Consider the following 143,793-nt stretch of genomic DNA (forward strand, 5'->3'; position numbering starts at 1 on the left):
CACCTCTGCATAGAGGAAATGGAGAGCTGAGCCCAGATGGATGACAGCTGGGGTAAAATAAAAAATCATTCACAGAACATATGACCTCAGCAGACAGCCATGTCAAGTTCATATGGAAGGATACACTGACCCTCTTGGGCTGTTCAGTGCACATCAAGAGGCCAGGAGCTTTGACGTGAACGTTTCCTAAAAGTCCACACGCACCAGTTAATACTTACTCTTTGACTCCCTCAACCCACTGGAACGCAAGCTGGGGGTTTTTCAGGGAATGTCCAGAAGAAAAGGAGCACTAACACCTCAAGAAATACCTAAAAGCTTAAGGACACCCAAACTAGGCCCTTGTCAAAAAAATGTAACAAGAGCACAACAATAGACAGAGGCAAAAGGAAGATCAGGTGTGACAACATATTCTACAGAGTGTCCTAGAAACTCAAGCATATCTCCTGTAAACATGCCTTGGGTGTGTGTTACAGAATGACACACATGAGTTAGCAAATGTGTGTATAGCTTCAACAGACAGCAGTAGCAGCTTGTATTCACTGGTGATGTAATCAGTGGTAGAAAGTAACTAAGTGCATTTACTCACTAACCATAGAGTTCTGAAGAATTTTATTTTGCATTTCATAGTTTATGCTTCTACCAATTTCATTCCATTCAAAAGTTGCATATTAGATATATACAGCATATTGGACATTTACAACATTTAACCGGGGCAGCCGTGGCCTAGAGGTTGGAGAAGCGGCTTGTGATCGGAGGGTCACCGGTTTGATTCCCCCACCGGACAGGCAGGAAAAATTTGGGTGTGGTGGAGTGATTAATGCGAAAAATGCTCCTCCTCTCCATTAGCCGGCTGATGTGCCCTTGAGCAAGGCAATTAACACCCCAATATGCTCCCCGGGCGCTTGATGCTGCTGGTGTGTATTTCACTGTATGATGTGTGTGTTCAACTAATGTGTGTGTTTCACTGCATGATGTGTGTGTTCAACTAAGGATGGGTCAAATGCAGAAGACGAATTCAGTGTGTATGTAAATATATATATACTGTCAATAAAGCTGATTCTTCTTCTTATTCTGATTCTTCTTATGAAGATTGACATATAAAACACATGATGAGCTAAATTATGAAGCTGGTGGCTTTAAAACACAGGTTACATGTTAATGCATCAGCAGTTAATAGTTACTGAACAGTAACATTCTGCAAAATTAGTGACTTTAGTACTCAATGTATTTTAAAGTGACATTGAGTACTGTGTAGGTGAATAGAGTATTGATTCAAAATAATGACACATTGATAGTTTAACTGATAGATTTTAACATTTATCCCAAATATGATTAAATGATTAAAATCCACATTTTTGTGATATGAGAAATTACTATCATAGTGGACTGGTGTTAAAGAGGAAAGCTACTGTACTATGACAATCTCTATGGGTCCAAAATTCCATGTATTGGGTGTAATACCTCCTCCTGTTGAAATTCAAAAACTATCCTTAACTTTGAAAACTACTTTGAACAACAATTTGCAAAATTATCTAACATCATCAGAATCAGAATTGTCTTTATTGCCATGTAAGTGAAGAGGTTTCACATCACTAGGAATTTGCCTTAGCGATTGGTGCATACATAAAACATAAAAACGAGTAACATATAATGATAGAATAAAATAAAATAAGATAAAATAGAATGAAGTAAAACAAAATAAAATAAAGTAAAATAAATATGGTTCTGTGAGGTAGTACAAGAGTGAGGTGGGTGGATCATGACAGTGATCCACCCACTCATGACAGTGATCCACCCAGCATAGAACAGTGACTGTACTAAAGTAACTTAAGTACAGAGCAATATGTTAATCAGTTGATGTTCAGCAGTCCAACAGCAAAAGGGAAGAAGCTGTTCTTACGATGTGAGGTTCTGATCCGAATGGACCGTAACCTCCTGTCTGAAGGGAGTGGTTCATAGAGTCCATGTCCAGGGTGAGAAGGGTCAGCTATGAGCCAACCTGCATGTCTCAGAGTCCTGGAGATGTACAGGTCTTGGAGAGATGGGAGGCTGCAGCCGATCACCTTCTACCTTCATGGTCCATATTGTAGCCTTCATGACCTTCATGGTCCATATTGTAGCTGTTCCGGACCTTTAAATGATATCATATCATTATCTCGTGGAGTCATGGAATTGTAGGAGTTCACATTTCTTTTCCACTAATCTCTTTAAACATCACGTTTAAACAGCTTTGGTGAGGGGGTGTTTTGATATAGGCTACTTGGATCCTGTTCCCTGGAACAAACGACCTGATGAAGTGAGATCTGTCACATCTGTGTCCACTTTCAAGCAAGCGGCAAAGGTAGGCAAGCTGACACCTATTTCGATTTTCTGATGAGCTACTTTATGTGTCTTTGTTTGTCCATATGTCCTCTGTAGATTATTTTTGAGAGTGGGTTTGTCTTTCAGTGACTCTGCATTCTGCATTCACATTTTAATGTAAGGCTAGCTCAATGAATTTAATTGCAATGAAATGTGCCATACTGTAGAAAGGAGAATGTCTGACTTTTCAAGCATATAATAATGTAAAGCAAAAACCTTATTGCGTTCTACTGTACAGTAGGTGGCGGTATGCACCTTAAAAGAACCACTATTTAAAGAGGAAGAAGAAGAAGATGCTAATTATGATGATTATGACCCTCCCTACTCTGCCTCTGATTGGCTATTAGACTCCAAGCTGCCTTCGTTGATTCGTTGGTTAGGCAAAAATAGTTCAGTCTGTATGTCCGTAAAATATCCGGTAGGAGATTTGGTTCTGTCGTCCTGGAAACCCGCCACGTATGGGCGCTTTGTCTAAAACACTTTTCCGAGGAAAACCGCCTGTATCTTTAGTTAACTAGATGTCGGGCCTCTGGTGCAATTAGCTTAGCGAAACAGATGAGAAGAGAAGTAGAACTGGCGAAAGTTTGGGAAACAAGTAGCTAGCTCAAGCGGTGTCTTACCACGGGTGTATTATACTGTTAGTCAGGTGGACGCTAGCTGAAAGCCAGCATGACCCAGCAAGCTGCTGCTCTGCAGACTTATAACAATGAACTTGTCAAATGTAAGTGACTTGTTTTTCTTGTCTGCTATCGATGAGTGGGTAGTCGTAAATACTGTGATGCTGCTTTTTACCTGCAGGTGACAGTTATGGCGGTCTTCCGCCTCCCTCCAGACCACAAAGATACTTCAGTGTCTTGCGTTAAACTCATTTTGTAGTATATTTTGGAGTATATTCTCCGCTCTGATTTTATTGTTGTAATTCTTGACCTTGCAGCTACTTTAACCAGCAAACAGGATGCTACTGTACAATCTGATTAACCTACCGTATACAGCTTATGATCTCACCTGGAAATCAGCCTTTAACCCTCAGCAGAGCCAGCAAGTGCCGCAGCTACGTTGGCACTAACCGACCTTTGTAGCAAATTAAGGACATTAATTCCCTGAGATAGACAAATGCTTTTTCTCTGTGTGCTTCAGCTGTTATTTTTCTTAACCATTAAATGTGTTGATTGTTTATTAGATTAATTGTCAACTCCTAGAGCTCAAGGTCTTCAAATAGTTTGTTTTGTCTGACTAACACTTCAAACTCAAACAAATTCTTCTTTACATCGATGTCACTTAAAACAATTAACTCAATATCCAAATTATTGTCAAATAACTATCAGCTATAGTAAGAGCCCCATCATCACACAGACACAGGAGCATCTGCCACTGGCCTAAGCTGATCCTGTGTAATGAACCTTTTTGTCTCCATCAGGTATTGAGGATCTGCGCTCCAGGCGGGAGGAGTTGAACCGTCAGATCAAGCTGGAGGAAGAGGAGAAGGACCGGCTGCAGCACGACATTCGAGTCCTCTCAGAGAAGCTGAGCAGGGTCGATAAGAGCCTGCAACAAAGACTCGCCACCCGCGCCACTTATGACCGCACCATCGCAGAGACTGAGGCTGCATACACCAAGGTGTGTGTCTTTACTGTCTAAAATATTGTTATTGTTCAGAAACTACACTTTATTTTTTGTCCAGTCCAAAAGGACTGAGTACAAGACAATCCGGTAGGTTATAAAAGCGTCTTGGAATCATCTTTCTTTTAAGGAAAGATATTTAATATTTATTTAAAACTGGTTGTTTTTAGCTTGCATGTTGTTGTCTGCTGATGTAATGAGTGTATACCACACAAAAGAAGATCTCTGAAGACCATTAACTGGGCTGAGCTTTTTCCACCATTTTCAGACATTATTAAGAAAATAATCAGCAGGTGAATCCGTAATTAAAGTGAACTTTCCTTCGTGTTTTTTGTTTGTGGATCAGAAAACAAGTTTAGAGGTGTATGCCACCACCTGTTGTATCAGAGTATGTAGACGCTGCACTTGTTAAGTCAATGAAAGCAATGTAACTTTTTAGTACTGACTCTGTTTACAGCTGGCTGTTCTGGCTATAGTTGAATTATTGGCAGATAAATAACCAATAATAGTGTGGTGTTCATCTCTAGTTAAAACACCATTTAATATGGCTGGGTTTCCATAGGAACATCAACCCAACTTTTAGCCATTTCACCATTTATATCCTTATGTGGGCAGCAAATTGACTCTGCTACCTTTTGGTACATCGTTATTTTTTCCTCTGTGGTTTCTACCTTGTAGTTACTGACATTCCACCATGTTGTCCTTGTGCAGTAGTTTCATATCACATACCTGGCACATCCCACTTACCTACCCAGGCTGAACTCCCAGAGCGCTTGCACTAATCACTGCAAACAAACACCCCAGAGTTGCTCTTATTAAAAAACAACAAGAGAGTCAGCTGCACCTCACCCCCCTTTTTAAATTGCTTCTGCTACATTATCAGCTGTACGTCATCTAAGTAATGTTACTTCCTCTAATTTGAAGTCTCTGCAGTATATTTAATTTGACTTTTTTTTTTTTTGGTCCACCTTTAGATCTTGGAGAGTTCCCAGTCTCTTCTGAGTGTCCTGAAGCAGGAGGCAGGAAACCTCAGTAAAGCCACAGAGCCCCTGTGGAAGGAGTACTAATGGCAATGAAAGGTCACTGAATTCTCATTTTGACCACAAGACACTTGACTCTTCACTTAACACAGCTTGTACTTGACTCTGGACTATTTGTAATATATTTGATTTATGGAAAGTTCCTTATTCTAATAAATGTATTTCTTACATCACCCCTGTGACTCTTCCTTTTTCGACAAAACAGACATCAGAGCAAATTGTTAATAGCTGAATCAGGTTGTCACATGACTGACTTTAACATCCTGGTTTTGCAGTGTAAAGTATGTAATGTTTTTTTCAACCACAATTCTGTTTTCCTTAGAGCGGAAATGACACATATACAGTATTAACACTTGTTCAGGTCTCCTATTTATTGAGCTTTAATTTGTACAAGTATGACATCACTTTGTTTGTTTGTTTTTTTTTAACTTGCCCAAATCATTGACAATAGCTTTACAGTAAGCACTTCTGCAGCGATGTAGATTTACAGACAAGGGAAAAAGTAAAGGGGGAACAGGATGGAGCTTCTACCACAGAGTTGATACACTGCGACCAACACAAACTGCTCACTTTGCAACAGGAGTTGACAGATGGGAAAACATTGCGGCAAGAGACCGCATGTACACTTCAGAAGTCAAATCGTGTGTTTCTGTCCCAGCAACGGGCATCAGAAAAGTTCTCGCTGGTGAAGATTCACGCAATTTATTCTGCCTTGTTTGGTCCTTCAGTTTCACAGAAAGCCACAGAGCTGAAGATTCCCACAAAGAGTAGACGTCCTCTTTGGGGTTTTGGTCGCTGAAGGCAGCAGCTTCTGCAGATGGATCCACAGGCGTGGCATGTGACCGTTATGCTACGATTCCACAGCAGGTCCAAGAGAGGCTGTCTCTGGGCAAAATGAAACTTCAAGAACCACACCAGTGTATTTGGGGAGCTTTAGCCCCTTAATTACAATTCTTGTGTACTTCACATTTTGGCTGACTTTTTTCAGGCTATGAGGTTTTGTGTTTTTCCTCCCATTTCCATTAATTTCCACCAGGTATGAAAACAAATACTAGACTGTCAAGAACCTTGCTTGAGATGTGTAATCCCCCACAGTGAACATCAAGTCTGCATTAATTTGTCTGTCCCATTATAGTTAACCCTAAATAATTGTAATGCATGGTGATGTAGTTTAAGTGCAGATTCATTCAAAAAGTCAAAACATTTTGGAGGTGGATACCGATTTTTGGAACCGACTGAAATGTGTCTGTGGTGCTGAGGTCTGAACACTCACTCAGATTCATAATTTGAGACTGCAAAAATTCTTGTTCTGCTGCTTGCGTTTAACATCTAACTTGAGCAATTTAGTCTCTTGTTAAGTGAAGGAGTGTTCTGTACAAAAAAATTAAATAAAATAAAAAAGAAGGTAGGATTTTTTCCAGATCCATGATGGGACCTGATGTTCACTGTGAGCTCTTCATGCTGTAGGAAATTGAGCAGACAGCTGAAATGCATAAAAACATACATTCAAATGTTTAAACCACAGTAGCACGGTTTGTACAAAGGCTTGTAAAAATGCAAAGTGTATATGACCTGTACTAAATGGGCTAAAACATGTTAAAATCACTGGTATGGTCCTTTAAAGTTCTGTACATTAGATTGAGACACCTCAGGTCTTAGAACAAAAAAATAAACAGATCTGAGGGGTGATCTGGGGGTAAGATGATGCCATGGACCTGTGTGAGAAACTACATTTTTGCTACAGTTTGTGGTCACAGCATCAAGGCCGACAATCTTAAGACTCTTGATGCAAGGCTGTGGCAAACTGAAAAAAAAATAAAAAATAGAAAAAAGCGGACATGGCATTCATCGGCAGTGCGTTCATCATGTACAGCTGAAGAGTTCTATTTCAAAATGCCACTCATTCATTTTGATAATCCAAAAAAAACCTCATAGCTGCAGTCTAACAAATTGTTACTCTGCCAAACAAAGGGCTCAGAATTCTTACCCATCTCCTGTATGTGACATACAATCAATGGATGTATAAAAGCAGGTGCTAATAGGGACTATTGTTCTGAAACCAAACTCTCCAACTAGACGTTGTTTGTTTTTGTTTTTTTTAAGAGCACATTTCCTCTGTCGCCTACTCCGGTCCTTCTCATGAGGTGCAAAACAAAGCTAAAAGCATAACAGTGCAAACACTATGAATATCCAAGACTCCAGACAAAACAGACAATTCCTATATTCATTGGAAAAAGACAAAATTAAAGAGAAATTATAAAAAAAAAAAAAAAGACAGGAGTAAGAAATACATCTTATGAAAATATGGTGGAAACTGTACAACAATACTGGCCAAAGGGTCGATGCTGCGTGCGTAAAAGAATGATTGTGAGGCTGTTACAGCAACACTTTAATTGGTTGGCATTATGAGTTTAAAAAAAAAAATCATCTGGAAATTTCATGCATTCTCGTATATAAAACAATCTTTAAAAAAAATTACGTATTCTTTCAAACACACACACAATCTTGCATTCTCTCCCACAGACATGCCACAGTATGAATGATCACAACCACTGCCTTCATTACTTCAATAGACCGGCTTCTTTCTCTGTGGAATGTTTAAGTACATGAGGTCCGACTGGGAAAAACAAAAAACAAAGAGAGATCCGGTGGAGCCGTTTGCGCCAGCCCGGTTCCGTCCTGGCCAGCAAATTTGTCTTTACAAAAATGTCTTTTGTACATGAGCAGACATGCAAACTTCAACTTTAAGCAGGAATAAATACACGAGAAGCCAGAAGAAAAGCCGTCAGGAGCTCTGACAGCTTTCGATACACAGGACACAGAAACATTCTACAGTATGATGATTTTTTGTTTGTCATTGCCAGCAACACGGACATACAGACATTATTGGCCAAGGTCACTTTTTCAAGCGCTTCAATCAGAAATCAGAGTTGCTGCTGATTGACAGAAGTCTTCCCTGGGGTGCATATTTTGCCTCCCTTATTGTGAAAAAAGGGAGTGTGTGTTGAAGTTTGCTTGCCATTAAAAGACTTTCCTATTGAACGTCCAGCAGCTTCGATACAGCAGAGTTTGCCAGAAAAGAAAACTAAAAGGCATACAGAAGCTTTACAGTAAAGGAGAACCAACAAAGCTGTTGGCTGAAATCAAAACATGCAGGTACAAAAAAAAAAGACACAAAAAAAACTACAGTTGTGGCACCCTTTTACCATTTTTTATGTCTTTGAGCCTGCCAACAATCTACACAACTAATGACATGTTTCCATGCTAACACTGAACTCTGTTACGCGGCCTTACCTACAAATGGGCACTGGCAGCTTCCTGTTCTTTTAGTTCGATCACTCACTTTCAGCTCTTTCGCTTCTCAACATCTAACCCCCAAAAACCTGCAGCAATGCTGAAGAGACAGAGAACTGCAGGAGGGAACTTCTTCCAGAGTCTGGAGAGGAAGACTGACATCTCTCTAGATTTTGAGGGCGGATTCGATTCTGTCAGAGGGGAGGATGACAGGTCAACTGTCCAGATTCGAAGGGGGAAGACAGTCCAGCTGCTTTTGGATTTGTTGCATCAGGCCCGGAAGAAGGTGGGAACGGAATAGTGGCAGCCTGGCAGAAAGCAGTTCTGCTCTGATATGCAGTTGGTAACGTGGCGTGCAGTGGTACCGTGGCAGTAAATCAGACCCCCCCTCCCTCCAAAACAAAAAAAATGAACCCCATAACAAAACGTGTTTCCTGACTGATCAGGAAGATGTGCTTAGAGACAGCTGGAGTGTATGGAGCTGGAGGCAGTTTAGGCCCAGGTGTGACAGATCTCGCTGCAGTCTGGTCCCACAGGTGTGATGCTACCGTACAGGTACGACTGGTGCGACTGATCAAAAGTAAAGAGCAGGTTCGCTGCTGTAGTCAGACAGGGAGGAGCTGTCTGCCGGGGTGAGCTGAGGAGAAAAGACAAAGCTTAAATGTTTAAAATGGATGGAAATGCCAAATTTTGCGTTTCAGTCCTTTTCGGTAACAAGCTGAACCCAATTTCCCACAGACTCGGTGTTGATAGGATTCATCATTCATTCATTACATTTAAAACTTTTGAAGACCCCTTTCCCACTATTCAGGCTTGAAATGAAGCTCAACTTATGGCTGAATAATATTATAAACCGAAGCTGTAGTAGTCTGCATAACTTGGTTTATTTTTCACCCTGTACTGCACCACAAAAACAACAAAATTATGACCTTTAATCTGAATCGTACTTTATATTTTTATAGTCACTTACTGCTCCCGGGACCTGAGTCCTAATTTCGTACCATAAGCATGTGAATGTGAGCTGGTATGACAATAAAGTTCCTTGAATCCTTGAATTTATAAAAGTGCACACTTAAAGGCACAATCCATAATATACCAAATCACAAGATCGGAACCTCCTGTCTCTCTCAAGTTATTTGCTCTTCCTTGAATAAAATGTTGTTTGATGTAAAATGCTGAATACAATCAGTTGCTTTTCTCAGTCTGTTTTGGGACTACTGGTCAGATGATGTTCATTTTTCATTATTTCATAAGTATAAAAGACTAAAATTCAAAAACTTCTTCAGTATGTTTGAGTAAAATGTAGAACAATAGGAGACAACGCAAACTCCACAGAATCACTGCTGCAAATGCAAGCTAGGACCCAGTCGAGAGCAGACGGCACCTGGTACTCCACTCTAAATCAGAAACCGTAAAAAGCTTTAGGTTTGATGCACGGAATGGAAATGTTGTCTCTCACCATGACTTCCTCTGTCATCTGTGTCTGCTGGGAAGTGGTGTCCTCCTGGTAAACACTGTCATCATGTTTGTGCTCCTGCCAGGCACTGAAGTCCACAGAGTGCTTGGGGACGTAATTGGAAAGGTCTGCCGACAATATGAGGACACAGTGTCACTAAAATGTTCAGAAATTTTCTCCACATGTTGTTGATAATGTTAAACTTCAATTATTTCCCCTTTTTGCAAAGCTGATGAAACTTAATCTTGTCATTTTTAATAGCACACACACCTACCGTACATTTATTCAACCATGTTTTATTAGATGTAGTTTGCAATATGTCCAGTAGAGGTCTCTGTCGTCAAAGCTAATGTCTGCGCCATCAAATGCACATGAGGGTACCAGCTTCAAGGGCGGAAAACAGGGATTTTATGTGCGTTTTCTACGACCGTCCCACATAAAGTGTAAAAGAAAAACTCTGAGGCTAAATAAAAAGGGTTGGTGGACACAGAAAGACATTTTAAACGTCACAAAACTAAACTCAGCTTCCATGACTCCGTTAACAGCTTTTCAAGGCAGGTATTAAGGGATGGGCTGCTATATGTAAACTGATTAGGAATAATAGAATCAGACAGTCCTCTCCCACCTCCACTAATGTCTTCATTTGGTTGACAAGGGCCAAACACTGAGCCTCCCACATTAGATCCTTGTGCCTCTTGCCCAAATAAAAGAACACTATATGACACCGTTTTGCTGCAAATCTGTCATCTTTTGTGACATTAAGTAATTGCTGTTGATCCTGTTCTCTTTTCACATTTTATTTATTTACTCTCACCACTGCGTTAAACTGTTCTCCGTTTCATGTTTTCTTTTCTCTTGCCCCTGCTTCTGATTTAATTTCCTCAATATTTTTATATTTTTTTCTTGGTGCATCCCAGAGGAGCCTTCTGCTAATTCTTGCTTTTACAAAAGTGCTGCATGAACAGACTTGATTGCATGATTTGTATGGAAAACGTTTATCCCTTGAGGAGCATGAAAGTGCACAGTAAATTTCATGACAATCCTGCCACAGTTTAGATTTGGCATGTTAGTATCTGGTACTACAAGCAGACATTTTGGCATAATGGTTGCTTCAGGGCCAAAGATAAAAGAGTCAGCAGATATAGCATCAACAGTGAAAGTAAAGAGACATCAGGCCAATCATTTTCAAGATACCTTGGTTACGTCAGACCACCACCAAAATGATCATAAACCGTCATCCTTTAAGGGCAGTGAGTATCTGCAGGAAATGTTACAGCATTGTGGCCAACAGTCATTCAGACCAAAGTGCCAGACATTTTAAACTTGCCACTGGACATCTGACCCACACTTTCCCCACAGAAACATAAAATGAGCTGCGTTTCCTCCCTCCGTCACATTCCACGTTGTCTCACCGTTGCTGTTGGTCGTGTGCGTGGGCGAGCCGGTGAAACTGGGTCGAGGGATGTGGATGCGCCCCACCATGCTCGGCTGTTCGTCCGATACCTTCTCGTCTCGTTTGTCCTCCTCGTCCTCATCCCCGCTGTCCCACACGCTGCTCTCCGATGGATACTCATACGTACTATGGAGACTCGACTCATTGAATGAGATCTTGAGCTGCAAAAGACGCAGACATAGACAACAACAACGTTAGAACAAGCAATTATCTATTGTCGTTGATATTAATGGAAGATTGTACTGCTTTGATTTGGCCAATAATCTTTTTCTTTTTTGCTTTCTACATAAAGTGTTTTCCTAATTAATGAATAAAAAAACAACCCTGAGAGAGACAGCCAACAGAACAAATAGCTCCAATGGGTAGGCCGCTGATTTCCCCTGCCTCCACATTTTAATTTCACTTCCCTGGCACTATATAAAGACAACAACACCAGCCACCAGCCAAACATCAGTAACTACTGGTTGTGGTTGGTAAAAAAAAAAAAAACAAAACCTAGTTGCAAGGAAAATTAAGGAGACAACAGGGTACGGCAGATTCCTGATAAGACGTACAGATCACAAAATTCATTTGTTCTCCAAAAGGCCACTGTTGACATCTCAAACACTCATTACCCTCTTTGGTCACTTTACACAGGGCTGGTGGTTCAAGCATTTTGGGAGCCCTATGGAAGATTTAACCCCACACCACACTGTGCACAGTTAACTGAATATCATGCCTTCAAATCCACAAGCTTAGTATAAGCTTCAGAAAATGCTAAATAAGATTTTTTTTAAACCTAATGATCCACACACATTAGCCTCTCTCCATGTTTTGGTATTTGATAACACTGTAATAAGAACACAGAATCCATCTTAAAATTGCTGCTGCAGGCCCCTTCAGTTTCAAGGGCCCCCAGCAGCAATTTGTACGACTTCTGCACACGAGCCAGATGTGTTTACCAAGAAAACAAACCACCCGCTGCTCACTGTTTGCTTGCTGAATTGTCTGGCTGAGGGGCCAAACTTTACGAACATCAGCCAAGATTTAAAGGCATCGGATATCTTCTCATTTCAAAGCACAGATTCTAACACAACACTGACGTCACCCTCCTTCCGTCTCTTTCAAGATGGTGACGATTTTATGAGCACAGTAAACATTAACACATTATTACTTCCTTATTGCTCTGTAACAAAACCATCCATACTGTACATTTTCACATGTCTCAGCCCTTTGCCAACTGTGCAGTCATGCCAGTTTAGCTCAACACCAACCGAGTATCTCATAATTTATTCAACAGTGCTTTTAATTAGAGTTCTTGGAGAGCCAGCTGAGGTTTGTTTAGGCCCGTCTGCTGCGTCATGTAATGTACTTTGAATGTCGTGTAAGTGGAACAGGTGGTGACCACGCAGGAGCTTGGGGCCTGTGATTGATTGTCTCAGAGAGTTCCCTGTAAGACATGTCTGCCTGGCAATGCTTCACTGGTCTGCAAACATGGATTCATGGGGTGAAACAGGCCCTTGCACTCCGTGACCAGAGACGTTGGTGGTTTTAGCTGTCAGCAAGCACACCGACTGGCATTTATTCTCAGAGACGACATCTCACTCCTACAGAAGAGGGATGCGACAGACTCTCTGAGAAGTTGCTGCTCCAATGCAATTTTCAGGAGATCATTTAAGTTGCTTTTGGAAGGGAATTTTTCTTTTGCTAAGTTTCAATTTCTGCTAACTTTTTGTAGGCACCTGATTTATTTTCTAGTGCAGTCTTCGTTTCTCTTTTGGGACCAAACCCGATAGGCACAGTTTTAGAATGACAAAAAGACCACAGCTGGTTTCTAGTAAGTTGCTGTTCATGTATTTTAGACACATGTAGGCGTTTCATACTCAGAAAGGTTTTATTTTTTTTCTTCTGAGTTGCCATGGAGATGACAGCCAATATACACACACACACATATTTAACAGTAGGTTTGTCCGTCAGCTGACTGCTCTTAACATACAGTACCTGGCTCCATTTACTCTGCAGGCCGTGATCTAAATCTGTCCTAATCTCCATCACAAGGCCACAAGCCAGCAACACTGCTTCCTACTCAAAACTAGTCAGGTTTCACACATGTAACCTCATATTCAAAATGTCATGCATGTTCAGCATCCCTTTCAGTTTTTCTTCTGTCCTATCACTAATCATGGTGAGATCTGTGATGGTGGGGAGAAAGCTTTTACACTAGTCAGTGAGTCTGCCTGTCAAAGAGTATGCACGGAACCACAACTTTTTTTCCGCAGTGCTTCTTACTCAATAACCTTGAAATGAAACAAATTTCCTCACTTTTACAGACACCACAGAATCTGCTATAAAAGACAAAGTCTCTTTACAAGTCTTTAAAAATATTGGATTTGCATACTGGGCGGCACCGTGCAGTGCAGTGGTTAGCACTGTCGCTTCATAGCAAGAGGGTCCCAGGTTCGAATCCCGGTCTGGGCCCTTCTATGTGGAGTTTGCATGTTCTCCCTGTGCCTGTGTGGGTTTTTTTCTCTGGGTACTCCGGCTTCCTCCCACAATACCAAAACCAGTCCGGGGTGTACCCCGCCTCTCGCCCGTAGTCAGCTGGGATAGGCTCCAGATCCCCCGCGACCCTGACGGATAAGCGGTATAGAAAATGGATGGATGTATGGATTTGCATACTATTCTCTTTTTCACTAGATTCGCTGCATTCAAATGAGAATTTATAGACTGAAGATGAGATTTTCAGAATTGCGGCTATGAAGACTGAAAGTAAGTGCCTATAGATTCTGGAGTAAAACAAGAGTGTAGAAGAGTCTAGAGCCTAGAGAGGATCTATAGGTTAAGGATGAAGAAATACAGGTTACAAACAAGGGTCTATAGATAAGTGAGAGCCTAAAAGGTCTACTTGGAAATCTATTGATCAAAGATGAAGGTCTATAAATGCAAGAGAAGAGAGATAAAGTCTATAGACTAAAACAAGGTTGACAGATTCAGGACAAGGAGATGAGTGTCCACGGATTCAAAATGAGAGTCTATACACTCAGGATGATTATCCATGAATAAAGGACCAGGGCCTACAAATTTAGCATGAGATGGTCCACAGATCAAGGACAAGGTTCTAAAGCTTCTAGACAAGGGTCTAAATTAAAGATAAAAACCTGTAAACTCACAGTGATGGTCTTAAGGTTTAGGACTGTAGCTCAGGGACAAGTGTCTATAGATTAAGAATGAGGGTCTATACATTAAAGACAAAGGGAAATAGATTCACAACAAGTAAGCATGTCTAAAAATGATGTCACATGGAGGCTGACAAACAAAAGCCAATAGCGGAAAAATTATGGACAAGTGTATATAGACGGGCACACAGGTCTTCAGGTCAGTTTAACGATTTGGGGAGGGAGTCTGGAGGTTCCACCAACTGTCTACAGAAATGAAACAAAAGTCTTTATAAGGTGGAAAGTCACCAGATTCATGATGAAGTAGATTCCAGATTGAGTTTCTATGGATTCTGGAGGAAAGTCCATAGATTCAGAACAACTGGACAACGGTCTGTATATTGAGAATGAGGGCCTATAATTAAATAAAGGATGGCAATTTCATTCAAGACTGCACACTAAGAACAAGGGTTGATAATTACCTCAGTTGAGATAATATCAAAAAAGATGGCTGTATTGTTTTGCATTCACATTGGTATTCAGGTCAGGTGGCAGTGTGGAAGAGGACGACGGTTCACAGGTCAAACTGCCAACCCAGTGAGCTACAAACCTGATTCCAAAAAAGCTGGAACGTGAATAAATCAGAACATGATAATTCACTAATCCCTTTTCTCTCATTAGGGAAAAATATTCAATGTTTTACCTCATCAGCTTCATAATCTGAACTTGATGCCAGCAACGACTTTCAAACAATTGGGAACAGGAACATGAACAGACTGAGAAAGACTGCGTACTGCTCAGAAAACACCTCAAGTTAAAACAAGTTCACCGGTCAAAGCGGATGGTATCATGACTGGGTAGGAAACCCTCGAAAGGTTCAGTCCCTCACAAGCAAGGATGAGGTCACATGATTGGATGAAGGATATTACTACACGGGCTTGACAACACTTAATACCTAATGTGAAGTAATTTAATGTTTAGGGTACATTTCTTTGGATTTTACCCACAGCACATCAACTGTTTCATATTTCTATTCTGTTACTTAGTTTTACAGTTTATTGCAGTTGAAAAGGTTACGTATATTTAAAAAAACACAACAATATAGATATAACCATACTGTGAACCTCACCTGTCTGCTATAATAAGTGCACATAGATGTGACATGAGAGAAACCGTCCCTCTGTTTTTTCAGCATCGCACCTTTATTTTCATTGGAAATAATTCAAGGCAAGTGACACTCCTGACTTTCAGTACTGACCAAAACAGTAGTACTACTGTAACATTAACAGAGCTTGTTTAAGTAACAGTTTTGTTTTTTGTTTGTTTGACAGTCAAATTAGGTTTACATATTAGTACTGAGCAACCGTAACAGTACAATCCACAAACAAATCAAATCCTGTGCAAAGATACTTGCATCGTCTATTTTTAAGCCCTAAACCCGTTTTTTTTAGTTCCTGTGTTAAATCTTACACCACAAAAAGTGTTTCCTTGCTAAGATGGCATCCTGTCTTACAGGAAGTCTCGGGATGCCAAAAGCAAGCCCATCAATAAATCAGACTAGCAGCTGGGTTCACTTCCTCTTTCACGGTCTTTCACTTTTCTTTTTGTCTGGTCTGTCACTCCTCTTATCACATGAGACTCTTGTTAAATGAGACTCCCCTGCAATGCCTTAGTCCATGTCCTCTGTCTGGCTTTACATTTTAGCTGCAGCAGTATAAAGACTTTGAGGAAAAGGAAAAGGAACAAAAAATTGGGGGTAACAGAACTGTGATCTGTACATATAAAAATGTCTCCCAGGCTGCTGCGGCTCACTTCTGAGCCTCAGTTGCATGTCTTTTTCATCCCTATGATAGAAGCCTGCATGATGGAGGCAGAAGTGATTTGTCTTCCATCCTCAGGCTGTGGGACGGGCCAACAGGGGCCCGGACTCAGCCCTGCCGTCTTTCTCATTCATCACAGGGCACTCAGACAGGAAGCTGCAGCACAAACAGGCCACCAACAACTGACTTTTTGTCTTACATTTATCAGAGACTGACTGTGTATTGCAGGATGTGCATGCGTACATGTGTGAGAAGCTCTCTGAGATGTAATTTGATGTTATACAGACTGTAATTTTTAGGTTATTATTAGGTTGGCATCAGTATTAAAACAGGTCATTTAATATATTAAGTCTTACAATATGACTGGTTTCCAAGTTCATTGACCTGTGTATATTACAAGCAAGGCTATTTACTGAAAAAAAAAAGAGAAAAAAAACACTGGCGTCTGGGTTAAAAACACGAGACAATGTGGACTGGAAAAAATAGCCCTCATTGTGCTTCATAAAAAATAAGAAAAGAGAAAGAAAGAAATTCTTGCAGCTCTATCAAAATGTTCAGGAAGCTAGAAGAATCATTTTAGCTCTGTGGCAGTTTTTCTGCTTGTTCTGAAAAAAACCAAACATGGGTTATGAAGCTGAATACAGAATGAAAACGACTTGTTAGGAGTTTGTCTGCAGAGTCGGGAGCTGCTGCAGCAGCTTTGACATAACCAGACACTGAGCTGAGTAAATACTATTTCCTGCAAAAGAAGAAGTGAGGGAAGGAGAGAGTCAGCAGATGAGATTATGTCTTCATGAAAGTGCATTGGCCAACAGGCGAGATGGGAGCTGTGCCAGGAATTTTTTTCCAGGCCACCCAGCATGGCCTGTCCTCGTTTGGTGAAAAAGTGGTTCCTGCGACACAATAGCTCAGCTCTTCTAACAAGGAGGGCGCAGCAGCATGTGAGCGTTTGTATCTACGTGATGTGTGCCTCACTGGGTGTGCTAGTCCTTAAAACAGGTTTCCATACTTATCTCAGCGGGGACAGGTGACACGGGGCGTGTACTTTGTTGGTAAAGCCTGCGCACCAGCTCATTTACAGTGTGTGTAAAAAAAAAAGCATGTGATCCCTTTATATTGCATAAATCAAACCAAATTTCTACCAGAACACCATACCTAACGTGGCACTTTAAAGTCCTGTGATGGGACTTAAGGTGTGTTCTTGCCTGGAGGAGACTGACCAGGTGCCTGATTAGAGCTAATCTCTTGCCAGGTGGATAATATTAGAACAGCACCACAATGAACCGGCTGAGGAGTTTAGCTGCAGCTGCGTTAGCTCTTAAAAAGAGGGACAGTGAAGCCTACATGGACTCCAACAAAGCATGTAGTGAACCAGCGGACTTCATTTAGGGAGACAAAGTGCTGTGCGCATCAGTAATGATCAGACATAGAAGATATTCACATCACATTTCAAAAGTCTGCTCTTTGTTTTTTTTTTTTTTTTATCACGTCCTACATTTAAGACGTGAACACGAACCCACCCAGCAACCTTTCTACAGCCGCACCACTTGATGGAAGAATATTCTGACATCTGGAGTTGTATGTGATGTTTTCAACCTAACTGAGCATAAACACTTCAAGCAGGAGGGGGAATTACAGACAGACCTCCTCCAACACCAAATAATGAATGAGATATTCAGGTTTAATAGGTGGTTTGTTGGTGGGTGTTGTGATGCATGAGGCTGACGTTGGCTGAAGTGTTTCAGGATGAGAGATATAAAACACCACCACTGTGTGACATTATGAGAAGGACATTCAACAGCACCGCATTGTAACGAGGTGATCACAGTTATCACATGTTGTAGCTGATCTGTGCGTACCATAAAATCACTATCAGTCATCCAATAGAAATATGACACTTTTTTTTAAGTTTAGTAGCAAAGTCTCTGTGGCAACAAGAAACCTGACACTTCATGATTAATAATGTTCTGTTCTGTGCATCTTTACTACACAGAGTACACAGATTATGTGTTTCAATATTAACTTGGAATTAAAAATAGGGATGAAACTATTTTTTTAAATATGAAAAACAAAGCAAGCAAAACCCTTTCATCTACCCTGTATGTAGCCTGACACACAAACCCCACGGATAGAAAAAGAAAAAAGAATTTTAACATCACCCACCCCAATGGAAATGATGAACAAAATTCCACTCATCACCAACTGTATTTGTACTTGGGTGGAGGCAGAAATCTCACAGACAGAAGTCTTCAAATCTGTACTACCTGTATGGATAGGCAACACAAGAGGCAAGGGAGAAAATCTGTTTTTACGGCTATGGCATATTGAAAGAAAAGATTAGGTCACTCCCTGAGAAGCACCACAAAGACCTAAAACACAAATCACCTTAAATATGCCGTCATATTTCTGAGCTCAATTTAAGCTTTAGGGAACTTTGAAGACAGTGAGACAACAGCCACAATAATTTCTTGTGCCGTAAAATGTGCTTTGTGTTATTTACAGCAGTGACTGACTCTGCTGTGTGCACAATAATGCCACAACTAAAAGCACACACTACTTTAAACAAATAAAAAACTGCTAGAAGAGGAACAAAGTTCTGCTTGACTGAAACTGAGCCCAGATTATATTCAAAACATGAATTTATTTATGGTGTAGCGCAGTGATCATACCTGTAAATACATTCTTTACTGTAATTATGAGTCATTTGCTGTACACTAACAACACCCAGATGCCAATAACACATCTTAATAGCAAATTACCTTCAGTGAGCTTAAAACAGGTAGGGCAAGCAAATCAAATTTAGATGCAGGGGTTCAGTCCTGAGATGTCCAGCTCTGACCCAAGATATCACACCTTCCAAAATATTTCAGTAAATATTTCAGGTAATCTCTGTAGTAGATTCAGATCGTGATGAACATGCACTTAGGTAGGTGTTGTCAGGTTTCCTCATCTCACACGAGGTTAAACAAATTCATCATTCATGTGGAAAAGCTTCAAGTGCTGCATCCATGCACAACACTGATGTGGAACTGTGGAAACTCAGCGACACTTGTGGGTGGTTGCTGCTCGCAGCTCTGAATGGAGGCACGGGCAAACAAGCAGGACAAAATGTGAAAATCTGCGTTTACACTGCCATGTCTCAAGACTGTGTGAGTCAGCGCTGCAGTAGTATGCCCTTTGTAGCCATGCGTAAATACGAGAGCGTGAGTGTTTATCTGACCGATAAGAAATGGATATGGAAGAGGAGACATAAAGATCTGCCTCGGACCAATGGAACTGCACTTTGTCCCAGCTAAGAACGTTTTTGCCGATAAATTAAGCTGGCACAGACCAATAGAAATGCACACATTTTATATGTAAGGTGATACCTGCAGGGTGGAGATTGAAACCTATCAGGAAGTGACACACGCTGTCATTTTGGGAGCATTCAGGGCACTCAGTACATACAAGCTCACCTCTGTATTGAATGTAGATGTCAGGCGTGTCTATAAAGCCACAGTCTGGACAAAGGAAAGGACAGGATCCTGCTCACTAGATCAGGAGTGAGGATATAACTCAGAGAAACGTTTTATCTTCTATTTCTTAACCTCTTGGAAGTGATATCATGGTAAGATAGGAACAGTGTAAGTCTTATTTCTGCGCAGAGTGGATTCCAGGGTGTTCAACCTGGCTTAGCACCGTGACAGGTAGCAAAAGGAAGCTGCTATCATCTCAAATCAGCATCTCAAATATTCAATGGGTCACATAACCAGGAAATTGGTATATGGCTCTTTTTGGCGTCTTACTGAACTCACCATCTTTTCTTCCTGGTATTTAGTTCTTTTTATAGAACCAGGGTTTGGAAAAAGGTGAGGCAAGATGAAGAGGACCAAACCATGCAAAACACTGTCCAGAATGGGAGCATTACACTGTATAAGAGGACAAAGCTCAATGTCAATATTGTGAGATTGCCTTAAAATACAGCTCCAACAGATTATTGATTATCTGTTAGGAAAATCTGCATTCCTAATTAGCACTGAGCATAGGCACCACGGCCTCAGAGAACCACTGGCATGGCTGTTGACTCTTACTGTTATGTGTTTATGTACACCCCCAGAAAGATTTCACATACAGTATATCAATCAATTTCGTAAAGTTTCAAATATCAATTATGTAGACGTAATAAGTTTGAATAAAATCATCCAAGGCAATAAGACAGCAGAAGAGATTAAAGCAGTTGTGTAAACGGAAATAGAAACTGTACTATAATAACTGACTTTGGCTTCAAACTGGGCTTTATGAGAACACCCCAGTCCTCTGTTAAACATCGGAGGGCTCAACTGTTTGGGTCTCCACCCACAGAAACACTGATTTTAGGTTTGATGATTACAGAATGTGCTCACAAGGGAACCTTTTCAAACGTGTGTATTAGAAGATATTTCAGTTTCATGAGGGACATTGCATGGTTGACAAACACATATCCGCCAATTACAAAACCTACAGCGTCTATCCTGATGTAACAACGAGTCTGTGTGTGTGTGTGAGACACAGAGAGCATGTGTGTCCTTATCCTGAAATCCTAATGACAGGATAGCATAGCCATGGCCCTTGTTGCCCCGGTGACAAGCGCCATGGATATGTGATAGAGAGAAACGGGAGAGCGACTGAGACAGGCAGCCAGAGAGAGACAGACAAATATGGCAGGAAGACATACAGCTTTAGACAATGTAAACAGGAAAACAAATTATTAAGGGCATCAATGATTCACACATTGAAGTAGAATCCACACAGCATCCATGGAGTATTTGAATAAAATTTACATTAGGCACAAAAAGCACCACATGAAGTGTTTTGTGTTTGTAATCCAGAACTGGATGCATTCTTCTGTCATCAAGACAAGCTGGGTGGGTTTTACTAAAGATTTTAGGTTCCAATTATCAATACAAATCAACAAATTGATCCAGGAAAGACGTATGTCAAAGCAGATGGTAGAAAACACACTACGCGTATTGAAAGTCAATGGCTTTTACGTGCCTCTTTCACTCGCCCACTCTATTTCTTTTTATAAACTTTCAAAAAGCCCCGTCTGTTAATGTCCTCTGTTTTTAGTCTCTTCATCTTCTTACCCATGCACTCTACAAACACACACACACACACACACACACTGAATTAAACATGACTATGATAGTAGGGCTTTGCTGGCTGAATTCTAATTACACTGACTTTGCAGGGTTGCACATGTGCCTGAGGGCTGTGTGGGAAACCTGCAAGTGTGTGTTTGTATGTGGGTGTTTATTAAGCAAAAACAAGTCACTGTCCTTGTGTACGTGTGTGCATACGTGTGTGTGTGTGTGTGTGTGTGTGTGCGCATGTCCACATTCACATCCTGCAAGCCGCAGAAGCCCTAGAAGAAATGACACGCTTTTTAAGAGGAAACCATATTTGCACTGCTCGTCACGTCAGTAATAAAAACAGAACTAACACCTCTCTCCTGTGACAGTCTGTGAGAGGCTAAGTCCTGTTTGCACTGTGAGTCAAAGGCCACTCACACTTGGCATGAAAGAGTCTTGGGTGATCTGCAGACAGCACTTGCAGATGTGAACGTACCCAACATGGGCACAATGAGATCTAATCTCTCAAACCTTATTTGGAGGTAATGTGACAACCTTTGTGTTACAAGAAGAAGCAAGAAAAATGAATTCTCATATGTGAAACTCTCTGATGTCTGATTTTCATTTAGTACACTGTAATGCAAATTCCCTGTTTGGGCCCTCTTACCTGCCTACCTGTTTTGGTTGAGTCTCACCGCTCTTATCACCTTGTTTTTGTTTTCATCGAAAAAAAACCCTCAATGTAAACTACATGCCCAGCACCAGTTGTCTGACAAACAAAGTTAGCAGGTAGCTAATGAACATAGTGAGGCTTTAAGCAGCTTGAGAGCTAGATGTTTTTTATCTGGAGTTGGTGGAGACCAAAGCAAAGTCAAAAGGAGTATGAATATTTGACTTAAAATCATCAAGAAGCCAAAAAAAACTACTACACATTCATTCTAATGCTGGACATGTAAATAAAAAACTGTTTGTGCAACTTAACCCAGAATACTGGTCTCCTTAGAAGTTTCATTTCCATCAGAACAGCTGATTTCTGTTTTTGTATGTCTTGATTGGCGGGTGTTGCCCAGATAAGAATTAACTTCAGGGATGCACAAGGCAACATCAGAGATCTTAAAAAACATTTTTGTTTTTGTCTACAGGACAGCATTACTTGACTCTCTGGAAAAAGACCTACTGTGGCAAAGAATATTATAGACTGGGACCGGACTCAATGGATATTGTTGTAGTGGAATAAAGTGACTGCTACATATAATTTACTAACTTTATAAATGCACTGTCCAAGGGCTATTCCTCTTAGAGAGAACTCAGCTTTAACACACGCCCAATCTGAAACATTGTCCTGTTGCCTCACCTCAGCCTTTACAAAGAAAAAAAAGCACTCAGGATAGCCAGCGAGCTTTAAAAACACACTTTTTTTAAACACAAGGGGGTGGGGCAGTAGGTTTTCAGGAAGTGTAAGGGAGGAGAGATGGGGAATGTCTGCTGGGTGGTAAATAATTAAACACAATGGACTTTCACACCTGTAGCCCAGGCGCACAATGTAAATGTAGGAGTGTGCCCTTTCATTGGCCTTCCTGTGTTACAGAGGGCTTTTAACCATTTAGGTTTGGGTATTTTTAACCTGCTGTATGCATGACATTTAGCAACAAGGAATCAAAAGCAGTGTTTTCTAAACATGGTTGTAGATCATGTACAAAGGTACAGGGACATACTCAATGCTGCAAAAACCTGATCACTTTTTTAAAAAAGAAGCCATCATTGCAGCTCTATTTTTTTCAAACACTAAAGTTTTATTCCTAGGAGAGCAGCTAACCTGTAGCTATCTTGCTGCACCAATGTATGGCATCGATACATACACAGTGAATATGTATTTAATACTACACTGAGTACTACAGTTGCACATCAGTGCACAGTTTATTTTAAATTTAGGATGCTTTCATGCCAAAGGTTATTTTAATTTAGTCTACAAGGAAAACAAACAAACCACCCTGCATTGTTAGTGCTACATGGACTGACAGTTGTTGACTTTCAGTGACTGGCTTTACTGTGCTCTCTGTGAGTATTTGTCTAATCTAGTGACATAAAGATGAGCATTCTGACTGATCATGAGCATTTTCAGAGACTGGAACTGGAGTCACTTTGTCACTGAGGGGTATAAGCATTACCAAGGTTACCAAATGGTCTTACAACATAAATACAGACCATTTTGGACAGTGGTTGCCAACAACCTTATCAGGTGTCTTCAGATATCTATGGATGGGAATGTATTTTCACCACTGGCTGTGGTGGATCTGTTCATGTGAATCCACATAACACATACTGACACTGGAATTTTTTATATTTCAGGTTAGGAGTTTAGGAGTTTCCAGAGTGGCAGAACATGGTCAATTCAGCCATTGTAAATTACTTTCAGTTTTGTATTTTGATTTCTGCTGCTAGGCGCCAATTAGTTTATATGGAGATAAGCTGTCGCAACTGACTGAAGTTGGGGGGAAACCCTGAAGTTTGTCTCGTGGAGTGGGCTAATTGTAGTTATAAAGTTTGGTGTTGGTGCCAGTAAACACACTCAGTTTCACGTCCTCGTCGTTTAACATTATCAGTAGATGGATGTATGGATGGCTGTTTAGTTTTTGAATTAATGCTCAGACTCGTATATCTACCCTCATAAATTCCTGTGGCTGTTCTGCTTTACTTTCACAGTACATGCAAACCACACCAGATTGGAACTGCACCGAGACCCTCTTCTACCAGCGGCCTCGGCTCAGCTCTTCACCAGAGTTTCACTAACAGCTTTCACAGCAGCCTAAGTGAAGAGCTGCTCCAATCTGTACCAAACAGAATAGGCATGGAAGCACCATTACACAGGTTAGTTCAATCATAGCCTTATGCTGATTTAGGATAAATATAACAGATCTTAAAAAGTCCTAGGTTCCATCAGACTGAGAGTCATACATCTCTAAAAGTACCGCTTTCAGCAAGCGTGACCAAACCTAATCATTAGCTTGACAGAATGGTCATAATTACAGTAAATATGCTGCAGCAGTTTAAAAATTAGTCATACAAGAGGTTCCTCTGTGTGAATTTAACGTTAGAAAAAGGTGGGTAAGGGCATATAATCTCTTCCTCTCTCTCACTCTCTGGATGTTGTACTGACAAACACATGGGTCCGCCTGCCTTTTCCCTTAATAACCAGTCATAGGGAGCAGACACTTCAAAAACAAACCACTCTGCCCCCATCAGTGTCTCCCTCTCCTCGACAAAGGGGAAATAAAACAATCTGTCATTTCTGCCTAGTTTAAGTCAAGAGAGCCCAGTCCAATCACACTACCGATAAAAACTGAGTCGGTCCTGGCTCGTTTATTTTACTAGAAAACCCAAGTCAATTTTATGCAAATGCGGGACTGATGCGGTACAAGAAGCTGCACTTGACCTACATAGCTCTTCCACAATTCCTTCCCCAACAGAAAGGAGGAGATCACAGGAAGCTGGAAGCAAGGGGACAGGCCTTATTAACTACCACCACATAGGAATAAAGCAGTGCACTGTGGGTAGAGAATAAAAAAAAAACAGCGGTGCTTGTGGAGCAACAAAGAGGAGAGGAAAGACTGTACGGGATGTGATCCTGCATTCAGCACTCATGCAAGTCTTAAGTCTCAGTTCAAAAATCATGACATGTGGCAAGAGAGTGCGGATACAGTGAAATATTTTTGGAAAATTTAGAGGAAGAGTTGATGATCTGATTTGGTTTTCAAGCCCTGACGTGCATATGGAACATTCTTTTTCAGCCAAGTTCCTCGTAAAAAAAAAAAAAAGGTTTGGTTTTGTTGGAAAAAGAGCGCTCAAAAAACCCGGTCCCAGACCAAAAGCTGAGCTGAGGCCATTCTCGGAGGCTGCTCTCACACAGAAGCGGCACTGAACTAAAATTCCACACAAATTATACAGGCAGGCCGAGCCTCGATGCTTTTGTAATTGCCTGCGCAGCCCTGCCCAGAAAAGAAAAGAAAAAAAAAACTGGGCCTTGACAAAGATGATGATGATGAAGAAGAGTAGACAGAAAACAAAAGGAGAAAGCAACAAGGACAGAGGACACAATGTGTTCATGTCTCATGGCCACGGTCACTGGCAGTCCACATGACTCATGATGTGCACACAATAAAAAATGCATACACCACAACCAGGTTGCATGGGTTAGACATACTCACACAAGTCAGCAATCTAAATCTGTCATTATAAAGTCATGATCTGCCGCAAGCAATGCTCACACCTACAGAACTTTGTTTTAAATTCTAGATAAAATCCCCCAAAATGTGATGCTGAATTACAATGAAATGTGAAGAATTTTTAGCATTCTGGTTTTGAGTTTTTAACTGAGCGCTGAGGCCCGATTGAAATGTTTTGATACTGCTATCAGTATGTTGATAAGATTTCAGTCCAGATGCCAAAACAATACTTTTCTGATAAATTACCTTGAGATATATAAACAGGATTTTCTACAAAACTGATCTGAATCATTTTCATATCAATACAAGACCTCTGCCTAAATAAAATGACCAAAAAATAATCAAACTAGCTCAATTCCCAGCCCTGCACAGTACAGATGTCATGTATAATTTCAATAAAATGCATCTGTTAGTCACCGTTTCCACATGATAAAATTGTGAGTAGTCTGAGCTTCCTGGTCTGGTTGTAAGAGGTAGCTGGATTTACCTACAAGATTACAGCAGACCAGTTCAAGGAAACGGGACTGCTGGCCAACATCTGAGAGGCTGCCAAAAGGCTCAAAATATTCAGCATTAGAGGCAACATGGTGCTTTGTAGATCACAAAGGGTAGAGTTGTGATGTAACTGAATGCATCTTCAAACTGTGGAAATGCTTGTTCTACTTGGCAGGCAGAGTACAGCAGACTAAGAGGAAGGATGAGGAATGACGTGAGCCTAGGCTGGACTCAAACCCAGGATGCTGTGGTTACATGCTCCACACCCCGACCATGTAAACCACCATGATGCACGAAATAATGTGTTATATAAGGTAAAAATGCAAGCCACATAGAGACAGAGAGCAACATAAACACTGATCCGACGCTCACACTGATCCACAGCAGAATGTGAAAGCAGCCTGCAGCATCTCGCAAAATTAATTAGAAACACCCTCTGATATTTAATTAATCCCTAATACAGAAGAAACAGTAGCAATTTGCTGCGAGACCTCAGCCAAGCAAGCACCAAATATTTGATTATAATTATAACACAAAGTAATGCCCAAAACGCACACATTGTTATCATTTAATTATGATCTAGGACCTGAACACAGATGAATTCAACCCTGAAAGAACCAATAAATGTTTTCCTCAGACTCTGGAACATGTCAGAGCTGGCCCGAGTCCCTGAGCCAAATCCTGAGAACTCAATACAGCCTTGATGAGATTGTTCAGTCAATAGGCTTGGAGGGCCACCTAACCCAATAATGCGCACTGTGACAAATAACATGCCTTTGTGGGACGGCAATCCACAGGAAAAAAGCCCTGTGTGTCGTTCCAAGTGGCTGTGTAAACACACGCTTTTAATCCATCAGCACTGAGAGCAGGTCAAGTGATGGGATGTGGAGATTTAGGATAGCAGACACCCTCACTCACACCACAACTCATGAAAATAACTGAATAACCATAAGGTAGAAGTGCTGCTTGAATCCTTAAAAAGCACAGGTGAGCGGCGTGCAGTGACTTGGTTAGAGAACAGTAAAGTGACAGATGCACAGTGGTAAAAAGAAAACAAAAAAGTCTTTCCTGTGTGATGCATGGCTACTAAATTTAGATCAGAGGAAACTTTAATGATCCCTCTGGGAAGATTTGGCACATGTTATGCATTAAGACTGGGAGCACACAATAACATTCATACTCTGTGCTGCAGAGTCGATGTGTTTATTTCCACTGAAGAACTATGATCTAACAATTAGGACTGCGCATAACAGTTATTTTCACACATTAATCCGCCTTGTGTGGTTTTGATTAAATTTATCAGTTAGTCAGAACATTTTAATGTGATGTGTTCAAGTGGCTTTTGGATGGATATTTGTTAACAGTGATATAAAACAGAGAAAGCCAGCAAATCCTCACATCTGAGAATCTAAACCCAGCTATTTTGTGGGAATTTTTTAATAAATTACTAAGTTGAAAACAAATTGTTTCACTTATCAACTGACCAACTACTGTGTGTGTGCCCTCTACGTGCTCAGAGTACAACTGTAAAACCTGTCAACAAAGCCACAATGTTTGATTCAGTATTTGCTCTCACCTTCTTGCCGGTGGAGCCAGTCTTGGAGAGGCAGGACTTTGCAAGAGAAAGATAACCACCGATGACCTCAATCTCCTCCACAGCGGGGTAACGTTTCTTTAGGAGGGATCCCAGATGAGCATACGGGGCCTGTGGGGGTGTGGATCCTGGTGGAGCCTTGTTTGAGGCTTCCTGTTGGAGCTCAGGTGAGCTTGGCTGTGCCGTGGGTTCCACTCTACGTTTAGGCACCACAGTGAAGGTGTTCCCCTTCTTCCTTTGCACCATAGGGCTAGGAGCAGGCACACGCTGCGGGAGCTCTACGTCAATGTCATCTATGTTTGTTACTGGCAAATGATCCACAGAAGGTTGTTCTGGAGCTGGGGAGGGGGTTGAAGGGACAGGAGAGTCTGAGGGAACCGGAGAGAATGAAGGTGAAGATGGGACAGCTGGAGAAGAGGGGGGTGAGGACAGGGCAGGTGGAGAGGATGGAGTTGGGGTTTGAGCAGGAGATGGAGACAAAGGTTCTGAGGCTGGAGGAGGCGCAGGACTTGTAGAAGCAGAAGGAGAAGGATCAGGCTTCAGTGGCCTTGCAGGGGTTTTGACCTCCCTCTCCTCATTCCTCTTTGGAGGGGTCAAAGTAGGCATAGGGCTGTGGGAGGTTGGCACTCCTGGTGTGGGCACCTCTGCCACTCTGTGAGAGGGGGAAGACTTGATCGGGCTGGACGGTGTTGGGCTGCCTGTTGCAGATGAGGCAGCAGGATGGCGCTTGGGGATCACTGTGAAGGAGTTTCGTGACTGCAGGCGCAGGTTTGCAAGGGCCCGTGCCTGGGTGTCCCCATCAGGAATTTGGGCAAGGTCTGGCTTTGGGGAGGGACGAATCTCAAACTCGGGTGAAGACTGCGACACCTTGGATGACAAGGGGCTTGAGGGGCACTCGGCACGGGCACGAAGGGTCTCCGGAGAGCATGGCACCTTGGGTTTGGGTGGCACCTCTGCGCCCTCCCAGTCTCTCTCTATGGTGGGCTTGGTTTGCCCCCTGTCTGGCTCATCTCTGGGTGTGACAGCAGTACCACGGCTTCCACTTTCCTCAAACCTCTGACGGAAGGAAGACACAGACTGAGGGGGCCCGGCAGAGCGCTGGGGACTTCCCAGCTCAGAGACAGCGGACTGTGGCTTTGGTTTGGAAGAGCAAGGACTCTGGAAGACAGGCGAAGATGGCTGGCTGCTGACCGAAGGACCTGGCCAGGGCTTTGGCACCAGATCTGGCTGTGGTGTGGGCCGGAGTCTTGGCCTGCTGCTGGCACTACAATCCAGGTCCAGCAGGTTCTCTGTGCTGTGGGACTTCTTCTGCAGCTTCCCGTAGTTGCTGTCAAACTTCTGCAGCATCCGGCTAACCCTGCCTTGACCCTCACCTGTCTCATATGAGACCTCATGATCAGGGCGACCCAGGGTGCTCAGGTTCTCCTCACTCTTGCTTAACGTGGTGTCATAAATAACCACTTCCTTAGCTCTTATCTCAGTAACAGCACTCCCTCTCCGGTCCAGGAGATCGTTCAGAGAGCTATAACTACTGACACCGTTTTGCTGCCATTTGGACCCGCTTTTTAGCCCTCCAGTTTCCTGAAAGTAATCCGGATCCGACTCAATTATGATTATATTCTCTGCGCGGATAGTCCGTATCCCAGGTACGCTGCCGTACAGCTCAAGGATGTGCTGGACCGGACGAGCGGCGTTTTCTCGGTCTTGTCGTCTCCTCCGCTCCTTCTCCAGCTTGATGAACGGATTCTCCTCCAGTGGGCCCAGGCTTTCTTGTAGCACTAGGCTCTCCTGTCTGTCGTCCTCTCTTGAACTCGTCCTCCCTGTGGCCATCGGCCGTGGCTCTTTGTTGTTCGTGAAGTGTTGACTGGCTGTGGTGATGGTGTAGTTCCGCCCGGACCCGCCGCTCGCACCGCTGTCACTAGGGGATCCGCTGCTGCCGTTCACATTTCCGATCAGCTCGCCGTTTGCCCGCTGCGGGCCCGCACCACCGGGACTTGTCTCCACGGAGCCGGGTCCTCCAGACCCGCCGCCCTTTGCTTTCCTCCTCTCCAGGATCTCTCGCTTCCAGGCCGGCATCCTCGGGCTCTCTTGCCCGGCCTCTTGGCGGAGGACGCGTACCTCTCCTCCGCCAGACATTGCGGAGGGTTTTTGGAAGGGATGAGGAGGAGAGACGCAGGCTCCGAGACGGTTTTGCCGCGGTCTGGTGCGGCTGTAAAACCCGTATCCGGCTCTGACTGTACCTGCAGGAACGATCACCGCACACTCACACACATCCCCACCGTCTCTTTTTTCCTCTCTCCTCTCCCTCTGCTTTCTTACTCACTGGCTTTCCACACAGCTCATGAAAGCGGCCCCGCCCCTCCGCACCAGCACAAGCTGCTCCGGCAGTCCCATCCGCTCCTTGATTGGTCGTTATGACTTACGGACACGCCCTCTCCCCGTCGCACATTGACGCAAACCACTCCCGTTTCTATTGTTGACTGGGTAAGGCAGGGCTGTCAATCAAATTGTTGCGTTCAAGTTCCAACCGCCCTCTCTTTATGTTTTTAGTATATTTAAGGTGGATCGTGGCTGTATAATTTATTTAGTGATTAAATTTAGGTTTCTTTGTCAGTACTGTATTTACTCATACTGGTACATTTAAGGTTTATGACCACGACGTGACTGTTACACTGACAAATTGAAAGAAACGTCATTACTGTCCCGTTACGAACTCTGTATTGTATATACGTATCCAACAAGTGACTTCTTTGTGTTTCATTTCCTTCTTAATTTTCATCGGCAGTAATTGCTCCATCGTATGTGTAGCATTATTACGTTATGGTTGCAATGGTTTGAGGCATTTGTATAGCTTACTTTTCCGTACCATTTATAGTGTGTATAGTGTTTCAGTGTATAGATGCTGTAGCCCACGGGTGTTTTTGTTGGGGTGAGATAAGTAGGTAACATCCAGTGGTGGGTGGAGGCTGACGACTGTTCATTCAGCATTTACCGGTGATGCCACCTGTCGATAATCCGTTTGCGGTAAACACATGAGCTGAGAAGTACACACCGCACATGAATGAACACTAAGAGGTCTATTCTTGGGCACTACAAGATTACTGTACCTCATCAAACATTTATCACTGAACCACAATCAAGAACAGCGAAGAGCACAGAAGGACAAGAAATAGATGAACATTTACATTTATCTGCTCTTCAAAATTGGCAGTTGAAAGAATTAAAAGCAGTTGGTATATAACCTCCACGCAGAAATCGCGTCCTCGGTAATTTGAGTGGTCGCATCATTTTCTCCCCTGCTTTTTAAATCTATTTGCAGCAGATATTTTAAAATGGGACTGTTTCGGTCTGTAGAATTACATGGATTAAACATTTATTACAAAAAAGAAATAGGGGACAGAAATAAGTAATTTGGAAACGTGCAAAAACAAATACATGTCCCTACGGTCCTTTATGTTTATATACCACACCCATTTCAAAGGCCAGTAGCGCCTCCCTGTGGCCAGAGACACCGAGATCCAATACAGGTCCGGATACCTTTACCTCTCTTGACGACTCTGGTAAGATCTTTATGGTTTATTTACATGTATATACAGATGACAACAAGAGTGCCATAACAAGTACATAGGAACATAAATAAGATTTGGTGAATTTCTTTTCAAAAATCAACATATACACATTACACAGAATTTCACATCAGAAATTACCTTAAAATGAGGCCTTAAATACATGCAGTACATACGCATGGTATGATCAAACACAGACTTAATACATTACATATTATACAAATAAACAACAATATTCAGGGTGGATGTGCACACATAACTGACTGCTTGTAGAAATCACATTCAGCTCCTCTACAGTGGAGTGACAGTGAGTTGACGACTTTTAAAACAAGCTTCTTGCTCCTCAGAACTTTATGATGGAAATGACAACCGAGGGGCAACAGGCAGCAAACAGCAAAGCAACAAAGTGTGACACGAGATAATAAACTTAACCAAATTGTGCTGGAAAGCAATGACTTCCTCTGGGAAAAGAACAAAAAAGCTGCAGCAACTCCTTGAGCTCTGTCACCCATGACAGCTGTCCTTGGACATTACAGCATTTTGGTTTCACCGGTTTATTAAATTTACCTGTGTTGCGTGCACGTGTGCATTAAAACATAACCGTGGTATAGATTTTCCTCGTGGATCACTTTCTACCATTGATTGCACAATATAAAAGGCACGTGTCCCAAACATACATTTACTGCTCTGACTTACTAATGTATCAAAAACTAACAGCCGTAACCCATCCTGGCGAAAAGAGAGCTCAGGAAAATCGGAACAATTAATCAATTTGTATTCACTGTCTAATTACAATCCACTTTTATTCTGTCTTCTTTATGTATGTTTACACTACAGGACCAAAAGTATGAGGTCACCCTGTTATTCAGAATTCCTTTATTCCTTTATTAATCCCTGGAGGGAAATTCTTGGAATTTTGATTGCTATCAAAGCCATGGGGGATGAACTAAGAGCCTTCTCTCTTCTGATTTCAGCCTTTCCACCAGATTGTTGGACCTTGTTGCAGGAATTTGCTTCCATTCAGCCACAAGAGCACCAGTGAGATCCACCAGTGATGTTGGCTGATAATGTCTGGCTCACGGTTGGTGTTCCGGCTCATCCCAAAGGTGTTGATGGGGTTGAGGTCAGTACTCTCTTCAGGTCAGTCAAGTTCTTCAACACTAAACTGGGAAAACAATTTCTTTATAGAGCTGTTTTGGTGCATGGAGTCATTTTAAATCAGGAAAAGGTATTCTCCAAAATATTGTCATAAAGTCAGATGCACACTCCTGTTAAAAATATCACTGTATGCTGCAGCAGTAAGACTTCCATTCATGGGAACCAAGGAGTAAAATAGCCCCAGACAACAGAGACAGAATGTATACAAATGTACATGGACAGCAAGGGCCTCAAAATGCTTTTGGCCATGTGGTGTCTTTAAGAATGTAGCAACACACAGAGTAGATTGTCCACTTCTTTTCTTGAAATACTGCATTATAACTAAAGTAAACAGTGAAAATTTGTGTTAATTTTGAAGCAAAACTGAAGAAAACTGGATTATGATGATACCTGGAACATGGCCTTGAAAAGCTCACATTTGCTGGCTGTGCCAAAGCTGGCACTGAGCCAAAAGAAAAAGTACACCACCGTTATGCTTTAAATCTCTAATGGCAGACGAAGATTGCTCTCTGTTTCCGTGTTGTCTGTGATGTAAATGCAAAAACAACAACTAACTTCCTCTCCTCAGTTGACACGGCATGCTCGTATCATCAGCAGCTGCAGCAGGATGAACAGCGGAGAGACGATGAGGCCAAACCAAAGGTCTTTGGCTTGCTCCTGTTCTGCAAGCTTCTGGCACAGTAGCACCTCGCACACCAGCTTCAGGCTGAGCACCGTCAGCACCCAGAGGAGCCGCAGCACAGCAAGACGCTTCTCATTCTCCTGGTAAAGCCGAATGGACACAATGGCCGTGAAGTAGGTACTAAGGCCGTCTGCAGCAAACAGCGGGACAAACACCAGCCACCAGCTCAGCATTTGGGTGAACTTGTCGGCTCGCAGAGCAACCAGCATGCTGAAGATCAGCAAAGCTAGCAGGTGGAGGAAGAGTTCAAAAGTGGCAAAGCCCAGCCACTGGACCAGTTCCCTCAGGGAGAACAGCATAGCTGAGGACAGCAGGGTCTTCAACCAGGGACGGACTGACTGACAAAGGCCAAGTCACGCACTGGGCAGCCCTGGTTAGGTGTCACAGTGCTCCAGAGCGAGGGTGATGATGATATTTCAATGACTGTGCCTGGGAAGGGATGATGAGGTACTGCAGAGATGACCCAGTCCACTCCTGGCTACATCTTTAAATCCACCTTGACCGACTGTGACTGCAGGAAGTGCTCCCAGTTTCAGCCTCTCTGGAAAGTCTTCTTTGTGTGTAATAAGAAAAAAAATCCACAACATTACAAAGATGATACATATATTACATCTGACAGAACCGATGAATTAAACAGTTTCGGATACACCCACACACTGTCTGTAAACAGGGCCAAAATCACATATCGCTAGGAAATAGCTACTGAGAGTAGATAGCTGCATTCCAGCTATCTTTCAACATAATTTCTTCACACTGTCAGTCCAGTATTTATCATGATTGACCTCAGTTAGATACCAACTGAAAATGTTATACTGACACACTGTATAGTATTAAGTTTGCAGGTCAAGTCGAGCTACAATTAACGATGATACAGACTATAGCCGACATACTTTTACTACAATGCAAGCTAACCACTGACAGTGAGCGACGATACAGCCAGTTTAACTAGCACGACGCACGTTTAGACATATACAAAAGGTATTGTACTCCGACCACATATTACTCTACCTTGTTAACAGTTAGGTGTTTTCGACCCCATCTATCTGGTTCAGAAACAGTCAGCCCACAAGGCTAACAACCGTTAGCATTGCAGCTTCGGCTTCTTTTTTCTCGCTTTCTGAGAAGTATCACGAGAACGGTAAACCTGGCTTGTACGGTGGCCGAAAGGGTTAGTTTTCTGTAAATGACTTTGCAAAGCTTTTTTATTTTATTTTACTTTTATATTATAGGCATATTTCCGCCTCAAATAATGACCAATTGTATGCCTTCTATAACACCTACGCGTAATAACAATAATTTTAATTTGTGTGGTTTTGTTATATAGTTCCTACTGACATTAACAAAACTCCAGCCAGTAGGTGGCAGTAGGTGTCAAACCGTCGGTCAGGCTCAAAGAAGAAACAACATTTTGACTGAGACGGAACGTGTGGAGAAGTAGGTCTGAACTGTCATTGTCACAGGTAAGTACACTAACTTTGTTTAGTGTGTATGCAATTTTTGTTCATGCATTTGGATTGAAAACTTCCATAACTATTACATCAGTTTCTGCATGTTGTGGTTAGAACTATTCAAACTCATTATATAGTAAGAACGAGTGTTTTTTTTCCCAGCCAAGGTGACAAAATGAAATGTTAACATCTTAGCCTGTTGTGCTTGAATAGTACGTTAGCAAACTCTGGCCATGCGCAAAAAGCACACATTCCTGTTAAAAGGCAATGACAGCGCTTATCAGTAATGTCTTTTTAAGCTATTAGCTATGCCGAATTAACTCTTACACCTCCACCTAACAGAAATGACTTGTCATCTTAAAGTTGTAGTTTGCCAGGTATTGCTCTCAATTTTCTTGACATCCAAGGTAATACGCTTATGAACATTACGTTATTGCAATGAGGGTAAGATCAGAGATTATTAACAGTTCATAGCATATGCTGACATGGTATTAGTGATATGATGTGCGTCCTATGATTTGTCCTGTATTGGCTTTTAATGTTAATAAGAATTTGTATCCGTATCTTTTAAATGTAACCCGCCAAGTGCCAACAGTGTGTTCCACTAAGAGTGCTAAAAAAACAGAGTTTGAAAATGAAAATGAGTGAATGCAGTGAGACAAGCTGCTGTTTAGAGAAGCAGCATCACGCATGCTTGGTCAGTTTGAACGGTGACTGAGCTTAGAAGAAGCACAGCAGTGTGAGACTGCCATTTTGACATGTTTGATTCTTAATAGCGTTGCTTTCTCAGGGTAAAGATGCAGACACCAGCAGAGTCGATCCTCCACAGCGGCTATTTCCACCCAACACTCCGATACTGGCAGACCTGCGTCGCTGATTTAAGACCTGACAATCTCATCTACCCGATTTTCATCACGTAAATGATATTACAATCACTCAAAAGGGCAAAAAAAGAGCAGAATATAGTACAATATTTTTGACATTAAGCTTGAATGGGCTTCCTCTCATAGTTGGTTCTTGGTCACTCTCCCACAGAGACAGTGCAGATGCGGTGGAGCCCATCGGCAGTCTGCCAGGACAGGCCAGGTAAAGTGTGTATTTAACAAAAATCACATGACATACACACACACACACACACACACAGTGTCACCCTGCGGCTGTGAGCCCAGTGAGGGTGTTGTCTTCAGATAAAAGCAATCAGGCAGGGTGGACCCAGAGCCAAACACTGGACCCAGGCTGAGATAAGAGGAGAATCCGTTAAGACCTTTATTCCTCACACAACAAAAGCAAAATGGAAACTTTTTCTGAATTTTTTCTGAATTACAAGACACAGGGACTGAACTGCATTCAGTTCCTCAAGCTGGAAATGTGACCTTTTGTGTCAGTATTCATATTAATGTAGTTTTTTTAGAGTTTGTAGTTGTATTCCTCTAATAAAATCTAATCAATAAGATCAATTTCCTTCCGTAGATATGGAGTGAATAAGCTGGAGGGAATGTTGCGGCCACTTGTGGAGAACGGCTTGAAATGTGTGCTGATTTTTGGTGTCCCTGCAAAAATTGAGAAGGTATGTAAAAACTAAAAGCTGGCGAAACAACATTTTCGCCACTCCTAAACAGTAATGGGACTGTATGTTTGCAGTTTTGTGTTGTCCTGTATTAGTGCTTATGCGCTATATAGAAGTATTGGGGCACGTGATGATGACACCAACAGGGACTTTAAAGACATCACATTCTATATACAGTTGCAACAGCTTCTGCTCTTCCGGGAAGGCTTTCCACAAGATTTTGGAGTGTTTCTGTGGGAGTTTTTGTCCATTCATGCAGTAGAGCATTTGTGAGGTCAAGCACTGTTATTGGACCTTAAGATCTGGCTCACAATCTCTGTTCCTGTTCATCAGAATCAGAATCGGAAGCCTTTATTGTCTTTGTACAAGGAATACAACAAAATTGTAACAGCCTTGGAGTGGTGTTATTCCAAATCTACATTTAAGTATTTACAAGACAAGACAAGACAACTTATTTGTATAGCCCATTTTTACAAGCAGTTTGTCTCAAAGGGCTTAACGTAACATCATAGCAACATCCTCTGCCCTTAGACCCTCACATCGACTAAGGAAAAACTCCCAGAAGAATCCCAAAGGTGTTTGATGTGGTTAAGGTCAGTGCTCTGTGTGGGTCAGTCAAGTTCTTCCACACCAAACTCATCCAACATGTCTTTATGGACTTTGCTTTGTGCACTGGTGCACAGTCATGTTGGAATAGAAAAGGGCCTTCACCAAACTGTTGCCACAAAGTTGGAAGCATAACATTGTCCAAAATGTCTTGGTATGTTGAAGTACGAAGATTTCCCTTCAATGGAAGTAAGAGGCCGAGCCCAGCCCCTGATAAACAGGCCCCTACAGAGATGTGTCTGGATACTTTTGTCTACATAGTGTATCTAAACCTCTAATAAATTCCCATAAGTCAGCTTCTCTGGCAGATGGATGCAGCTTGAAACTGTTTTGGAATGAGATGTCCTGAGTGTCAGTGAAGCTGTTTCTTTACACTCAAACACGCTGATCTTTGTCTTTTCCCGTCAGGATGACAGGGGCTCAGGCGCCGACGCAGACGACACGCCGGCTGTGCTAGCAGTGAAGAAGATCAGGTCTTTGTTCCCGGAGTTGCTGGTGGCGTGCGACGTCTGCTTGTGTCCCTACACATCACATGGACACTGTGGTCAGCCTCTTTTCTGATGATGTCCCTACTGTCCAATTCACGTGGTAAAGGGACAGAAATAAATAATGGACGGTAATTATTTGGATTTTAACACAATTTTTTTTTTTTCTGATATTTTTCCTTCAGGTATCCTGGACGATGACGGCACTCTGAACAATGACGCCAGCTGCCTGCGCTTGGCTGAAGTGGCGCTTGCCTACGCCCGAGCAGGTAAATCTTGTTTGTTGAGGTTGTTTCTATTTTAGGAGAAGAAACCTTGAGGAATAAGAAGAAGTCATCTTGTCCTGATTGAGCCCGGCATTATATTGATGCATATCCACTTATGTCTTGGTCACATGTTGTTTTTCAGGCTGTCACATCATCGCTCCCTCTGATATGATGGATGGAAGAGTCAGAGCCATAAAACAAGCCCTGATATCTAACGGTCTGGGAAACAAGGTAAAAGGGACCGAAAAACCATGCAGTTTGAAGAAAGATACGACAAACTGTGAAGTCAAGCAGATCTTAAAGGAAGTGATCAAGATTCCAGAAGTTTAATTTGTTCTTTATCTTTCTTTTTGTTGACAAATGCCGTGAAAAAATGCATGCAAAAATGGCACTTAGCTCACTGGTTTCTACTAAAGACGTAAAAGCATTTTCTCTCGTGACTCTCCTCGTCCAGGCTTCGGTGCTGAGCTACAGTGCAAAGTTTGCCTCTTGTTATTATGGACCTTTCAGGTAAGTTATTGTTACTGACGTTACACTGTTACACTACACCGATTACACCACTTTCCTACCATAGTTTCACTATGATGATTATAATAACTACTTTAGTTCAATTTTGTGTATTTTCAAACAAAAAAACTCTTAATTTTACTTGTGAACTTGTAAGTGGCCTGCCAGTGTTGTCACAAGTCTGTTACCCGGTGGGAAAGTCTCCTTAACGTGGCATCTCTAGTAATAAGTGAAGCAGCACTATGAAGTGAGAATAGCGTGGCGCCCTCTGCTGTGTGTCTGTACAGAGACGCTGCCCAGTCCAAACCTGCGTTTGGGGACAGACGCTGCTATCAGCTGCCTCCCGGAGCGAGGGGACTCGCCGTTCGAGCTGTGGTAAGTTAATCGGTGTGTGTGGGCGTATGTGTACATTTGTCGCGTGTTCCAGATGTTGCGTGGATGCTGATGTGGGAGACCTCACGGTTGTTCTGTGCTGCAGGAGCGAGACGTGAGAGAAGGAGCTGATATGCTGATGGTGAAACCAGGTCTGCCGTACCTGGATATCGTGAGAGAAGTCAAGGACAAGGTCTGTAACTAATTAGGGTTATTGGAGTGCATTTTGGGAAACATCCTTGGTTGAGAAAATCCTAGAAGCATATTTTGCAACATGAAATACGATTTTGTCTTTTGGAGGAAGTGTGCAAAGAATGATACATCGTCCTTTTCCTCCTGCCTCTCTCTTCAGTTCCCCACTCACCCCCTGGCGGTATACAACGTGTCGGGGGAGTTTGCCATGATGTGGCATGGAGCGCAGGCGGGAGCCTTCGACCTGCGGGCTGCTGTGATGGAGGCCATGACCGCCTTCCGCCGGGCAGGTGAGGAGCGGGTAGTTAACTCTCAGATCGCCTCCTGACAGCTTCTGTGTGCGACGTCCTTTGACGCACACTGAGGCCCTTAGCGTAGCTGTAATCACGCTTTGTTCCAGTCACTAAACTAAACAGATGAGATGAGTTTTCCTTCATTACTTTCTCAGAAATATGAAATTATCTTATTTCGACATGGATCACATTGTGGATTTAAAGTAAAATCCAGTGGGTGTCTGCATGTATCAGAGGGCAGTAAAACACTTTTCCCAGATATTCATAAATGTTACTCTAAGTTCATGTCACTGTAAATGAAATGGAATCTGACTCAATGCTAAGTTTTTCCTCGCTCTGTGATGCAGGGGCTGACATCATCATCACCTATTACGCACCTCAGCTGCTTAGCTGGCTGAAGGAGTGAAGAACCAAGATCTGAGGCCAGAGGATGGACGGACGTGGGGAGATGGACCAACGGACAGACGCCGCTGAAAGTACAAAACTGCCGCTGATTTCAAGGGAAATATAATGTGTTTGATCTTGTTTGTTTCGATTATCTGGGTGTCAGGCTCATTTTTAGCTGTATAACTTGTATCCAAGTTACATTTGTGACGAAGCTTTTGAAGGGCTCATATGACTATCTTGTCGATGTTTTCTAGCGGGAAATGTCTCTTAAATGGCATCTGTCATCTCTTTTAGCTGCTGTGATTATGGAAAGTATGTTTGTCTGAATCATAGCCAGACAAAAGTCTGACATACAGGAGACTGCTGATTCAGATTAACACACTCTTATTGCTGAGAGAAAATAAAATCATCCAGAGCTGCGTGTGTGTGTGTTATTTATTTAGGTTAATGCATGTTGAGTTACGAACCTCCACAAGATGTCACAGCACCGTGTTTAAATCACTGTAATCTGTTATGCAGCGTCACAGAGTGGCAGGTCAAACAGCCTGAATCTCATTTTGGGGCAGTTTAATGGATCTCAACACTCTGATTGTTTATTCTGCAGTTTATGATGCAGAAAATTCTCACTCTTAGCAGGTGAATGATTTAAAGTGATATTTTGTACATACTGACTTTAAACTTAAAATACGCTGAAAGTGACATTCTGACAAATTTATTGTATTTAAATGCACTTGATTTTACAGACATATTGGAAATATTGTGTGATTTCATTGTAATTACTCTTCTGGGTATGGTATTTACTGATCTTAAGGACATTAAACAAATCTACTTGTATATTGATAAGCGTTTCAAAGATCTCGTAAGTATACCCCAAGTAGCCTACAAGTAAAAAGTCCATTCATTCAGTCAGTTGATTTCCATCATCATTATTGGAACAAGATTATAAGACTGATTAATTTTAGACTGATATTAAACTTGATCTTTCCAATACTGAAAACTCACACGGATTGTCAAATTTGGTTTTATTGACCAAAAGATCATCAGATCATTCTCTCCAAAAGCATTACTGCATCTCTAGTTATAACTTGTTCTGTCCAGGGGGATTAATTATTTATGGGTATTTTATTCCTGTTTTTATTCTGTTAAGCTCTTGTTATCAGTGGTTTCAATACTCCTTTAAATGAGATCTTTGACTGTTGAAGTAAAGACCTTTTGGCATTTACTGATTGACTTTATGCCATTTACTCTTTAACTAAAACAAAGCATCATCATGTAGTAACTGTGATAAATCAGCCCTTAAATAAGCTAAACTAAACACAGCACAGTGTGATGGTGTTTCAAAGCCCTGTTACAGCTCATTGAGCTCCTTAAAGACTGCAGCTTCCACAGTGCTACACCTTCCTCCCAATTAATAAGTGATCTTTAAAAAGAAGAATGTAGAGCTCACACCCCGAGCTGATAGAAGTTTTGGTAAAGTTGTAGATATTTCATGGAGATTTTTGGGACACCATGGACTTAATGACACATTGTGACACAAGACTTCTGTCACATTATCTCTACTTTAGGATGCTGATGAACATTTTTTCTTGCCATCCTGAAAAATATGAAAACGTGATTTTTAAGTCAAGATGGTCTTCAATGTCAGTGAAAATCAGTTATTAAATCAGGTTACATTTTACAAACTGCCTGCATTTTAGCTGTCAGAATCACTCAGCAAATATTTTCATGTCACTCTCATTAACTTCTGCTTCTGTTACTCTCAAACAGTCTTGTGTGATTCAGTTTGTTCTCCTTCAGTCTTCTTCAAAGCTTCACTCCATCAGATTGGTCAGGTTGGTCAGGGACTGATCGGGTTTTTCTGTAAGATTAACTTGAGGAAAAGTATTTCTTGTTTATTCTTTTGTCTGTTTTATAGTGATTTCATTGCTATATTTCTGTCATGAAGTTCTTTGTGTTTAATGACATCAGAACATCTGCATTACTTCTGGTAAACCCGATAAACCTTATAAGAAGCCTGCAGGACAAAGTCTCATGTTTTTGAAGTTTATTTCAAGTTTTCTGTCAGAGCTGCTGGTGACATCTGCTGCCATCCGCCCTCAAATCAACTCCTCACCAGCTCGAATCAGCTACGCCTGTTGAAAGAGATACAAGAAGGAACAGAGTTGTAACACTTAAAAGTTCGCAGAGCAGCAGGTGACACCCCTTTGCTTCAGAGGGTCACCCATGGGTGCCATAAAAATGGTACATAGAAAGTGATCAGCTACTGCGGTCCATAAAGTATAAAGGAGTAATGAGAGAAAACACTGTGGCATTTTCAGGTTTATACCTTTAAATAAACCACACACAACTTGTTCCATCCTCACAACTGGATCACAAAGTTATTCATCAGTACCTTATGACTATTATCTGCAAATCCACACTCTAAGGCGAAAAATAAGCATACAAAATCCTTGTTTTCTTTCTTTTAAGACTTGACCTTTTCTAAAAAGATTACTGAAGGTAAAGATGCTCCCTTAACGCTGATCTGCAGCAGGTTTCGCTGTCAACAAGCGATACGTTGCTGAACTGCATGTCTGCTGCCCTCTTGTGGTGAAAAAACATAACATTCATTCAGCTGCATCAGTCTATCTGAATCTCAGCATGAATACTTGAGGATGTGTGTCCTTTGGAGCACATGACAAGGTAGGAAAGAGAAGAAGTGTGTGCAGTTAGAGGGAACTCAGGAGTTTCTGTTCTTAATTCTGTGTTGTACCTGAGAAGCTGAATTTTGATGGCTCGTTTCATGCCTGTGACAGGCTTGGTGGGCCTGGGAGGCGAATCAGAGAGCTCCACAGTGGACGCACTCTGAGAGGGACGGAGCAGACAGACAGGTTAGTCACAGAACAGGAATCCTCAGATCAGTTTAAGTTCATTAATGTGTGCAGACTTCACAGGAGACCTTAAAAAATATTTTAGCATACCGGGTCAAGTTTGAATGTTTTGTTTGGTGGCCCAGGCTCAGTACTGCTGGGTCTCTTTGTGCTTTGTGAGTCCACACTGGGAGGTGGACTCTGAGTTTCTGTTTCTGTCTGGGGAAGCAAGGACGATGTCTCTTGTCTGCTGGGCGTGGACACCTGGACAGATGAGACATTTGTCACAGACAGCACTTCCTGTAAAGAACAAGGAAAATCTTATTTTGTTGTTCTGGTTGGTACAATTCATTTTGATTTAATGAGCATTTTTACTCTTTTTTTGTACAGGTGAGTTAAATAAAATAGAAGTAGATACAATAAGGTAACTGCTGGTTTTAGCTTCATATAAACCGTACAGACATGAGAGTTTTATCAAGCTTCTCATCTAACTCTTGAAGAAAGAAAATAAATCTGCATATTTTGAATATGTGGTGCAATTCCTTTCAAATGACAGCATTTAAGATGCCAAAATCACATCAGAAAGTATTTAAACTACTATATGGACAGAGCATGGAATGGCTCGGCATACTTTGTCATCTCTGAGCCTCTTAGCTGACATGTCAGACTCAAAGCAGCCTTTTGTCTTTGTGGCTGCTCGGCCTGCGCTGACGGCTGCTGTGTGAAAGGGACTGGCTGAGCTTTGGTGGCTCACTGTGGGCTTCAGTTTAGGAGTGAACAACCTTTTCCATTCATCATTAGGCAGCGCCCAGCTCAGATAATCTCTCCTCACGTACATGGCTGATATGATCATGCCTTCTTCAAAGACCTTACAGCGCTCTGCCAGGCCGTAGACTGCAACAGCACAGTGTGAAAGTATGACTTAAAATGTCACACAACATTGTTCTGTTTGTTTGTCTGAATTTTAAAAGAAAGAAAACATACTTGTGTCACTGAAGGACTGGAGGTCAAAGGTCAGGTCAATATTCTTGTTTCTAGACCACTGCAAATTGAAGATTAGACCAATGAGCCACGTTGTGCTCATTCCCCCTCTGAAACAGACAGAAATAAGGCCAATGAGCTGACGAAGTAAAACTCAGCACCTCTAAAAGAGCAAGTTTTTAGTACTTTTTACTCCAAACTTAAAGTAAACATATGGCATAAGAACAGAAGGTAGTGATGAGCTGATAGAGAAGGTCACCATATGAGAAATGGGCTAATGCTCAATAGGAATCCCTGCCATAATAAAACAGAAACCTAAAGCCGCGTGTCCTTACTCGTCATTGCCCTGCGTGGGTCCAGTGAAGGACTGCTGATTCACATGGACCAGAGAAATGTTCACATTTCTTTCCAAACTCCCCACCAGGAGTCTGATTTTAGATTCCACGAGGCCAACCCTGACAAAGTGATCAAAACGGTTTTGAGAAAAAGGAAGCCCACAGCTGCTGGAAATAAAATATTAAAAGTGTTTTCTCCTTCAGACTTGACTTGTCATTTCCTTTGCTGTGTGCACTCACCACTCAAGGTGCTGCTTCTCTGCAGGTGAAGACGCTTGCAGCAGAATGTAATGCCTTGACACATACGAGACAGAACAATGTCACAGCATTGTGCCTTTGCATACAGGCTGGAGTCTCACTCCATTCATCATATTTCCTGTTTCACCAAGTCATAATGACAGCAATATTTGCAGCAGGCCAAGCTACAGCATGAGGAACATCACTAAACAAAGGTGGCCTCTCGTCTTCATGATATCATTACACACTTTAAAGTTAACAAGTTAACCTTTTGACTGCTTTAAAATGTGAGCCTGGAGTGAATCTGTTTAATTTATTGTAAACCTCAACTGCACAGAACTGCTGTCTCATCACTTGTTCATCAACCTGATAACTACATCATCATCATCATCATCACATCATGGCTGTTTGTTCTGACCTCCTCATCGAGTAAAAAAGACAATGAAGAGTTTCAGTCTAAATCAAAGAGATCAGAACACACTGCAGATTTATCTGCACACTGCAGAGTATCTGGAAAGTATTCACACCACTTTGCTTTTTGCACATTTTATGTTATGGTCTTATTCCAAAATGGATTCAATTCATTTTTTCCCTCAAAAATTCTACACAAAATACCTCATAATGACAAAGTGAAATGGGTTTGCTTGATTTTTTTTGCAAATTTATTTTTAAAATAAAGCCATTTTCAGATCTCTCCAGAGAAGCTCAATAGGGTTCAAGTCTGGGCTCTGGCTGGGCCACTCAACATTCACAGAGTTGTCCTGAAGCCACTCCTTTGTGATGTTGGCTGTATGCTTAAGGTCATTGTCCTGTTGGAAGATAAACCTTCACCCCAGTCTGAGGTCCAGTGCTCTCTGGAGCAGGTTGTCAGCAAGGATGTCTCTGTACATTGCTGCAGTCATCTTTCCCTCAACTCTTACTAGTCTCCCAGTTCCTGCTGCCACAAAACATCCCCACAGCATGATGCTACCACCACCATGCTTCACAGTAGGAATGGTATTGGCCAGGTGATGAGCAGTGCCTGGTTTCCTCCAGACATGAAGCTTATCATTCATGCCAAAGAATTCAATCTTTGTTTCATCAGACCAGAGAATTTTGTTTCTCGTGGTCTAAGAGCCCTTCAGGTGCCTTTTGGCAAACTCCAGGTGGGCTTTCATATGCATTTTACAAAGAAGTGGCTTCTGTCTGGCCACTCTGTCATACAGGTCTGATTGGTGGAGTACTGCAGAAATGGTTGTCTTTCTTGAAGGTTCTCCCTTCCCCACAGAGCAACACTGGAGCTCTGTCAGAGTGACCATTGGGTTGTTGGTCACCTCCCTGACGAAGGCCCTTCTACCCCAATCACTCAGTCTAGTTGGGCAGCCAGCTCTAGGAAGAGTCTTGGTGGCTCCAAACATCTTCCACTTATGGATTATGGAGGCCACTGTGCTCTTTGGGACCTTCAAAGCAGCAGAAATCTTTCTAAAGCTCTCTCTCTTTCTTTCTATTCTTTCTGTACCCTTCCCCAGATCTGTGCCTCAACAATCCTGTCTCAGATCTACAGACAATTCCTCTGACTTCATGGCTTGGTTTGTGCTCTGACACGCGCCGTCAACTGTGAGGGCTTATATAGACTGGGGTGTGCCTTTCCAAATCATGTCCAATCAGCTGAACTTACCACAGGTGGACTCAACTCAAGCTGTAGAAACCTCTGAAGGATGATCAGTGGAAACAGGAGGCACCTGAGCTCAATTCTGAGTGTCATGGCAAAGGGTGTGAATACTGATGTACATGTTTTTGTTTTTAATTTTTAATAAATTTGCACAAAATTCAAGCAAACTTGTTTCACTTTGTTACTATGATGTATTTTGTGTTGAATTTTGAGGGAGAAATTTAATTTAATCCATTTTGTGGAAAAAGCGAAGCGGTGTGAATACTTTCTGGATGCTCTGTACAGTAGAAATAACAGAAACTCTAGGCTGACGCAGAAATAACAAATTTAAGTCTGACACACACAAAAAGCTAAAAACTGATTTTCCAACAATCAACTTCTTAAATCATTTGAATAAGCTTCAGTCTGTATTTTGAATTAACAACAAACACCAAATTCTGGTCTGTACATTCATAAAACAATCAGCATTCAGCTGGTGCATTTAGGTACAAATTTAAGTTGGTCACACAAAAACAATGTGGAAGAAATTGTATTTGGCACATTCATTACACAACAGACATTCAAGAGCAAAACATGATCAGTTTCCACAACAAAACCAGAGCAGTCACATTCTGCAATGAGCAAACAGTTTGCCTTAAGCAGCAGAAAAGTCACCAATGCCAATTCACACACTTTAAAGCACAATGTGTTCAAACAACAGGACGAAACATGAACTGAATCATTTGCTTTTGGTAAAACAGGAGAATTTTCACAGGGTTTACTTTTTTACAAACAAGTACATGCATGTGTTCATTAAGACAACCAAAAAACTTCAAATACAAGGCAGAAGAAGAAAGTCCACAGTTTTATCAGGAAAACAGAAGCACATGTTTATCAAAATATCCAAACGATAAACATTTGAGTGTATTTTGTAAATGGAAAGTCACATTTTCATCTTTGGGCAGCTTAATACATACTTGTACTTCCCAAGAAAGTCTGGTGTTTCAAACAATGTGGACCAGTCTGCTTTTTTCTGACGAATGTCCTCAGTGATGGCAAAACCTGTGAATGAGGAAGAGAAAGCTTGTTGAATCCTTGTAGTAACCTTGAAGTGCAGAGTCATGTTAACGTGGTTTGGCTGAATCGTGACAGCAGCACAGCCTGTTCATGACTCATTTTGTATCTGAGCAGTTAAGTTGTGAGATTGTGTTAAATCAACTTTGTCAGGGTGAAGCTAATTGGCCCAGCGATGCAGGCAGCACTGTGAGCATTTGGTGGATATCAGACTGAGACGACACACCTCGCGCGATCTCCTCCTTTATGATGGCAAAGGTGGAGGGAGACACGTTGAAACTGGTGTTCTGCTGTGGGAATGCTGGTGTGATGATGGGCATGATGTGGAGGCGGTGATTTGCATCAACCTGGAAATGCAGAAAGTCACAACATTTTCAGAGCAAATTTGATCGTTTGATCCTGAACTGCCTGCTGTGATCCCGTAGCCGACAATGCTGATAAAAAATCGTGCCGAGGCCTTACCCTGGGATCCCAGAAGGGAAGGCCGCTGTCTGAGCAGTCCTCTATCAGCCTCAAACAAACTGGCATCGGCCATTTCCTGAAACAAAACACAAGATTTTCAGATCAACTGATCCTCATTTGAATCTTTTCCAAAGCAGGCAGCTGCGATTCCAGCGCGGATATCGATGACATGTAGGTGCATACGGTTTATTTTGTATCATGCAGTCTGTACGCAGAGAAGCTCAAACAGACGGCTTGTAATGGGAACGCAGGATCAACTAGACCCACTCATGATCGAGGAAGGTGACTCTGACTACAGACGATCTCAGTGCCAAGTGACTTTCAGTGAACCCAATTCAATGTTTGTTTCCATTTCACAAAGATATCAGAACAGGGACAACTCACCACATGGAGTAGATCTTGAAGAATTTCATCACCAGGGTGGACGCTGTAGCATTCGGGTACGCCTGGCAAATTCTGGCGACCAGTATGGCCCAGGACACGCCGCCCAAGAATCCCAGCATGTTGGAGTAAATGTTACGACCTGAAGGGAAATAAGAGGACGAGAAAAATGATTAAGATCTCCAGTTCAAAATGTTACCTGACCTTCACACTGGCCTGCTTTAATGGGCTTGACAGCACAAGTTTTTAATTAAGTGCTACATGTCATGTAATGTAATATATAAAACCAGTGTGGATCTAATATTGGTCACCTCCGTTTTATTTCACATTACCTCTGCTTCCTACAACTATTGCTACAAATATGATGTTGAATTACAAACATGCAGTACAGCACATTAGATAATAACAAATCTTACAAACATATACAGTACACCGTTCATACAGGAGAACTACAAAACACCCAAGAGATGTTTTAGCTCCTGGCATGAGTGATCGGCTTCAGTTTAAGTTGGATGGATTAAGTTACATTATGTGTTCACAGACACACGAACTGAATGAACTCTTGTTAGACACCTTTTCCCCCTCATAATAAATACTCAATATTTAACCCCATGGTGAATACTAAACTGAGACAGAAGTTAACGTTTTGTACCACTGACAGTTGCTATGTTCACTTAACTGTAATTGATTTTTGGTAAAAGTAGCTGGAATTTTAAGGACCCAAATGCAGTCAGTCTTCTTCTAAAATCCTATTTGAATTTAATTCCATATTATTTTTAATATCCACATCATATTAGAATTTTAATTCATTATTACCATTTCCTGTGTACCTACACACTGTGTACCCAAGTTTATGAATTGACACCATCAGCATGTGGTTGTTCCACATTCTGTCCAGTAGAGGGCGTTTCAACATTACCAATAAACATTATCACCCAAAGTGTTGTAAGCTTTTTGTTAGCCGTGTTGTCAACACTCTGTTGACACAGCATGAAGTTAGTATCCAAGCTGATGTCAAACAAAACCTGCGTTCAACATCTCTCACCATACAAACACTTCATCCCAGCACCCTGGACACTAAAGGACAAGATTCACTCACCTTGGCCAACACATTTCTCAGTTCTTTTAAAATAAATATTCCAGTCGAAAACATACATACAGTGCACTAGATAGCAAACTGGGAATGATTTCAGATGCAGCCATCGACATGCGTGCATCTATCATGCAAAGTGACAAGTCCAGAGTAAGTGTCCACCTGCTCACAGTCTCTTGAGTTTTTAATTGAGCTCAACTAGTTGTGTGCGTTCCGCTCACGTTTGGCCCACAGTTTGATGGCTCTCAAAGCCAGCCTGAAGGTGTGAACGTTTGGCACGTGGCAGAGGATCTCCTCTGTAACTCTGTAGCCTACAAAACACAGAATAAGTTAAAGATGAAAACAGAAAGTCACAGGAACAAACACACAAGATGGTACGCTGTCATACATGACCAAAACAGTCCGGGGGAGTACAGCTGTCAGGTACTAAAACTGCTCACCATTGAGACTCCTGACGCAACGTTTGTCTGCAGTCTTCACCAAGTTGTCGTCGAGAAGATTTATACTGTCAGGAACGCTCCTCTGTGGCACCCGTGCAAAGACCAAGTCCATCTAGAAAATAAGAGCACCAAAACCCTGATTAAGTCTCCTGCAAACAAAACTTTAAGGGAGGCAAAGTGCGGACAGAAGAGCAGAAACACGTCACCTCAGTCCCATCAAAGGTCAGTTTGATCACTGGGACGAAAGCATCTTTGATGGCCTAAAGACAACAAAACGGTCAATCACTTGCACTTGGGAGAAAAATGTGATGAATACTGAAGTACTTCCATGGCTTACTCGTATGTCTTTGACCTCCTCCTGAGCCTTCAGCTTCTCAAAGAAGGAGGTGAAGAAGTCGTCCCTCTCCAGGAATCCAGGTCCAACACAAAGGACATCAATATCAGCACCTGTCAGCACAGCACAGAACGATAAGACAAGTCCACAATATGCTGTGATCCACTCCCTTCACCGTGTTCTTTCAGACGAGGTAACCACCACTGAAGGAACATATGCTGTGTGTGTCCATTGAATAAAAAGTGTCGCACGTGAAAATTATGACTGACAAAGTTTGTTCACACATTAGTGTGAGAACGAACCACATTAGTTAAGGTCACAGTGACATGTAAGCTGCCACAGTCCTGACATGCTCTTACGGTTCAGGGAAGAGGAATTTACCTTTTGAGTGGACTCCCAGGTGATATGAGCCAAACGGGAAGATCTTGCCTCCAACGTGGGCCATTACTGTTTCTGGTACGTTCTAAAATAATGCAAAATATGTGTTATGTCTGCAAAAACGTGTTTTCAGAATCATATTTGGAGTTACCTTTCAAACATTCCACATAAGATGTCATACCATCCTGTCACAGATTTCTTGGAGCCACTCCCTATAGAGAGACTCCAGCCTTTTGATGACTTGTTCTCTGCAAATGAAACATCAAGAGCATTTTCAGAGCAGACATTTCTCATGCTCTGGTGCCTTGCACTTGTGGTCTACTACCTGTATTAACTTGTATTAACCACAATCAGAAAACAATCATACCTGTGATGAAGCTCCACATCGTCCTCGAACACGCCATAGGACCTCAGACTTTCCACCAGTTTTCTTGAGTGGATTAACTCATCCTCGTCAGGCAAAGCCTCAGTGATTGGACCGCTCATCCCCAAACACTTGGTTACATCTGGGACTGGAGATCGGCTCTTCACTGAACTGAAAAGGGACATTTGCTTGTTAGCACATTAGTCATGACATGTGTATACGTAATGTATATGTACATGCACAGCCACATCGAGACAGCTAGCTAGGAAGGTAACGTGTAATAGAAGCTGACTTGAGCCTCTCATTGTACTTAAAAATATGAAATAAATGGTGTGATAAAGTACATAACTCCCATCATGAGGAGCTGTCAGTAGCGGTCAAAATATTAACAAAAAGACAGTTGAAGACAGACTGTGAATCACAGATGTCCTACACGATGTACCTGTTTTACCTGACCTAAATATTGCAAAACACAAGAAAAACACACACTTACCACGACATGGTAACGACAGTTAAGTAGTTTTTTCTGTCATTGACATGTATTTTTCTCTCTCTTTGTCTCTAAAACACGGCCGGCTCGGTGTTTTTCGTGCTCTCCGACTGGTGACTTGATGTGTTATGAATTTTGGAACGAGCGCCTTCGCTGTGTCGTCACGTTCGGAGAGACTCGGAGAACGTGACGACACGTGAGGAGGAAAAACAACATGACACGTGACCCTGACGGTGTTGGTTTGACTGCTGCGTTCATCACCTTATGGCGCAGCATCTATAAGAAAATGCACAGATGTCATCCAGTCAAATGTTTTTGTCCACATGGTTTTTATTCGGTTTGTGATTTTTTGTTCATGATATCAAAACATCAGCCAGTTTGTTTTTGACCACACTTGTTAGTATTTGAAATTTAATGACGAACTTACAAAAAGTAGCCTGAACCTGACTTTGAAGGCAACACTTCTTGTTAAATCTTATGTTACTGCTGCTCGTGTTTTTTTTTTTTCACAGTTAGAGATTTCTACTGATCCCTAATCAATCTGTTAATGTCTGAATTAGTATCTCACCTCTTCTTTCCCTATCGGCTTTTCCTTTCAGGGGTCGCCACAGCGAATCATCTGCTTCCATCTCACCCTATCCTCAGATCCACTGTCTCATACAACATCGCTGGTCTCACCACTGTCCTGTAAACCTTTCCTGTCATACTTGCTGTGCTCTTTTATCACACAACACACCTGACACCTTTCTCCTCCCATTCCATCCTGCCTGCACACGGCTCTTCACCTCTTTTCCACAGTCCCCATTGCTCTGGACTGTTGAACCCAAGTACCTAAAGTCCTGCACCTTCTGTACCCCTGCTCCCTGTAACCTTACCGTTCCACTCGGGTCCCTCTCGTTCACACACGTATTCGGTCTTGCTTTGGTTAATGTTCATTCATCTGCTTTCAAGGGCAAACCGCCACGTCTATAGATGTTTCTCCACCTGCTCCCTGCTCTCACTATAGATCACAATGTTGTCTGCAAACATCATAGTCCATGGAGATTCCTGCCTGACCCCATCTGTCAACCTGTCCATCACCACAGCAAACAAGAAGGGGCTCAGAGCTGATCCTTGATGCAGTCCCACCTTCACTGTGAACTCCTCTGTCACACCTTCAGCACACCTCCCCCCTGTTTTACTACTCTCGTACATATCCTGCACCACTCTAACATACTTCTCTTCCAATCCAGACTTCCTCATACTGTACAATACCACAGCTCCTCTCTTGGCACCCTGTCATACGCTTTCTCTAGACCTACAAAGACACAATGCAGCTGACTTCTGACCTCCTCTGTATTCTCCATCAGGGTTCTCAAAGCAAGTATTGCATCTGTAGTGCTCTTTCTCAGCATGAAACCATACTGCTGCTCTCAGATGCTCCCTTCTCCCCTTACCTTTGTTGTTTGGCTCATCTGCTTGATATCTCACCATATGATCTTTTTAGCAGATGCAGGTAAGTGTGAACCGGATGTGTGTGATCAACCCAGTGACCAGAATATTGGGATTATACCCTTCTGTAAACCACTGTGCATTTCTATGTATCACATGTTAGATTTGGACATATCATAAGTAGTGAATAACTTTTAGTTTAGGTTTAGTCGCAAAAAAAACATTTGATTAGGAAAACAAAATGTTTTGGCCCCTGATGTGTTTCAGATGAATCCATAAAGCAAGGAAGAAATCAGCATACATATGAAAGTGGTTTGTTACTATGTTGTTTCGCCTCTACAATCTAAAGTCACAAAGATAAAAACAAACAAACTGCGCACACAATGTGCTCATCCTTTTGAGATGAACTTTTTTCTTTTTTTAACCCCATAACATTAAACTTGACATTTTACAGAAACATAATGAACCCCATACAGTCTTCAACGTTGATCCACACTGTACTCTGTGAATTGGCCTACAGGGGGCGACTCACGACTGTTTTGAGGGGTTTATTCACGCACTGCAAAAAATAGGACTTTCGAATATTTTAACATGTAATCATTTTATAAAGTCTGCCCTTCTTAGCTTTGCAGTCACATTTGTCACTGAAACATGAACAGCTCGACCACATGTAGCCCTCTCACTCGGTGCCTTATGCAGTTTCATTCGGGAGTGTGATTTCAGAAGCACTGAGGTTAGTCAGGATTAATCAGGTAATTCAATAAATTAGGTCTTTTTTTATTCAGAAAACTCTTAAAAATATAATCTGCACTAAAATAATCTCAGCAAACGGGAACATTGGGTGATTTACATTACAAATAATCGTAATGAACTAAGTGGTCAAGTGATTAATGGAAGTGGACTTTTCTTGCAGTGTGTGACGTGTGGGGGCCGAGCAGAGGGCTGCTCTGATTTAAGTTGCAGTCATCTGGATGGATGTTATCACTCTCTGGGAGACTATCAGTGTGAGGACCACGCTGCGCCGGAAAAGTAGCTTTGGGAAGTACATGAACCTCATTTACCGTGGATTTACGCAGCGGGGACGCATGGCACAGCCGGGCCGGCACGGCAAGATGATGGCTTTACTAACTTTGTTTAACTTTTAAGAGCAAAGGAAACAGAGAGCGGGCAAGAGGGACACTTATGGTTTGGTGTCAGGGCGCCACAGCCGGCCGTGTCTCTCCTCTCCAAGCGGTGCGCTCTCCGTGACCATATTTTACTCTTTGAGACTTCCAATCGGCTGGGACATGGGATGCAGAAGCACGCTGGGATGCTGCCTTCTTGCGGCGCTGTCCTGCTGCCTCCTCCCCGGCTGCAGAGGTAATATAACTGTGGCGGTGATGCTCCCGGACAACCACCATAAGTACCCGTGGGCTCTGCCGCGCGTCTTCCCGGCCATCCTCATGGCACAGGAGGACCTACACGATAAATACGGGCTACTGCTCGGTCGTTACATAAACATCCTGAACTACAGCACTGAGGACCCCGCCGCGGGCTCGTGCGCCGAGAGCCGGGCGCAGGTGGTGGCCGTGGACGCCAAACTTTACATCCGTCCGGACGCTTTCTTCGGACCCGGGTGCGTGTACCCGCTTGCCTCCGTGGGGCGTTTCGCGTCCCACTGGAAACTCCCGCTGATCACCGCAGGAGGACCCGCGTTTGGCTTTGACAAACTTGATGAATACCGGACCATCGTGCGCAGCGGGCCGTCCACTACCAAACTGGGGGACTTCACAAACGTCCTGCACACGCACTTCAACTGGACGTCCCGGGCCGTGGTGATCTTTTATGACCTGCGGCAGGACGACCGGCCGCACTACTTTCTGTCGGAAGGGATCTACCTGAACCTGAAGGAGGTGATGAACATCACGGTGGAGGCCCAGCCGTACGAGGACGACTTCAAATACTACAAAGATCTCATTACTTTCATGAAAGAGCGCGGGAGAAGTAAGTACATGCTGAAAGAATAAGTGTGATTTCAAGTTTTAAATACTGGGAACTGGCACATGAAACGATTTAGGCCTGTGGTGGTTTTAGGTTTTAGCAGGTTTTAGTCTTTATGATCTAACTTTAAAATAAATGTTTTTATTTCCTGCATGAGCTGTTTTTGCAGTTTGTCTCTGAGTTCAGTGACGTTTTCTGGAAATAGAGCACATCAGCAGCTGGCTGCTATAAAGATAATGCCAGTGGAAGGTGAAGGAAATTCCCTTCAACTGGATGATGTGCGTGGGAAACAGTTTAATAAAGTTGTCTCATCGCCTACAGGCAGATTCATATCTCTTCGCCGATTAAGTGAGTCGGTCGACCTGGAGTTGCAAGGGAGGAAAAATATTTTGGATAAAGTGTTTAATTTGGAGAATTAATTTGAGCTGTTTAACAAAATGCTACAATTGGAGATTCCGCTTTTATATAATGAGGTCACAGTGAAGTTTTTTCCCCCCTTAGCAGATGCAAACAGAGGTGGACAGGAATAGGTGAGGGGGAGGGAAAAGCCCGTTTATTCCGCAGTTATTACAGAGGAATGTTAAGGCTGTGTGCAGTCTGCTGCTGCTGCCCGTTTATTGCCTTGCAGAGGACCACCACCTGCGTTTTTTAAAGAGAAAGAGTGAGAGAAGGGGGGGTTAAGATCAAATGGGTGCCCTCTCAGCGAAAACACGTCTTGTCTATGTGGTTCACTTCATGCGTTCTTGCTGCTGCTGCTGCTGTTCATTCACTCGTAATAAAAACCCCAAATAAAAGTCAGTCAACTCATGCTGTGAAGCCAAACTTTATTCACTTTGCTATATTTAATTTCTTTTCCAAACATGGGGGGGGCAATGACGACCTTTTGTTTCTTAAAATACCAAACAGCGGGCTGAACTTTGGGGGGAATTTGACTGAGAAGATACACAGGAGAATAGAATATTTCTTTATGATGGAAATAAAGAATGTGTGGTCTTGGGTTTTAATATTTCACTCAGCAGAGACATAAATATCTGCGATGAGTAGCTGCAACATTTAATACAGAAGATATATGATGCTGACAGCAGTCTGGAATAAGATTTTCTCACCTAAGAGCTAAGTAAAAGGCTAGGGGGACGCTCGGTGTTTAAAGGAACACCTTTTCAAATATTTAGTCGAGTTACAAATCAGTCATTTTCTGTTTTAATGAAAATATAGCCGCTGTTTTTGTTTTTTTTTTGTTCGAGCATAAATCACACAGCAGAGCTGCTGTTAAATCACTCGTCACTGTTCTCTCCTTAAGTTTAATTAACTGGAAACATTGCGAGGCTGACTTAAAGATTACTGCTGTTGTGAAAAGTTAATTGCGTGACTGAGAGGCTGGGCTGTGGCTCGTGCATGCGCGCAGCTGCACACGTGTCTGTGCGTGAAGAGAGACAGAAACCAACCCAGAATACCAAAAGCTGATGAATGGACCACATCATTTGTCAAACTTGCAAGAGCAAAGGGTGCACAGTGACATGTTCCTCTACCTACTTAGGACTGTAACCAAAGGATTTATTAACAGTAAATAGTCAACTTACCAATGCTTTATAGTTCCCTCCATTATGAGGAACAAATTTATGGTTTCCAGGTTGTAAAAAAACCCTTTCTCTTAACCTTTTTATGAGAGAATATTACAGTTATAAATGCTCACAATTCATTAAAGAAATCAATTGTAAAATACATTTGTTTGGATTCTTTCCAGGATCAAGATGACAACTGAGGGAAAAAAACATTTGTATGAGCTGCTTTGCAAAGCAATTCCACGTGTTAGTTAGTTTGGAGAACAGGTTGGCACATTCAGAAATATTTCTCTGAAAGACTTTAGATTATGCTGAAAGTCACAGTCGTTGTGCTATCTTGTTACAACATTGTTGTATTTTCAAAAAAATAAAATATTCCAGCAGCAGTCCAGTATTTATCCACTCGTAAAAGGGACCAATAATAAAGAAAGTAATGGGAAAAGAATGCAATATTTCCCCATGAAATACTTGATTAGGTTTAAATATACTTCCCCCTCTTTGCTTGTTTTGTCTATATCACACACAATCGTGCCAATCTAATGTTTTCTGATATTTAAATGTTTGTGTTCTTTTCACTTAACATGCAGAAATGCGCCTGATCCAACCGTAGTGCATGGGCGTGTTGCAAAATCTTTATCTCCCTATACTCCAGGGAACATTTGGAGGGAATCGTTTTTGGAGCCAGCTCAAAATCTCAAAGCAAAGTGTGCTTCCAACCAGTAAATCTTGAAGTATTACAGTTTCTGGCAATGCGAAACATACAGTTTTACAGCCTTTAATCAGTTGTTACAGTAACAACATCAACAAATAATGGAATAAACGGAATGTAAAGGTAATTAAAAGGTGGTGCAGCAGCAGTGGAAAAAGGTGAAAAGTGCAAGCAGTCAAACACCTTCTCAGATGAGTTATGGAGCTACCACAGTGAGCTGGAGGTCAGGGAAGCTAATGGTTTTGTCAGGGCTTGCCCCGGCTTGGTATTCAGCTCACTTTTATCCCAGCAGACAACCTGCGGGCTATCAGCTCTGCAGTGTCACCTGACTGGGTTCAAACTGCATGAGGTTGAGCCCAGGTGAGAAAGGAAACTGTGGCTTTTAATGTGAGCCCACACATCATCGGAGCTTTGACACTAATTGCATGCTGTTGTGGGGTTAAACACCACTCCCACCATCACCGCCAACATTTCCTGAATTCCTCAGTTTAATACCTGGAAAAAAATGAAATGTGGGATGCAACCAAGTACACTTCCTCAACTGGTACCTTTCTTGAGTATTTTCCATATGATTCCTTTCTTGAGTACCACTCCACCTCGCTGTATTTAATCCTTCTGACAGCTGGAGGTATGTGTTTTATAGATTCTGATTTTAGATCCAACATCAGATAAGCTCATTATTCAGACCCTCTGGAGCAGTACGTCCCAGGCTCACTGCCTGTCAGTGATTTTGGTAGATTTGATTCATTTCTGGTTTGTAAAGGATTGTGCACCAGTGAATTACAGTATCAGCTAAGGTGCTGCACGGTCACATACTCTAAGTTTGTGGTCCTGTCCTGTTGAGATTTCAGGCATCACACACTCACATCACTCACAAATCAAATCAGGAATAGGAATATTCACGAGGAATCTTCCTGAAATTGCACTGTAAAAGTACAAAGTTCATTCGTTTTCTTTCACCATTCCTCTCCATTGGGTCACCAAGAAAACACTGTCCAGGGATTCAAAAAGGGAAACATTTGCCATAAAATGTCTGTAGTTCTGAACTTCACACCGGCCAACAGCTCTTTCAGTGCACCATAACTGCTGAAATCAAAATCACAATGCACTGTAGACACATCTAAAATGTTTTAGACAATTCGCCGTCTTGTAAAGGCGTATGTAACCTTTCAGCTGGTCTGCATGAAAACTGTTATTTCACTATCTTCAGTTTGGGGGATTTTCATTTACATAACAGACCCTGTTTCACACTTGAGAATACTTCTAAATGAAAGCAGAACTCTTCTTTGGAATGGAGTATTTTTACTTAAAGGGTCAGTTACCCATAAACATCTTTTTCTCAGTTACCTCTATCAGCATCTCAGTGTTAACAGTTTACCGAAATGACCTTTCACCAAAGAAATAGTCCCTATTAAAACTGTTCACAATGTGTTCCGTGAACTGACCAGAGCAATGGTTACACACTTTCTGACATGATACTTTCTGATGTTCCTTTAGATGTAATTTTTCAATGCAGTGAGCATCACAAATGAAATTACATTCACCCGTGTTATATTATGGTGGGGGCAAAAATCTGTGAGATGGATGTATAAAACCCTGGATAGACAAAAGTAAAACTATCTGCCCGACTCTCTGAACCGTAATGCAAAGGTGTTGAGTCTCTCTTCCAGCTCTGGCGCAGTGTGAGATGAAATCAGTACTCTGAATACCGTGAATATATTCCAGCTCCCATCACATTGCCCAGTGACACTCTTACCTTGTTGCTTTCCAGTCCATTAATGGCACACAGGAGGGAAAATTTCAGCTGCGTGAGTGGAAGACTACATCAGGCTGTGTTGCATTGCCTTTCTTTTCTTTTTCAAGTACATATGCCAGTGATTTGCATCACCCAGTGAGTAATGAAGAGTCTCTTCACAATGAACCTCAGGTAGTGCCTCCGTGTAATTACAGGAATTCTGTTTCCTGTGAAAACACTCTGAAGATGCAACAGTATCTCGATAAATGTTGCGTTCACTGATTCAGTTTTGCAGTTTTATATGCAAAGAAATGCTGCAGAGGTATAGCTATAAGTCATGTATTTATATGTATGAGTGATAAAAGCCCCCCAGAGAGATGAGAACACAAAAGAACAAGTAGCTAGAGGATAATCTTCTGTGAAAAAGATTCAGCTACAGGATAAACATGACATAGAGTCATGCTAAAAAAATCCAGCATAATCCAATTGAGAAGGCAACACTAACACATAACTGGCTGCCTCTCTGTTTGTGTACTTGCATATAATTATCCATGGAGCCGTCGCCAGTTAAGTGTTCAAATTTACAAACCAAACCAAACACAGTGTAATTAGGAATCTAAATTGTTTGAATTATGAAAATGAATCTTACAGGAGGTGCAAGAAAATCACTTTTCAGCTGGTCCAGAGAAATCTGTAATCCAGATCTCTACATTAACTATCACAAATCTTTAGTTTTACCAGTCTTTTTCATCTGTTTCCAATACAAATCAGCTTGTATCAAAATTTTGTATAATCAAATGGCATTTACTTGATGCTGGATCATCAAGACACAGTCTCTATAAAATTACTAAGATAGAGGAAGCTGACACAGCTGCCTGTGTTCTAGCAGCTTCATTGCTTTCAGTTTTTAATTCTTCTAGAGAGATGTCAACTTGGTCAACAGTGATGATTTTTGAGGATGTAGCTCGTTGAACTGTGTTGTGTTACGCTGAGGGGTTGTAAACTTTTGTCCACCCTCGTGTGTGTTATGTCGTGTTTCCTGTGAATCTCTTGTGCATGGATCAAATTTGAATTTTCTGCAAGAACATCAAGTTCTTCTTGAATTTCCCTCAGGATCAATAAAGTATCTATCTATCTATCTATCTATCTATCTATCTATCTATCTATCTATCTAAAAAGTGAGGCTGATGTCAGTGAGATAAAATTACGGTGTGATGCAGTGAATCCCTTGGAAGTAAATTATTAAAATTCACTGATTGGCTACAAATGAAAACAGTTCCAGCCACAGTTAATTTAAAAACTTTTGACATGACAAGAGACCTGCCTGCCAATCAGAAACAAGCATTGTCTATGGTCAGCAATTAAGGCCAGGTTACGTGTCACTATACAACAATGCAGTGCAAGTTGTAGGCAAGTTCCTTGAGGCTACAGGAGAATATCCACAACACAGCATTTTTGAAGTCATGTTAGAAAATCCAGAATGAGAAGGTGACAGTATTGTGGATAAAAACTGATAAAAAGCATCCCTCTTAAAATGATTATTCATCTAATTCCATATTTTTTTTATCACATTTTGTTTATCTTGGCACAATTGCCCTTTAATTTCAGTGTCATTATCTGGAAACATGGTGGACTGCATTATTTTTAAGGAAGAAACACTCACTTACACTTAATGTATGTACATTCAGAATTTTAATTTGCATTCGGAGCTGAGTTGACATCAAACCACATGTAGTACGAAGAAACTACGGGATGTACAGTATGTCATCTTTCAAAAATGAAAGTATGCTCACTTGCGATGTTGAGAAATCCTTTCAAAAAATTGGATTTGCATCAGGAAACAAATCTTAACTGGCTCAGCTGTAGAAATCTGTCAACAAGTTTTTGAGATATCTTGCTAAATCAGAAAACAGTACTGAAAGTCTTACCTCCTTAATTGAGATCAAAATGAGGTGTAATTATGTAAAATTCATGACATTAATTTGTCTCATGAAGATATGAATTTAGGACTTAATAACAGGCTAAATTATACAAGAAGGAGCTTTTCTGTAGTGTAGAGATTAGAGCAGGAGCAGGGCTGATTACCCTCCTGAAGTGGAACAACTTGTACCAAACAATTTAATGTGTTTTTGTGTAAAGCCTCAGCAGGTCCACGCACTGTATGACTGCTCCAACACAGGAGGACATTTTACCCCAGCTGTGGAGCACATTTATTTTGGGAGTGGTCCAGGACAGAGCAGGACTACTTGGCTTGGTGAACGATGTGGGAGGAGATGAGAATTGGGGTCTAACACATGAGGAAATGTCTGCTAACTGGGAGGACTGCCTGGCAGCTGGCAGCCTCCACTCTGACTTAGGCCACGAATGGAAATAATGCTACGTTTTTTATTCATGACTCAGCGGCAGGAGGGAGTAGGTGGCAGGGTGAAGGTAGTGGGTAGAGACACTGTCAGAGCTTTTAACAGATTCCTGCCAACAGCGAAGTGTTGCCGTGTTTTTGATCAAGACAGTGACTACCTGCTCGCTTAGTTTAAAGATAACATTTCTTTTCTAACTTTTTGTTTGTGTTTGAACTATATTCAAACATGTCCAGTCCCGAAAAAACAGAGCCAAAAGTATTAGATTCTAATTTATTCAGCTAAAGTTCTTGTAAGTAGGGCTGTGTATTAGCAAAAATCTGGTGAAACAACATGTCTCACTATTCAGTGATTATAATTCAATGAGTTCTGAAGTAGCATGATAGGGTTCTACGTGATACACTATTTTCATCTTCAACTTCTGGAGAATTTTTTAAAAAATATTTTTGTATTGTTGTATTCTTTTTCCAATTTTTACTGGAACTTGGCAGCACCAAAATAGCACCCAAAACTTCAGCTGATACACTAGACAGACAAAAGTATTGGGCATTTTTGCCCATTCGTGCAGTAGAGCATTTGTGAGGTCAGGCACTGATGTTGGACCAAAAAGCCTGGCTCACAATCTCTGTTCCAGTTCATCCTGAAGGTGTTTGATGTGGTTAAGGTCAGGGCTCTGTGTGGGTCAGTCAAGTTCCTCCACACCAAACATTTCCCTCGGGATCAATAAAGTATCTATCTATCTATCTATCTATCTATCTATCTATCTAAAATGGCAAGGGAAAGATAATGTGTTATATTAGAATAATTACTTTCTCAAGGTTAGGTCAGGTCCTTGTTATGCACACTATAATTACAATTCTAATTTAATTATAATTACATAATTACATGGTTACCGTCCAACATTTTGTTGATCCGTTGATTCTTCCACAACCTTAATTTGCTCACCTGAATTGTTCTTTTGCACACAGCATAAAGGAGTCATAACTCCTTCAGCCTCTAGAGAGCTTCGTCACTTCAGCACAAGCACATGTTATTTTAGGGAATTTGCTGAAAGGACTGGTGCTGTTTCTTTTCTTGGCAGGACAATCTGGTTTGAATCCCTTTTCTTCCTTTAGTTGTTTCCACTGTGAGAAGATCTCTGAACCAATGTTCTCCCTTATCTTTGAGTGATTGTTGTCTTATTTTTGGCATCTTTGCAGCCTATGATAGATGTTTCATTTTTGCATCATGCTGCAGAAGACTGCGTCGATCCTGACCGTGATTTGAATCGGACATTGCGAAAGTTGAAATATGTGCCAGCTGTGAAAGTGTATTATCCACCACTCATGTTATCCTGCTGATTTCAATCGGTGTAACTTCAAAAATGGTGGAAAATGTGTCACACAGCTCTGGTTTTAATGGACATTATTGGAGTTATCAGGTAGAAGGGCAATGAGCTGCTACACACAGGAAGCTGAAACACATAATGAAATCCAGCAGCATTTAATGTGCAGGTCTGACTCCACTACAGTGCAATGCACATAATTTAAAAAAGGCAATACAGAAGTGACAGATTTCTACTTTAAAGCTGATTTTGTTGCATCTCCAACATCTCCCCCGAAAGTTTCCCTGAGCCCACTGAGGATGCAGAGCTAGATGAAAGGAAATTTGAGTCAAGGAGTGTATCTACTAGCAAAGAGGTCAGCTACCCACTAGCTACAGGCTCCTCACACTGCTCCAGGGTTTTCATGCTCTTAGTCCACCTCCTTCTCTGCAGCCTCAGTTATGTGTCTTATTTGTGTCTGTCTCTGCATGGATGCACAATGTTACATCTGGCATTTATTTGTCTATGCGTACCACTTGTTTTGAGTGTAAATAATCAAGTGTGGCTCATTGCTGAAAATGAACAGATTAAATAGAAAAATCAGATGCAGACAAAGTTCAGAACAGCCTGTATTGTAAAAGAGGCCTTATTTGACTTATCATGGAGAGCTTCACTAAATCCAGTCAAGCTGTTTGTATAATTGTTGTGACTGAAAAGCCTGTTCCCAGTGCAAATCAGCTTGTCTCAATGATTATCTTGAGTTTCAGTATCACCAAGAAGGCAAAACGTCAAAACCAAGATTGCTGCTTAAGAATGAAAATCACACTTGACTCTAGAAACTTTATGTTTAAAGAAAAGCAATATTCCAAAGAAGCAAGCGAGTAATTAAGATAAAGATCATGTTTTTTTTCATTCTTTTTCTACCTGCAGTTGTATACATCTGTGGTCCCCTCAACACTTTCCTGAACATCATGAAACTGTTTCAAAGTGAGATCCCAGACCCAGAAAACTACGCCATATTCTATCTGGACGTGTTTGCTGAGAGTTTGGCGGAACACAAACCGTGGCAGAACTCCGACCCAGACTGGGCCGATCCCATCAAGGTCTTTAAGGTACAATGGACACAGTGAGCATGTGCGTGGACATATAGACTCACATATACAATATGTAGCAACACCACACTTGACAAAATTCAGAGTCTTACTAATTAGAAGCAGGGAAGGTTAAAGTCACCGTTTGGCACCAGAGAGGTGTATCTCTGACAAAGGATATTTAATTTGCTCTTTCTGTTCTTTTCTTCTCTAAATCCCAGCATTTCTGTCAGATTCCACAGACTGACTCACACAAAAAGAGCCCTTAAATCTAATTGAAAACTGACGCTTGGTTTAAATACTTTCAGAATCTGCTGATTAAATAACATGTGTTTCACAACATTTCTTAAAACAAATCGGAATCAGGTGAAGCTTTTATGGTAGTGCAACATATGTATCAGAGTGGCTTATGTGCCCTCTTAACTGATGATTTTAGGAGGCCACATCATTTTTGCCAGTGGGTGTGGAAATTGACTCTCCCTAAGGACAAAGACCCCTCAACCCTTTCAACCACTTTGAGGAACGAATTTTTTGCATGGCACTAATGAATGAGGGGATGTGTTTTCGCAGGAAGCCATTTAGCCCTACAAATTAGTGCACTGAGACATAAGAGAGCAGGCCCAGATGTGTCGCTTGTCTAATTTATCTTCCTAAATGTCACACTGGTTTCTCTTAATTCTCTTAATTCAGAGTTCACAAAGTTTTGAAGGAGAACTGCTTTCTGAATGTAAGTTAGCATAATATTAAATTGATTATAGCAATTTATGTCATAATAGATGCACAAAAAGCTTAAATTACAGTTGAAACATTAACTTCAGAAAAGGAATATCTTACTTTGCTTTCTTTATGTAGGACTTGGGTGTTTTAGTGATGCACCCGTATGCAAAATTCCTTACACATCTCCACCTTTTGTCCCTGTACATTTACAATATCCTGTTAGTCATAATATGTTCTGCTGAAATGTGCATAAGCTAACAGCAAAATGATAATAATCAAATATTTGAATTTGTTTGGTCAAACAAACACGGTAATGAAGGATGGGATGAACACTTTTACTCATTTTATTTTGTCACATTAAATGAAAAATTCTTCAAACTACTTTAATCTGACTACAAAGATTCAAAACATTGTGGTTTGTGTCAGGATGTTATGCTAAATTTATATTCAAGAAGAAAACAATTTTAAGATTGAAGATGAGATTTAATGACTGGTTGATGGGATTTTTTCCCGTAGTGAAACAGTGACTTGGTATGAGACAACTTTAGCATTAAACACATTCATCTTATCATCTGTTCATCTGGGTATGAACTGCTCCTAACCTTGGCAGGAGGACCAAATTTTGGCTCCCATTTTGTTGATAATGCAAGGCGCTCATTTGTCTGTAAGCCATAAAAGGGCTCATTACTGCAATATGTTTCCTTCAGAGCGATGATTGCTTGTGGAAGTTTGTGATGGGGTTCCAATAACTCTTGTTACATCAAGAAAAAAGACAAAACAAAACAAACAAACAAAAAAACAAGCCATTGCCTTTGCCAAGCCATGTTTCAGCTAAGAGCAAAGCCAGAGGATTTCATAGAAATGTCTAAAACTTGTTTTTGTGATGGCAGCAACTACAGCATATTGACAGAATCAAAGGTCACTTGAGGCAAATATTTGAACTGAAAATGTTTTATTTCACTATCCATTACAGCACTGAATTGCTTAGTCAGTATGCTGTTTTTGACTCTCAGCTACAAGCAAGAAAAGGACGACATTGAGCCCCTGAGTGCTCAGGATTTGACATGCTGAAATACAAATTTCTAATAAATAAAAAAATAAATGAGCTAAATTATGTCCACCATTACTCCAGTCATTTAATTTCTGAATAATTTTAAAGATTAAGAATGAAAATGAGATAAAATAAAGTGCCAGATGGCAGCTTCATACTACAGAACGCCTACAACAGGAAACTCACAAGAATTTGTTTTTGCAAGGCTTTCACTTATCCTGCATGTGGACATTTTCCAAATTCAGGAAGTTGGGATTCGGAGTCTTGTTCAGTCTAACAAAGACAGACATGCTGGATATTTTCAGGATCAATACTAAAGTCCTCTTACCTCATGTTTTCCCACTTTGTGTCTTCGCCAGTCTGTTTTCATCATAACGTATCGGTCCCCCGATAATCCAGAGTACAAAGACTTCCAGAGGAAACTTCATGCCAAAGCTCAGAGGGATTTTGGTGTGCATTTGGAACCATCACTGGTGAGTTGTAGCCTGTGAAAACCCTATGCATTCGCAGTAGCATCACAACCTCTTTAATCTTTGGTAAGAGATTTTGACCAGAAAAATTCCCACTGTGCTGGGTAACTGTCAGCAGAAAATGATGAACGATAATGACATTGACACTGATTTTGGTGATTAATAGTTTTAATTCCTGCTTTCAGCTATTAAGTATGGGAGTTTCACAAAAGTACATTAGATTGTACTTTATAAGAAATCTTCTCATATGTTTGCTGGCAAAATGGTTCATCATTTCATATGAACATGCTCTCGATTGTTGGCTGACAGATAACTAATTGTAATTCCACCATAAGTAATGTTTTTTTTTTCTTTTTTATTATACTTTATTAATCCCAAGATGGGAAATTACTTCTCTGCCTTTAACCCATCACTGATTGAAACACACACACATGCAACATGCAACATGCAGTGAAACACACAGGAGCAGTGGACTGCCATTTCAGGCATCCGGGGAGCAAAACGGGGAGGGAGGGGATGTTAAGTGCCTTGCTCAAGGACACACCAGCCAGCTAACAGACTTGTTTTTGTTCTGTCACTAAGGTTCTTAATCATATCACTAAGTATTGCACAAATTCACATTGCTGCTCCTTGTTAAAAATGATGTCTCTCTTCTTGTAGATGGACTATATTGCTGGCAGTTTCTATGATGGTTTTGTGCTGTACGCCATGGCCTTGGAGGAGACGCTGGCAGAGGGCGGAGCCCAGAATGATGGCATTAGCATCACCATGAGGACACAGAACCGCCGATTCTGGGGTGAGCAAAAGTTGGTGAAGTGCTTTAACGTGTAAGAAGGGCTTTGCACGTTAGAGTAGGTCGTAAAACATTATGTGTGACTGTAGCAAGCTGTCATATGTTGTTATATTTCGCTTTAGCTACACATGGATACATGTGACCTTATCCCAAAATGTGAACATGATATTGATAAAATATCTTTAAGTATTCAGAGTCATTTTGCTGTGAAGCCACGGCTGCCTCTGGGAATGGTGCTCTCCAATAAACGTGCAGAGGCCAAGTGGCCAGCCCAGCTGGTTGTTAGTGGAAAGCGCCATTGACCCCAAAATGCGATTAAAATATACCCTTTCAACATAGTAATTATAGCGTCATTGAAAGGTTATCACACAACACTCCAGTTAATAGGCATTTGGTGCTTTATGTGGGTGCTCACACACTTCCTTGTTTACTTTTCTGGCTGCCACATCTGCTCTCACATCACCCTGGAAGAAGCAGAACAATGAGATTTTGTTGCTTCAGCTTAAAAGGGTTGATGAGGGTCGTTTTGCTCAGCATGAAGGGAAAGAAAACCCAAGGAAAACAGATCCCATGTTGAAAATAATAGTGGAAACTTCATTATTGTAGTTTTTTTTTTCGACAATGTTTAAAGTTACCTTGTTTTACAGAAGCAATAGTTTTTTTTCAAACATCCACTGGTAGCTTAGAACATTCAGTCTTTCAACATGAAGGCTGGTTCCATGTATTTTTCAGCCTTTTTACTACAATGATCACTAGTTTCAACATTATCTGTTTGAATAGAGCTCCTTTACAAATTGTGGTGAAAAACAATCAATATTTTGAGCCTAACTGATGCTCTGTGTTTGGACTGCAGAATACTGCATGTATTCTTACAAAAGCCCCTTAAAAAAAAGTAGGGGTACAGAGTCATCTTAAACAAAAACTAACTTATGCACTATCAAGATGAAATCAGCACAGCAGTACAGATAGAGAGGAACAAAGAAAATAAGTTTGTGATGCAAATGCTTGACAAAGACAGAAAACATTCATTTGAATGGGAACAAATATAAAGAGCAACTCTGAGTTTTGTAATAAGGACCACAGTACATGACATTACACAGTCTGAATCTGACCCTTAAATGTGGATATTGTTTGTGTTTTTAGGAGTGACAGGACTTGTTACCACAGACCACAAAAATGCCAGGGATATAGACGTGAACCTGTGGGCGATGACCAACCAGGACACAGGAGAGTACGGGGTAAGTCATGCTGTAATTCACTTTGTGTTTAATGTGTTGACATTCTGACTAATCCTTTAGAACTGCTGCATTTTGGAAAGCGATAGCAGCTTTCCACTGTTGTATGAAAGGTTTCTGTGTGAAACGGGAGGTTTCGCACAGAATTTAATGCTGGGAAGGAAGTAATTTAAAAGAACCGAGGTCAATGAGTCAGAGGCCGCAACATAAACACTGGTGTAAACTTTTACTGGTGGCGGTGATCATTTGCCTCCTCCATCAGCCATCTCTTCCATCAGAAGAGGTGACGTTGTTGTTGCTTAGTTTTGTTACTGAGGTAAGCAACAGAGAGGTTGGCTGAATGGACCAAAACTTGTGGCCAATCTGTGAGAAAATGATGGGATTTTAATAAACAAGTATGTAAAATATTGCATGTTTAGTCTGTATGGACAGAGGAACAATACACCCAGAGGCACAGCTGCTGCAGGCTGTAAACAGATTTGGCATAGAGACATTTTTTGCTGTGCATGGACTGGGCTGATAAGCAAATGAGAAGGGACTGAGTAGACCTTTTCCTTACACACCATGTTATTGACAACCAACACCATTTTTCTTTGATAATATTTTTTCCATTTCAGTGACAACATGAACCAAAACATCCATGGTTCATGTCTGTTCGTGCTACCCTCCGGCTAAAACTTCTTTTGTTGAGCGAAAGAGGTTAGAGTTCATGTTACATGCTGTACAAGCACAAGCAGTTATACAAGACCTTTGCAAAAATAAAATCATCAAAAAGGGATTAGATTTGGATTATGCCCAGAGCTGTCTGATCAGAGAACAAGCAAACAAGAGAAATCTTAGAAAACTTTTGATACCAGCTGGGGTTCAGTATCCAGTTTTGAGAGACAGAGGACAACACGACATTGTTCTGATGTCAAAACGATATTTAAATATTATTATAGTTGTCCTTGGTGGAGGATTTGCTTGTGATGGCTTGTCACCCAATTATTAGCTTATTTGGAAGAGAAATTTCATTGTTGTTTTTTTCCTACATCACATATCACATTTTCTGTTTTTTTTTGCTGCACTATTTTCACATAAGGTTCAATTCAAGTAAATGGATATTACTATCTGGGAGATATTGTGGGGTCCTGAGTCTTCTAATGATAAGATGCATAAAACCTCAAATATCCCTCACAGTCCGATGAAAATATTTGTGTATATTGTGCTCTGCAAACACTGCTGTGAAACTGGGTGTTTATTCTCTCTGAGGGTAAAAGAAGTGGGTTAGCTAGATTTGACTTCAGTAAGAATTTCATAGTGGTCCTCAGAGGCTGTCAGTGTGATTTCCTGGTCTCATTTATCCTTGGCTTTTAATTGGTCGATTCACATGGCTGATTGACCCCAGTAGCCAGCAGCCTGGTTGAAAACATCACAGGTCGGTTTCAGCTTTCGGTCTCAGACTGCCTAAGAACTAATAAGCTGATGAAATTAATGTTTCTTTTCTAAATCCACCCACCAAAATGACAGTTTGAGTTAATTTCTTTTCCAGTTTTTTTTTTTGTTTGTTTCTTTTTCTTTTTTCAGTCATGCATGGCAATTTCTCATTTTTGAGGATAAGAGTTAACCTACAAAAATAAAAAGATACACATACTTTTGCGTATTTTTGGTGTGGTTCTGTGCACTCTTGTAACATTGTCAGACTCACAATGGACAGTGGAAAAAAAAATGTTTGATGCAACGTACAATGATATTTTAGACGATAGTTATCTTTCAGCTTTGTGAAAACAGATCCGTTCCTGTGTCAATATGCCAGGCCCATAAAGAGATCATCATCATATAGGGTGCTGTGTGTGGTTCTCCATAAACATTTGGCCAAATATGTTTTCAACATGTATTTAAACTATACATGTACTCCCTTATGTATGTAATTTACATAAGGAGCAATAAATCTGACTCTATCCCAAGTCTGAAGACATCCGCAAATAATTTGCAGAGTTGAGAGCCTGGATGTCGCCTTCTCCAGTCTCACAGAGGACAAGGGGTACTCGGGAATCGGATGAAACATATTGATAATTAACAGACAGAGTAGCTTGAGATGGCAGTTACTGCATGTATAAAGCTATTTAAATAGTAATTACAGTATAACAGCCTTTCAAGCACACAAAAAAAATAAAGAACAGTGGACAGAACAGGCTATTGCGCTCACTGTTTTTCTCAGGTGTTGTGTTGCTGCCCTGATGTTTATCGCTTGCGCATTGTGTGACAATAGGACTAGTAACGGTTACAATCTGCATAATAAGTACAACAACCAAGTTACAAGGGGCATTTTATTGGATTCCGACCATGTCACGAGTGCTGTCATCACAGTGACACCTTGTTTAAACATCCATGTTTCTCCCATATTGATTTGCATTAACTTTTCTGATTCTCTGGCTTCATGTACTCCCTTATGTATGTAATTTACATAATTCTCAATACATTTATTTTTCTGCACTGGAAATAAATAGCAAATGTATTCATCTCTGATTGTAGAGTTAAAGGAAATGGGGATTTTAAGAGTGAACTCAAGATGAAGTGATTTTTTTGGAGGATATCTATTGGCAGTGCAGTGCAGTACACTCAGCCCCTGAGCTAAAATACTGCATCTATTTCAGACTGCACTCCCTCTGCCCCTTCACCCGTCACATTCGGCATTGTTTTGATGACCTTCTGTAGGGGTCCCAGCTATCATGGTGTCAGCAGAGAGGACACAACATGCTGTGAGCATGGGTGGAAGACATAAAAATTCCTCCAGAGAGTTAGAAACAGGGGAATCATGTTTCACAGCAGGACAACAGATGCTTCTTATGAGGTTGTAACATCAACAAAAGCTCAAACACACAAGCTATTCAGGATGTTGGACCAATTTTTGCACAAATGATGGAGACACTGTAGGTTTACTTATCAAGTACATCCTATGTCAAAATTAATCATGGATTCAGAAGTAGTCAGTGAATTGGCAATATGCTTTTGGCAACATGTCTTATCTACTGAAGCCAAAACTTGAAACTATTATTTTTGAAATTTAGTGGAGCAGAAGTATAAAGTAGCATAAAATGGAAATACTCAAGTTGAGACAAGCACTTTGAATGTGTGCTTAAAGAGAGTACTTGAGTTAATGTACCACCAATAAAAACACAACTATGTCAAAAATAAATGGAGATGGGCTTGGACAGAGCAAACTGGTGGAGAAGGAAAAAGACTGACACTTGGTTACAGAAACTTGCAGAAACTGATTCTTATTTCAGTACCATGTGTTTGAAAAAGTTTGTGTTGTACCCCCCTTTCCCTCCATTCTTTCTCCTAAACCCCAAAGAGCTCTTCCTTGCTTGAAGTACTGTAAATAGGCAGCAAAGGTGAAGTCAAGTTTTGTTTGAAAAATGTCTGATATGATTCATCGACTGTTAATATAGTTGGCAACTAGTTTTCATTCAGTGGGCTAACTGATCTGTGGATTAATCATTGCAGTTCTACATGGTAATGATTGGATGCTGTAGGCCTGCTTACGCACCTTTTTCCTTTTTCCAGTTACCCAGTACCTATGAATATTCTTTTATTTGTACCCTTCTGCATAGGAACACATCTGCTTTAGGCTGACCACTGTGTATAAGCCTATCATAGTCATTAGTTACAATGTAAATCTTACAGATTCACTTGCTTGTGATAACTCAAGAAAACTATATAACAGCCCTAAAAAACTCGTATGCACAACTGTTCTCAGCATTTGTGCATCAAGTATTGGACCCCAACCAACAGTGCCACCTATAGAATCAGAGCTAATGAAATACGTTAGGGGAGAATGTGGGTGTATTTCTTGGATTAAAGAGAATGGTATCATATGTTACTTGCTGCTGAGCTCGTAAAGCTCAATGGAAATCGTCATTTTTTGCCTGTTAACAAATGAATTAGGTTTTAAATGTTAAAATTGGGTTCTAATAGCAAATGCTGTAGTAAATAGTTGTTTATCTTTGATAAAGGACAGTAAACAACAGGAACACTTTTCACATTTTTCAGACCACACCCTGAATGAGAAAGGGCATAGTTACTGCTGTACCAGACAGTGGAATAGTAGCTAGTAACAACTGCAGTCTCTCTTTGGTTGCACAACAATGTTATCAACATTGTCCTTAATAATAAATAGATGAATGTGTTCAAGAAATTAGAAATAATTATTGTCAGCTGAATTAACTGAGCATTTTCTGATGTGTCCCCAGGTTGTTGCATACTTCAATGGAACCACCAAAGAGATAATTTGGTCCCAGACTGAGAAGATCCACTGGCCCAGTGGAGGCCCACCGCTGGATAACCCCCCCTGTGTGTTTTCCTCAGACGACCCCTCCTGCAATGATGGTATGACAACGCTGCCTCATTCATGCTTATGAATTCTTTGTTTTTCATTCATTCATTCTTTGTTTATATTGTCAATGGCATCTCTGTGGGGGCTGTGATGATACATGTGTTTTTTACTTTAATTTCATTCCAGGATTTTCCCTCAATGAGGTGAAAGCAAATGCAGTGTAATATTTACCCGATATCAAGCAATATGAAAGATAAGTGCTGGAAATGGTCTCGGCTGTATGAACAGAGCGACAGTTTCAGAAGGAAATGTCACAGATGATAAACTGAGGAGGAAAACCACTGTAATTATAAATGTGTTTGGTGTGAAGGAGGGATAATGAATGGAGGAGCAATAAATCTGACTCTATCCCAAGTCTGAAGACATCCGCAAATAATTTGCAGAGTTGAGAGCCTGGATGTCGCCTTCTCCAGTCTCACAGAGGACAAGGGGTACTCGGGAATCGGATGAAACATATTGATAATTAACAGACAGAGTAGCTTGAGATGGCAGTTACTGCATGTATAAAGCTATTTAAATAGTAATTACAGTATAACAGCCTTTCAAGCACACAAAAAAAATAAAGAACAGTGGACAGGCTATTGCGCTCACTGTTGTTCTCAGGTGTTGTGTTGCTGCCCTGATGTTTATCGCTTGTGCATTGCGTGACAATAGGACTAGTAACGGTTACAATCTGCATAGTAAGTACAACAACCAAGTTACAAGGGGCATTTTATTGGATTCCGCCCATGTCACGAGTGCTGTCATCACAGTGACACCTTGTTTAAACATCCATGTTTCTCCCATATTGATTTGCATTAACTTTTCTGATTCTCTGGCTTCACTCAAAGAGTCTCTGGCTACTTTGTCAGTTTGTCCAATACCTTGGTTTATGACCAAACAATGAGCAAATATTAGCATGCTAAACTTGGTTGATGAACGTGCTAAACAACATGTTAGCACTGCCACTGTTAGCATGCTAACTTTAGCAATTAGCTCAAAACACTGCAGTGGTCTGCTAGCACTTTGGATACAGAGCCTGACCAGCTGCTTCCCTTTGCTTCCTGTCTTTTGCTAAGCTAGGCTAAACCCGTTCTGATTCTGTGTAAACTCTGATGCTGAAATCAATCTTCTCATTATTAAATGAAGGCAAACTAATATATTCCTAATATTCCTTTAATAGTTGCTATTTAGCTGAATAGGCCTATGCAGGCATGTGCATGAAGGCCATGTAGAATATGAGATGCAAAGACACATGCACCTGTACATGCTATTGTTTTAATTTAAATCCAAGGTATTGTCATATTTTACAATTTGCAAACAATGCCTGTAGATTTACTCTTTACTCGTGTTAAATTTGGACAAAACCTTAAATCTCCTAGTAAGTTAGACATCTTAAATTCATTGTTTCATGAAAATAATGATGTGAAACATCTTGAGTGTCAGCTTATCTTGTGATTTACAGCAGGCGTTATAATTAGTCTCCATTAGGGTTTGAAATATACACCAAAAAAGTCACAGCCACCTAATTGTGTGAAATTGTTGCTAGTGTTTGTGGGTGACAGATAGACCAGTGTGGCTGTACTTCAGTCGGTCACAGCTGTGTTTTTCGCAGCACAGTGCTTTCTTTTTTTCTTTTTTTCAAAGATTAAAATGTGGACATCTGTTGAACATATGAGCAATGACTGAGTGGTGAATCCTTTTCCTGTTTCCAGGTCAACTGCCAGTTCTTGGTATTGTAGCCGTGGGATCTGGCTTAGCTCTCATCATTTTTGGTATCTCCAGTTTCCTCATTTACAGGTGAGTTTGGTTGCATATCGAGCTGACGCTTTTCGTCTGTGCTGCTTTTAGCTCAAACAGCAGAAATGCAGACATTCATTTTTTATTCCTCTCAAAGAGAGACAGATGTTTGAAACAGGATTTATGGGTCGGGATCCTATAGGTGCCAGTGTGCTATTTACACAATGGTTGCCATGGCAACGGCTCAGCAGGTGACAGCGTTAAAACAGCAGTAGAGTGTGTTTAAGCTGCCAAGTGAGCTCATATACTGACCCCAAACAATCCTTACTGCTGTTTCCACTTAGTGAGCATTAGTGTGTTCATTAAGTTTGTTTTCTTTGTGCTGGATTAAAGCTTCAATGTCACCTATTTTAATAATTCACACACTGCTGATGTCAGGTGAAAAATATCAGTCCTGGTCATTTTACTGCTTTTCTCACAAGAATGCCTGTTTGTAGGCTGTCATCAATCTTTTGGCTTTTAAAATGCTTTTAAAGGAAACAAACAAACAAACAAAAAATACTGGCTGTATCTCTTTTCACTGCAAAATCCGATTGAGTAAACGTTTACAGAGAAAAAATCTCAATCTCTTGAAGTCAGTTTTGCCATGAGTCTTAAAACAAATCTTAAAAAATAAATATGGTAGTTTATTTTATTTATTTATTTTCAAAATCATCTGTTTCAAAATGCAGACTCAGGTGTCATTTTGGTGTCATGTGCTGTAAAAACTGTAAAGCTCTGTGAGACAAGTAATAATAAAAACAATGTGTACATTCTACAATTACAAAAATATACATGCTTTTCTCGAAACTTTAGGCAAGTCTAGACCATCATTGAGTGAGACAAAATTATAATGCAAAAGAAAATTCACCACTACATGTTTGCTGGTGTGTAGTCAAACATTTTGTTGTGTGAGTCGGGGGCTTCTGGAGACTTTGCACTCAGGACCTCAGTATGTGTAAAATCCTTGGTATGACTGTATGCTACAAAAACAAATGGAGTTATATTCAGATCGGGTTAAAAATCTCTGTCATGTGTTTTTTTTTTTTGTTTGTTTTGTTTTTTTTTACTTGCTTCAAAAAAATGTAGGACTCAACAGCAGACAAAAGTAACTCGCTGTAGCACTTTGCAGTGTTCCAAAATCTTTTTCAGCTATTTCATACTAACATCTTAAATCGACTATGTGGGCACTACATGTGTGATCCAGATAGTTTAGTTAAAAATAGATGCAATTTACTTTATGTAACTGGGTGTTTAAATACGTTAGTGTTAATGGCTGCTGCTGTGCAGTTGTGTGTCTTTGTGATAAAATACTTGCCACATTTCTAATGGTTATAAGTTTATGCTCTGCATTCAGCTGTAAAAACAAATGAAATTGTTATAGTGTCCCAAGTGGCACAATCACATATGGAAATCATTCTGAGTGTTAGATTGCGCCTCCTTTAATTACACAAGGAGTTAATCATGCATGCCCTTAGCAATGAAGCTACTGGGAGGATTGCTAAATTCTGGGTGATGCCATGGGTAATATTTGCATGTAATGTAATGAAATCTTTTTCCTTTTTTCATCACGTACTCAAAGGCGTCGTGAATTGTGTTCACAACTCGTAAGCAAAACGTTTTTTCTGCAAGAACGAGCCGATTTAGATGTTGTTTCAAAGTTCCAAGTAACTCACACCGGTAATCTGATCGCTTCTCTAATACTGACTAACACAAACAAGTGTTAATCACCAGCCTGTCAGAATGGATTTTAATCAGACGAATGGTAGAAGAAAGATGGAGGAGCAGCTATCCCCTTGAGGTAAATCCACTGAACCTGCATCTCAGTTGATCATGTTCGATATCAAATACCAAGTACCAGATAATTAGACGCAGAGTGTGCACTTAATTCTGTAAACATTTACATCTTCTTCTCTCTTTTTTCAGCTCACTGATCAGCAAACACAGCATGGATTTCCTAACTAGCCAGCTAGTTTTCCTGGACTCCTGGCCAGTAAGTTCTGTGAAAAATTTCTTCCTTTTTTCCTTCAAGTTCTTTGTTTTTTTTTTATAAAAAATCCAGGATCCAAATGTAACAGTTGGAGATTTATGGACACAATTATCTATTTCTGTTCTGGGAATCCAACAGGAAAACTCTGATGCATTTTTGGTCCTGACCCACAGTTTTGCACTCTGCCCCAACTATATTTAGATTCATCAATTTAATAAAGACAGTTTTATAAATGGAAAGCTATTAAACATGTTTTCTTTGTTGGATTTTGATTTAACTTCATGTGCGCCAAGGCCATGAATCTGTGAATGTGAACCGCCTGTTCAAGTAAAAGGCCCAATCATCAGCAGAACTTCAGTGTTTTTGGGTGACACTTCTGTTTGGTGGCAAAGGCTAACACATCACTTCCTGTTTTTGCAGACGCCAACAGAGCTATGCTGATAGACAGACAGACGGACAGCACACAGCTGATCATTGAGCTGCTGAGAGGCCTCCATGTTCACTACTTGACCTTCAAAAACACCACTAAAATGTTTAAAACACTTTAGAGTTTAGTCACTGTTAGTAGTTACTGTCAAATCAAAAAGCTGATAACAGAATTTCTCAGCCTTGGTGTTGCTTGATATGCATAGCGGGTTGCAATTTATAAGACTTAATATTTATTTTAATTAATTTTAATAGAGAATAATAAAGAAAATATATGACCATTTCTGTCCATTATATATACATTTGCTGCTACTTGTGTGTTTTTAATACATAAAAGTAAAGATTTTATACTATATTTTATATATATATATATATATATATATATATTTGTAATTGCTTGGGTAATGGGAAATTTCAGATGTCAATCTAATTCACAGGGCAGAAAAGTTAAAAAAAAAAAAATCCAAGTGAGTATGCAATAAACTGAGGACACTCAGTATTGTGAAATTATTGGTGGATTTTGTACAAGAAATTGGTGGCTGGTTGGGTAGTTTGGGTTGTAGGTTGCTCCTTTGATGTGAATTGCATCTATTGCCTGTGTAAAATGTACACAGTGGTAAAATTTGGTGAATACGGAATTTAATAAAAGGCAACCTGTGTATTAAATTGTTTCCATTGTATTGTTTTGTGATAAAACATATGTGCTGCAACAAGACATGTAAATGTCTTAATATGTTATTCAACCTCATTTTTCTTATGAAAAAGATTTCCTGGGGAATTCTTGTTTCAAGTGTGTCTGTACCTGAAGTAAGGCAGATGACTGTATTGTTGAAACCAGACGATTTCAATGAAAAACAAGTGGTTCACTTATCTTTAATAACATTTTAGGACTAGAAAACAGATGAGCGATTTGTCAAAAGACTTATTAAGATAAATGTTTTGCAATGTGCATGTGCAACTTTGTCAAAATAAAATAATGCTCACGAATTTCCATGTGTCATGGAACAACTGTTAAATATTGCACTGCAGCACTGGGTAGATTTAACCTGGTGGTTGGTGGCTCTCAGTTGATCTTGGAATCTGGTGTGCAGCAGCAGTGTGAAGAGATGTTAAGCAGAGCAGCAGTGGCTCTGTTGTTTTAATGGAGGGGCTGGTCCAGCAGAGGTATTCACATATGGGACTTATGAAACAATAGGCCCAGTGTGGAGCCCCACACTTTGCCCTTCTGGCTGCCAGAGGTCTCTAAACGAGGCTCCTTAAATAGAAAAAAACCTTTTTTTTTTTTTTGCTGGCCAGGAATGGGGCTGGAGGGCACCGGTGGTTTAATGGTGTTTCCTGCCCTCAAAATGCTTGCAGATAGGCAAGACCTGTAGTATTAGTAGACACAAACAAGCATCAAAACCACCAGAATCTGCATTCTTCACCTAAATAATTTGTCCTGGTGAAAAAGAGGTTACAATAGAAAGAAAGGAGCCACTTTTGAGGCCAACTTGGATGGTTTGGGGAAAGGCTAAAACATGGCGATATGCAAACGTTGCAATAATTTCCCTCAACCATCTGGAAGTATTTTACACCTTTTACATTGAGCTAGATTGTACTCATGGCCCTGCTTGTTTTTCATTTCTAAGTGTTTCAAACTGAAAAATGAATTTCCTCCTCTGTCCCAAACAACAGCAAAACCTCAGCTCTGGACTAAGTTTTATTTTTGATAGTGTTTTTGGTGCCAGTCATGAAGTGTCAAGAAACAGCAGCCCCTGTGAGATTTACTCCAGATGTGTTGATTTGCTGGAATGCCTCACTCCTTCTGTGGTGCTCGGGGTTTGCCAGTCAGACTGATGTTTAAAAATAACACTGAAAACATGTCAAAAATATAAGAGACATGAAAATGGCCATATTAATTAATCTGCTTAGGATCTAAAATAACATAACAAAACCTGTCCTAACCTTAAGAAACTCAAATGACCCAACATAACATGACTCAATCTAATGTAATAATGTAATTATTACTGTTATTATTATTATTATCGTTCAGTCTCATCCTATAATAACATTAACATAACATAACATGACATAACAAAACAAAACAACATAAAAAATAAATTAAAATAAAACAATACATTTCCTTTATTAAACAGCCAACAAAAGTGTTTTACTTTTTCATTACGCAGTTATGTCCTCCACTGGGCCTGAAATCTCAAATGAATATGATGACATCTGGACGACTAAATCAGTGCAACATGTGTGCAGCCTGACAGCCTTGTTGGTTCTGGTGATGTGTATTGTGTGAGTTGAGGGATATAGTACACTGAACAGTAAAACTAAATCTTATAAAAGCATCGAATGGAGGATGTTAGTATTGATAGCATTTTGTGTCCTATAGTTGGGTTTACTCTGAAACTCCCGTAAAAGACATTTAAGCTTTTAACTCTTGATACGTGTTTTACTGATCTGGCTACATTCACAATTTCAATTTTGAGGAACCGTAATGCTTTACAGTTTTTGAGCTGGGAGTTATTTTTGTACCCTTGTTAATACTAAGACATGGTTAAAACATATGAGTCCTCTCTCAGTTAGTTTGTAAAACAGTGTGGGAGTAAGAACCGAAGTGAACTCTAATCTTCATCCTGGATATCATTGTTTTTCAAAGAAGAAAATACAGATGAGTCATCAGAACAAGTCTCCATCATGTACCTTCATTTAAAACAGAAGGAATTCAAAGGATTCAAAATCTGTTTCTGTTTCTGGTATTTGTCACATAATGTTGTTGCTTGTTACAGCATGTGTTTGAAAGAAGGAGCCCTTTGTCTATAACTGTAAAAAACCCCACCTAAAATAGAGGTTTTCCAATTTCAGTCAAAGTTCACCACGTAGAGAATATAGACCTGTTAAGTTAAAATCTATTAAAATGCAAAAGCCTGCATGCATCGACACACACTCATCACTACATGCAAACTCTGGGCCTGCAGCACATTGCAGTCAGATCTGAGACCGCTATCTCAGGAAATAGCAAACAGATGGAGATCAAACATAACTGCACAAACCAAGCAATTAAGTCTTTGTTCGAGGTGACTTGGCAGATTAAATCCTATTTGTTTTAATATCCTACACTGATTTCTAAAAACAAAACCGTGAGACAACAGACCACCTCGCCTCTGAAGGGTTTCAGAAAGCTGAAATTCAAACCCTGGAAGTCTCAATTTTGCGGTGAAGACATCAGCCCGCTCACGCTTCTGCAGCAACCCCGATTCACTTTACGTGAGATTGTTCGTCTGTTCTTTGTGCTGCTGTCCCTGTTGATTTCACCACCTGGTTCCTCCTTATTGCAGGAAACTGAAGCTGGAGAAAGAGCTGGCTGGAATGCTGTGGAGGATTCGCTGGGAGGACCTTCAGTTCGAGAGCCCCAATAAATACCACAAACGAGCTGGCAGTCGGCTCACACTTTCACAAGTAGGTGATCTTCTCAAACAATGCTGTTGCAAGTCAGACAAAATATGATAAAAATGTGCAGGTGAGGTGTAAAAAAAGTGCTTCTTGGCTTCTGAGGATTAAAAACTAAATGCTACACCCACATGATCTCATACTGAGGCTGGCAGCCCTGAACATTTCTTCATAACTCTGAGTTTATATTGTCTCTTATTCCGTCAGTGTTGCTGGCAGAGTCTCCAGTGTGTGTTGTTGTTCTTCTGGCAGGTTACGTTGCCATGTCTGCCAGTGGGAAAGACTCAACACTTGGTCTGCAGGGTTTCATTCATACACAACTGATTATCAGTGTCAAGATGCCTCCGCTGTAAAAATTGGACCCACCAGGAATTGAAAATGCCAGTTGATTTGTTTGAAGTTCAGAGCTTCACCCTGTTTACACACTGTGTACAGTGTATTAAAATGCAGTTTGGGGTTCTGTCTTAAAAACAAAAGCAAATCTGCAGTCCTGAGAGAGTCCAAATCCTTTGTTAGTTTACACATTCCTGAAAGCTTTCCCACTGGTTTATTGAAGGTGGCTGAGTTTGTGGTGGCAGACGCATATTAAATGATTGTTAAAATAAGCCCTCGTCTGGCCCCACATATATAATACCTCATCACGTTCTTCAAGTATCAGGTTCTGTTGTCTGAGGGCTAATGCATCTCCTTCGGGTCGTGTTTCGTCCCACACGTGCAAACATTCATGAAAAGCACATGCACACACCTTTTTCATTACTGGTTTTCGGTCCAATTTCTGGGATAATATGTGTGTGGAAAACACAGTAATTTTCCAGACCAACGTATTTTCCAGTGTGCTATGTGCTCCCAGTATTTGCATTCTATACAAATGCGTAGTTGACTGTGCTGCCTGTCTGTATGCAGTGCGCCCACATGATTTTTCTTCACTCTCTGTGCACTGCAGACATTTGCCCAAGGACTCGGGTTGGTGTTATAAAAACTGAAAACACTTTATTTTCTCAAACATAAGAGAAAGGCAGTTTGATGTTGCACAGAGAATTAACAATTCCAGTGGATCAACCTCATATGGGAAGCTATGATACAGTGAACTGGAAGCACAGTCCCAAAATTTCATCCTCTTTGCTTTAATCTGTACATTACCGACTGAATTTTTTTATTTCTCACTACTCTTTTCCACCTTCTCAGAGAGGCTCCAGCTATGGCTCCTTGATAACTGCCCATGGAAAATATCAGCTATTTGCAAAAACGGGCTATTTTAAGGTAAGGCTTAGTGAGTTCTGACATTTTCAACTCCTGCGCACTCCTTTCCCACCCACACATGTGCACACTCGCAGAGAAAGCCGGAGAGCTGGAGAGGAGAGAGAAAGAGAGAGTGTGGGCGAATTTAGGTAGTTTTAATGTGAGCTGCAGAATGCATCCATTTTCTTCTTCTTCTTTTATTTTATTTTATTTTTTTTTTTAATGTCTTTGTTTCCACTCTCCCATCTCGCAGTCTGGACATGGCCGTCAACTTGTTGCTGTGGCTAATTTATCCGCTTAAGATGGAGGAGGTGTGAGGAAATGTGACAACAGGAGCCCTGTGAATAATGCTGTCTTTGTGCTTAGCTCCATGATGCAGGTTTTATATAAATGCTGATGTCATGGTACAGCTTGAAAGTCTCATGGATCATTGGAGGTACTGATCCACCTCTCAAATTCAGAGGTGATTAAATCTGACACCAAAGCTGGAACAGAGAGAGATGCAAGAGCTTCAGCAACCTACAAATAACCTCTGATATGAAATGTTTGTTTTATTCAGCACTCAGATCTGCTGTCAAACATACAGCCATGACCAGCTCCAGTACTATGTGTTTCGTTTCATTTCTGAATACAAATCAAAGCTCTCATACATGAACTGTGTTTCATAGTTTCTCCAATCTGTCACTTTCTAAGATATTCACCTCTCCTCTTTCGTTTGCTGATCCTCACATGTCAAAGCGACAGATACAATTCTTCTTCTGCGGCCCACTGAAATAGCTGTAGGCTATACTGCAAGATGCTGTTCTCTTGATTTCCTCTTGTTTTCATGGCCCTTGTTGATACTTTTCATAGTATCTGTCTGCTGGTGTTGTTGTTTCTTTCTGTCTCATTTACGTCAAAATGCATCCTTGTTACAGCATTCTGTGTCTTTATGTTATACACAGCTCTTTATATATATATATATGTTGAACTCTGCATCATTGTTGTCCCTCACAGTGGATTTATTGCTCGATGTCTTCTTGTGCTGCACACAGGGGAACCTGGTGGCCATCAAGCATGTCAACAAGAAGAGAATAGAGCTGACCAGGCAGGTTTTACTGGAACTTAAACATGTAAGTGTTCATTTAATCTCCTGTGATAGATTTTTTTTCCCTTTGAGAAATATGTCACAGAGCAGAGACATAGAAATTAGACAAATCATTTGTATGTTTTAAAAGTGGCAAAAAAGGGAGATATCTCCCATGTTTTAATTTTATGTCCAGTATATTTAGCACTTTGTGAAAAGGTATTAAATCATCTGCAAAAAGGCTCAAAATGCAGCTGCAAAGTTTTTAATTCTGAGAGAAAGGAACATATTATCCCAAATTTATCATCCCTTAACTGGTTTCTAGTGACAGTTCTCAGGGAATACAGTTCAAAGTTCTTCATTAGGAATTAAACTAATGGGCTTCATGCTATGTTTCTGACCTCCTTAACCCATATCACACGAGGATGCACACTGAATGTCAGCAGAAAAAGTTCTCACAGTTCCTAAGTCTAGATTTGTAATTGAGGATGACCACACATTTGCTGTCATGGCACAGTCCACGTTCATAAACCACCTTGCTACTTTTCTCTTTTAAACTTATCCTTCATGGACTTTTTGTCCTTTTATCTGTTTTTTTCACTGTACAATTGTCTCTCTCTCTCTCTCTCTCTCTCTCTCTCTCTCTCTCTCTCTCGGTCTCTTGGTCTTGTTACTGTATTAAAAAAAGTTCTCTGAAAATAAGTAATTATATTGTTGTTATTAACACTCAACTGGCTACATTTTCCACTTGCACCAAGGAAGCTTAAAAATCTAAAGTACATATTACTAATACACTGGCTTATTTAATGTGAAGATGTGAAGTTAAGGTGATTACACACTGTAATGGCTACAGAACAGTGACACCATCTGCATTTAGATTTGTTTCTTATAAACCTCGTTTCTACTATGTGATTCTGTCTGCCACTGGGCACAAAATTTCAAAAATGAAGGCTGAGTGGTGGTACACTATGATACAATAATCATCATTTTTATGTTAACAACAAATCACATGAATACTTGTATGCAAACAGAGCTCACTCACATTGCTGTATTTTAAGGAATTACCGGATCTCCAGTCCCGTTTCAGCTCTACAAAATATTTCAGCATCTTTCAGTTCATTGCTTTGGTTTAATGGCCCACAGCTTCACTGTTCTGCTCACCACTCTCATAAGCTTTGTTTCCAGCCACAGCAGGAAGCTGTCTTAAGTGAAAATGCTCTAAAAAAGCCAACTGTACACTTCTTGGCCAGCTCCAAACCGCAGACAGACGACGTTAGCGACTCGCTGGTGAAGTGTAGTTAAGCATTTAGCAGCTGGAGAGCCAGATGCTTTTATTAGAGTTGGTGGAGGCCAAAACAGAACTAAAAGAGAGTAAATATGGGATACAAACACAACACAACAAAGGATAACATTACCATGTTTGCTGGATGAGTAACTAAGTAACTGTTTGCTAATTTCAATGCATCAGCTTTAAAGGTGATGATATGGGTTTTCATTTTGTTTTTGCCGTGCCCAGTTAACCAGATGTTAGTCCAACATTTTGCTCTGCAACAAAACACTTCAGTAACCAAGGACCACGGGGTCTTGAAGTGTGTATTTCCTGTTCCCCAGAGGAGTTCTGGTGTTTTTGATCACTGCTCCACCTTTCTCCACCTAGTGTCACAATAAGGTTGAAATTTCTGTTTCATATCAGCATTTAATGGGAAGAAGGCAATTAAATTTGCTGAGCTCACTTCTGCACCCTTGAAGACAAACCATTTGCCTTTTAACAGCCTCATGATCTTATCTCTAATGAGACCCTCAGGACAAAATTTATCTCCACTTCTGGTGTTTTATTAAAAATGTTCCATCCAACACTTTTGTATTTTGGGGTGTGTAGTGATACAGTCTCTATTCTGCTTGCAGTTCCACTTTTAGTCATTTTTTTTATCTGAAAGAGGAATCCAAAATTGCATTTGCCAATGAAATCCTTCTGAAAAACTGTCGGCTTGTGCTGTTGTTTCTGAGTAAAGACAGCTATGCACAGAGACCTTGGGGGTGAATTGCAGAAAAAAACTCTATCTCAACAACCAAGCATTGACATTATTGTGCTTCCACTACAGCATAAAGACCTTCATACAAGGTTCAATCACTGCGCCTGTTTGCGCGTGTGCATCTCACCATGTTGGCATAGAATACATACTCAGCAGGACAGTGGAGATTTATTTTTAACTTTTTAGTGGTTTTTGCTTGTAGAAGTGGTATATGGCTCCTTTTAAGTGTGTTCACCAGTGCCACTGCAGGATGTGGCTCGTTAAAGAGTAAGCATCCTTAAACTGTCTCTTTAGCATCATAGACTGCAGCTGTTGATGAAAAGGTCTCTTTGCCTTTATGAGTGTGTGATAAGTAAGCTGAAGGAGGAAAAACTACACAGAATTTATGTGTATTTGGTGATGGAAACACATGGGAACAAACGACATGTATGTTTGTGAACGGAATGGGAGATTTTCGGCCTTTTCTTCACCTTTAACATCACTTCAGCTCTCTTTACTCTCTATCTCGGCTCTGTATTTTCGGCCCTTCTTTTGTGTGTGTCGCAGCCTGCTGGAGGAGAGCAGTTTGGGATGCCTCTGCGGCCTCTCGGTCAGTCAGCAGGCACACATGGGAGAGAGGCTGCTGTCTGAGCTGGCAGCTTCTCAGACGCCCCGGGGGCCTGATCGGCTGTCAAACCTCAGCTCATGAAAAAGCCAACCAGATGGGGGGAAGAGACAGGCCTGCCAGTGGAAACTTAACCACTTGTCCTCCAGCCCTCCTCCTCCTCCTCCTCCTCCTCCTCCCACCCCCCCTGGTGGTTCTCCTCCCCCCTCATCCCCAGAGTGCAGCAGGGGAAATTATATAGGCCAAAGGGTAGGCTAACATCTCCGGAGCCGTGAAACAGGAGCAACTCACTCCCTGGTTTTGGTGTGAGAGAGGCTGTCACTCACTGTGCTCAAAGCAGAAAAATACACTGTTGAAATTAAAAAACACTGTTTTTTGAAGTTTCATTCTGGCTGCAGAAAGATTTTCTTTTTTCCCCTGCACTGCTGCTGTCAGCGCTCACACGACCTGGAATGAAGGCAGGAGGAAGACGACCATGTAGCTTGTTTCTATAAAAGAAACTGACTGGGCTTTTTCACACTTTCTCATAAAAGGAACCTGCAGGAAAATGTTCTCCAAATTCCCTCTTAATCACTTAACCACTAACATCTCTTTTTTCATGCTTTTAATATTCAAAGTGATTGATGTTTTGGAAGGCGTGTTGTATCGTAAAACCAGTGTGTGGTTATTTTCCTTGTAGAGCAGTCTTAAGCGTTCTGCCTGCTCCGCTCTGATGTTCCTACTCGTACATCCTCTCAACACCTCAACGTCTCTCTCTTTTTTTTTTTTTTCATCATCCTTAGCACACAGGCTCATTCATAACCTCCGAGGGCAATTTATGCACATGTTTCAACTGGGTGCCCTGAGCAGGAATGCGTCTCGACGTGTAAAAAAAGACACTGTGCCAACTAGCCGACTACAAATAGACTATTTTGATGAACTGCTGGCAGCGTTATTCTCCAAACTTTGTATATAAATGAACCGTCAGTCCTCTCCCTCGTCCTCTGTTTCCACGGGGTTTGGGAATGTGATGTTTGGAAAGAGTTACACTCACAGTTGCAGTGTGTTTGTGTGGTTATTTTCAGATGAGAGACATTCAGTTCAACCATCTAACCAGGTTCATCGGAGCCTGCATTGACCCTCCCAACATCTGCATCGTAACAGAGTACTGTCCCAGAGGCAGCCTGCAGGTAATGTCTGCTGCTCCTATACTTTTAATTTACTACATTATATATGCATCTATGCTGAAGGCATGACAAATGACTTCATATCAGTGTCTAAGTGTGAAAGTTCTGCTACTTTAACTACCTCTGCCGCTCAGAAATGTGTGTGCAGAATAATGCAGAATTCTGTGTGATGTGTAAACTCCAAGTCACATACAGGAGAAAGTAGGAGACATCTTGCGTCCAGCAGTTTAAACCTTTGAAATGAAAATCAGGGAGAAAGAACAGAAGTATGTAAGTTTAAGGATTTTTATGGATTTGAAGTTATTATTCATGCACAAATTATTTAGTATTTTATATGTCCTGTCTGCATGCCTGAAGGGGATCTTTGAAATGAATCATATGAATATCAAATCATTCTTTCTTTGACAAAATTTTGTGAGCAAACTAAAAACTTTGAGAGAGCTGCACCTCTGCCAAAGCTGTGCAATTGTTTACATGACAGGAAAAGAATTTTTGGAAAGGAATAGTTTTACACTTGACACTATTGACACTCACTTTCTTGCTGAGAGTTAGATAAAAATATTGATATAATTCTCATGACTGTGCATTAGTTAGCTTAGAAAGACTGGGTGTAGGAGAAACAGTTAGCCTGGCTGTACACAGGCTTAAAAGCCTGCCTATCAGCATCTTCCAATGTTATATCTTCATGTTCAACCTGTGCACAGTAGGCAGTTTGAGTGAGCCACCATCACCTTGACATTTCTGGACTGGACTTTGAATTTTATTTTTTTTCTCCGTCTCTTCTGCGTAAGCTGTTGCTCTGCAAAATCAGCATCACACTATTGTTGCAGTGTTGCAGTCCTGTTTGTGTTTCTTTTATATCAAGCAAGTGCAGTAGTTCATGGAACTAATTCCTGCATCCACACCTAAAAACAAAACTCTTTTTTCATGACTAAACATTCTACAAAATTTGACTGAACTCTGTGAAATCTGGACTAAAAACACAGCAACTTTAGCAGATGTTAAAAATTCAGTAAAGACTTTTCCTTTTCCTTCACTTGTATACCAAATGTGAATTTGTGAACTTTTTGCCATTGCAATAAAAATAAAATTGTTTAATGTACAACCTAACAAATCACTGGATGAAGATTAATAACATAAGCCATGAGAGTAAACAGTCTGAGCATGGACAGCCTTGTCAAACTGCTATTCGTGGCAGTGTTTGTACTGAGCTCTGCCCACTGAGCTCTGCAGGACTGAGTAAAATCACCATATTTAGTCTACAGTAAACATACTGTTTGCAGGGAGCTCACCATTGACATGTTTTGTCTTTGTTTTACAGTCAAGTCAAGTTGTCTTGTTTTATGTATTATATAAGAAATAAATTATGCTGTAAGCGAAATTCACTCCCGACAGCTGCAAACAATGTGATGTGGCTGGATGTCAGAGCTGGACACAGATTCCAGTAACAGGCCAGCTGTGTGGTTATTCACTGATGTCCAACAGGGCAACATTTGTGACCCTGAGCATGAAGAAATATATATTTTATTAGGACTGAATATGGTTCTGTATTTAGTCCCAAAATAAACTTTGACTGCTGAGAAGCTCTTGGAAGTTTAAAAGATTAAACAGGCAATAGATTTTCTTTGTCCTTGTAAAAGTTTTCTGCTCTATTTTTGATTTATTTTTGTGTTTTTCCAGGACATTTTGGAGAATGAGAGCATCAACCTGGACTGGATGTTCCGCTACTCGCTGATCAATGACATAGTGAAGGTACGAGGCAGTCAGATTGAAAGCGCTGTAAACAAAAAAGCCAGAAATCAAAGGCAGGATTGAAGCATTGATTAACATGATGTTTGCATGTAAGTGCTGTCGAAAAGGTCACTTTTCAGCATTATATTAGATGCTTTGTGCGCCTTAGAGACATGGAAAAAAGGTCTCGGTTGCCATGGTTTCACAGGGAGGGTGAAAGAGTGAAAGAGTAGTGAGGCAGAGAGAGAGAGAGAGCAAGGGACCAACATGCACAAAAATTTATTTTTGGCTCAGTAGTGGATAAAACTGCAGTAAGTCTTGTTATTACACAGCGTAAAGCAGGACAGATACATAATCATAAACTTGACTAAAATCTCTTTCCAGCCTCATCAAATCTAATCAAGGACTTACTGCGGGAGATTGTCTTTGATCTGTCCTAACAAAGAGGCTTTTTGTCAGGAGAGCAGTCTCTTGGATGGGTTCTATATTGAACTGCATGCATGACGAGGCGCTTCTGCTCAATGTCTCCACACAGATAGCAGCACTCAGCAGAGAAGAGGCACTGACTCACCGTTTCCACTAAATATTGAACATGAATCTGTTCAGTACCCACTGTCCCACTTTAGTGCATATCTACTTGTCCAAGCATATTATTTCCACGTCTGGGTTTGTGTGTTTTCATGTACGATTTGCTGTAGAGGAAAAAAAGGAAAAGAGAGGAGAACACCCCTTAATGCTTGATCTCATGCTCCTCACCACCAGGGAATGAACTATCTCCACAACAGCTACATTGGCTGCCATGGAAACCTGAAATCGTCTAACTGCGTGGTGGACAGTCGTTTCGTTCTGAAAATCACGGATTACGGCTTGGCCAACTTCCGCTCATCCTGCGAAAACGATGACTCGCACGCACTCTATGCAAGTATGTTAATTTCATTTATTCTCTGACAGCACTGAATCTTTTTGTTCATCTGTGAGCTCCTCTTCTATTCCAGACACTTTATGAGCATTTCTGACTGGTCTTGGTTTTGCAGAGAAGCTTTGGACGGCCCCTGAGCTGCTCATATATGATCGCCATCCTCCTCAGGGGACTCAGAAGGGTGATGTGTACAGTTTTGGCATCATACTTCAGGAAATAGGCCTGAGGAATGGACCTTTCTATGTGGAAGGCATGGACCTCAGCCCCAAAGGTAAACACAACTGTCTTTTACAGGCCTCAGCTGAACGTTGCCGGGATCTTTTAAATCAGCAAGCATGCAGTAAACTAACATGTAAGACATGAACACAAAGGAAAGTAAAACACATCAGTACGAGAAAGTTTTGCGTCACACAAACAAAACGACAACTCTGAGAAATATCTCTGAAGACAAAGACAGAAAAGACAGAAATTCACATCGTAGGAACTTCATTCACTGGCTTTTTACTGACATTTCAAAGTGGACCTTTGTAAGGTCAGACACACAGCTATATAATGGCCCTGCAGCTATGCACACAAACAAAGAACACATGTTGGCCAAGTGTCAAATGCAGGTGGAGTCGCAAAAACCAACACATATCATCGCTCCTAAGAAACGACCCAAACAAAGCATTGAAAAAGTAAATGAATGGTATCAGTAAAATCGGTTGAAACAAAAACAGTAAAATCTAAAAATAAATGTGCCGATGACCTTGTTTTGCATGTCAGAAGGAAGCCTGAGCAGCTGTTACATGTAGGTTTGAAATTTCTATTATGTGTGACTTTGAAAAGAGATGCCCACAGCACCAACAGCCATAAGGAAGTCCTCCTCATGTCAGCAATGTGCAACAAAAACAAGGTTCACTTATGGCAGACTAAATATCAGTCATTTAAAGAGCAAGAAGAAACAAAGCTGAAAATGGTAGGTTATACTGCTAGGTTGAACCGAAATCATCAACAAAAGACAAAACACACACCTCGTGATACAGTAGCTAAAGGGCTAATACGACATGATTCTTGTGAAAATGGTATCCTTGGACAGCAGCCCTCCTGACAGATCATTTGGTTTGCTAAAACTTTCCCTCACTTTAAAATTCAAACAATTTATTGTTATGTTATCCAGTTAACTAAGACTAAAAATCAGAACTTAATCACTGATTACACTTTGGCTCTTCAGCTTCCTGCACCTGTGTGGAAGTTTGGACCGTTTCTTCACCAGCTTCTACTTTTCCCTCCACCGCTGCTTCTGCTTAGTGACAGCAGGAAAAACTCGAACTTCTAAAGCAATCCAAGATCGGGAGTTCAACTTCCAAAGTGGATGTGTAAAACTCTCCCAAGGCACATCCTCCATGTGATGACTTTCATTAGCGCTGTATTCATAGTCACGCTTGGTGCTGATTGTACAAGTGCCTGATTCTCATCCATTAACAGCCTGAGAGCGGTGAAAGCCAGCACCTGTTCTCTAGTGTCTGAATGTGCTGGATCCAGAGCTGTACATGTAATTTTGTGAGTTAAAATAGCATTAGCATCTTTAAATTACTTTTTGGACAAAAAAAAATTCAATGATGATACTAAAAACAGAGAGGAAAGGATGTGGAGGAATGGTTTTGGGAAGGATGTCTCTTACAAGCTTTAACATTCATATGATTAATGAATCAAAGGAGAAATCAGAAAGACATCAGCAATGCTGAATATATTCAGGCTCCTGCAGCAGACATAGCACATTAACAGAGATGCAAAAGAATATCAGTATTTCTGAAAATAGCAGTTCATTCTGTTAGCTGTCTTTCAGTGTAGCATTTTCAGTAAAAATCAGCAATTCAGACATCAGACTGAATCCCCGACAGAGACGTTAAAACCACAGCAACAGCATAACGAGACTTGTAATGACTATTTACTTATGTACAAGCTCAATTAATCTCCTGAAGAAGTTGTGTATATGTAGAAAATTTGAGTTCATTCTCAAATGGGAACCTGATAGATTTGATGCTTGACTGAGAAAAGTCTCAATGACCAGATCTGGGGATTTTATTGGATAACAATGTCACTACAAACACTGAGATGGTTTGAGGTTTGTTAACTGCGGGGTTGCTCTATTGTTAGGTGTTTTTTTTTTGTTTGTTTGTTTTTTTATTTTGTCCACTCTTAGCACACACGTTTTACACAGTGGTGTTCAGTTGCATGGGGAATTAAGTCCTACTGAAGAAAAATGAAATGTGAAATGACAATAGCTATAGCCATAAACACTACTTGCCTAACTCCAACCTTTTCAGATACTTTCCCAAAACCAAGACCTCACAAATCTAGAAAAAAAAGGCCACACACATTTTCCTCTTAAGAACACACTCTGTGTCCTCTCGCCGCTGCAGAGATTGTACAGAAGGTGAGGAACGGTCAGAAGCCGTACTTTCGGCCGACCACAGACAACAAATGCCACTCGGAGGAGCTGACCATCCTGATGGAAGGCTGCTGGGCTGAGGACCCCGCAGAGAGGCCAGACTTCGGCCACATCAAGATCTACATGGCCAAACTCAACAAGTGAGACACACGCTTTGCTTCTCTTCACTGCCCATTCTGATAGAGTTCACTCAAATCACTAAACCAACCTCAGAAATCTCAAAGATAAATGTCTCAATGGACAAAGCCAAAGCACCTGCACGGGGTGGATACTACAAGTTTTGTAATCTGGGTACGCTAACCGTGACAGAATGAGCTCTTCATTAAATTAACATTCTCTAAACGTCCACCCTCGTTTTCAGGGTACGGATAATTTGACGAATTGAAATCGACGGAGGCTGTTCTTTCCCAGACTATCAGTTTCTTCCCTGCCAAGCTCAACATGTGAATGCCGTGTTGAGAAACTGATGTTCCTCTGATGGCCGTGCAAGTTGATACATTAAAGAGATTCAAAAAGACAAACAGGAGGAAGAATCATGTTCTGGAAATCACCGAGACAATTTTATATAAAAGGCCGTTTATAATTCCTGACAGGCAGCTCTGCAGAGGAAGTGCTCTTTGCTGCCTTTCCATCCATGAGTTTGGTGTGCGTGCATGTGTGTGTGTTTAAGAAAAGGGGAGTGTATGAGTCCATGCTTCTGGTATTGTTTTCAATGATCCCATGAATCATTCATATGCATATTTTGGTTCTGAGTTTTATGTTGTCGCAGGAAGCGATGAGTGCATGTTTCCCTTGAGTAGGGCAGCTCTGTCAGTGAGAGTTACTGTAAAGCACCCCTGCTGATACAAAGTGACACTAAAACACACACACATGGGGAAATAAACACTTTATAGCAGATGTTGGATTTGAAAGACAGTCTGGTAGGTAATGCCAATGTGAAAATGTATATAAATACTACAAGTAGTCTATATGTACAGATATTCATTCTGTAGGTGTATGTCATTCAACTCACCAATAGTTTACATGTAAATGAAGTTTAACCAAGGCCATTGCATAAAGGTAGAAGTGGTATTAAGCATAAGATGAAAACATTCAAGTTAAGACGGGCACTATTGAAGCTCATTGCATTCACCAAAGAAAAAATGGAGGCTTATCTTCTAATAAGGAGAAGAGGATGTCATAATTATGAGAAACGATCAGTTATTACCGGTTTAATTAGAAGAATGCTAGCCCATGATTACTCTTGTAATTATGACAGAAGGCAGTCATCATTAAAACATAATGTCTGCAATTTTTATTTTCCTGCATGGATCACTCGATACAAAAGCGCTTTGTATGATTAATCGTTGTTCCAGGTAATTCCCTATGATGTTCACGACTAAATAAGCAGAAATCAAAGTTTAAAAAAGTTCTCCAGTGACCTTCCAGTGAATCTGCTTCATGAGGACTGTGTGGCGGTGGTTTGTGGCTCTGTGATTTAAATGTCGCTAAATCCTGATTGGTGCACAGAAGCACTTGACATCACCTTTTCGTTCAACTAAGCCCTGTCCACTTCAAACCAAAGAGGGAAACAAAAGAAAAAACAAGTTACCATTGGCAGAAAATACAGTGTTCATGTAGCACACCATCACTCACACTGAAAAGCTGGTTGAGAACAGGAGTTTTCAAGGCCTTTGAAGTTCTAGTCAACATTCAAAGGTTTCCAAAAGGGAAATGTGCATGAAAACATCTGGAAAATTTCAATTTGCTGTAACAATGCAACCGTAATAAACTTGGCATCTTGGGTTTGAATGCTTAACTTAGTCAAAGCATCTTGTAGCCACAATAAAATGTTGGAACAAGTGGATAAAGTAATATATACATTATGGGTAATGTATATATATATATATTGCCATATATGATTCCATAAAAGATGTGGAATAAGATTGTTTGTTTTAGCTCCAAAGGTATTAAAGGGTAAAATGAGGGCTGAGGAGATTAGGCATTGAGTGAATTCAGGTTCTAGCTGCCAGAGGTTGTTTTGTTCTGCCTGCCAGCAGCAGTTGAACGTCCTCTCCTGTGAGTTGTGACATGGAGATCAAAACACAGTTCATGGTTCATTACACTGGACGGCAACTTGGAAGCTGCTTTTGATGTGGTCATGTTGTATGGTATCTAGCTTAGCTTAAGATGTAATTATACTCTGTGTGTGTGTTGCAGTGTGTGAAGTGCCTCTGGCGAAGGAATTGATTTCCAGAGCTGATTTTCAACTTTTCGTCAGCACTGGACAGATGTGTCACACATGAGTGGTCCATGTTGTGCTTTAATAGAATGCTTGATGGTTAATTGTGTTTGCATTCTTCAATTCACTTTGTTATGCCTAAAGACTGCGGCAAGGTTTACCTCGTCTTACTGCTGAATGGGACACTACTGCCGTGCAATCAGTAGCCAAAGTAATCATAGTGATGGTCTTTCAGTACTGTAACAGAGAGTGGCAATCCCAGGGAACAGGAGGTTTGCTTGGCTACATGTGCTAATGCAAATCTAGCCAACTGACTGCTTCCTTCAACTTGATGTTGTCCTCATCATTACCAGTTTCCACTGGTATGGAAAGCACAGGCAGCCTCCGCTCTCCTGTTGTCTTCACATTTTATCTCAACATCAGCTACTGCGGCTATGTGTGCAGGTTTAGCCAAGCTGTAGCCTGTTAGCTCCTAAGAATAAGTCCAGCTTGCGTGGTCAAAGATTGTCCAAGTCTCAAAATACACCTTAACAACTAATGCACCAGTCTGTCTTTCATATCTACTTTAACTATTTATTCAACATTATTATCATTATTTTAAAGGAGTTCAAGGTCACTCAGAGATTCTAGAGTGGGATGCGTTCATGGAATACATAAAATCTAACACTGAAGTATGTCTTTGTGTAATCCTGTAGTGTGTAGTTAAGGATAAACAATATCCACGCAGAGAAGTGACAAGAAGACCACTATCACCTGTCATTTTTTTTGCATAAAACGTTGCTGTTGTCTGCTGACTTGAGGACACCAGACCATTATTTATCTCACCAACAAAGAAGAAGCAAAGCAGTTACTGCAGGCAAATGCTTTAAGATACAATAACAATTTACAAATGTTCTGCAGACATGTAAAGTATTCAAATCCTAAAGCTATCAGCCTTTAAAGATATAATCAGCCTGACAGCTGTTTAAAGTAAATGTGCTGATTTGGTGGAGTAGCCGTCTAAAAACAGGTGGTTTGGGGAATCTATAAACAGATCTGTATGCTTAGTGTTTTTCCCTCCCAGCCTGTCCTCTCCTCTGCGAGTACTGATGAGCACAGTGATGTATAGCTTTCCATTTGCGGCGGTTTTGAGTAGAGAGCTTACATGATTGACATCCTCAGAAGAACTCAAGGATGCTCTTGACAGCCGCACGCAAAGCGCCTCCTCATGTGCACGAAGCCTCTCGCCACAGAGGCCTGCGCGTTAATGCACTGTTCGCCGGTTGTTTTCATTAGGTAAATGTATGTTGTTGACATGACGTGATGGATGGGCCGTTATTTTTGGTTGTGTGTGTGTGTGTGTGTGTGTATGAGCTTGAGCTTGAAGGGCGCAGTAACAAGAGGGGTGTTCAGCAGTAAACACTTCGGGCTAACACACACAGGGAGTCGACACTTGGCTCGCCATGAATAGCCGACCTCTCCCCGCACACATTAAGTCTCACTGTTTGCCGTCACTGCTTATAGCGCAAAAAATGTTTCACTTTCTGTTCAGCATGAAAATGTTCCTTCTGTTTTTTTTTTTTTTTGGGGGGGGGGGGGGGGGGGGGTTACATTTTGTTATTTTAATCTTAATTGGGTTTGATTTCTGAAACAGCCAGCAACTCAATCCACAGATGTGAGGAGAACGTAACTTCCTGAAGCATGTTTAGCAGCTACATAAACAAAAAGCACTCAGAGAGCACTTATCTCTGCCAAGACTGCACAGCCATCTACATTTGTGTTTTAAATAGTAGAGAATGTTTTTAATTTTTAATGAGTGTCTGGATCCAGATGAAATCAAAATACAGAGTGACAGACAACATGCTGACTGGCTGATGACTATGCTATGATTTCCTGTATCGACTCCTGACTCATGACAGTCGAGTTATTTAACATGATGAAAATTTATCAGGTTGCAGTCGGGTCAACTCCAGGTGAAATGTCATCACATTTCACACAGTTTTAATATGTGTTTGTCAACTATATTTTGTTGTTGTCTAAATTTTGTTGGAAGTTTCCAGAGAATAAATTGGTACAGCCTTAGGAGAAAATAGGGTCAAAACCCAGAGACAGTTTTGCTAACTGTGTTGACTTTAGAGCTGTTGTTGAGATCTCCAGAGAGATTTCCCTCTCCATTAATTTCTTTATTTACATCCCAGTAAATACTCATGTACTACTGGAAACCTTGGAGCTTTAGACTTCTCTGTTCACTGCCTAAAAGACTCCTGTGGTTATGCCAGCAATTACTCGGAATTAATTAACTGGAAGTTTACCAGCCGAAGACTGTCTCCATTTTCCCTAAATTTAGCACCAAATTGCATCAACCTTTCCAGTTCTCTTCTAGGAAATTATAGGAAATAAAGTGTTACTAGCAAGCTCACGAGAAGCAACTGCCCCCTCTCTCCTTACGCCTGACCTCAGTTTCATAGCTGGTGACCGCTCACGGTATGAAAGCACCTTTATGATGGGAAATCTCAAATAAAAAGAGCCTTGTAAATGGACAGATGGTGGTAGTATTCAGTTATTATAAAGCAGTTGTTCCTCAGTCCATGGCCTTCTGTCATCAGACAAACAAATTATTTATCTGAACCTGCTGACAGATATTTTTCACACTCACATTGGGAAGAATAAGGTGTGGGAATAGGATGCATATGCTGAATTTTCTTGCTTCTAATCCGTTTAGCGTCACGCTAACCGAAGAGCCAGTTATCATCTTCCACCACTACTATTAGTTTGGATGAATGGTGAGAAAATTTCTGGTGCAGTGAACAGTGCATGGCCTGTGTGATTGCATTTGGTGCATTGATACTCATCACTGCCTTTCATGTCTCCCTCTGATGTTTTGTTCTTTAAACTTAAACAACATGTGGGTGTGTGTAGGATCTGTGACCCACAAGAAACATGGCAGGATGCCAGACATTGATGCTTTTAGCCGCCACGATGGTGTGGATGACTCACCGTCTTGCTTCGCTGGAGTAAATTCATGTACATGCAAGCCTGTGTGTGTGTGCGCACACGTGTGTGTGTAAGCATATGAATGTAGAAATCTCTTGAGATACACGTATTATACAACACATGTATTATATAATTATAAAATACATGTCAATTTCATAGCAGCAGAGATGTAAATAGGGACCTTTCACAGAATGTGTTTTACCACTGCACAGACAGAGTTGCAAGGTGGATAGAAAGTTACTCAAATCCTTTGAATGATTGGGTTTTTACTGCTCTCATGCACACCATTTAACCTCGGTAATCAATGCAGAAATTATAACATTAAATTATTAAAGTTGAAAGAGATGGGGCTATTTCTCAAACTGCAAAAATGCTCTCCTGTGGTGGAACTCCACCAATTTCACATGCAAATGTCTCTTTACTTGTCATGGTTAGCATTACTCTTCTCTTAGTACTCTTCTACGCTCTAGGACACTTTACATATACTTCTACAATAAATCATTTGAAATCCCATTAAATTCTATAGCTCTGGATCATAGTCTGAGTGATTTTAAATTTGTTGACACAAGGTATTCCACAGGGATCAATCTGTGGACTTCTGACATTTACAGAATTTGAAATTTTTAGTATAAACAGTAGTTTTCAACTTGAAAGTCTAAAAGACTTATTTTAAGAATATGGGCTGTTTGTCCCCCAAATCTGACTGACAGAGGTGATTCACAAAACAGTTTACGAACAACATGTGAACCCAGATAACCACTTTCTAGCCTGCTCCCCTGTTTGAGGCTAATGAGTTGATGCTACATTAGCCGCTATTAACATAATACACCTAAATCTCAGACTGTTGGCAGTCAAATTGTGGGTCATTGTGGATAATTTAAGCATCAGGTCTTGACATGGAAAACAAATGTGAATAAAAGAGAATAAAAAAAGGACAGGCTGAGCAGATTTTCTACAACAACTACTTGTGTTTCCTGCTCAGTGAGACTTCTGACTTCTTTGTACTGAAGTTGCTGCATTCCTAGATCTCAGCAATTCATTTCACTGCAGAATTATTATTATTATAGATAGGGATGATAGACAAAACCACTGCCTCTTCACTGACTGGTGGTTTGTGTTGATATAACTTGATACCTAATTCTTCTCTGTTTGTGTTTTCTACAGAGAGGGCAGCACCAGTATTCTCAACAACCTGCTGTCCAGGATGGAGCAGTATGCCAATAACCTGGAGAACCTGGTGGAGGAGCGAACACAAGCCTACCTGGAGGAGAAAAGGAAAGCTGAAAACCTCCTCTATCAAATTCTACCACAGTAAGAAAAAATTACCATCACATTCACACTTTTGTCCATCTACCCAAGAGTTTAAAACTCCAATTAACCAAGCAAATAGAGCGAATCTTACCAGCATGACTCTATGACTCTTTATCAGTTGTGTTAAATTTCTGTATTAATTAAAGACTCAAAATCCCACCCAACGCAGCAATTTATTAAGAGATACACATTTCCCCACAGTGCCATCTCACTGATGAAAGAGAACAGAGAGAGAGAGACAGAGCTGACAGGCAAACTGCTCATTAAAGACAAACAGACTTGATACTGAGTTTAGGCATTTGAATAACACCACAGTAGCAAATCCCATCTGTGTTAGCCATTTATCCTCTTTTCCTGCTGAACAATCTTCTCTTCTTCAAAGCCATCCACACAGGCAGAGTAGGGCCTGAGACAGAGGACAGATATCATTTCTCAGTAGCTGACTTCTGCCACAGCGTTTTTGGTATTATTTGATTAGAGAGGAGACAATTAACATGAGCAGAAATAGCAAAGATAAATTGACATCATGTTATAATTGAACCTGCCAGGCATTCTGTAGATAGTATTTTAGAAAGAGCAATCAAAGGATTTTTAGTTAAACCCAACAAAGTCATGTCAACTAAGCAACCGTTGTCTCACCTGTACTACAGCCTCTTGCTGCTTGCTTGACCTTAGCCTTAAGTCATTTGAGCAGTCGCCTCTCATCTTCCCTTGCTTCTAGATTTTTCCGAATGTATCGTAATGTTTAGTGTGAACATTCTGACTCACTTCTTCCTCTTTCTGTCTGCACGCAGTTCAGTAGCAGAGCAACTAAAACGAGGGGAGATGGTGCAGGCTGAAGCATTCGACAGTGTCACCATTTACTTCAGCGACATTGTGGGCTTCACATCCATGTCTGCAGAGAGCACACCGCTGCAGGTACACAAGATATGTCACTGCAATCCTCCAATGACTGACTCCCACTCTGCAACTTGCTGCTTTTGTCTTCAAGTAACAAGTTACCCTTTTTTGACTTTGCTCAGAATCTACCAAGCTTATCTGAAAGCATTTAAAAATCACTGTTCGTGATCATGGTCACATTGAATCCTCTATTCATGCATAGAAGCGCTCACCAGCATAAGGTCTCTACCTACAGTGTGTCTCATAGTTCCCACAGTGTGTTTTCCCACACATGGGCTGCAACTCAAAATAGTACAGTTGTTAGATGAAGAGTGTGTTGACGCAGAGCTGAGTCACCTTATGCCACCACGTATCTCCCTCTCACTTGAAAGCCAATTGATTTATCATAATCTCACGTCCAGGCAGAGGGTCCGAAGTGTTGATGGACAATCTGACACCTTCAGCTGGAGTGTGATCACCCCCTGAATGAACACCTGATCTTATCACCTTCACGTTTTTTTTCAAGTTGTTGGAAACAACCAATTGTGCCTCTTGACAAGGACAGAAATTCATATGGTACTATGAAATATCACATAACATCTCATCCAATAATGTGGAGCCAGTAAAACCTAACTGTAAACATGCCACTCCCTAGAAATAATATCATTGTCACTCAAGGGCATAGATTTGTTTCATTTACCTGCACTGATCAGTCATGTGCAGTGAATAACGTTAACACATATGCCAGGAACTTAAGTTCCTGGATCCTGGTTCCATCATAGTTAAAATGTTCTCATTCAACACTGCTAACTCTTGAAATACAGCACAATATGTAGAGTAGAAAAAGGGCCAGCTGGGTTTAATTTTAGGTTCAGATACAGTTATAAAAAAAAGGAACATTTGACTAAATAATAAACTGAATAAACAACCAACCTCTGGCATGCTGCTACATTGAAGTTATTATGCCCCATATTTTGGTAAATTTAATGCAATTTGTTTTTTTATGGATTTGATTAATGATCCTGTAAATGTTTTATTTTTTCAGTAAGCCTCAGTGGGCAACTGTCCAGGGACAGACAAAGAGAGATAATGTGAGAGAGGGGAGGTTATCCAACCAGCGTTGTAGATCATCATGTGAAGCAGTGCTTGTCATATTGGCTGAGAAAGTTCTAATTGGACATCCACATGAAATGTGGGAAATTCTCCCTTTGATCCAAACATTTTCAGTGCTTATTTCCTTCTTGCAGTGTTGTTGTGGTAATGAAGTCATATATTTATTTAATAAATTAATGACTCTGCTGTCTCTCTCTGCAGGTCGTCACATTGCTCAATGATCTGTACACCTGTTTTGATGCCATCATCGATAACTTTGACGTATACAAGGTAAGCCAGGATTGTCAGTGTGAATAATTACAGTAACCGATTTTAATTCAAGACTTGGTGGGGATTACTAATTCTTTTAATCGTAATAAATAATTCTTCTAATCTTAATTTCAGTTTTGTCTCTTACTTTATATAAAAATATGCAAACTAAATCAGGAAACTAAACCAGTCTCAATACTGTTATCTACCCACTAATGCATTCAGGATCTCTATAGGAATCCTGGGAATACAAGAGCAAATCTCTTCTGATTTGTCCCTCAGGTGGAGACCATTGGCGACGCATACATGGTGGTGTCAGGCTTGCCGGTGCGGAATGGAAAACTGCATGCCAGAGAGATCGCTGGGATGTCACTGGCATTGTTGGAGCAGGTCAAAACGTTCAAGATCCGACATAGACCCAACGACCAGCTGAGACTCAGGATAGGTATACACACAGGTGAGTCTGAACCCTCAGTCTGATATGGCACTGTGTGAGTCTGCAGCAATTTGACCTGCAACCACAGGGTCCCAGATTCAGTCCTTCATATTAACTGTTGTCTGTCCTGCAGAGGTGTCCTTGACCAAAGCACTGACAAGCCAACACCATCATTTACTTTCTTGCAGATGCAGAGAGTTTTCAGCTCAGTCTGTCTCGGTGTGTTACACGGTGGCTTGATAATGTTAGTTTATTTCTCCATTTGACAAGAGCGACAAGTACAAATTCACTGTAAGGGGACGGTTAATTTGACAATAGGTGATTAGCTATACAATACCAAGCAGAGTACTCGCATGTCATAGCATCACGCTGGAAAAGTGCTGAAAATTAGCATGTCCACCTGGCTGTTGTGTTTTTATCGCAGTCAATCAGAGCTGGAGTTGATAAATACCTGTGACTACTGCACACACATTGTACCCTTTCCAACTAACAATAATTGTGGGGGATATTTGTGGAGTTTTTTTGTCCAATGTGAAAGGGACCCATAAAGTTAAATCAAGACTTCTGAAAAAACAAAACTCAACAATACGACCTTCATAAAAATATGATTTATTGTTGTATTAGCCTGTATTACATTTAGCTAGACATATCTAACAATAAACTGACCACTGAGTGAGTAACTTCCCACCTCTGGATACCAGGACATTGACTGGGCATACACTCAGAGGGTTTTATCTTGATCTGTCTGCAGCATTTAGTCTGAGGTAATTTACAACATGCTTCTGACACACTATTTAGTCTGTATCGGCTCATAGCGGCTGTGTTTATGTTCTTATTCAGATACTTGACATGCAATAGAAATGGACCAGCGTGCGTAGGCTGGTACTCAGCATTGTCAGAGTAATTTAAAGCATTTCGAGCGCAGTTTTAATTCACTCACACCTCTGTCATCCTATTTAAAAACCTTTTTACTGTGGTGCTTGTGTGATAATGACAGCAGCTGTAAGAATGCCAACTACGATTGTTTTTCCGCTGTGAAATGTGACTATATTTAGCTTGTGTTTTATAGGTCCTGTCTGTGCCGGGGTGGTTGGTTTGAAAATGCCCAGATACTGTTTGTTTGGAGATACTGTCAATACAGCATCCAGAATGGAATCCAATGGAGAAGGTCAGTTTCACTCTTGCTTTTAGTTTTAGTTCTATGTCGTTTTTTTATTTACACTGGCTGGATTTTCTATGAGATGTCTCTGCACAGATCTTCACTTTCAACAGTGAGGTACATGTTTTCCTAAAAACTGATGTAATGGTTGACAGTGTCCTCATTATTTGCTCTTTTTCAATGTTTACAAGGACTGTTATTTTATATTTGTCATTAAGTTTTTCCGTATCATAATTCTACTCCTGTGTCCTGGTAAAGAGATCCCTTCTCAGTTGTTATTCCTGAGCTTTCTTCTTTTTTTCCTTTAAAGTCTGTATTTTTTATTTTTTTATTAATTTTTTTTGGTCTAGGATCGGTTACTAAACAGGTTGTTTATCCTCCTCTCTTTCTGATTTGCCTGCCGTGTCTGTGGCTCTCAGTCCTAAGCCCCAACCTGCTGAAGACTCTGTAATTTCCTGAAAAGGCTGGGCACTGTAGTTTTTAACAAACATTATTCAGTCAGGACTAAATAGTGCACTTGTTGGGGACTATTTTCAGTTGCACATTAACGCTAATTTGGTGTTCTGGTGAGTATTTACAGGAGCAATATGATGTATTTGGGATTAAGTCGAATTAACTGCAGTGGGTGTGCTAACAGTAATGAGGGAATATGTGAACAGTGTGGCTCATTGATGTGTTTTTAATAGCTTTTGGACAATGGCGCTCTATGGCACAAAGTATTTGGTTACACACACACACATGATACATGTCGGTAGGATCAGAACATTGTTTTGAGAGGTTTTTCTTTATCTGAACCAATGGTCTGCCATGTCCCAGATGACAATCTACGTAACAGTTATGGGTCTGTTCATGGGATTTACTATCTTCAAACTTCCTTAGATTGATAAAATGGTGATACAGGTTGTATGTATTTATGATAAGCTGGATGTAGTGTGAGTGTAATTATAATATATTTTTTAATATGGACCACAGGACCTTGAAGTAACAATACCAAAGTACTTATTGAAAAAGTTAACTAAATCTTATACTTTGTCCATAAACAGAACATACTGTGATTTCATTTCTATCTTTATTGAAAAATTATTATTCTATTTTTGCTAAAGTAGGCGTGAGAATCTGCTAATGTGGTTAGATGGAAACATGCTTCAGTAAAATGATTGAAAAGATGAATATGAGACAAACTGATGAATCTAATTCTTGTTTTCATTGATATTTCTGTTCTTAACTGGCAGTGAAAGGAAATAGTGTTACGAAACTGTGGTTGGATGCTTTGCGAACGAATCATCAGATGTATTGATTAACTACTGAGCCGCTTCCTGTATTGTGCCTCCACTGGTAAATAATTGATCGCACTCACAGCTAAGGGCCCTTAGCCAGCGATAAACTGTGCAGCCTGAAGCTTCACAGGCAGGAATCACATCTCACAACTCTGCACTGTGTGCATTAATTGGACAAAACAGTACAGATTTTCATCACCGTTAGCATTTCAGCTGCTAGTGACTGATGGGACTGAATGCGTTGGCTCATCTCACTCCTCCAACTGTTTCCTCCTCAGCTCCGTGTGTCCTGAAGCTCGAGATAAAAGCAGCGTAGTGGTAATTCGAACATTGTTAGAGTTATCTTTTTTCATTCACAATGCTCACACTGGTCTGATGTGCTCTTGATATGTTTTGCAGCCTTAAAGATCCACGTATCTTCGGCCACCAAAGAGGTGCTTGATGAGTTTGGCTATTTTGATCTCCAGTTACGTGGAGACGTAGAAATGAAGGTAAGAACCTTTCCCTTTGATTATTTTCTAGATTGAACAAGTAAAGCAGCAGAAAATAGCAAGCATTGCCTTAACAAAGACTGCCTTGCTCGTGTTTGCAACCGCTGAATGAAATGCACTTATGCTGCAAAAAAAAAAAAGAAAAAAAGAAAGAAAATTGTGTGCACAACTCATTTGTCCTGAGATTCAGACATGAACGCAAAATAAATTCTGCCAAAAGGCTGAAATAACAACATTGGTTGTTTTTTACCTCATCTTAGAAATGCCATAAACAGTTAAAACAAGATTAAAAGTGAAAGTTGAACAGTAAACGTATTTCTAAATTTAAAATAAGAAATTAAGTGGCGGTTACATTATGCAGTTAGTCCTGAAACACAGCTGATGTTTAAAGGCTGATTCTGATTTTTTTTTTTAGAGGTATTATAGTTAATGGTCTTGAGTTAAGTTTAATAAGTGCAATTAAAACAAATGTGTGGGTGAAGCATTACCTCCATTAAAGTTTTTTCCACTAAAGAATTTAAATGTACCGGATAAAATTTACGCAAAATCTAACTGAGCAGTTGAACTGATATAATGTGAGCTTTCACTGTCTAGCAACATTTATTCATGGGGCTGTGGGGTTGTGCTAGGTAAATCTGGACTCCCAAGGCGATGTCCTCAGATAGACTGATATGTCCTATCAACAGTCAAAACCATTGCAACTCGTTAATAGTTGTAGTTTTCAGATAATCAGCTTACCACTGAAAGGACTAAACATTTCAATGTGAGATTAAAACAAGTTTTCACCTTTTGGAGAAAGTTGCTTTCACTTGACGTTAATATGCTGTTAGGTCTTTGAAATAAGACGAGTAAAACAATGAGGTTGTTTATCCTCTGATTATGCATAATCACTCCATTTGTGGAGAAAGGTGGAGGTGTAAGATGAGCCGCAATAACCATGAGGGTCACCCTTAAACTAAGGGCAGCCTAATAGAGGATATCACCCCCACGTTCCACCCCCTGCTTCATCTACATTGATGAGCCTATTGATTTTCTGTGTTTTTCCAGGGCAAAGGCAAAATGAGAACATATTGGCTTCTTGGGGAGAAGACTGATGTGTATGTTATCTGAGAGGCCTGCTGATAATGTGGCAGCAGCATTGGAGATGACGGCAGAAGCTCCAGTGGCCGAGCCACTACTTTATTTGTTCTAGAATAAGTCCTTATTGGTGATTTCCGTGCAGAGGAAAGGAGAACGACACCATGACAAAACCAGAGGGAATTCCAGGTATATTTATTACCTGCATACTGTAACTGAACTAAAAAAAAAAAAAAGAAAAGAAAAAAAAAAGAAGAAAAAATATATTGTAAAAGTTGTTTTTTGTATGAAGAACCTTTCTGTCCTAAGAGTGAGTACTTTTCACTGATAAATTCTTATTTTTTGTGCTTTCTATATTAAGATTTGTATAATGTGTTTGGAAGTCAATGATGTATTAATATTTCCTTGAAACATCCATTGAAGTTAGGAGGCACAGCGTTACAATTGATGTCACTGCAGGGGTTCATAAACCGTTGTTACACAGTACAAGACATTATGTATATATGTATATCCAAGATACTGTAAGATATTTTGTTCAATAAACTGAGTAAAACACTTTTTTCCATTTACAGACCAGGCTGTATTTTTATGCTTTTGCTTTTTGGATTGTGGTTACTTATTGATGTTAGTATCCACAAAGGATGTAACATGAGAAAGGCACAGAAGAGCCACAATGAGTCTGTTCTTAATGCATTAACTTCAAAATTCGCTTTCACGCTGTTCATGTGAATATATCTGGGCCATATCTTCTTCGCAATACTCACTCAAATGTTTTCATCCAATTTTAACCCAGACAGAATTTATAAATGACCTTGTGCTGTGCCCCTGAATTATCAGATGTCCTGCTAGAACTGCACATACAAAAATGCAGGAAGTGCACACAGAGCTAACGCAGAAGTGTAGAAGCCAGTTCAGCAGAAGAGCAGTTTACCCAGAGTAACCTTTAGGGAACATCTGTTAAAATTAAGCTGCACCTTTAAGATGTTATTTTCTGTTTTTAGCTCCTGTTGGATATCAGCTCTGTGCTTTTTCCCTAGAAAAATGTGACAATTAGTTCAGGTTTATCTGACATATATTAGCCTTGTCGTTTACATTTCACAATACTGCCTGGACTATAATATTATTATTATTTAAAATATAACAAGAGCGCCATAGAGAAACAGGGCATTAAGCATATGGAGCCTAATTAAGTGTAGGCAGTTGTGGACAGATAAGGAAAGAAATGGAGAGAAGCAAATCGGCAGCAGGCAGCTGTGTGTTTGTTGTAATGACATCACCGCTCATTAGATGCTCATTATCAGTTGTGGAACGGGGGCATGGGCACTGTGTGTTGGTGTGTGTGTGTATGTGTCTGTGCTTTTCATCTCTGCAGGAGAACATCTTCCCCTCCTGCACGGCTGTAATTACCGCCCACTTTCTCACAGCGACACACTGCCGCTGCCTGTGTGAGCCACACTGAGCGGGCCTGTCTGGGCCTTCTTCGTTATCTGTTATTTTCTGCTTTTTCACACAGACGAAATCTTGAAGTGCGATGTGCCACCGAGCGTACGACATGACAAAAGCACACATAAGTCAAATAATTCTCCAAATCATTTCAAATAACTAGAACATTTTAAATTGTTGGGTGATTGGATGTCTCTTGAGCCAGTGCTATGGCTGATGAACAGCAACAGTCACCAGGTCTTAAGGATTCTGAAAATATCTTCACACCAGCAGGAAATGCTGTTGAGCCCTCCAGGTATTTATTTTTCACAAAAGCAGATGCTTTGCTCTCTGACTGGAGTGCAATAGTAATACATGACAGACACAACTGAGACTAGTTAGGACCTGCTTCTAGAAAGAATATGGTCACTTCAAAACTGTGAAAAACAACACCTATCAGTCCATCTAAAAAAAATCTTTTGACCTGCAAATCACTACCTGAGTCATCTCAGGGCTCAGATCAGGTAAATCCACCCCATACAGGATGACGGTACCTTAACTTTAACATCTTGGTTTTAGTACTAATTTCTTCCAAAAAAGGCAGAGATGATACACAGAAATAAAGAACAGAGAAACAAACAAGGGAAATTAAAGAAATGAATATTGCTGTGTCGCATTTCATTTGAAATGTTAAATACAAATTTGCTCCAAGGCCTTGTGTTTCAGAAGCAAATTGGTTTTCCTGTATCATCCCATGAGATAATGAAATGTTTGGAGAGAAAAGCTGCATAAATATAAGCTAAAATTACTTGTCGCCATAGCTACAGCCTACTAATCCCTGCTGAAAGCTCCAAAAGGATCAGCAGCGCCTGGAATTGTCCTCTGATTGACAGAGCACATATGAGTCTACAGCTTGCGACACGTGATTCCAAACCCATTGTGTTTCACATATTCATGTTAAGGGCTTGTGAGCTCAGGCCTTTGGAAAGATGCAGAAGGACTCTGTGCTATTTTCTGAGTCCTGATAGATTTTCTTGTTATTTTCTTCAAGGACAATGGAAAGATATTTATCTGGTGTAGGAGGAAAGTGTGGCTTTTTGTTCCTCACCATTCGATTGCAATAATTACAGGTTTCAAAAGGCAACAGAAAAAGGATAAAAATAAAAAGAGAAAGATGAATAGAGCTTGTAAACAAACTCATGCTCCCTGGTCAGACAGAGGCGACGAGAAGAAACACTACAAGCAACATTCCAGCCAGAAAAAATTGCTGTCACTCTTGAAGGAAAATCAAACATTCAACCATTATGACCTGGATTGTGTTTTGCATGTGGTTGGGTACACCCTGGACAGTTATTTGTGAATTCATGTTTGTTGGTAAAAACCTTCCCCAGTTCTTAACAACCACTAGCTAGGTTATTAAAGCAGGTTGCAACATGAAATTTTAAGGAATGTCACAGCTAGTAAACTAACGCGAACATCAGTCAAACACTGACCCTGAAAATACCAAAAACAAAACCACAGTAGCAGACAAACTGAGTAAATGACTCCAAGAGCTGAACTGAGCTCAAACTGCACTAAAATACAAACTACGCTAATGAGGGAATGAGGCGCACATTGGAGAGATGGGTGGAAACACACAGGTGAGGTGAGTGTGGTGAGAAAACAAAAGGAGCTGATAGGCTGAGGAAAACACTGAGATTGGAACAGAACCAACAAGGCTGATGCAGGGCAGGTGTGCGGGGCAGCTTTTGAAAATGAGAATCTATGGGCCTATCAGTGGCTCTGAAATATCTCTCCATGGTGCTGAAGTAGCGGGATTTGTAATTATGCATTTTTTTCTCTCACCCTCACCCTTCTGTCAGTAATATAAATATTCAATTCTATACTATATTGTAGCTTATATACTACATAGAGTAGTATCACCTTCATGACACAGTGCTGCCTGTTGTATTCCTACATAATTAAGTAGCATCTCTGCTGCTCTGTTAAAAATGCAAACCAAATGAAAAACAAACCTGCTACTGGGCACTGTAGTAGTATAACTTTAAAATGAACAATTTAATGGGATATATCAAATGAGTGATAGTGAGATATCAAATTTCCCACCCTTTGTATGTAAACTAACTTGTCATGGTTTGGGGTTTTAGTTATTTCCTGCTTTATTTTGTACATCATTTTTGTCAAGTTTAATTTACAAAACAGTAGTTTGGCTCAACATATAAAGGATATATGGTGCCTACAGAAAGCCAAGCTACATCAACATAAAATATGGAAAGGACAAAAAGAGAAGAATATGTCAGAGGACGGCCAAAACAGGAGCGAGTGGAGAAAGAAGAACGAGGAGAAATGCAGCTCCATGTCTTCGTTCTTTTATTTGTTTACGAGCTGCGGTCTACACTGTGTGTCACCCCTAATGCTTTGGGTCAGCACTGACCAGAGGTACACACTGTGCTGACAGAGTAAATAATTATTTTTAGGAAGCCAAACATGGGGGCAAATGCTTCTCAGAAAATCCACACAACAGAAACCTGTTGCTGCGTTTTATTAAGTTCAAGGAAAGTTTGTCTGGCAGGTTTAAAGTCCAAATGCCTGCATACTGCTGTCTGTGTATAGTCAACATAACATGAGCTGAGTACCTGATGTAGATTTTTTTTTTAATTTTAATCCCATTTTTAATAAAGATCTTCAAATACACAGATAGAGGTGGCACGGTGGTTCAGTGGTTAGCACCATCTGTGTCACACCTTCTATGTGGAGTTTGCATGTTCTCCCTGTGCCTGCGTGGGTTTTCTCCGGGTACTCCGGCTTCCCCCTACAATCCCAAAAACATGCACGTTAGGTTAATTGGCTACTCTACATTGCCCCTAGGTGTGAGTGTGAGAGTGTGTGGTTGTCTTTCTTTGTGTGTCAGCCCTGCGACTGACTGGCGACCAGTTCAGGGTGTAGTCAGCTGGGATAGGGTCCAGCCCCCCCCGCGACCCTGAGGGATAAGCGGTATAGAAAATGGATGGATGGAAATACACAGATAGTGTAGATATTTATAGCTTTAATGCTGCCTTTCCATTGACTTATGTTAATTAATTTTATCCTTTTAAATTAAATTATTAAATTAATTAAATCCTGTCTTTATTTGCAGATTTGACAGCTAAGAGGTGTCATGTCACTGAGAATAACAATAACCTTTAAAGTTTATTAGGGCTTTAATATTAACTGGTTATGAAGTCCTGCAATGGGATCATCGAAAGTACATTCTCAGTTATCAGGTGGGACATCGATTTCATGAAAAAAGGTGCTTTCAGGGTCTGTATGGCGCTGACACCCTGTGAGACAAAACAACACAAGAATCTTACAGAACATGCCGTGTGTTTAGCAGACATGAAGACTGACATGATATAATAGAGAAGAACACTCTGCACTGTTCAGAGAAGGAGTAATGGGAGAAAGCGCTTTGAGCAGAATCTATGAACATCTTCCTCTTGACCTAGATGAATACATACAACATTTCCAAGAGCTGCTGCTGCACTTGTTGTTGTTGTTGTTGTTGTTGCAGTGCCATTAGTGGAGATATGTTGTTTTTAAAGAAGAATCTTGTCCCCAGTTTTTTCTTTAATGTTTCATTGTGTGTTCCCCTTTCATGTGCTCCTGTCTGTCCGTGTGTGTGGGCACATCCTAAGTCTTTTGAAATCCGTTTTCCTCACTTGCATCTTTTCCTTGTGTCTTTGTCTCTCCCACTGAGGATGCATGGAGTGATGCAAGGAAACCATTTAAAGCAAGATCATTTTGTCATTGAACAGGTTTTCCCTCCCTGGGTCTGTGGAGTACAGTAGGATTTTTTGCAAAATATTATTTTATTTATTGATTTGAACATCCAGACCTTCACTTGTCCTTGTGAGTAAGGACATAGTATTTGTTCAGATGGAGGCATGTTCCTGGTGGCAGTGTTGTATTAACTCAGCCTGTTTCAGGCTACTTGGCTATGAGCCCAAGCCACAGCAGCCAGGTTACTGGCCTGCTAGCATCCCTCCAGCTAACTTCCTGCGATACGTGTTGGCCTGTGCCTGTGTTGGCACTAAGCACAGACAGACTACAGACAGAAGCGGTCACCATCAGAGAGAGAAAAACGACTCTGATATACTACACATCATATCTTAGCCAAACAAGTAATGACGAAAACAAACAGCAAAACGTGAAACCCGGTATCCAAAAAGTGATACACACCTGTATGTGCTGGCAATTTTCACTCCAGAATGTGATGGCCTGGTCAGTTTTATAATCATGAGCCTGTAAATGAGACAAATGAGAAAGAACACCCTGTGAAATGAACAGCATTGTGAATCTGATTTTCTTTTTATCTGCTCCTATTTTTTTAAGTTTGTTTCCAGGGTCATCACATAAATTGAATGATGAATCTTATTTGTGTCTCATGTAAAGTTTATATATTTTTCTTTGTCTCAATGTTTTGATGACTGAGTGACAATTTAGGGAGTCAGCATGTGATTGAGGGTCAAACAGGAAAACCCATAAACATTTAGCATGACAACAGTTGGAGCAGTGGCTGTATACACACCAACAGTCAAATTTATCCCAAAAAAACAAGGGACAAAATCTAAGAAGTCTAAAGTCTAATCAAACTGTTCTTACACAGGGTATTGGCTCAGCCAGCAAACTTTGTGTATGACTGGTATCATAAAGACATAAAAATTTGACTGGATCGGTTAAACCTGGGTAGATGCTGCACATACAGTCTAAACTGCTCTGGAGTAGGTCAAATTGACATATAGTTCCTACAGAATCTCAACCTGGACAAAGGTTTGCAACAAAATGACAAGTCAAAAAAAGTACACACAGAACTTTTTTTAACAGATCAGAAGAATCACTCTGCTTTACATTTTAATTATATTAGAGATAGACACAAAACATAGAAGAAATATTTCATGTGTCTATTCTGGGTACAAAACAGGTTTTTTAACAGTCAGATGGGTTGTAGTTATTGCAAAAGACTAATGGAGTCAAACAGCTGCTGATTAATTGCATTCTGTTTCCAACTATGAATTTGTAAATGGATTCTTGACAGTGTTTTACGCTCTTATTCGGTCATTGAAGCTCTGAATAACATCAGGTATACCATCTCATGTCGTGTGAAGTACCACAATACTCATTATTTTGATGATATTGCCTGTGATGGGCTTGTAAGAACTCTGCCTCTTTCACATATAGCTGCATTGCACCGCACTGCACCTTTCAGACAACAGTGGATGTTGGCTTCAGTATGTTTCATAGTGTCATAATCTTCCCGACACTCTCTCACTGTTTAAAACTGGCCGGTAACATATTGTTTCAGGTGCTTACTGTATAGAAATAAACAACATATTGTTTTGATTCAACACATTAGATTAAATCTTACCACTGAACTTGCATACACACATAGAGTATATATACATACACTTACTTGTGTTGTTTCAGGGGTAACAGACACAAATCCCTCGACACAAAAATCCCTCTGAGTCGTGGAGCTGTAGTCAGTTTTGGGAGTCAGTGGCCTTCGTTCGGCGGCAATCTTCTCACTGTGGAAACAGGTAGGTTTCAGCGTCGGTATTTGGCAGCAGTGGAAAATGTTCACACATTAAAAATAAGTAAAAGTAATAATAGCAGGGTGTTGGAATACATTGTCAGAGGAAATACAAAAGCATTAGCATCAAAATATACTTTAAGTACCAAAGGTAAAAGTGCTTTTACAATGGCCCATTTTAAAATAACTGATTTTATAGGCTATTGCTGTATTAATGTGTAAACATTACTTAAATGTCATAGCCAGTAATGATGGGATTCATTTGAATTATTTTATAGTGTTTTTTGTTGTTGTTGTTGTTAGGTTGATAATGAATTTCCACCCGGGAATCAATAAAATCATATTTTCACCTATAATAATACATTGTAATTCATTTCTTGATTTGTGTTTTTTGTATTAATTTGAAACTGGAAAATAATAAGAAACAAAGGGGTTACATGGAATCTATTCAAAAGGTCCTGTACAGTCACACAGGTGTTCTTCCAATATTATCTTTAATCAGGTAAATGTAATGTATCTATATAGTGTTTATTTGTGTCTCATTTTAAAAACAGCTAATTTAGGCTATTTATACACGTGTGATTACATGACTACCAATACATGTAACCAGCATGAATACTCCAAAGTCCGAAAAAAGGAAGGTCTTCCCATTCTGTTGATTAACTAAATGCTGGGTAAAATCCAAGTGAGGAAAACAAAGATACAGATAACTGGCATGTATCCACAGAAATAACGTGAGGTGTAAGTCCAACCCCAACAGATGTGAGAGCAGTACCACAGGAGTGAGGCAGATACCGGTCAAGCACAATCCGCACATGCCCACACAGTCCTGAAAGGAGGTCTAATCAGTGCAAACAACTGTGTGGGTGAAACAACGCCATGTAGAGCCTTGAAGACTGTCGATTTAAGACATTCATTATCCTGCACATATCATTTAACGCCACTCAGTGGATTATGATATACATTGGAGTAAAAGCTGTGTCAATACAGTGATGTGATATTGAAGCCACAAAAAAAAAAAAAACTCTCCCACTCTTCAAAACTTTGATCTGGTTAACGCTGTTGAGTCAAGAGTCATTGTGTTTAGCATAACAAGTGATCAGCCTAGAAAAGCCCTCTGAGCTCTTTGCTGGACGGGAAACTACTATGAATCAAGTAGCGTTGGTGTGCTTTTATAACATCCAGGAAATTTAGTGTATGGCTTAAGACAGAGTGATGAGACACCGTCTGCTGCTGGACGTGCCATTTTCACCGAAGACATGATGCTTTGTATTCTTTATGAGCAGTTAACTTGTGCGGGATGTTAATAACCACATCTGTGGGGACCGACTCCATAAACGCTATTAGGATGACGGGCCTCCATGTAAAATAACATTGTAAACTCTGATTTAAAGGGTATTACAGCTGTGATTGAACAGTAAAACAAACCAAGACATGTAAATATTACATCACTTTCCCCCAACATGTTTCTTTTCTGTTTTCTTTCCTCAAGACGTGGTCAGGCAGTACTCTCCATTTCCAAAAACAATAATTTATTTAATATCAAAAACCTTGATTCCTAGTTGATTTACCTGATCATCTGGGTGAGATGTTTTTCAAAAAGCTCACCTCTGATGCCTGAACCATGGAGACAGAAAAGAGGAGGTGAACTTAGTGTGAATTTACTGTAAGGTAACATAAAAATCAGAAACGGTCAAATCAGTATTCAGTGTTCTTTAAGACACCTCCAACTGAATAAAATATTTCCAGCACTTATGAAATACATGTCTAGTTTCTGCATGGTGTAATGGCAGAAGACAAAAGAGTTTGTGACTGCGGCTGGTGAAAGACAAAGTCACGTACCCTGCAGCCTCACCCCTGGACTTTTTGGAGGGATGTAAGCTGCTTTGAATGTGGTGACAGTCTCCATTTTAGACTCCAGATCCATCATGAGAATCCCTCTGTGTCCATGTCTCTGGGTTTGTGTCCTTGTCTTCTCTGTGTCAAGGGCCCTCTGGGTAAATGGACATACAGGGTTTAGATGAAAACATACAAACACATCAAAGCAGAGCAATTAAAACTTCCTTTATTACAGTGTTTGCTTGTAGGCTTCGGTTCAAGATACTGTGTGAAAGTATTCTGAATAGGTCACCATATGTGCTGGGACCTTGTGATAGACATTTTTAGCCCTGCTCAGAACATTTTGCGGATTGTGTGTACAAGCCTAATACCTTTGATATGAATGTGTCCACCTTCAGAGTCTCTCGTTTTATAATTGAGTTTTCAAGGCTGGCAGAACAGTATGAAAGACTGTTAACATTTAACTTACACAAAGTACAAACACGCACGAACACACACACACACAAACAAAGGGTGATGGTGAGATCCACAAGGACACCGGTAACTTATGCCACTGGCGTGTACGTGACTCCTTCTGATCTGTTTTCTATTGTTACTTAAATTTGGCTCTTATCTCTCTCTGCTTTATACATCAGTATCATAGGTTTTATTAACACACTGTTTGTTTCCAGTTTGACAGGCAGTCAGCAGCGACGTTTGGCTGCTAGCTAACTTTAGCGAGCCTACCTTCGTATAACACTCACCTCTTCCCTGTTGTGCACCATAGGTTTTCCGACTTTATTTTCCACAATGTCTGGCTGTTCGGTCATTGTAGCACCAGGATAACAGCTGGGCTAATGTCAATGAACAACACTGAAGCTTCTCAATATCCGGTCCGCTGAGCTACACAGAAGTTAGTTGACGTGTGTCGCCATGGTAACGGTCTTCTTCTATAGACCATAGAGAGGCCGAAGTCTGTTCCCGTTTGTCCCCCAAGACCACACCTTATTTCAGAAAACAAAGCAATATATACAGTGATTAATTTATAAAATTATTTTTTCAACTGATACGCATCATACGTGTAATTCATGGTCCAAATTAAAAGAATGTCCCACGGGTGTCCAACGTAGGGGACTAGACTTTGCCTCTGTGTTACATGTTTCAGACCAACACAACTAACATTTGCAGTATATTTTAGAAAGACAGAAAGAAAGCATATGGTTTCTGTGTCACTTTTTAATTTAAAAAAAAATGTAGTGTTGTTTGCTTTTTTATTTGGAAATTTGAATTTAAATATGAAAGCCCAATAAATTAACAATGCAAAGTATTTTTATCATCAGTGTTGTTGTCGCTGATTGCAATAGAAACTATACATTTCTTCTAGTGTTAAATCCATTGATTTTATATGACTCATCTCCAACATCAATCTGATTTCCCTCAATCTGATTTTTCAAGAATTTCCCTCCAGGGATAAATAAAGGAATTCTGATTCTGATTCTGATTTCTAACATCAGTCTGGTCAAAGCAGGTAGGCTATTGGCCCCTAAATATTCTTGTAATACGATATTATTTTATTTTTATTAGGATATTAGTTTATAAAATTATGCATTTTCATCTGTTTTTATGTATTGTATTATTGTACGTATTTCTTTATGTGTTGACTATTTGCAATTTGCATATAAAAGAGCTGGATGAAAATGCAGAAAATGAGAAAATAAGAAAAGTAGCTATAACAGATCAAAACAAAATGGCACTGTCAAGAGCATGAGCACAAACACCTGTTTAACTTGAAGAACTCAACTTCTGACATTTTCTTTTGCAGATTTTCAGTAGATGAAAAGTTGTGCTGCGATTGGATGTTTTTCTCCTTGTTGCATTATGTATTTTTCTGCTCATGTTAATTGTTGCTCTATGCATTTAATGTAGGCTATGAAGCACAATCAGTTAATCTATATTGAAATATGCATTACCTTTTAAATGTCTCAAAGGAATATTCACTCTAACACAGTAGCACAAGCAGATTAAATATAAATTCTTTAACATATTTGTGTAGTCTGCCCTCGGTTTTTTCCCAGTGGATAAAAAGTGCATATATTACATTATGTTATAAAAGAGTTACAAGGTTCCTTCTGATAGGAAGATGAAGGGATAAATAATCCTCCTCACATTCTTTCAGGTGAACACAGAAGCACTTCCTCTGGTCTCTAGGCAACAGCTGTGGATGGAAGCATTGTCCCCTGAGGTGCAATTAAAGTGAACAGAGATGACATTCCTTTCATTTGTTCACCTGGTAAAATGCCTTTACATCCATTCACTGATTGATCCATCCAATCATCAATCTTTGTTGCATCAGTCCTACTGAGTTGTGGTGGCAACATTTTAAGTCAGACACTTTTTCTTCTCATGTCCCTCCATTACATAAGGTAGAGCTCAAGGTTTTTGACCACCTTTTGTCACAAGACCAAAGTTCCATAGTTAAGTTACATAGCAGATCCAGTCCAATTCACTAATGAAGACTGCGGATGGACTGAGCGGATTGGCTAGATTATTTAGTCATACGTACCATTCTCAAGGTCAAGAATGGATTTTTGCATTTTTTTCCTTTTAATTGCAAAACCATGTTAAAGAGATAAGTTCACTCAAAATGAAAATTCAGTAATTATCTATTTACCTCCATCCCAGTGGAAAGTTGAGTAAAGTCATAAAGTTTCTTTGCCTTTTTCCTCAAAAACATTTATGGAGGTTCACAGAAAAAAAACTCAAGCAGATGGAGAATTGTTTTATCAACAAAAGGCTCCATACGGCTCATCTGACTTAATGCAAGTCTCAGGAATCCTGAGATCCCAAACTGATTTTAAAATCATCTGATTAAACCAAAATCGTCATTGCAGCATGCGCTCTGAAATAGCTGCACAAGACTGAACGCATGCACATGGGCAATGTCTTCAAACCAAGTTACAATCTCAGGATTACGCCAGATGAGATGTATGGGGGTTTTTTTCCCTCCACAACTCCAACTGTTCTCTGTTTTCACTTCACTCCTCACCTACAATCTGAAATGTCTGTCTAAAGCAGAAACTCCACATTCTCACAGAATATGAGCTGCAACTGACTTAAAGGTGAATGTAATTTGCTGTCAAACCAAGGAAGAAAGTCAACCTGTGGGAGCAAAAAACTCAATCTGAGAATGTATTTATTTGCTCAATAACCTTGTGGAATCACTTGTTCATGGAGAATCACATCACATTTATTCACAATGATGCTAAAAGCCCTGCTAAATTTAACACCGTGCTTGTTCCCGTGGATAAGAGACACAGAACAAACCACTGAGTCTGTTGCTGAGAAACAGCAGAGGAGTTTTCACTGTCAGACAGCCAGAGTGTCTGGAACAGTCTACAGCCTCAGCATGAAGCACAGTCAGAAATCTAATTAATGTTTTATGGGCTCTAGACTGTCAAACTGTGCCTCGTCATGCCACGCAAACTAATAGGTGTCCACCCATTATTTTATGGCGATCTGTGATTATTTTGGTTGTAAATACCACATGTATGTAGTAGGTGCTGCAACAAAAGCACAATGTGATGTTGATATTTCATCACCTTTGGGGTGAGGTAATCACAAAAATGCCTTTTTGGGGGAAAAAAAACCTGCTGATTACAACCAGTGATTTAATTATTGAGTTTCCCATGCACACCCCAAAACAAAAAGCCAAAAAATTTCACACAAAGTTGTTACAATTCATCCTGAGGGGAACATGAACACATGTACCAAATTTCAAGGCAATCCATCCAGTAGTTGTAAAGAGCTTTCATTAAATACCCAAAGTGTAAATCCAACACATTCTCTTGGCATCTGCAGCAAAGCTTCAGCACTTGCTTAATATGAAACACACTGCATGGTTAGGTTTATCAAAAGATGTGTGTCTCTTTTCATACATGACATGATACACATCATTGTGGGTGAAAGTCATATAGAGTACTGCGCAAAAGTTTTAGGCAGGTGTGAAAAAATGCTGTAAACTAAGAATGCTTTCAAAAATATAAGTGTTAATGGTTTATTTTCATCAATTAACAAAATGCAGTGAATGAACAGAAGAGAAATCTAAAGTCAAACCAATATTTGATGTGACCACCCTTTGTCTTCAAAACAGTATCAATTCTTCTAGGTACACTTGCACACACTTTTTGAAGGAACTCAACTGGTAGGTTGTTCCAAACATCTTGGAGAACTAACCACAGATCGCCTGTGGATGTAGGCTTCCTCAAATCCTTCTGTCTCTTCATGTAATCCCAGACAGACTCGATGATGTTGAGATCAGGGCTCTGTGAGGGCCGAAGCACTTCCAGGACTTCTTGTTCTTCTTTATGCTGATGACAATTCTTAATGACATTGGCTGTATGTTTGGGGTTGTTGTCCTGCTGCAGAATAAATTTGGTGCCAGTCACACGCCTCCCTGATGGTATTGCATGATGGATAAATATCTGCTTGTATTTCTCAGCATTGAGGGCACCATTAATCCTGACCAAATCTCCAACTCCATTTGCAGAAATGCAGCCCCAAACTTGCAAGGAACCTCCACCATGCTTCACTGTTGCCTGCAGACACTCATTATTGTACTGCTCTCCAGCTCTTTGGCAAACAAACTGCCTTCTTCTACAGCCAAATATTTCAAATTTTGACTCATCAGTCCAGAGCACCTGCTGCCATTTTTCTGCACCCCAGTTCCTATGTTTACATGCATTGTTGAGTCACTTGGCCTTGTTTCCATGTCGGAGGTATGGCTTTTTGGCAGCAACTCCTCCATGAAGACCACTTCTGGCCAGACTTCTCCGGACAGTAGATGGATGTACCTGGGTCCCACTAGTTTCTGCCAGTTCTGAGCTGATGGCACTGCTGGATATCTTCCGATTTCTAAGGGAAATAATCTTGATGTGTTTTTTCATTCAAGTTTCATTGGCCGACCACTGCGTCTACAATCCTTAACATTACCCATTTCTTTGTGTTTCTTCAAAATAGCTTGAACAGCACGTCTCGAAACCTCAGTCTGCTTTGAAAGGGTAGTAACACCAAATATTGATTTGATTTACATTTTTCTTTTGTTTGCATTTTGTAAATTGATAAAAAAAATAAACAATCATTGTTTATATTTTTGACAGCATTTTTAGTTTACAGCATTTTTTCACACCTGCCTAAAACTTATAATAATTTATCAATATTATTTCCAAAGCAAAAGTGCAAGTCTTTAAGGCTGAAACTCCTGGAGGAGTGGTTTATGTGTGGTCACTGAGGAGAGTGTGAGCTTAATGGGGATCAGATTTTCCGAATCCCATCCATATAGTTCATTATTCCATTTCTCCATCTACAAACATGATTTTTTGAGAACTTCTTCACCAGGCTTTCACTCTCTCTGTCTCTGCCAGCCAACATGCAGAGCATTAATGTTGCTATTTTTGTATCTCGTTGTGATTACATGTTGACTAACCATCTCCATGACTACCAGCATCTCTGCAAAAGAACTGATGAGATACGAATGTGTTGGTCTGTTTCTCTCTTTCCTCTCAGCTGGAAATTCTGCATTCATGTCTTTCAGCAAACTTAGAAGATGTCACTTTGTGTGGGAATTTTTATTTGCGTTTTAGCCAAAATCATGTTGAGACGTAACCAGATCCAAGATCAGCTTTGATCTCTTTGCTTTCATCTTCCTCTGCAGTCATATCCTGACCTTAACCACCAACTCTGACACCTTCCACCATTATGAGAATGAGCATCAAATAGCTAAAAAACAGCATCTGGCTTTCATCTTCCTTCAAGGTGTGTCTGGAATTCTATTATATGCCATCATTATTGTCTTCAGGCTACAGACAGACAAGATGCGGTCATGAGCCAAAGTGAGTTCTTGGAATTCCAGTTTCAGCACAAACATGCAACGACCCTCTGACTGATCCAAGAAAAACATCAAGGAAGAAGCAGCAGGATTGCAATGGTTTTCCAACATGCAGTAGGATAGCAGTTCTAAAGTCCTTTACATACAGTTCCACTCAACAATGTATGTATTAACTATGAGTCAAATTACTTTGTCTCAAGTCAAAGGGTTAGCCTGATAATCACTGTATGATTTTGTTGTGCTCTAACCAGTCAGAAGCATCATTTTCATTCATTAAGGAAGCTGTGGTAGTGGTTGCCAGGAGCAGTTAACTAATTTCACTACTTTTTACACATGTACATACCTGTATTTTTAAATGTATGCTGTATTGCTGTATTTAACATTTACTTTAGAAACCTTAAAGAAGGAAAGCAACAGAACTGACTGTCTGAAACAAATTATTTTTTTCTTTCTTTCCATCCTTCTTTAATTCAAGTCAGCACTCCATCATAATTGGCAATTGTTTTCCTTGAACTCAGATGGACCCCAGTAGGCTAATAGTTAAGGCACATATCAGTTGACTGCAAATTTCAGTTCCAACCAAGGACCTTGTTGCATGTCATACCCCTCTATCTGTGACCTTGTTTCCTGTCCCTCTATTCCAGTAGACAAAAGACAGCAAAAAGCCAAAAAGAAAAAGTAGTGAAAAGTATAATTTTTCCCTATTAAACACAGTGCAAGTATAAGGTAAAGAAAAGAATAACTCTTGGTTGCTTAATGAGAACCTCCAGTGAATTTCAACCAGAACTTCTTTCACGTGTACATGGAATCCTTGACTCATACTGCAGCACGCAAATCCTTAACTTGCCTGTGACTGAGCGACAGCTGAGATTTCAGTCGGTCAGACTTCTGTACCAGCTGGCAGGACACATCATGTTGGAACTGCAACAACATAATTCAATTTGTGCCTGTTAGTACATTGACTGCAGTCAGATCTGTGTCCTGTATTTACCTAGCTGGAATAACACTTGAGGCTGCACTGTGTGGCTTGCCGCTCGGTACTGTAATAAAGAGAAGCGCTGCTGTGCTGAAGGAGATGGTGTTATGTATGTTTTCCCCTCATTAAACGGTGAATCTTTTCACACCTCCTTCAAGCTCCCAACCCAAGGACTTATGTTTTGTTTGGCAACATCATTGTAGACAGCTGGTCAGCACACATCTTTTGCTTTTAGTAATCCCTTTCTTCTTCATTTTCTTTTTAACAAAGTATGGCATCGTCCATGGCACACAAATACCTTCACTTGGCGGCTGCTCCCTTTTATACCCAAGGGCAAAGATGGAAATTGTTCCCTGCCTCTGCTTCTCTGATTTTCAGGAATGTATGAAAATGATTGGATTATTTTATTAAAATGGATGGAAAGTGTGCAAGTACATGCAGTGGTTTGCACTCTCCCTTTTATAAAACAAGTATCCAAAGTAGGATTCAAATTAAAACTCGAGTTTCATCTCCTCTAGCCAAACTTGGTTTCCTTTAAATGTCATTGTTTCAGATGTCTCAGATATCTGCATATGATTGAAGAATCTGTGGGTAAGGGTAAGTTGTGGGGTAAGGGTAAGTGTTCTGGTTTCCGTTCGTAGTCTATTTGTAGTCCTAGTAGGATGGTTTGACTGCGAACAGGTAAACAGTTTGTGTGATGAGAAAAAGAGGTGAAACACATTGGTCTTTGAAAATCTATCTCCATCTATCTATAGATAGATCTTACTGGCAGGCTTACCATGTGGATTTGAAGCGTTGACAAAAAAATGAATATCTCAAGGATAAACTAAGCATTATTTTCTCCTTTCCTAAAACACCTCTGTTTTACAGATTTATATGGTTTTCATCCAAAAACAGCAACAAGCTGTTTTGAACCATTAATGCAAACTTTGTAAGAAGACTTCCACCCATCCCATCAATGATACATATGACTACCTGACACCTAGGAATGAAAGATAAGATTTAAACAAAACTGTCTGTCTCCAGAAAACCACACAAGGCCTTTCAGACGGTAATAAAAACAGGGTGTAGATGATTCTCGAATGCCAGACTTTCTAGAAACCACAGACATGGTTTTCAATAAGAAATCGTCCACAGCACTCCCCATCTGAACTGCCCAGCTGCACATTACCAAGACTAAAATAACCTTAACAATTTAATGACATCAAATTATATGTCTAGCCATCAAAGTTTTATAAAGTGCTGCAAATCATGTCAGTAAAATCTCAAATCCATTCTCTGTCTAAATACTGTGTTCAACAGCATTAACTCAAATACATTTTTAAAGCTCACAAGCTTGTTAATCACCGCTGCATCAAAAATTTTAGTTTGAGGACATAACTGCAGTTTAAAAAGTTTAACTGTAACGACTGCAAAATTAATCGAATCACAAATAAAAACTTTCTTAATTTTGCAGTGTGTTTGATCTGACTTAAATGCCGTCTGTATCAATTAGATTAACTAATTTCATTGTATCTCAGGCAAACCCAGGTGTGCAAAGCTCCTGCAGCACCCATCTGGCAACATTAATTAGGCAGGATTGTAATTATGATACAGTCCAGCAAGAGATCAAATCAACTTCCACCTCAGGGCCTCAGGGGCAGATCTATTGTATGTTCTCCTCCAAGAAACATTTCCTAACTTGACTTTGTCTTTGATACGTCAACAAGCAGCTGCTGCCACAAACACGCACACTCTTCATGAATCATTTGTTTGCTTTTTTGCTCTAATCCAAAGTTAAATCCCTTATTGAACATCTTTGCAACAATGACATGAGATGACAAGTATCTGACACAACAAAAAGCTTCACAGGTGGGTAATCCATCCTTGTTGTTTTAAATGGCAGTAATATTGGATTAACGCTTTTCTTGGTGTCAACTTTTCAAAGAATTCCCACTGTTTCATCATCAAAAGTCTCATATCAACCACCACGTGGGCAATGATTTTAATTAACTTTCTGACAAAACAACTCTCTTGAACCCTGCAAGAGTTCTATCAACTGCCTTTTAATGCTTTAACTTAATTTCCTGAACACAACAGGAGATGCTACGACAAAAAATAGTTCAACGTGGCCAATCCAGTGCGAAATGATATAAAAGTGGACAATTTGATCTCGGAGTCAGAACTACGAAGCAAGAGCTCTGGAAAGAAACTCATCCACGAAGCCAAAGCTTTGCACCTCCTGGAAGATCTTCACCATGAGGCAGTCACTCATGCCCGTCATCTTCGCCGCTGCACTCTTGTTTGAGTGCTATGCACTGTCAGTTGCGTTACCCATGGGCAAGACTGAAGACAGCTCCATGGAGCAGGATACTCTCACCTCGCTGCTGAGTGACGAGGTGAAAGAAAACAGCTTCAGTGAAGCCGATCTGTCCACTGCAGGCAAAACCAGAGGGTCAAGGGTAATCATTGTTGCTGATCCAAGTCTGTGGAGGGACCTGCGGGTGCTGCATAATGGACTTTCCCTCTACAAGCGGAGAGCTGACGACAACAGCCAAGTCATCGAGCACAGAGGTGCCAGCCAGGACCCGAGCATCCCCATCCTGAGGAGGGACACAATGAGATGCATGGTGGGAAGGGTGTACCGGCCATGCTGGGAAGTCTAGGAGAGTTTGCCGTGCTCAACAAGGCTCCAAAACAGCGGATCACCACTACATCCTTTCCTGCCTCACACTGAGTTGTAACATAATCCAAAATTCTATGTATCTATATTTAATCCATTGTGGATCTGAGAAATAAAATCCTTGAATTCTGCCTTATGTCTTGTGCATTTTTGGTATCTGTTTTTCTACTAAACTTTTGCTAAGAGCTGGAATGATGGAAAAACTAGTGGTCAACAAGAAATAGATTCAGCATCTAACAGCATAAATTGGATTAAATAAACATTGGAGCAAATTAACAAATTTGTGAGCTTTAGAGTAGCTGGTAGTTTTATTGTTGAATTTTAGAGTGAGACTAGATGTCTCTGCTAAGCTAGGCTAATCATCTCCAGATTTAAGCTCTATACTTGATGCATAGACATGGAAGTGTTGAACTGTGTTTTTAAGACTAGACACTAAATAATGGAAAAAAAGAAGAAGGGTCATAAAATGTCGTAAAACACATCATAAAATCATTAAGTTAGAAAGAATACACAAAACTAGGGTTCATTTAAAATGTACATAAATGTACCTCAAACAGCTGTAGCAGTTGCAGTAAGAGGTTGGCAAAGGCTGTAGTTTGACTTCTTTCGGAGTTACTGTAGGTCTGGTTGCACAAAAACATATGTGATGGGAGGAGTCACCTTGATAACCCCTAAGACTTGTCCACCTACAGCAGCTCCCTTTTCTTCAATAATTACAGACAGATTTTCCACTTAAGAGTTTATTACATCAGATCCTGCATACTGGTAAATGACTACTGTATTACATGTGTTGTTGGTCTCTTGCCTGCAGAACAAAGGCAGGCTTTTCCAATTTTACAAGAGCTCATCTTCCAAGAGAACTGAGGTGTGCATCGTGATAATGCCAGCGCATTAAGCTCAGCAATTTCCTAGGCCTTTGCAGATGTGTCCTGCACATCTGCCTTCAACTAGCAGATGCAAGATTTAATAGGAAATGGCCTTTCGATCAATGAGGATAGGAATCAAGCTTCCTGATGTTCAATAAACATCAATTACAGATAATTTGGCTCATTATAGTTGCTGTGGATTCTGCCTTGCCAAGCGCAGCTAATGATGAAGATCCACAGATTCAAACGCAGACCCCTTTTTGTGTATTTTATTTTAATAATGAGGGTTTAAAAAACTGTTCGTGAATCATGTTTTTTTTTTTTGTTTTTTTTACCTCTACCAATAGTCTGATTTAAATTAAATTTGTTTCTACGTTTCCATCATGATATGTGATGTCAAGTTGTGGTCATGACCAACAATGCTCATAATTTATTTCTTCAGGAGGTTTTTGGGACACCATAGAAGATAGTTTAACCTTTAGACACTGTTGGTGCAGGATAATGATCTGTTTGTGTGGGAGTTGCACTGTGTAAACTAATTCAAAGCTGCCATGCATGTATGTATGGTCCAGTTGTGACTTGTGAATACTGGCAGCATCTTCTCTGCCAAGAATTACAGTTTAAAAGCAAAACAAAAAAATCTATTGCTTAATTGCTGTGGGTCTGTCAAAGTGGCTCAGGCAACAACAGCAGAACATTCCTTATATAAATACAGAGTGAGAGCAATGAGTCAGCAGAAAGAAGGATATGTTTCTGGGAATGTCTGCACCTTTTTGGTATTTGAGAAGAAGCCCCTGGTCGGAAAAACAATTAGGCTGAAGACATCAGCAAATATCCAACATGTGAAAAATATAGTGCCTACTCTGGCAAAAAAAATTCATGGGCCACAGATTAGATGTTCTGTAAACTGTAACACACAATTTGTTACCCTGTTACCCCAACATCAGTTTTTGCAAAGTAAATTATGAATATTAAATCACCAATTTTCATAATGATTTTCCCTAAGAGAGAAGACCAGAATTTTATAGGGGACACAGATGATACTAGTTGGTTAGCTAGCCTACCATTTTTGTCCAAATTGAAATATCCAGTGGCCAATCATTGGAGATAGTCCTCTAGCATCATTTATGGAGGCACCTGTCTAGTATAAAGAGTATAAAGATAGGTTCATTGGATGATTCAAGCACAGGACTTTCCTACAGGAGACTAAGCCTCAAATCTCGTGTGTAACTGAATGTTAGTTGTTTTGTTTGCTTATATTGCCTTACCGAAGTTATGTACACACGTAATGTAAGTTATGTAATGTATGGTATGTATGTGCATTACTTACCTAAGTTAACATCTTTATTTTAACCAGAAGCATGATTTCTTTTTTTTAATCAAGTAGTTTTTGTCCCTAAACCTAACCAAACTGTGTCTGTTTCAGTGTTAATAACAATCCAGTAGTCATAATATGTCATAATATGTGAAATGTTATATTTTAAAAGTATAACTGGGTATTGCATATTTACTACTGCTAACTTGATAGTGAAGCACTGCATGTGAAAAAGTGACACTAGAGGGGTAAGAAAAGCATCAAAGTTCAGTTCTTAGAGCCACTGCTGTATTTGATGAGTTGGAAGCAAGAATGGGTTGAAATAGTAGTTGAAATCTGTAGTTATTGTGATATTTATGGTCCCAGAGGATGAACCTTACACTGACTTTGGTGATCCCTGACTATTCCTCTAATGTCACCATTAGGCAACACTTTTGATTTTGAGTAAAATGACAGATGCTTGAATGGATTGTCATGAAATTTTGTACAGGCATTCATGGTTCCCAGAGGAATTTTCCTTTGGCACCACTAACAGGTCAAATTTGTATATTAACATACTGTGTAGTTAGGAAGCTACACACTGTACTAGTGTTATAGTAGCTCAGTATTATCTTGTTAACATTGTCATTGCCACAGTTTTTACATTTATTTCACCACAATCTGCTGAGAACCAAAAACAAATTTGGGACTTCAGCTTTAAGTTTTCTCAACATTAACCACTACAGCCTCACAGAACCATGAACCTGGCTGGAGACTCTTGTTTGGACAAATGTTTTTTTTTGCATGTCGACTTTACAAACACTGATGAGTCTTAGGGAGAAATTAATGAGTCATGATGCCGGGAAGATTTACTAATGTAGTGTAAGCGGAATTAAGCTACATAAACTATTTCCTAGTGATAGAAATACCTACCGCAGTGTGTATTTTCCTGACATTCATGCTTCACAAACACTTTGCCACAATGCTTCAAGTCCTTGGCTTTAAATACTGAAGCCCTTTAAAATGATGACAGATTACAAGGAAGCCTTTTGGCATTTACATCCCTCATAATTGTACACAATTCAGATAAATGTTTTATGGGAAGGTGTTTTGTTTTACCGATAACTGCGGGGAGAAACATCTGGAAACTGTTAAACGAGAGGTCATGCAAGTATTTTTAATCAGTTGTTGTTTATATGTGGTTTTCGATTCAACTCACCATAAGTTTTATCAGTCTGACAAATACTTCCCTGAGATCAGTTTTTATATTGTGCTACATAATAATTCACTGTTGCCATAATACCAAATTTTAATCATTGATAGACAGATAAAACACAGTCTCTTAAGAACATTCCTGGTATATCACTCTGTAATTAAGTGTGGTATAATAATGGCTGTAGAAAAATATGTTGATTGCCTTGAATTGTGTTATTATTTCAATATTTTTTCTTTTTATCCCAGGGTTTGCGGTCCTCATTCTCAACCGATAGAGAAGGAGGACAACATAACTGTTTCTGTTGCATATCCTGTGGCAGAATCGATGCATTTCTTTACTTTAGCTGCACGTTGCTTGTGAATATGGTGTTGTTGCCACTAACCTTGAGTGAACAGCATCAACTGCAGCAATCAAGCTGACCAGGAAATAAACAGCCACTTTACTGTGTTCCTTCTGTGCTGCATGAAAGGTGAACTTTTATCCAGTATTTATTGTTATTCACCGAAAACATTTTGTTAGCATGGCAAACTGATTTGACAGATTTCACATTAAACCTCTAATTATTACATAATTGAAGTGACAGCCTGAAACAAAACTGCACTTACTAATGATTTCCCATTAAGTTCTTGTATTACACTTCATAATAAACGCCTGGCCCAACACTGCTGTGGTTAATCAAGGGATTAAAAGACTCTTCCTCTGCAGGGCGGTATTGTAAGGCTTGCTTGGATTGCCTGTTATTTCTTCCGGTAGAATAGCACTAATAATAGCTGAGGAACAGCAGGAGAAAGGTTAGCTATTCACTGAAACTGTCTTGGACTTCATTATCAAAGGGTGGAAAGCACAGCTTGGCTGTCTGCTTCATGGTACACTCCACTCAGTCCTGTTTCCCATGGAATAATTCCACCGAAGATGTTAAGGCTCTTAAGAAGCCTCTGGACAGTTGAACTCATTGAATCTGGATTTAATGAACATTGCACTTCTTCAGTGGGGTTTTAAAAGAAAGAATTACAAGTACAACACCGTCGGAGACAAATAAATGCACATAAAATTAGAATCAGTTACTGCAGAGACTGTGGAGTCAGTTTTCATGGTGCAGCTATAGATATATACATGTATATCCCATAGATGCCCATTAAACATGTCATTAATGCATTTCACATATTATGAAATGTGAGAGTCTTGATTAACATGCAACATATTGTGTTGCAAAGGACAAATAAGCGTGTAATCAATATTATTGTGTGTAGACTTGATGAAACCCAGAATATTTTCCATGTCTTACCTAAACAAGATCCTAAATGGAGATGTTGTCATCTGCTTCCTCTGATGTTCATCTCACAAACACCAACCCAAACATGTGAACAGAAGAACCAGTGTCTGTAAGCACAGGGATGCACAGTGTCATTTTATTTTGATTATAAGCTGTAGTTTATATTCAGAGAAATGTAAGTAATGTGTTATTAATGTCAGTGCATCATTGTGATACTGTATTTTATGTTTCATTTTATTTTATTTTCAGTAAATTTACGGAACAGATGAAAAGAAAGTGTTTTTATTTTAAAACCTAATTTTTGTGTTTGCCTCTGTTACAGAGCCCTGTAAGCCTTGATAAATGTCTTCTTGGGTGCACAAATGACTGGATTCATATCTAAATAAATCATTTTTTTTAAAGTGGGGTCTGCAGGTCAAAAAACGATTTGTTGTTTCTTACTTACTTACTTGATTTAACACATTTTAGCTGATAAAATAGTGAATGAATAAGAAAAACGTAACGTATACATGTTGCTCTACCAACAATGGAAGCAAACCAGAAAATTAATTATTGTGGGTGGCAGCAGCACCTTTTAAATCTTGATCTTGATGTGGTTCTCTGATGTCCAAAGCAGAATTAGTAGAATTTTACCATTAAATAGGAGGGCACAGATGGTTTTAACATGTTAATGTTTTGGACAGAGGGACCACTCAAGCTGTGGCAGTGGAGGCCTGCAATTTTCTGAAATGGCTGAAACAGCTGACACGGTGAAAGAAGGTGAACACATGAAGGCTAATAATAGCAGGAAAGGAGTCATCTGTGTATGGTTTCTGTGCATTTTTGTTTGTTCAACAGTGCTCATTTTGCATAGTTTACAACAAATGGCTTTCAGCCTCAATGGGGTACCTTGGGAAAAAAAGAACATCTGGAACCAATTTTTGGCAAAGTGATTATTCTGTCTAGGCTGTCAAGATAAAAATCAGTGCATTGTTTTACCAAACTGAAACAACAGTATTTTAAATTTTGTCTGGCTTGTGAAATTGAATAAAATTCTATGCTACATGAACATGGATTTGCCAGGAGCAGTTCATATTGTATCAATATTTCCTATTTAAGTTAGTAAGCTTCACTACAAATATAAAAATGAATCTTGTGATTTTTGACAAAGATTGTAGAAATTGAAGATCGTGTGAAATCAACGCATTGGTTGGTGGCTTGGGTCCGATGCCAACCCAAAGTCTCTTTGACGACTGAACATTTCTACACCACTAATTCAGCCAGTACAGCCTTTGCTCTCAGAAACTGAACACTGACTGTATGTGTTTCTATTTAAAAGCCCACCAGTTAGGGGTTATTTTAAAATGCATATGCATTTGCTGTTTCTCAAAAATGTGTATTGGCCCAAACATCTTGACAAATGCAGCAGACCACGGTGGAAAACCATGGTCATCGTAGTATTTTCCTGTGCCACACTTTATCGATCTCTGAGGAAGAAATAGTCTTCCTCCCTCCATGGACAGTGAAAACCCAAAGGACAGGGGTCATTCAGACTACAAAGACTTGAGAGAGAGACAGAGAGAGAGAGGGAGAGAGACAGAGAGAGAGACAGAGAGGGACTCAACTATTAGCCTGAGGAGTATAATGCAGCAGATTCACGTTGGACAAACAGGAAGCGATCTGTGGACCATGTTATAGGTCTCCAATATGAAAGACATGTCTGTTATTGACCACCACAGTAACTGGCAGCGTAATGAGAATGGAGCCTATGTATTTGAAACCAAGTATGTCACTAGTTAATGTTGTGAAACTGTTGTAGTTTGGCTCAGTTTAGGTACCAAAACTACTTGGTTAGGTTTAGGAAAATATTTCGTCTCAAATAAGTATGCAAATTTTGTAATGATGAAAAAAGTGAAAAAAAAAATCAAATTATAAGAACAAAGGTTGAAATAAAATTTAAAATGCACATATATGTGCACATTCCTGTATACATAATATACTCAGTGTATATGTTGCATATACATGCGCAGACACACAAATATAACTTCATACACATGTATATGTTTTCCAGATTTAAAAAAGGCAGTATCCTTATCAATGCCATCAGGTGTTTATGTGTTGTATATTTACACTACTAATAATACATTCATCCATGTTTTTGCTATTATGATGTTAATTTTTATTTATAAGATTTAGGTTATATAAAAACTGATTCATAGCAAGTTTTGTAAATGCAAATACTGACATCAATATGTCAAAACGATTTGAAAGAAATCATTTTTAGAGACAGTGAACATCTGCTCTACCATCTGTCTGAAGCCATAAACACTGCATTTAATCTCTAGATTAGTTGCATTAAGTGCAGTGACAATCACTGTGAGTGAAATCTGATGCTGAAATCTAATTTGGTCCATCTCAATTCTTTGTTCCTTAATATGATCGGTCAAATAGTTTGGTGAATCAGCTACATGGCATCTGGCGCCAAAGGGCTCGCCGGTGTTCAGTGCTAATTAAATTCCTCTCAGTGAGTTTAAATAATCACTGTAAATGCTTTGCAGGCTTGAGCCTGACTAGCTGTTTGTCACCAGAGCCCCAAGACATCAGATAAAATGTCATGATTCTTTCAGAAAATTACAGCTGGAAGATAGTTCTAACCGCATCACAGTGTGCAATGATTTACTATTGCACCCACTGAAGTGAACTGAAATAACAAAGTAATCATTTAGCGTAGTAAAAATGTTAATCAACTAAATTGTTAGCCACTGTGAATTTGAAGACTGAAATCAGGAAAGTAATTCAGGATATCCACATCTACCTGAGTATCACCCTTCAACCTTATGATCAATGGACGACATGCTCCTCCTAATTCTTTATGAAGTGATATCATTATAGTTGCATGTCCGGCACAAGCTGAACATTCAAGAAGACTGTGGAATTGGATTCAGTCAGAGCTTTGGGCATGTGTCATTTTAAACAGTTAAGACATTGTCAGATTAGCTTCTTCACTGTGGCAGCCCTCGATATTCCTGACTTGATTCACATTGTGCTATTATTTATTAGTTGTGAATCAAGCACCACATTCACTCACAGATCCTGTGATTTTTGTCTATACTCAGCAGCTTCTGACCACCAGTTGCTTCACCAACTGATTAATCCTTCCATAGTTAGAGGCCCCTGGACACTGGCCCTAGAATCTTCATGCTTGCTTGAGTATCCCACAGATATCAGAGCAGTGACATGCTAGACATTAGTTTGTGCCAATAATTTGATGACCTTTCCAGGCTCTAAGAAGGGGGTGAGAGACAGAAGGAGTGACAGGGAGGCAGAGGGAGAATGAAAGATAAATGTTGGCAACAGGGTTACTTTCTCTTGACTTTGTTGCTGACTATGTTGATTTTCCACTGTCTTTTAGTGTTTTTGCTACGTATTCTACAAGCTGAACTTCCCAGAAGTGAGACAGAAGCAGACCAGCTGGAGAAATACCTCACACCATGCTGAAAACAAACATGGCTTTTTGCATGTGCTTTTAAATTAAGATTAGCGGCATCGTATTGCCTGTAATTTTACATTATTGCTCAAGATAAAAGAACTTTCTTTTTATTTCATTTTCCCAGCCTCTCACAAAGCAATAACAACATTTTCCAAGTGAAGTATATTGGGAATACATTCAAGGTACATGACAGTTTTTATGAAATATTCACTCATCAATACGATTAATGGGAACAGGACAGTAGGCTGTCATCTTCCTGGAGAGAATAGCTTACGACTCCATATGAACTGCTTCTGTGCCTCAGAAAATTGCTTATTTGAATCGGTTCACTCAGGCTTTCCTCCATTTCACCCAGTTTCACATGCCACACAATCAGAATCTCAGTCAGAACAACACTAGTAAAGGTTGCATTTTTACTGTGAACTTCAATTTGAATTTCAATTAACTCCTCTGGCGGTCTGGCAGCATAAGACCGATAAAAACAGTCAGTTGTGAGATTCCAGATAGTGTGGAATCTGTACAATGGACCAGAATTAATGGACCTTACCTTGAACGTTAGCTGACAACCTTAAAACAAAGGCAGCAGCACCATGGCAAGTGTTGCTGATCAGTCTGTGTGTTGCTGCCGGATGCCAGCTGTTCACTATTAGCGTTGAACTAGTTGACACTGGACACAGCTCAAAGCTCAGATGAAACAAAAGCTTGTTGGTGCCCACTGAAATGTACTTCAGGGAATCTCAGTAACTGACATTAGTACAAAGAGCAGTTTGAATCACTGCCTGCTGCTTTCTTTTTTGTATTGCCGTTGGTATGGTATGGTATAGTATAACACTATAACTTCTAGCAAGATAGCTTCACTGTAACCACAGATGCATTCAACTGAAAGTTGAAGGATTGTGCACCTTTCTGTGTGTTCTGCCACCTGTTTGTTTTATTGTTTTTTTGATTCCCTGGGCTAATTCTTGTTTCTTATACTCAGGTTCACTGCTCTGACTCTGCCTCTCCTGCCCAGTCTGCTCCAGATCACATGTATCGTTCCTGATTATATTGGAAGTATGCATTTTTCTGGACTGTTCGGACTACCTGAGCTCACTTGCAAATAGACCACATGCACCTGACACCTGGCTCCCTCGTTGGATTTTTGTCTTGTTTAGAAAGACTGTGAAGTCTGATCAATTCCCTTGTACTCTGTGATTCCATTAATTTGTTTAGACTGAGCTAAATTTTACTCTTAGTGTTTTGTATTTGCTTTCTGGGGTCCTTGTTTTTTTTTTGTTTTTTTTTGGGTTTGTTTTTTTGTAAAGGTAACCACTCAGTCCTCACTGGCTCACAGAACACATTACCAGATGTCATCGTATCATATCCTATCTTTATTAGATAAACATTTGTGATTAGTCCATTTCAACCCAGGACGCTGTGACATCTAGGGGGGGATGCCAGATGCCATGTCAAAAGAAATGTAACATGAGCCCACAGATTTGTCTCTTCTAAGGCTAGGAGGGAGGAAGGAGGATCTTTTGGAAGAATGGAGTTCAGACCTTCAGTAGAGAGTTGTAGACACAATGACAAGGAGCACTGAAGCTGTTCAGAAAAACACCTCACTGAAGTTTTCCTGTTATTTTGCCACCCATGTGTACTTTTATATCTTTGGCATATGGCCTCTCTGTCTTGTCAAATATGTCTTCAGTTTTCAGCTACCATACTTCTATTCTCCCTTAGCAGTCATCAGTCATTATGGACTGTGGTTACATAATCTTGTATTCACAGATGTACTCACAGTATTACCTCTTAGCCAACAGGGCCTGCTGGTGAGGTGACCTGCAGAGGCAGAGCACACATCTCCTCAGACAGACTCTTCCGGCAGAGCTGTGGTCCTCTACAGCTGACTCCATCATTCAGTCCCAGGTGCCCTTGTCTGGCTCCATGGGGCTGGGTGACATCATCGCCGGGTGACACCCCCCACCCCCCCATCATGCTTCCTCTGCTGTCTCTAATGGAGGCCCAGAACTGGTGAAGGGGCCTTGTGAATAATTTAGGAGCTCTGGTGCACTTTATAACCTGGCCTGCAAGGCTAGCTGGGACATTCACCCTAAGTGCATTAGTATAATAGTCAGGGAGGAAACAAGCCTTTATTGACTAATATAATCAATAACTCTGCTTCTATTTGCTCTTGAGTCCCTGGAGGTTTCTCTCTCTCTCTCTCTGTGTGTGTGTGTGTGTGTGTGTGTGTGTGTGTGTGTGTGTGTAGGATGATGGACGAAACAACCAGAAAACACTTTATGAGAGCAACAAAAAAGTACCCTCACGTAATTCAACTACAAGGAAAATTGGTGTGTTCCTGATTCTCGGTGAAATGGTGATTGTTTGTCTGAACAATTGGAGCAATTTTATTCAATTGTTCATTTTTTCACTGTTGAGTGAAAGTGCATCTCAAACATAATTTCCTGCAGATTGAGGTGACCAAGAGAGGAGAGTGATGTGATAAATGATGTAATTATCCAAGGCATCTTGAGTAAGATGAGAGTCCTGGAAATATTTATTCATTCAGAGGTGGAGGAGGAGCTCACCTTCATGAGGTAAAGGCTGAAAGAAAAGAGGACTCTATTTTAATTTACCAAAAAGCTTGCTCAGCACTGTGCACAGCGAGCACACTGTTGTTCATACTGTTTTAAGAATAAGCAACCAAAAAATTAGAGTGCTGCATATTTGATTTGCTGACAGCCAGACAAGTGATAAAATGGACTGTGGACACGGACTTGGTTCATTCTCTTCTGGTTACATAATTATTTTTTCTAGGCCAGATGATAAATATACAGGTATGTTTGACTTTTGTATGATTTGGGTTGCTATAGTTGTTTACTGTTTGTCTCTTAAATAAGCTGTGGCTTCTTTGGACACCTTAGAGAGCAGGAAGTCCCCCAAACAAATATGTTTTTGTCCTCTGTTATTGCTTTATGTTTTATCACAATGTATTTACAGTCAGCTTCTTTCAATATCATTGCACAACTAAGCCTTCAGATTTGTTTTGTTTTTAGTAATGATAAATCCACAGACGTACTGCTCTTTTGAAGGCAGTAAAGGTATTTTCCAAAATCTTCAAATATTTTTTTCCATTGCACTTTTAAATGATTATTAAGCTATAGAGACGCCAGTAATGTTCATTTAGTCTGTAGATCACTTTGGTCTACAGTGTGATATCTCAAAATCTATTGGTTGCATTGCTATGAAACACATATGGTCCCCGGTAGATGATTTCTCTTAACGTTAGTGGTCCTGTGACTTTTCCTCTAGTGTCAACCTCACTGTCACTGGGTGTTTCATGTTTTCATCCATATTTCCCACAAGAGGAATTGTAATGACTTGGGTGATTCCCAAATTTCTCAGCGCCATGACCATCCATCCATTTTCCATACCATTTGATCCATCGTGGTCACTGACAGATGAGAGGCGGGGTACATGGACTGGTTGCTAGTCAGTCACAAGGCTGACACACTAAGACACACAATCACACACTCACTCCTAAGGGCAATGTAGAATAACCAGTTACCTATCCACCCAGAAGGGTCCAGACTGGGGGATTTGAACCTGGAACTCTCTTGCTGTGAGGCTGCACGACCATGCTGCCCACACCACAAATTATAATTAAGTGTTGGTCTCATTTATGTGAGGTAGAGTTTAAAATAGGTAAGCACCATGCTTGGGCTGAATCTATTGAGGCATGGACTCCACTAAACCTCTAAAGGTATACTGTGGTGTCTGGCACCAAGTCATCAGTAGCAGATCTTTTAAGTCCTGTAAGTTGCGAGATGGGGCCTCCATGGATCGGACTTGTTTTTCCAGGACATCCCACAGATACTCAACGGGGCTGAGATTTGGAGAATCTGGAGGCCAAGTCATTACCGTGTTGTGTTCCTCAAACCATTCTTGAACTATTTTTGCAGTGTGGCAGGGAGCATTAGACACACTGCCACAGGAAAGGATACAGGGTTTCCCAGCAAAACCCCAGGTAAGTGACGCACACTCACCCACAATCCACATGAGAAAGAAGCAGACCTGATTGTTCAGACCAGGCAACCTTCTTTCATTGCTCTGTGGTCAAGTTCTGATGCTCATGTGCCAATTGTAGGCCCATTTTGGCAGTGGACAGGAGTCAGCATGGGCACCCTGACTTGTCTGTGGCTACGCAACCCCATACACCACAAACTGTGATGCACTGTGTTTTCTGACACCCTTCTGTCAGAACCAGTATTAGCTTTTTCAGCAACTTTAGCTACAGTAGCTCTTCTATTGGACTGGACAACACAGACCAGGGGTTTGGTAACAGACAGATGTATAATCTGGGTCTCAGAAATCCTCAGGTGGTGAAGTTCTGAAAGTGAATGAAAAAAATGTCAAACATTTGAAGCACGCTCTGAAAAGAACTGAAAAGAATATTGTAGGATTTATTTATGTATTCTCATTAATTTCTAGATAATTTGACTTGAAAAGTCTAGTTTTTATTTTCAGACCACTTCAGAACTCATAAACATGAGTTGTTCTGGCTAAAAGTCTCCTGACTTATAATGATGAGTTGGATGAATGTACTGTACAGAGTTCAGTCAGCTCAGTACATTCACAGACCTGTGACGTTAATACTTTTGAAAAGGAAGTCAGGGTTATTTGTTTATTCAGGACTGGTACTGAATGCAGTCTGTACCCCTTTACACATTCTTTGAAGTGTGTGACCTCAGCTTTTTTCTCATGTTCATTTATTTAAGAATTTGGAGAAGACTTAAAAGCAGACTTTGAACTAGTCAACCTAAGATAACTCAGATGTTTAAGGCAGGATATTTAACATTAAACTTTTATTTTTCAACTGAAACAGCATGATTATTTACGGCGTAATGATTTTTAACATGCAGATTTGTAGGTGCACCTATGGATGCCGGCTGTTTAGCTTCACATAAGAAGCAGTGGGGGAGCTGAGGTCCAGTGGCGTACTCTGTCAATCTGTGTGTTGCATGGAAATGACCAAGTGACCCCAGAGGTTGATTTACAATGTGTCAGCAGCAGCAGAAGTGTATCCCCCTCCCGTCGTCCCAGCACACTGAGGATTTATCACAGCTCAGAGGTGACGTGTGCCAGGCAGCTCGACTCATCAAACAGGTCAGATTACAACATACTGTAGACATCGGGAAACGTCTTTGAAAATCAGCCATGCTGGGTCCTTACAGTGCTTTAGAATCAAAGAGAAAAGGGTAGTGTTACTAATTTATATGGAAAAAAACATCAAATATTGCTCCACATCCATCAAGGACATTTTTGTAGTTGTTTTTCAGCATGTAAAATGATTAAAGATGTTATGACAAAAATGTTTGTATATATATAATATATAATTATATATATATACCAGCCTATAGCATTTGTCATCACAAAAAGAATAATGTGCTAACAGAACAAGCACTACATTCATAGGAAGTCTTGTTCTCATTACCACTGATCTTGTAAATCAAAACACAAACACTGGCCCAGTTCCCATCAAGTACCACTGTGTGATATAACCTCTGATGGTTACGGTGCATGACATCATTAACTTAATAGCCCTTTAGTGCTTATTATGTTGCACAATGATATTAGGTTAAACTACAGTGAACAGCCTGATAACATCAAAGCATTGGTGTTTCGGTTAGCGTGATGTAAAATGTGAATGTGAAGATGCTCTGTGCGTGACTGTTAGTGAGGAAAAAGTGAGCTACATTTCTGGATTCAGTTTTATCCTGAAATGATTTCACTGAGAGCAAGTTTGTTTAACATGTGCAGTGATGTTTTTGAAAAGATCTCTCCACAGCCAGTACAGACAAGAGGACCAATTACAGAAACCAACAAGTGTTCATTGTACATATTATGCAAAGTGAACATTGCTTTAACACTCCAAGACAATCTGAACCTACTCTTTGATTAAAGGTTATTATGAAAGTGGGATCAAAAGCCTATTCATGTTAGATTTCTTGTTGGGGGGGGGGGGGGGGGTTCCTGAGTTGTTGTTTCATTTGTCAGGTTATATTTGTACGAAGCCTGTGTGGCTTCACAACACCAGCTTCTTTCACAGCTCAATCCAGAATCTCAGTTTCTGAACATAAGATATAACATGTAACCTCTTTGTGGCCACATTTATCTGCACCCGCTCCCAGTATGACCGGGCAGACGATTGGCTGTGCGGGGGAAGGAGCGGTAATCTCAGACGTTGCATACTTTTCAGTTCAAAATGGTTTAAATGGTTTGTCTCCTCTTTTATAACGTCACTGGTCATATCTCACTGGAACAATTTGCTGGGCTTTATAGCTCTGTAATTTGCAAGAAAGGGTACTGGGAAGCAGCTAAAGAGGTCCACAAGGACAGGCCTGCAAAATAAATTAGTACAATACAATTGGTTATTGTGGTTTTGTTCTACTTGTTAATTAATTTAAATAGTTCAAATTGTGTTAATACTTTGCGTATTGCATGTTGTCTTAAGCAATGTTGATGTTGTATTTTTGTTGTTTAGGGTAATAAAAGTGCACATACATTATTGGCTAACATGTGTTTTATTTCAATATGAACCCCCAGAAGAGTAGTTTGTTGCCAAGCAAACAATTACTGGGGACACCAATAAACAACAATAAATAATACATTTTTTAAATTCCTTCTATAAACTTCTGATTGGTTTATCTACCTGATCTGGAACCACACTACAAAAATGCTCTCATCAAAGGTAGGTCATACTAAAGCATTATTTCCTGCAGGAACACTACTTAACATGTACAAAATGCAACTGCTGGATCCCTGACTGAAATACAAATTTGACCTCAGTAACTCAATATGAATCATTGCGGTTGTTCCCTACTTAAATACAAACCAGCAACAATCTACTCCTGCCTTTAAAAGCATGTCATTGGCTGGTTTCTTCCTGTGAGAAAGTCTGCTGGCACCTTAAAATCATTGGAGCAAAACTATTAATCCCCAGAACTTGTGTAGTGAGGGCCAGTGGAAAAATCTCAGTTGGGGAAGTGAATAACCGACAGTCCTTGCGTCCCTGCAACCACACTGTACTCTGAGCTGATCCAGTGGAGCTGCTCAGGGGCCAAAAATAACCTCTGAGAGCTGAAACAAGATAATAACTTCTTTTTGTCTCCCCAAAACAACGATTCTTGCCAAAGCATGCATGTAATAAAATTTTGGATTTCTACAGTGGCCTTTTCTTTTGTGGCTTGACTTAATTTCTGGATTTGTGTATCCAGGCTGTTGTTTATTATGTACAGTAAATAAATGGTTGTTATAGGACTGTTTCCCTCCAATCCTGCCATAAAATTTTCTTTTTAACCATGAATGTTTGAGAATTCTTCCAGAGATATTTTCAGTATATTACAATTTTGGACTTATTTTCGTGGCTCTCTCCATTTAGTAGCTGCTCTGGAGCTGTCAGTTCTATCACATGATCCTCTTTGTCTGATGTGGTTTGTCTAGTTGTCCTGATGTATTAGATCTTTACAATCTCATTGTTATTCTGAGCACCTTGAGGACTTTAAAGGTCAAGGTTTTTGTGGAAAGGAACTTAAAAGGTCAACAATTAAGCCTACATGGACGAGAAATGCTCAGAAAAATTTGAACAGTTACTACATGGAACCTGGGGTGATATTATTGTGAAATGACTTACACAGGGCAGAACTCACAACAGACAAAAAGTACTAACAGAACACATGCTTCATGTTTGTAGTTCTGACATACTTTAGGTTTTTATTTTTAAATTTATGATCAATACTGATCTTTATTCAGTCTGTCTTTGACATCAGCATGAAAATGTAAAAGCTTTCGGCTCTCCTTCCACAGTACTCTCACAATGCAGTGTGTCTGAAGAGAAAACACAGCTCTCCTGTATGTGACGATAAAACAAACAAGAAAGTGTAACCTTGATCACCAGGGGAAGATGACTTCCTGCTTGCTATGCAAACCGTACACAGAGAGGTTAAGGTGGTCTGGAGAAAATCCTTTTCACACCTGGCTCAGAAACTCCACTGTTGAGGCCACAATGGAAGCCTTTCTTTCTTTCAAGTGACACTGAGCGTCCAAGGTCAGTAAAGTTCAGGAAGCGCATGACTTTTATTTAAAAATCTATAAATTGTGAAAATGAATGCCCCTGTGTTTATTTGTGCTTCACTCCACTCTCAAGACCAGAGGCCTCATTCTGCTTGCCAGCTGCCATCCTATTAGCACCCCACAGAAACCCTAAGAGTGCTGCCACGAGCCGGCTGTTTGTTTGACTTTGTCATATTGAATTGAGACGCGCAGACTTGGTAGACGGGAGGTGAGAATGGGCATTGACTCATTTTGAAGGGTGCACTTGTTAAATCTCTGGCCATCTTGGATGATGTTTAGACTGGGAAGGAGTTCCAAACTTTTGAGTCTGGTCTTGGACGATCTGCTTGTGGTTGAGATCTGTATTGCTGAAATGCTGAGAGGTCTGAAGCCAAGCTTTGCATTCTTTCTGGACCTCAGTGCTGACTCGCAAATTCATTTAATGGGGAGAGCTTGAATAAACATGGAAAAGCATTTAGGCTTTAAGGACACCGAAATGTGCAGGAAAGCATAAACGTTCTCAAATTGTTGTCACAGAACGGGTCCAATGTTGCCGGAGATCTTGTAAGGCAATCAAGTCTGAGTGATTTGTGTGGTTGTGCCGTGTTATGTATATTTCAGTTTTAGTGGGATCAAGCCATGGAGATAGATTTGGTTTTATTTGCATAAATAGATTTTTAGATATGAAACTAAAATAATGGAGGTGAATGGAATTCCGTTTAAGATCACAGAAGCATTGTTCCAGTAACCATAAAGCTTGTTATGAGCAGCTTTCACTGGAACTACATTTGACCAAGGGACTAGTCCCAATAAACTGAATGAACTGACTGAACATTGGAGGCAGACCAAACCCAGTCACCACATTAACTGAGAATGGGTTAAAGACTCTGACCAGGAGTCAGTGGAAGACTGTAAAAAGATCAAGGAGGATACATCCAACACCAGAGGCCATCTCTGAACAGAGACATGAGGGGAGTTTCACACAGGTTGGTGATGACACCTGAGCCAGCAGTATTCACTGAAGACACATTTGAAAGTTCAGAAAAGTTGATGAGTTGGACCTTTATTGTGTTACAACACAATAGGTCTGTGGATTATTCAGGAAAATGAGGACCATGTTTCTGGAATGTTAAACTACTAAGTAAGTGAGTATTGTAATTCCGTGAAGATAATTTCATTTGAAAGACAGAGAGTCCACTGTCATGCTCATGGCTAAAAGAAGTATTCAGCACCTGTGCACAGCAACGTGCAAATTCACACTTGACAAATGCTAACTCAAACTTTAGTTCACACAAGATTTAGATGAACTATTTTGTGTTTCAAAAGCCTCCAAAAATACACTAGATGATGTTCATGTCTAAACTCAAAGCAGCCTGTGCCCAAAGGCTGCAGAGGTCCTGTGTCTGACTACCTGTTCCTTTACAAAATGCTGTGAGTTTGACTTGTTCGGAGGAGCTTCGCAGCTGCTGGATCCTGTTCATGATTTAATTTGATCATTCACTCACAGATATTTCGCAAGACTGGTTGGATGCTTCAGCTCGATGTGTCGTCTCAATTTTGCCCCTAATGTGGCTGAAGTTCAGACTTTTCAGACCTGGCAGACACAATTAGCATGTATTTATGCTGATTTCAGCCACAGTTCCTCATTGATTGGTGGTGCATCAATGACAGCGAAAGGCATTTTTTTCTGGTATAATTTGTCCATATTTTGAGCACCACAAAGTACTATCTTGAGGTAAAGGCAGAAATCTCAGAGGCTGTTCTTTAACCTCATACATAAAACTAACTTTATGGCTAGATACCACAAGGGTTGAGTGATGAAATATGTTTTCTTTTTTTGTTTGGGTTTTTTTTTAAGTTGGATTAACTGAGTTGAATTGAGCTGAGTTGTCTTAAACTGCACAGCCACTATGTTCAATTTTCCATCATAATAAATGTCACAGAGCTGAATCTTTGAAAGGCCAAATAGTGTTCCAGGCAGCTGCAAGTGTATGGTTTGGAGCCCCGCACAGGAGGAATCCGTCTTGTAAACCGATATGGCTGCCCAGTCATGACCTCAGCCTACAAGTATGAATTCTCAGTATGATCTGTGGGTTTAAAAGCCCGGCTTTGCAGGATAACTGAGACTAATTATCATGTCTCTGTGGAAAACAACAGAAGGCTCAGAGCTGGATGGATAAAATGGATGTGCTCTTAAGGTGTCAGCATTACTGCCTACATGACATTATGTCAGGTAACAGATGTGCAGCCTATATTCTTAGATCAGTGTTGTGCTGAACCATTTTGCATATTATAAGTAAGCTATCTAAGCACAGTTTGGCTGTTTCTACCCTACAGAACAGTAAAAGTGCCGCTGTTCATTATGTGGAACTTACTCCTCATATTTCACTAGATGAACTACAGTAAACTCGAAATACCAGAATGCCAAATAATGTTTATCCCCTTTCAGCAGCAGGTGATTTTCTTTGTCTCAACCTATACAGCAACAGATGCATTCAAGCTGTTATCCAGCAGGCCTTTAGGAGAAATGGCCTTATGATCCCGATGAGTGCTTCACATCATTGCAGATGGCAGGTGGTCTCAGACAAAGCTCTCTTGGTGTCCCTCTGGGGTGGGAGGATGGATTGGGGGGCTGGTTCCCCCAGGGTCTCAGCTGTGAATGGGTTAAAGTGATAATAGCTCCCACTCTACTCTGTCCATTAGCTTTAAATACTTATGGCTTGATGTGATGTAACTGGAGATGTGAGGAGTCCTTGCATCTGTAGCTTAAATGAGATCTTCATGTCTTTTACAAGAATTTTAACATGATGCTGATGAGCACCAGGACTCTCATTTGAAAGGGCTAGCCAGGGTTTACACCAATTTCCTGATGTATTTTTTCTGGAAATAAAATGGAGTATAGATAAAGACAAAATAGCCAGAATATTTTTCATAAGTCAGTGGACTAAAAGTTAAAGCACTTAATTTATGACCAAAATACTTTATGGGCCTGCATCCTGTATGCCAGAAAGAGATTTACCATGTTCCAATACACAACATGTCAGATGCAGTACTCCAAAAACACTAGGATGTCCTACCGTATCTGGCTGCCCTGCAATATGCAAGTCAGCATGTTTTTCCCGAACCACAATGCTCTGCACAGTGGAAAATACCTCGCATTGACTGAGCCGTCAAAAGACCACAGACAAATTGACAGATCGTGGGCTGTATTCCAAATTGCAATTTTTTTTCTTAAGATTTTGTGCTATGGACTGTGATGTACAAGCACAAGGGTCAAAGGTCAGGGTTATGACAAAGTAACTATGCATACTGCGTGTAACAGTTTTGACTAAATGTATAAAGTATGCAATATGGAACAGCAAAAACTGTTTGCTGTGAAAAGGTCTATGACTTTGTTGCCTTGATACAGAGCACTTTAACATTAACCAAGAGAAAATACAGAGTACTGTATTTGAGGCTGAAACCAATATGAATTTCAAAATCACAAAAAATTGTGTAACACTTGCAGCTACTTAAACTGTACAGACACCTTTTAAATGGCTTCACTTTGTGTTATTTCTGTTCTGCAGCTTGGTATCCTTTGACCTGATAAACATAGTAACCCAATATTGGCAGATATGGCAAGCTCCAGTGGCCTAGCTTAGTGTAAGAGCAACCTCTAGTGGTGATCATTATCAATGACAAGGGAGGAATTTTCAGAAGCATTTAATAGACACTTTAAAAACAATTTAAGAATGTAAAAATCACTTAAAAAGTACACCACTTTGCACATCCACACACATTAATACGGTCCCATTTTAAAAGTACGGGGTACATGCACGTCCACTGGACCCTTTACATTGCTGACCATTTCAAATCATGCCACAAGTTTTGAAAAGGTAAGCAGTCATTGTATTATGCTAGAAAGTTAACTGATTGGAAAATTGGAAGTTACAGCTTGTGGCATGCATTGGAAATGGTCAGTAAGACCCATGCAATTTGGTAAAACATGCAGACCACTGACACGGTCCTTAGGGGACTGATCTTTCAGCCACATTTAAAAAAAATTAAAGAAAAAGAAAATTAAAAAAAAAAAAAGTTAAGTTACAACTGTACAAGTCAGCACACGGTGCCAAAAATGTCATCTCACTGAGCAAGTTTCTTTGCAAGATCCTTCACCACTGAAGATTTGAGTTGTGAGATGGTGGCAATCCTCATCTGCTTTGAAGTAGAGTACTTGCCTTTAATGGCCTGCAAGAAAAAGCACAAAAATTAAGCTAAATTGACTTCTTTTTCCCCCACTCAAATGTCAGAGTTAAAATGAGGGCTCTTCAATGATACAAGCTGCAGCTAAGATAATTTAAGCCAGTCAGGCAGCATTTGATTAATTTTCCAACTGAACATTTCAGGAAAATCACTGGTAATTCAAGTTTTGCTACACTTACCATATGTTTGGTCAGCCCATCGTTCACTTTTATAACATTCTTGGCAATGTGTGCCATCACAGGAATCAAACTCTCTGCTGTGTAGTCCATGTAGTGCTGCAGGGTCACATCCTGAGGAAATATTTAAGATCATTAGCCCATCTTTGCAACTCTGTCTCCAAAATATTAAAGGTGACATTACATGCTAGCATTACATGATATGCTATATGAAACAGCAATGCCCAAATAGCCATTTCAGATGTTGGTACACAAGAGCACTTACAAAACCCCACTTGGCATATCTTGGTCATAATTCAGTAATTTAAGGTAGCCTCTAAAGTTTGAAGAATTATGTACACTGCAGACAGGCAGCTTCATGAAACCTCAACAGTACTGTAATTTGGAATAAATCTCAAGTATTCACTAAAAATTAAATCCCACAGATCTTAAAGTCTTGACTGATCAGAAGTAAAACTCACCCATTCACCAGCATCTAAGATCTTGAGGGTAAGCGCCAAAGCAGCACTTGCCACCATTGAAGGTGGGAAATGAACCATCTCATAGTCAATCATGGTGAGCTCCAGGAGGTATTTCGCCAGGGTGTGCTGCTCAGCAGTCACCTGTGGAAAGACAGGTGAGGAATAGACATTAGTGGCTGAGAGTGTTCACAAAAATCCAGTTTTGATTGTTCAAGACACCACTACAAACCTCATAAATCTTTGACGCCCTTCTGAGGAACTGCAGGGGAAGAGGGCGGCCTAGTTTGAACTTGAGCACACGGAGGATCGTCATCTCCATTTCTCTGATCTGGGCTGTGGTGTAGGCCCTGTCCGTCACGTAGGCAAAGTCTGAGATCTCTGGGGGATACATCTCCTCGTATTTGGAAGCAAGGAACATGGCAGTCACACCAACCAGCTGCAGCTGCTTCTTGGGGACTGGGTGGTCCTGATGGAGGAAACCATATTTTAGAAACTGGGGTGGCATGTAGCACATCAGGAGACTAGAATTTTTAGCTATAATGCTGCATTTCATGCTGAGAAGCAAGTGAGGGGTTCAGGTTGAGTTGTCACACACACCTGAAGAAAGCGGTCAATAATTCCCACAGTCATGTACATGGTCTCCTGGAGCAGACGGAACTTGAGGTTCACTTGCACAAGCCAGTCAATGAGAATGGCCCGCATGTTGCCAGTCACTTCCTTGCCCTGCAGATAAGCAGGTCTTACATTCTGCTCAACCTAAAAAAAAAAAAAAAAAAAAAAAAAAAAAAAATGACAGGAAACTGGGTTAAAACCAAAGTAGTGTGGAGGTACAGACATTTAGTCATGGGGAGATCAGGACTGTTTGCTTGCCTCAAGTTGTCTGAGGTATTTGTAGATGTCTTTCACGTATTCACTGCAGAGCATGGGGTTGTCGTAGTCATCTGCGTCCACATCCCTGATAGCGGTGTGGAGAATGACATCTGAAAATGCTTGACAGAGGTCTGCAGGTTCACAGCCTGAAGTCTCCATTGGAGTTGGGGATGCTGGTTCAGGGGGAATCTGGAACAGGAGAAAGCGGGTGTTTTAACAACCGGAAGCACCACACCCAGCAGTCATTTGTGTCTTAATGGCCAGCTTGCCATTGGCATATAACTCACTTGCACCTCAGGCTCAACAGGGACAGGGACATTTTTGGGTTGTTCAACAACTTTTTCAACTTTAGTAGGAACTCTGGTCTTCTTAGTGGCCTCTGTCTTGACATTCTAAAATGAAAGCAGATTAGTGACATTATGTCAGAGCTGATGAACACAAATGGCAATCCTAGTTTTTTTTTTTTTTTTCTTTTGAACAAGAAACTCTTGCTTCTTAAATGTGAAGATATAGTGAGTTGTGTCATCCATCCTGGTTAAAAG

The 143,793-nt window shown here is 40.3% G+C and overlaps 9 protein-coding genes across 11 annotated transcripts in view; 4 read left to right on the forward strand and 5 right to left on the reverse strand.

The window, feature by feature from the left end:
* The first annotated feature begins 2,750 nt into the window (after window positions 1-2,750).
* ssna1 (Sjogren syndrome nuclear autoantigen 1) lies at window positions 2,751-5,194 on the forward strand. Its single transcript, XM_046374773.1, has 3 exons — window positions 2,751-3,082; window positions 3,779-3,978; window positions 4,956-5,194. The coding sequence occupies exons 1-3, from the start codon at window positions 3,031-3,033 to the stop codon at window positions 5,046-5,048; spliced, it is 345 nt and encodes a 114-aa protein (XP_046230729.1). The 5' UTR covers window positions 2,751-3,030; the 3' UTR covers window positions 5,049-5,194.
* Window positions 5,195-5,367: 173 nt separating this feature from the next.
* On the reverse strand, window positions 5,368-29,931 carry tprn (taperin). Its single transcript, XM_046374772.1, has 4 exons — window positions 27,563-29,931; window positions 11,184-11,385; window positions 9,775-9,899; window positions 5,368-8,952 (listed from the first exon to the last, which is right to left on the reverse strand). The coding sequence occupies exons 1-4, from the start codon at window positions 29,714-29,716 to the stop codon at window positions 8,890-8,892; spliced, it is 2,544 nt and encodes an 847-aa protein (XP_046230728.1). The 5' UTR covers window positions 29,717-29,931; the 3' UTR covers window positions 5,368-8,889.
* A 1,210-nt stretch (window positions 29,932-31,141) lies between these two features.
* On the reverse strand, window positions 31,142-34,145 carry tmem203 (transmembrane protein 203). 2 transcript variants are annotated; one of them, XM_046374775.1, is made up of 2 exons: window positions 33,995-34,145; window positions 31,142-33,539 (listed from the first exon to the last, which is right to left on the reverse strand). In XM_046374775.1, exon 2 carries the CDS (start codon window positions 33,283-33,285, stop codon window positions 32,869-32,871), a length of 417 nt encoding a protein of 138 aa, XP_046230731.1. In that variant the 5' UTR covers window positions 33,286-33,539; window positions 33,995-34,145; the 3' UTR covers window positions 31,142-32,868. The 2 variants fall into 2 exon arrangements, with proteins under 2 accessions (XP_046230731.1, XP_046230730.1); XM_046374774.1 differs by having other exon boundaries at window positions 31,142-33,536; window positions 33,995-34,142.
* A 181-nt stretch (window positions 34,146-34,326) lies between these two features.
* Window positions 34,327-39,528, forward strand: alad (aminolevulinate dehydratase). Its single transcript, XM_046374776.1, has 12 exons — window positions 34,327-34,446; window positions 35,225-35,350; window positions 35,470-35,520; window positions 35,905-36,001; window positions 37,016-37,151; window positions 37,278-37,361; window positions 37,501-37,589; window positions 37,813-37,868; window positions 38,153-38,240; window positions 38,344-38,430; window positions 38,590-38,719; window positions 39,070-39,528. The coding sequence occupies exons 2-12, from the start codon at window positions 35,232-35,234 to the stop codon at window positions 39,126-39,128; spliced, it is 996 nt and encodes a 331-aa protein (XP_046230732.1). The 5' UTR covers window positions 34,327-34,446; window positions 35,225-35,231; the 3' UTR covers window positions 39,129-39,528.
* Window positions 39,529-41,136: 1,608 nt separating this feature from the next.
* LOC124051421 (poly(A) polymerase type 3-like) lies at window positions 41,137-50,653 on the reverse strand. The gene is made up of 19 exons (XM_046374777.1): window positions 50,161-50,653; window positions 49,671-49,838; window positions 49,485-49,551; window positions 49,307-49,388; window positions 48,929-49,038; window positions 48,798-48,851; window positions 48,592-48,703; window positions 48,373-48,462; window positions 47,062-47,200; window positions 46,678-46,753; window positions 46,442-46,562; window positions 46,119-46,203; window positions 43,515-43,568; window positions 43,275-43,394; window positions 42,943-43,049; window positions 42,590-42,852; window positions 42,070-42,258; window positions 41,862-41,953; window positions 41,137-41,241 (listed from the first exon to the last, which is right to left on the reverse strand). Exons 1-19 carry the CDS (start codon window positions 50,166-50,168, stop codon window positions 41,232-41,234), a joined length of 1,947 nt encoding a protein of 648 aa, XP_046230733.1. The 5' UTR covers window positions 50,169-50,653; the 3' UTR covers window positions 41,137-41,231.
* A 1,897-nt stretch (window positions 50,654-52,550) lies between these two features.
* On the forward strand, window positions 52,551-103,261 carry npr2 (natriuretic peptide receptor 2). Its single transcript, XM_046374779.1, has 22 exons — window positions 52,551-53,571; window positions 62,165-62,346; window positions 64,453-64,566; window positions 65,224-65,359; window positions 66,500-66,594; window positions 70,827-70,962; window positions 72,664-72,748; window positions 78,470-78,590; window positions 79,767-79,841; window positions 80,855-80,932; window positions 84,588-84,692; window positions 86,370-86,441; window positions 87,183-87,342; window positions 87,455-87,610; window positions 89,745-89,913; window positions 96,132-96,278; window positions 97,073-97,196; window positions 98,472-98,540; window positions 98,802-98,976; window positions 100,025-100,123; window positions 101,791-101,882; window positions 102,930-103,261. The coding sequence occupies exons 1-22, from the start codon at window positions 52,875-52,877 to the stop codon at window positions 102,990-102,992; spliced, it is 3,150 nt and encodes a 1,049-aa protein (XP_046230735.1). The 5' UTR covers window positions 52,551-52,874; the 3' UTR covers window positions 102,993-103,261.
* A 4,326-nt stretch (window positions 103,262-107,587) lies between these two features.
* Window positions 107,588-112,807, reverse strand: spag8 (sperm associated antigen 8). The gene is made up of 6 exons (XM_046376026.1): window positions 112,533-112,807; window positions 111,793-111,943; window positions 111,522-111,567; window positions 109,831-109,945; window positions 108,600-108,662; window positions 107,588-107,701 (listed from the first exon to the last, which is right to left on the reverse strand). The coding sequence occupies exons 1-6, from the start codon at window positions 112,596-112,598 to the stop codon at window positions 107,588-107,590; spliced, it is 555 nt and encodes a 184-aa protein (XP_046231982.1). The 5' UTR covers window positions 112,599-112,807.
* A 7,496-nt stretch (window positions 112,808-120,303) lies between these two features.
* pmchl (pro-melanin-concentrating hormone, like) lies at window positions 120,304-121,416 on the forward strand. The gene has a single exon (XM_046374780.1). The coding sequence runs from the start codon at window positions 120,866-120,868 to the stop codon at window positions 121,271-121,273; it is 408 nt and encodes a 135-aa protein (XP_046230736.1). The 5' UTR covers window positions 120,304-120,865; the 3' UTR covers window positions 121,274-121,416.
* Window positions 121,417-141,188: 19,772 nt separating this feature from the next.
* The window catches only part of ccnb1 (cyclin B1), a 3,511-nt gene continuing 906 nt past the window's right edge, over window positions 141,189-143,793 (reverse strand). The window contains exons 3-9 of one of the 2 annotated variants that reach the window (XM_046374782.1): window positions 143,545-143,643; window positions 143,252-143,440; window positions 142,979-143,137; window positions 142,611-142,847; window positions 142,382-142,522; window positions 141,924-142,034; window positions 141,189-141,729 (exon numbers count right to left, since the gene is read on the reverse strand). In XM_046374782.1, the coding sequence (XP_046230738.1) occupies window positions 141,625-141,729; window positions 141,924-142,034; window positions 142,382-142,522; window positions 142,611-142,847; window positions 142,979-143,137; window positions 143,252-143,440; window positions 143,545-143,643 (1,041 nt within the window). In that variant the 3' untranslated portion in view covers window positions 141,189-141,624. Of the gene's footprint in view, window positions 141,730-141,923; window positions 142,035-142,381; window positions 142,523-142,610; window positions 142,848-142,978; window positions 143,138-143,251; window positions 143,441-143,538; window positions 143,644-143,793 lie in introns of both variants that reach the window. The other variant, XM_046374781.1, reaches the window with a different exon arrangement.

The sequence above is a fragment of the Scatophagus argus genome, chromosome 20 (genome assembly GCF_020382885.2).
Source record: "Scatophagus argus isolate fScaArg1 chromosome 20, fScaArg1.pri, whole genome shotgun sequence".
Lineage (NCBI taxonomy): Eukaryota > Metazoa > Chordata > Actinopteri > Scatophagidae > Scatophagus > Scatophagus argus.

Coding starts and splice junctions, on each gene's coding strand:
- ssna1 (XM_046374773.1), top strand. CDS start 3,031: ATGACCCAGCAAGCTGCTGCTCTGCAGACTTATAACAATGAACTTGTC. Junction 3,083..3,778: donor TAACAATGAACTTGTCAAAT/GTAAGTGACTTG, acceptor TGTCTCCATCAG/GTATTGAGGATCTGCGCTCC. Junction 3,979..4,955: donor CTGAGGCTGCATACACCAAG/GTGTGTGTCTTT, acceptor GTCCACCTTTAG/ATCTTGGAGAGTTCCCAGTC.
- tprn (XM_046374772.1), bottom strand. CDS start 29,716: ATGTCTGGCGGAGGAGAGGTACGCGTCCTCCGCCAAGAGGCCGGGCAA. Junction 11,386..27,562: donor CTGGCTCCACCGGCAAGAAG/GTGAGAGCAAAT, acceptor CGTCTTTTGCAG/CTCAAGATCTCATTCAATGA. Junction 9,900..11,183: donor GCACACGACCAACAGCAACG/GTGAGACAACGT, acceptor TATTGTCGGCAG/ACCTTTCCAATTACGTCCCC.
- tmem203 (XM_046374775.1), bottom strand. CDS start 33,285: ATGCTGTTCTCCCTGAGGGAACTGGTCCAGTGGCTGGGCTTTGCCACT.
- alad (XM_046374776.1), top strand. CDS start 35,232: ATGCAGACACCAGCAGAGTCGATCCTCCACAGCGGCTATTTCCACCCA. Junction 37,362..37,500: donor GCTTGCCTACGCCCGAGCAG/GTAAATCTTGTT, acceptor GTTGTTTTTCAG/GCTGTCACATCATCGCTCCC. Junction 37,590..37,812: donor CTAACGGTCTGGGAAACAAG/GTAAAAGGGACC, acceptor CTCCTCGTCCAG/GCTTCGGTGCTGAGCTACAG.
- LOC124051421 (XM_046374777.1), bottom strand. Junction 46,563..46,677: donor TTCCCTTCTGGGATCCCAGG/GTAAGGCCTCGG, acceptor CTGCATTTCCAG/GTTGATGCAAATCACCGCCT. Junction 43,050..43,274: donor CCCACGCAGGGCAATGACGA/GTAAGGACACGC, acceptor TGTCTGTTTCAG/AGGGGGAATGAGCACAACGT.
- npr2 (XM_046374779.1), top strand. CDS start 52,875: ATGGGATGCAGAAGCACGCTGGGATGCTGCCTTCTTGCGGCGCTGTCC. Junction 70,963..72,663: donor CGACCCCTCCTGCAATGATG/GTATGACAACGC, acceptor TCCTGTTTCCAG/GTCAACTGCCAGTTCTTGGT. Junction 98,541..98,801: donor ATAACTTTGACGTATACAAG/GTAAGCCAGGAT, acceptor TTTGTCCCTCAG/GTGGAGACCATTGGCGACGC.
- spag8 (XM_046376026.1), bottom strand. CDS start 112,598: ATGACCGAACAGCCAGACATTGTGGAAAATAAAGTCGGAAAACCTATG. Junction 111,944..112,532: donor TGGTGCACAACAGGGAAGAG/GTGAGTGTTATA, acceptor CCATTTACCCAG/AGGGCCCTTGACACAGAGAA. Junction 107,702..108,599: donor AAAATTGCCAGCACATACAG/GTGTGTATCACT, acceptor TTTGTCTCACAG/GGTGTCAGCGCCATACAGAC.
- pmchl (XM_046374780.1), top strand. CDS start 120,866: ATGAGGCAGTCACTCATGCCCGTCATCTTCGCCGCTGCACTCTTGTTT.